The 142,580-nt window shown below is 35.7% G+C and overlaps 1 protein-coding gene across 1 annotated transcript; it reads right to left on the bottom strand.

The window, feature by feature from the left end:
* Positions 1–31,386: 31,386 nt before the first annotated feature.
* On the bottom strand, positions 31,387–136,712 carry ARAP2 (ArfGAP with RhoGAP domain, ankyrin repeat and PH domain 2). Its single transcript, XM_026037803.1, has 32 exons — positions 135,671–136,712; positions 128,954–129,024; positions 127,553–127,632; positions 123,198–123,283; positions 122,304–122,648; positions 119,778–119,847; positions 114,871–114,991; positions 110,887–111,068; positions 89,797–89,912; positions 88,419–88,618; positions 87,509–87,594; positions 86,665–86,847; positions 84,480–84,654; positions 83,014–83,148; positions 80,934–81,078; positions 77,878–77,980; positions 77,004–77,202; positions 75,874–75,937; positions 69,651–69,814; positions 67,485–67,697; positions 65,069–65,174; positions 63,620–63,767; positions 62,787–62,855; positions 57,410–57,484; positions 56,291–56,408; positions 52,417–52,545; positions 46,012–46,151; positions 42,350–42,432; positions 40,864–40,899; positions 40,327–40,390; positions 35,908–36,039; positions 31,387–32,882 (listed from the first exon to the last, which is right to left on the bottom strand). The coding sequence occupies exons 1-32, from the start codon at positions 136,585–136,587 to the stop codon at positions 32,532–32,534; spliced, it is 5,106 nt and encodes a 1,701-aa protein (XP_025893588.1). The 5' UTR covers positions 136,588–136,712; the 3' UTR covers positions 31,387–32,531.
* Positions 136,713–142,580: the final 5,868 nt, after the last annotated feature.

Genomic DNA, 142,580 nt, shown 5'->3' with positions numbered 1-142,580 from the left:
TGTGGAGTCTCCTTCTTTGGAGATCTTTAAAACCCGCTTGGATGCAGCCCTGTGCCCCGTGCTCTAGGTGACCCTGCGTGAGCAGGGGGGTTGGACTCGATGACCTCTGAGGTCCCTTCCAACCTTCGGCATTCTATGATTCTATGATTCTATTATTTACCAGAGAGAATAATGAAAAGACAGAAAATCATATTTGCAAGAGGTAAAGTCATCCAGCTGCACAGAAATAGGTAATTAAGATATCTATTTTTTAATATTCCACTAGATGACAATTTTGTCTTATAATATTCCACCTTAAAAAATTACTTTAGAGGAATAAAGATAAAAATGAAATAGCTAAAATGTATCACAGCTGCTGCACACTGCCATGCTGTCATTTACTGCCCAGTAGCAGAAACAACAGCAACACGATTTACCATGCTTTCTTAGTAGCAAAGTATCTCCTGCAAATAAAGACCAATGTTCAGCAGGAAAACAACAGAACAGAAATATCTGAGCTGCCATAACAAGACTGCAAAACAAACTCGAGAAGTTCTGTGCTCCGTGATTTCATTTATAGGGCTTCCTGTTCTTACTTTCTGAAAGTTTTAAGAAAATAGACTTTGTGTTTAGAACTCTCTTTGTCATCCAAGTCTTGTGAAGTCAAAGAAAATGCATCCTGCATTCGCATGAGCAAGGATGAAATCTAGCCTAGACTAAAGTACAAAACAGAACAGCTAGTGATTTCGGCGGCGGGGGCTAAGTTTCAGCTACTCCTTATTGCTTCAAGTTGGAGGGACCCTTTTTGTGCCAGTTTACACATGTCATGGGAAGTCTCCACTTTGTTCAACAGTGTTATAGGCCCAGGAAATTTTTAAAAAGTTAGAGCAGAAGTCTGAGACAGGTGGGTATAATTACTAACAGCACAACTCTTGTTGGGCAGTGTTACCATAAAGGTTGGAGAACACTGATTTAAAGAAATTCAATGGCTTACTGATGGTACCAGCTCTTTCCACATAAACGTGCAGTTTAATCAGCCCAGGCCTGTATTTAAATCTTTCTTCAGTTCCATCATGTTTGCTCAATCCAGTGCTCTAATTTGCAGCAGTTGAAGCAACACTATATTAAAGAAAAAAAAGACAAAAAGATGATAAAATTACCTGCACAATTACTTTGTTTGGTTTAAACATGAGGCTTCTGCCCTCTGGAATGATGGGGAATAAGAAAAGTGTTAAATTCTTGTTCTTTAAGACATGATTGGATTTAAAATGACTGTCATGATTCTCAGGTATTTTGAATCCTATTGCACACTGGTCTGAGAAAGCTGAGAAATGTACCTTAGCATTTGGTGTTTCCAAATTGCCCTGGAAGTTTCATCAGCTTCATTCCTCTTCTGCTATGCATTACAGATCTTCATCGTTATTTTCATGTCAGTTGAGAGCACCACACTCATTTTAGAAGACGACTAGGATGGCCGACCTGGCAATGGATTTTCCAGCTTAATCTCCTTCTTTCAGGGAGGTAAACTCTGGGAGAAAAAGCTGGCATTCCCTTGTCAATTACTTCCTTTAAAAGGTCTCAGACTGCTGGAACTTTTAATAGCACAACAACCACTGAAACAAGCTGAAAACGGATATTTTTCCACAGAGGTGAAACAGCCAAGCCAAGCAAAAATTCTCTTTGCAGAAAGTGCAGTCTCTAACTTGACCAGGCATATGCAGCTTTAATATGCCTCTATTTTATTTTCCAATATATTTTGAATTAAATATTAATTTAGGGGAAAAGGTAACATACACTATAAAATATATTTAAAAAAAAACAAAAACTATCATCAACTGTGACTGAGTGAAACTAAAAATGGTGCCAGAGTGTTTAATGGCATAGCAGTGGTCACAGAAGCCTGGTGTTTAAAAATTAATTTCTAGTTTGAAGCTGTTACTAGCATTGCCAAGAGCATACAAAGTACATTTGTTCCTCATCAGAGTTGGCTTCAGAGGAGAAAAATCTAAAAGCTCCAAAAGAGAGACAAAGAGGTCTGTCTGGCCTGTAAAATAAACCTGGGCAACACTGAAAAACTCCAAGCTGTGAAAATGGGTTTCCACAAAAGAAGAGCTAACGGGTAAATTAGAAAAATATTTTATTCCTACATTTTAAAAGGCCATAAAATTGCCTGTTTCACAAAGGATGGCCTCCAATTAATTTGATAAAAAGCTAATCAGGTGCAATTTAGGTTCCTCTAAAATATATGTCAAAGCAACATCTTCTGATCTTTTTGTTCCTACTTGAAAATATGAAGATGTTTATCAGACCATTGACTTAAAACACTTAATATTACACCACTTTTCATGCTGCAAACAAAAAGAGAAACAGATTTGCAAATTAAATCACTGAACTGCAAGCATATTTCTGCAGTTATTCATAAGGACTGCGGAATGACTCTCTTGTGCCCATCCAAGGTGCCACCATGTGCCCCAGCATCGAGGAGTTTGTACTTTCATCTGTGACCTGAAAACTCCCAAGCAAGTTGGAGCATTCCTGACCAGTGGTCCTAATATTTTAACAGACTTACCGAGACTGCGTTTATCTGTCCAGATATTACCTGCTCTACTTGCAGCACCTCCATGAATGAGATTGATGATGCAGAGATTGCACCGCCCAGCGAGCAAGTGTGCGCTGCCACAGGAAAGCTGTGACTGTTCTGGAGAACAGCTCTGTGTTGTTAATAGCATTCGCTCTGCAGCAACAGTGGATAAAAACCATTTTGTCTGTTGGAACAACTGCTGAAATCATTCATAGTAAACAACCTCAGTAATAAGTTCTGTTCAGTAAATAAAGATTTATTTCTGCGAAAATGTTTATTATTTGGACCTATCAGACAAATAGCCCCAAACCCTGAAACATTTTGTGGATTCATTTATTTGCCGCTCTCTATTCAGGGTGTGCTAATGGTCACCTAATAGCTCGAGATTGTTTCTCTCTCCTGATTGGCTGGACGAAATGTTTTAAAATGGAAAATTACAAGGACTGAATAATCTTTTGATTGCAGAAATACTTATTTGCATGCAAATTCATGTCTCCATATGTAGAGTAGCTATTCCCCAAACATCCTTGGGAACAATAATGCATTCACATGAATATTTGTAAATAGCAAGTAAAAGGGGGCAGGAGTATGGTCAAAGAAGACAGCTGTTTAGAATTTAAATTAATGTTTCCAAACATCTAGACAAGCAACCTTCAGTGAGGCTGACTTTCCATTGCATGTTCTTCATTCAGTCATTTATGCTTGTGCAAAGCATGAACAATGCAGGGACTAACTACCAGCAGAGCAGAATCATCCAGGCTCATACTCTGGTTGCACTTTTTGCTCTTTGCGTTTCCACAAAGTTAATGTTGGGAGTGAGTCATGCCCCAGGTGCCTGGCTGCAAGGAGGACTGCTACCCATGACTCTACAAGCAGCTGTAAAAAATGCCAGTTAAGAGCTTAATCGTAAAGCAGCAGCAGCAAAAGATCAATTAAATTGATAATACTATTGATAATGAGCTGGCAGAGTAACAAAATCCAATGGCTGGAAGCTAAAACTAGACAAATTCAGCCTTTTAATAAGGTACATATTTTTATCTGTGAAGGGAAGTAATTAGAACAGGTTACACAGGTTTCTGTTGGCAATTTAAAAACTGAAACTAGGTATTTTCTCAAATGTATGCTGCATTGCAGATGCAAATTCAAAGATGACCTAAAACCTATCTTCTGAAAAGGAGAAACTAAATGATCACAGTGTGAATGTATCTGATCAGCTTCTGAATCAGAAGCTTGTGAAGAGCTTTTAGATTAACTGCTCCTGTTTTTTACCATCCACTAATAAGTGCCACGGCTATTCAGGCAGCGACGCTATGAGCATTGCTGCAGCTTAAGAATGAGTGAAAGCAGTGTTTAAAAGGAAAGCAGATTTTTTGAAAAGACTAATGAAAATGAAAAGGTGAAAGCAGTAGAAAAGGAGACAAGATTAGGGCCCCACATGTGATTCTACAGGTGGAAACAAAAGCAGCAAATTCTGAGATCCACATTAGGAATAATTATTGTACGATTAAATTATTATGCTATTCATTTAGGTAGCTTGAAAGCAAAATAGAGACCAACACCTGTAAAACTGAAGGGATTTTAACAAATATCTGAGGAGCAGATTAGGTTCACATCAGGCTCAAGGCTAAACTTTCTCAAGTCTTCATGACTTTGTGGACGAGTACCCTAGAAAAAACAAAGCCTTTTCTTGATGGTTCTCCTATTATGTATGCAATAGCTCCACAAACAAATAGAAGAGGCAAATTTTCTATTCATTAGTTACAAGATAGCATCTTTCTCTCAGTTTTAGCTGCATGGCTTTAACAAGAAGGACAGACAAAGAGAAGTGCCAATTTTACTCTGTGCTGACTGCATCAAGGTTTAGTACACATGTTGAGGAGAGTGCAGATAGTTATTAAAGATGCTGACTCCGGCATAAAAAGTAATTACAGTATTGTGCCTCCCTTTATAACAAACAACTCTACTTCCCTATCTTAGAGGTGACTCAAAGTCTTAAATTAGACTTCTCAATATTTCCCGCATAGGCAAATGCAGCAGGATTTGAACAAGTGGGTATGCATCCTGCTCACGTTGCTTACTAACTGTAATTACAGCATTTATGAATTTAAACCTTAATGACAACACACACAGTGGTTCTCGTCACTTGTGCTAGACATGTCACTTTCATTTTTTTCCAGAAACATTGTATTAAAATGGGGTAACATTCAAAGAATATTAGAAAGAAGGGATTTTTTTTCTTTATAACTGAGATGCAGAGGAGATACTTGTCTAAGACATGGAAACACAGCTTTAAATACATGTTAACTATTTCATGGGAATAAAAAAATGGAGAATCGCTTACAGCAGTCTTTCTCATTTCAAAATCTGGATGGAAATTCTAGAAATGATGAATTCAGACCTCCGTCTCTGGGAAAAAGGAAAATCCTGTAGGAAAGAAAAATGCTGGAGTCAGCATAGTCTTTTGGCAGGACTGACCTTGAAGACTTTCACAGGGTGTAAATAAATGCATGGATAAAGAAGTGGCATAAAATACTTGGATTTTTTCAAAAGCATTTGAGAAGGTATGAGTGCATGAAAAGCAAATGAGAAGGTACACTGAAAGTTAGGAATGGCCAGAACTGCCACAGTCATGGTCTGCAAGGAGAGGCCTTTTATCATGAAAGCTGGTAAAGGAGAGGAAACAAAGGAATAGTCTTCCTCCAGGATGGAAAAAAGCCAGAATTGGGGCTCCTCTTGAGCACCATTCCAATCTCTGCATGGCAGAAGCCGGCAGTGGATTGAAGGCTGGAGCAGAGAAGGTCAACTCAACCACCTGCAAGTGCTTTGAGGAGAAGGAGACAACGGCTCTACAGTTTGGAAAGGAAAAGGAGAGGCTGGCAGGGTATGACAGAGGTCTGCAAAACCATGCAGATTGCGGGCGAGCTGAAGGTGAATCTGTTGTTGTTCATTAAATCCTGCAATACAAGAAGCAGGGGGCACAGGGTGAAATTAGGAGGAGATTGGTTGAAATCAGGCACAAGGATGCATTACTTTACACAGCAGGCAGCGATCTTCTGAAATGGGTTGCCACAGGGGGCTGCAGAGGCAGAGGGTATTAGCAGGCTCGGAAAGGGATTAGGCACATTTCGGGATAAGAGTTTCACAGACGGAGACTAAAAGGATTTATGAGGGATGTTCCCTCTAGCAGCCTTGATACATGAGTTCTAGTTGCTGGGAAGGAAAGGGGAATGGAATACGCAAAATGGTTGTTTTGTAGGCTTTTCTCTAAATAACATCCCTTTTTTGCCACTGTGAGAGGCAGGCCAGATAGACTATTGGTCTGGCTTTCTGGTCAGCAATAGGCTCGTGACTGGTACAGTAATTTTTTTATAGTTTACTACCTTTTTCCAATACTGTAATTCTGTGGTTAGCTTAAAAAAAAAAAAAAAAAAAAAAAGGATTTGAGGTTAAAAAGAACAACACCAAAGACACCAAAGAACCTCTTGCCTAAATTAGGAATGTGCAAGCTATGAGTAAAGGGCATAACATGTTACATATTTAGAGCTGCTCTGATTACCTTGCTTGCTCATAGTGTCTCTGATCATTTTACAGCAAGGATAATAATCTTTTTTAAGTTGGTTTGGCTTTTGGTTTACTCCTAACATTATGCCTGTGGGAGAGATATACTCATTTTCTGCTTGCTTTATTTTCTTCTATTTTTAAGCATCATCTTGTCCTCCAGTAGCAGTTTAGTAAGGCCTGTTACATCTTGACAGTTTGAAACATGAATCCATGAAGATAAGGTACAGCTGCACTGAAAATGGCCCTTTTCCAGCAAGAGACCCACCATATTTTTGAATAGTGAAAGAGGAGGTGGAGGCCAGTCCCACATCCTTTCCCTACCTTTTGTTTCCATGACTTTTACACCAATTTTAATGAATCAACTCCTACTTTCCCATCTAGATTTTCACACTGATGTGGGTCCCTCTTGAAAGCATCAGGCATATGCACAAACCCCAAGGAGATGTGCACACTGTGCCACACCGAGGCACTGCCATGGACACCTGGAAGAGCAGCCTGGCACAGGGAGCACATGCAGTACAGTCTGACTAGCTCCATACTTTATTGAAAGCATCACTTGACAAGATAAATTTCCAATTTGTCTGAGACTGTTACTCCAAGGACAGTACAAGTGCACACATTTAACAGCATTCATAAAATATCTCGGGTTCCTTTATCTTGTAAGCCTCCCTTATCTTTCAGGCTGCAGGGTTATTCAGTTGTTTCATTTTGGGAGGGAAAGGGCCGGCGCTTGCTTTGCTTTCCCTTCGTTATTGTCAAACCAGGACGTAATGGTATCATCAGGACATTTTTAAAGTTCTGCACATAATTTCATGTCTCCCTTAGATTTTTTGCCCCAATTTAGCCATATTGCCATCTCTATACTGTTCTTTACCTCCCTCCCCTCCCCTACCAAGTATCCAAGTATCAGGGGATGCCCTGACGAGCCACCAGCATGACAGGAACATGGGCAATCACCACAATCCTGCAACAAAATCCCCTTCCAGTAGGTACTGTAGGGTTTTTGCTATTGATGCCAGCAAGTCCAGGGTCCAAGTCGCAGGCTGGATCTTAAAACAGATATGAAATGCCACCGTGTTGCAGGGATAGGATTACTCTGATACAAAATTTATCCAGGAGCTGGTTAATACTTCTCAGGAAGAGCCCATCTGAAATATTTTCTGGGGGCAATGTGTCCCTATGATTTAAAATTAAATCAAATTTCCTGGAGATCTGAGATCACCATTCTACAGCACTGAAGAGCATCTTCTCTTCCTAAAAGCTCCCAGAAGTAAAGACATATATAGCATATTAAAAATAAATTGAAAACAGGAGTGTTCTGGAATATTTTAGTCATATGATTGCTATATATAATAATATTTGAAAGCAAAAATAAACTATATGACTTACAAGGATAATTTTCTTTCAATTCCTTAGCAGTTTTATATTTCTTTATCTTTACTTTGTAGTTTAATAGATTGCTTTTGCCTTGTCATTGAAGGCATCAAAACTTCCTCTTCCAACTTTTGCTAAAGTATTTTAATTAAAATGGGAGTATTTACAGTTGTTATATCATATTAATATTCCAGTAGGCATAAAATTTTCACTAAATAATATTGAATAATTAAGAAGTAATACATTATTGATCAGAAAGGAACAGTTTCCTACAATATAAAATGCTGTTGTACTTTGTTTGTTCTTTTAATATCTGTTACTGAAATTGAAGTTGATATTGGTAAATGACTTTCTACCATATAGACTGAGCAAATTTTAAACAGGCTAACATCATCTAGTGTTGTAAATATGAAAATGAATTTCATATTCTTGCTGTTTTTTTCCTCAAAAATAAGATTTAAAAATACCTAAAATAATAAAACTATTTATTAAATAAAGCTATTTAATATATTGCCTCACAATTCCCATTACTAGATGATAAATTAACTTTTCAGGTATACATTATTTACAATGCATAAGTGTTATTCTTGATTGTATATCTTGTGATATTCTTTAAGAGCCCAGGATATGTATTCTGGGAGTGCCAATAGAGATTATAAAAAAGAGCTCCTATTCTAACATGGGAGTACATTGGGACATATCACTGCCTCTGAAATTGCCTGTTGACATTCAGAGTTTGAATTTTCTGTGCAGTCACTTGGTTTCTCTTCATAAATGTTTAAGTGAGAGCCTTTGAAATTGCTCTCACACAGAAACTTTTCAGTCCTACTTTTCATTTTTGTCCAGTTCTTTAACAGAAAAATCCTGCAGAACATCAAGAAAGTTTCATCTCATGGCAAGGCACAGTGCGGGCCATGTACTGACCTTGTTGCCTCGGGAAATGCATCTTTGTGGCAATCTCTCAGCCTCTCCTCTTCAGAAACCTCCCGCCCGTCCATCCAGCTTTGACTCTGTTTGACAGAGCAGGTGCAAAGGTTTGATACAAACTAGAGAGGTCAAAGAATAACTAGGGGAAAATCAAGTATCCTGGGGGCATGGAAAAAGAAGTCAGTAGTATCTTGGCAGCATGAGAAATGAGTCTTTGAGTAGGAAGCTGGGGTTTGCTGGGTTTGTTGTATGTGGAATTGTTATTTAATGCCTACTGAATCATATTTTTCAATATTTCACTTACAAACATAGTTTATCATTAGCATTCCCACCTGTTCATGGTAGAAGAGGCTCAGATGTGAACGCTGGCCTGGGATCATTGCCAGTACGTACATAGTGACTGGGAAAAACAATGACATTTAGGTTTGACAGCCTTCCACAGGACCTATAAAACCTCATTAGTATCCTTAGGTAGTTCCCAATTAAGCATTATAAAACCTAGAAAAACAACAGACATTTTCAAAGAATAAAATTTTCCTGAAGTGTGTTGGCTGCTACACCAGGCATACTCGAGAACTGCAGGAATGAGGAATGGTAATTACATTTGGCAGCATTCAGATTTCTACCGACAGAACTATGTTTTATTATCCAAATATCACACTCCCTAGGCCATGCCCTGCAGTGTTGTCCTCTCCTAAATCAGTCTTTGAAAGCACAGCTCACACCAAATATTCTCCTGTTACTGGTGCAAATCTGTTTGGACTGGGCTTGTAGAAAAAGGGGAGGACGATAGTTGGCTGCAGAGAATCAGTTCATCAAGCACAAGCACCTGGAAAACCACCACTACAGCAATACAAATTATCCTCAAAGGGTGAAAAGAAATCCTTAAGCTTGTAAATTTTATGTTTCCATACATTCCCTTTACTATTTGCAGTGTTTCCCAACCTTGTTATAGTCATAATTTATTTTACAATGAGCAATTTGTATTTTCTATTTATTCACTATCTTTGATGTCCATGTCCCTGACATGCATTTACAGAACTTCTAAAATGCAACAAACTCCAGTGTATTGGCAAGCTATCCAGATAAATTCTTTATAATAACCCGAGGATGAAGGATTGGAGGGATTTTTTTTTTTATTTGACAGAGCAACAAGAGCAGAAATTGAGCTGTATGTTTCTATCTCTAAGACCTAATGGCTCACTTACTTTATCCCAGTAGCTTTCATAGATATAAAAAAAAAAAAAAAAAGTTTTGTCTTTTCTTTCTCCTGTGCCACATAATTCATAAACAGACATGTTAGTCTAGTCCTACACAAAACTGGATATACAGTGCACTTAGTGAAGAAAAAGAAGAGCTGAGCTGCAAATATTAATACTATGCTATTGTTTTGCTCTGAAAATTCTGCCAAGATGCTGTACACCACTCAGCCAAGCTGTAAACCACAGAAATATTTAAATCATCTGATTACATTTAGTAATGATCTTTCAGAACTACAGTAACTAGTATACTAGGGGACTATTTCAAGTATGACAGTAGAAGTAGACTGTGTGTGCTAAGATGTGTGCTAGACTGTTTTTGACAGCATATTATATCATATATTAGTTTAGCTTCACTAAAATTGATAGGACTCATCATCCTGTAAATCATTTGACTACTTCTGCGTTTCTACAACTTTTGTTACAGCACACATAATTGCCAATTTTAATTATTTCTTCTTCACTATCTCTGTATTATTTCAGTCTATAAAACAAAATATCATTTATGAAGAGTAACTTGTTTTGGGAACTGGTAGATATTAATTTCCTCAAAATATCATTATTTTTTCCCATCAAGATTTTCCTCTAGTGGTGCTGAGCTATCCTACTCCCTGAGTAAACAAATGTCTATTAAGTTGAAAACTGGGCATTTCCATCCTTTCCTCGAGGAAAGAAAGATTAACAGCAAATGCTATCCAGCAAGCAGCAGGCCCAGAAATTTGTCATTCAGTTCTGGATGAACAAAGCTATAGATGAAGGTATAAGCAGCAGGAAAAATACAAGTAAATTAATAAATAAATAAAATAACCTCCCTACCTTCTCTGCAGAAATCACACACACAAAAAGGATATTTGTAGTTTCCAGGTCTTATTCTTAGAAATTCTGGTAGAAACCCTGATTCTTCCACAGGCTTGGATATGGCCTTGGGCATGCGACAGGGAATTTGATGTATGACACGAAATAGGTGCCAAAAAATTAGTCAACTCAGTATATTACAAGCATCGCAGCTCTGGGAGCAGAGCATAAAATTCAGAGGTATGTCAGGCTGACTCACCATGCAGAGGGGCTGCACACATCCTCTTTGGCCAACGAGCAGTTCAGATCATGTAGGCTCCCTCTCCTGCCACATGCACCACCGCCTCTGCTCCCAGTGTTTTCTTTGGGGTGCAAAACTGGAGAAGCAAGAGGCAAACGCTCACCGAGGGTTCCTGTGGAAATGGAAAGCATGCAGAGCCCCAAAGTTTATGTAACATGCACTTAAATATCTTGTTCACAGTACTTTGCCTTCGCTGTAGCTACTAAATTTCATGATCAGACTTCACTCAAAATTGTAATATTTTATGTAGAATTTTACTGTAATTTGTCACACAAAAAGATAATGTTTTTCTGCACACAACAATACTTTTGTGATCTGAATCTATCAAAATATTTTTTGTCTTTTTCTCAAGGTAGGTAACCAGTCATGACATTCTGTTTGTAGACACACACTCTGGTTACATTTTGAAACTTGTCTAAGCATAAATTATGTACCTACCCTAGGATTTATATTACACGTTTGGCACCTAGAGAGTAGGAAATGTCTGCAGAGGAAAGAAATGACTTTTATGAATGTAAGTATTTCTTTTCTTGCGTTTTCCATTTTTATGTTTTTGCCTTACCTAGTGGAAACCAATAGACTGATTTTCTTGCAATTAGTGAGTCAAATTTCTCTAGCTGGCCTGAAAAATTTTTGGACAGTGATGGAAATACAAATAAAAAGTTATATTTGATCACAGTATCAATTAGTTATTAGAAGTGAGTCATGTCTCATTTTCCATCATCTAGATTCCTATATTAACATAATATTATTACATTAAATACACAACTTTTTCACAAGCACAAATGTGAAGGTAAATATAGCATTGAAGTAAATAAATTTATTTCTATGGAAAGAAATGGTGCCAGTTGTTAAATAAATTATAGAGAAATTTTTGTTTCAATATGAGTAATGTAATGTTGTTTTAATCCCTATAGATATTTTAAAGCTTAAAGAAATTCCAGGGTTATATTTTAATGTCAATACTCGAGATAGAATGTGTTACACAGTCCGAGACTGACTGCAGAGAAAATCCTGGGGAATTTTGTAGCAAGTGAGTCTCGATGCAGAGGTGAGGGGAAACCATAAAAGTGATTCTAATAAGGCATTTGCAGGTGCTGAAATGTTATTACTCAGCTAGCAACTGCTTTGAGGAGTCAGATGTGAAAAATTCATTTTTGGTATCAGAGGAGCCACCACTGAAAGAAGGCAAGGAAGGATTTGTATGAAAGGGTCTTCAGTTTCTGCAGAAATCTTTGGCACAACACAAAACCTGAAGGGCTCCTCATTAGGATTCGTTTGTAGAAAAATGAATATGCTTTGCATGAAATCTAAGTGGAAACTCAGAAGAGCTCTGCTTTTAAAGAGCCTGAAAATGATTTCATAGATACTGCAATGCAGCACATTCCAAATAATTTATTTAAATCTCACACTGTAGTTCACATCCTTCTCTAATTATGAATCGGAAACACTAGTTTCCAGTGTATGCTGGTAATACAGCACTGAACTTGTAAGCTATTCAGTATAAAATTATAATGAAACAATGGAATAGTAATTATGATTATGTTCAATGAGAACAGAATAACCTCAGATGTTGGTAAAAAGGATGGCACACCCTTTCATCTCTCAAGAGTCTGCGTGCAGCCAGGCTTGTAGGAAGAAGTTTTAACATCTGGCCAAGATTTGCTATGAGAACAAGCTAACCACCTTCAAATACAGAAGAAGCTGCAGGGAAACATGACAGGCCTTTCACCTCACCATGATTTTGAGGTATTGAGCAACAGATCAAAAAAATGATGGTCCCAAACTAATAAGCACATCTTAACATTAAGCACCTACATAGCTATATTGAACACAAGAAAATCAGAAGAAATTGCAAATACTTGACTGAAAACTTTTAGAAATGTATTACATTTGTAGTTTTGCCGTATGTATAGATACATAGACATACTATGTCCTACATAGGAATGGCCAATAAACCTTGCAATTTACCGTTTCAGAACATAACCTTAGTCAGAAGCACATTCATTTCTTTCAGTAAAGGCTATTCCTATATGTGGTGCATTTCATATTAGACCAAACACGACAGCTAGGCCTGTTCTGGAAATTATCAATATCTCAAAAATAATATTTTGGACATACAGAAAATGAAAAATTATAGTAACACCTGAAAAAAACCCCATTTTCTTACCTTTATAGATAATGATGCACTTTATGTATGTTTGCTTCTTCTACAGAAAATTATTCTATTTTCTTAATATAAACCTCCATATAGCTTGCCATTTTCTGTTCTGTTTTGCTATTTAGCAGAAAAAAACATGACATATCAAGCTAAATCGAGAGATTTAGCTTCCTGTTAATAATAAACCTTCTAGAACTCTAATAAACCCTTTTTGAAACTCTGACTTATTTGATGGTTCATATTATCATGTTTTTCAGTGGTTTTAAAATAACAAATGAGAAGATCATGACTAGAAATTAGTATTTGTTCAAGAGGATGATCTGTGTAAATGGTTTACACCTTTAATATGAAAAATAAAAATTATATTCTGTAAATTCCTCTAGTTGTTACATGATCCTTAATACTGTGTTCCACCTTTGTTGTTTTAATTTTGTCAATAGCATCACTGAACTCATGTCTGCTGGCTATGTCTTAAAAGGCATCTCATCTATCATTTCTGATGTTTGGTGCTTGGCAGATCTATTTGTAAGCACTCAGTGAATGTGATGATAAATGTGATATAAATACTTGGACAAACAGATGTAAATATAGCTCTTATTAAATTCACTGCTTTCATCAGCATGCTTATCCTTAGAAAATCACATGGATGGTGTTTTATGAATATTACAGAGTTTTTACTGCACAAGCCAAAACCAAAAATAAAATGAGATGAATCTCAAAGTGGTAAAGTCTTTTTTTTTTTTTTTTTTTTTTTTTTTTAACTAAAAGCCAAACTGGTTCAAATGGAGAAGAATTTAGCCAAATAAATTTGTAAGGCCATCAAACCACTGAAAAGGCATATTAAAACAAAAAAAAGGCATCCTAAAAATTTTTACTCAAAGCTAAAATTCCCTTTACAAGTGTCCTTGTTCCATATGCTCAGTTTTGAAGAGCTTTTTAAGGACACAAATAATTTTATGAGATTTTATGAAAGAATCATCAACAAGTACAAATCTTGCCTCTTCAGGACGCTATGCTGAAAAATTGATTCGTGGAGTTAAGCTCTCCAAATTCTTTCTTTTCCAGTGTAAAAACTAATATAGGAGTAATGCAAAAGCACAAGTAAACATGTGTCGTTGCCCTCTGTATCTTTTGCTGCATGCTGCAGGTCTGTTCCCTTTCAGATGTGAGCACCACTGAAACCACCTGTTCATCTTCAGGACCATGGTATATAGGAGCATATATTATGTGCATATATAGCACAAGAAGTGACCTGGAAAAATAACCTGGTCCCTCTCCAAAGCAGAGTCATCTTTAGCTATTTTATCCCTGACAGATGCTTGTTAAACCTGTTCTCAGAGCTCTCCAGGCACAGAAACTTCTTCAGGCAACATGTTACAGTGCCTCACTAGCCTCAGTGTTAAATTTCTTGAGCTCCAAACTAAATCATATGTGCTGCAGCTTAGCCCCAAACTTCTCATTCTGTCATGAAGAGAACAAATGGATTTTTTTTTTATTTATTACTTTGTAGTAGCCATTCAGGTATTTTAGGACAGTTAACGTCCTCCTCGGTCCTCCCTTGAAGCTAAACAACTCCAGCACATGTAAATCTTTCACACTGAAATGGGAAACGACAGGCCACAAAGCTGGCTTCTGCAGGAGGGGAGGGAAGTTTCACTTGGTCACAGGCTGCATGAGAGTCAGTGTCACATTTGGAAAGTGTATTGGCCTGCAGAAGGGACAAGCGCCTAACTGAAAGGTATTATCCTAATACTATTCTTTCCCAAGGGGTTTTCGGCCAGCTGACAGAACACAAGCGTGGCTTTTGCTGCACAGTCACAACCCTGGCACCAAGAAGTCTTGTGTTGTTTTTATTTGTTTGCATTTTTAGATATATAAATTATATATATAATATACATATATAATATGTTTGGATTTATATTACATAAAAAACAGCTTTAGTTTGTAGCTGCCTCCAGGAAATGCACACTCTGCATGCACCAAGCACGTATCGAGCCCTCAGCCTTTCAAGACTGCAGGGAAGTGAAGAAGGGGTATGAAAACAGCCAGCAAAGAGCAGGAGGGAGCAGGAGATGCTGAGGATGGGAGGATGCCAAAATAAGTGTGGGTCTCCAGGGAGCCAGGAGCTCGTGGCTGGAGTCCCATCCTGGCTCTTCCCCGGGCAAAGGGTCTTGGGCTCTGATTTGAGGGCAGAGACGGTGGTAACATTTTTTTTAAGGTATATGGAAAAAACTTTAAAGGAATCGGGGAGGAAAGAAAGAACAAGCAGAGCAGATTTTAATGAGAAGTGCATAAGCATGCAGGGAAGTTTTTGCAAGGGAGAGAAAAATGGAAATAGAAGGTTTAAAAAAAAAAAAAAAAAAAGGAGGAGGGGGTGAGGGACAAGAAACTCAGAAGAAAAACACTGTAAAAGAAAAATAGCCTTTTAGTGGAAAGTAACAGGGCCGTAACTCTGAATAACTCGGGAGACCTCTAGAGGTTTGTGTTGCCGACTGCGCAGGACTGTAGTAACAGACCCAATGCCTCTATCAGACAAAAATATGTTATTGACAAGAAGTCAGTTCATATTTATATAGCTACTACTAATTACAACTACTTACCCCTTTTTAATGTATCATTTCTTAAATCTCTGATATTTTTTCCTGTCATGTTGGTCCTTTAATGTTACCTGCCTATTTAGGAAAAGATCCATTAACTATCTAGGTTACCATTAAGCTTGCATATCAGTGAGTTTTACTGAACTGCGGCACTACATAAAATCCAGACTACAAAATAGTCAAGGGAAATTAAATGAAAAGCAGTGGTTGAGCAAACATTTGAAGAATATTGGCACTGCTTAGCATACTTTGTAAAAACAAAAAATAAATCCTTTAAATCATTAAAAAAATACAAAAGCTTGAGGAATATTTCAGTGATCATAGCATCAACTTTTCTACCACTAAATATGCCAAAGTGCATCAGAAATATCTGTGAAGGTTTTGTGCTCTACAGCATAGTAATAGTCTCAGTGCTCCAGCAAAGGAATAAGGCCATACATCTTACAAACTCCATTTTCTCTTGTGCATTCAGTTAATAACAGAAGAAACTTTCTTTGGGTTTACCTGCCAAAGATATGATACATATTACAGGGAGTGGAAATTCTTTTACCTCTTTCTGTAATGGTGGCTAATGATTCCTCAGAAGAATTTTTTTTTTGAATTCATCAGTCTAGTGGAGCTGACTCGGGAGAAACAAAACGTAAATCTATTTATAACTAAATTAACCCAATTCTTTTTTATTTGTCACCATGGTGATGAAGTTCCCTTGTCAGCTGAACAGATGTATTAAATGCTTGTCACTTGTGTTAAAAGAGCAACTAGTAAAAAGAGATAATTTCTTCTGAGCAATACACATCAAAGCAAAAGAATTCTTTTTCACTTTAGTAATTGGCTTGGGTGTTTTGTTTGCTTTATATTAGATATGAACTTTTAGTGCCAGTGATATATCAAGGAAGAAATATGAATGTATTATATCTTTACAAATTTGACAAATCCACAGCTCTTTTTTATACCGTCATTCTCTCTTTATATCAAAATGTACAGAGTTTATGCTCTCATAATGGAAAAGTACTTGCTAAAACACTCCTATTAAAATGCAAATGTTGACCTTCCACTAAGTCTTAACATAAAAGTTCTTTCCCTTAAATTTCTCTAGAATAGAAATAATTTGCAAAATGAGAGTAATTTTCTTTGTAAATCATGCTTTTTTGTTCTGATTTTCTAATGATTCGGCATTCTTTAGAGGATTTTTTTGTTAGGAAAAGTGAAATACAAAACCTTCCCTGGGCCTGAAAAGGAAGCTTTACATTTTACTATTAGAAAAGCAAAAGGGAATAGATGAACAGCCACTGTGATTATAAGAAAATCAGATATATTTGTCTCCTGTTGAAAAATAATGACCAAAAAAATGCATTATAAAAGCAATAAAAATACTCAAAAATAACCCTATAAAATTACTGATAGTTTCCTTTAAGTTATGACTTCCTTTTTAATCCTTTCTTCTCCTACTTTAATTGATTTGCAGAATATGCACTATTAAAGTATCGAATCCTCACTTTCTCCCCAATGAAATACACTAAGGAAAATTATACCAGCCAAACTATTTTTGAAAACCTCGCCTACAATGTCTAAAGTATGAGAAGTGTTCAGCGAAACACCAATATTTGTCCTTTTGCAAAGGAACGGTGTTGCACATTTTGTGCATACTCGCTTGGCAGTTCTACAAAAGGGAGATTTCTTTGGGTTTATCGCTACACGCAAATTGCAGCTTAGGTTAAGAGATTTCCCTGCGTGTCCTTTGAGGAGAGTTTCTAAGAAGGCATTTTCTAGTGAAGTGTTCATTAAGTCAAGAAGTGGCTAGTAGGGGTAGTACTTTCAAATGTCCTCTCTGAGGGTCAGAAGCCAACCTTAGATTCTCTTACCTCCAAAAACACCTGAGCACTAATAGTACATTTCCAGGATCTGTTCCAGGCTGTTCTTAGCTACTGCAGTCTGGCCCTGTCCTCTTTGGGCACAAGAACAAATCAATGCACCTTTCTATTGTCCAAGATCCATCTCAAAGAAGCAAGCAAATACTAATAATGTTGACCAAAACCTACCATCTGGGGCTGCAAGCGAAACTGTAGCTTCTTCAAAAGGCCTTATTTCTGCTTGTAGCCACAGGAAATTGAAAACGTTAGATAGGATATTTCTAGCTGCCACTCACATAAACGAGATTGAAAGACGTCACTGAATAAGAAATTAAGGCAAATCTGTGGACTCTGTCCTGTGTTTTTTGCTGCTCCACAAATGGAATGGAGTTTCTGTAATTTCTTTAATGATTTCTGACAGATCTAGGAAAACAAAATCAAAACTCAATAAACTATACTCATAGTTTTGACCCCTAATCTCTATTTCCACACTAATCTGCCCAGGAAGGTAAATTTCCTGGGAAAGTTTAGGGAAATTAGCCAAAGAAAACTGTGTTGGCTCCCGTGCTTTTGCAACAGGAGTAATAATCTGCTTTTCTGCATAATGTTAAAAGATATCTGCCTATATCTGAGGAAGGGTTCCGCTCCTTTTCATGTTCTCGTTCATGAAGGAACAGTGGGAGGACGCAGACTGTTACGAAGCACTGGAGACTGGCAGTAGTTAACAGATAGGTCACTGTGCCTGATGTTACAGGCAATTTTAAGATCTTGAGGCCACTTCTGAAATTTCTTGCTCATTTGCACAATTTCAGACTGGAAGGAGTTCTGTGTCGGAGAGGAGGACTACATAGTATGGCCAGTGTGAAGTCCCTGGTGTGAGCACATGAGAAAGAAATGGAACATCTTTTTTTTCAGGAGGGATTTTAGGAGACTGGAATTCATGATGCAGGAGGTGCCTTCCAGTTCCATAGGCCCATGTTAGAGATATTCATATATCAAAAAGAGTTAAATGTAGATTATTGGAATCAGACAAATTTGACTTTTCATTCTTATGTGGTTATTTTGGAATAGACAGGGAAAAGAGAGGGTTTTTTTTTTTTTTTTTGGCAATGAAATAATACAATTCTATATTGCAATATCTTGTTTTCATGTATTTTTTACCATCTAGTCTAAGTGAATACGTTTTGGACACAATTTTACACTGTTATTTCCATTTGGCTGGATTAACAGATGGAAGAGAAAAGGCAAAAACCAAATCTTACTGACGGTCCATCCATAAAGTAGGATAAGCACATAAATTCTTAGGAAACAAAAAGAAAATGCCAAGTTAGTTAACTTTGAAAACTATCTTCATAGAATACACAATAGTCAGAAGCACAAAATACTTCTTCTATTCGGGTTAGAATGTCATTCACAGAAGCCATTCAGAACAGAACATTGTCCAAAGGACCTGAGAAGTCACAAGACTACCCCTGACAAAGTACACCTGGATTTCAATTTTAATCTGATCCTGATCATCAGAAACTTGCCTTCTAAATATAAGCACCTTTTTTAGTGAGACATAGAGAAACTAGTGTAAGGCTTGGGGTACACACCTCATGCATAACATCACCATCTCTGCTAGCCCAATCCATGGAAGTTGTTCAAACATGGAAATAACACTATGGCTCCGAAACCAACTTGGAAGAGTAGTGCCAAATTAAACATTCACACCTGGCTGGAGCAGGGAGAAAATAATCACTGTGGATCTTCTTGATTGCTCTTGAGCATGTTTGGGAGAATTTGGATGTGAAGACTGTGGTAATCACAAGTAACAAGGGCATTTAGCCAAATGTCTGAACCTAGGGAACTTGTCTGATCTCACACTTGTGACTGTGATTTTTATCATTTGCTTTGAGGTTTTTTAGTGGCATTTCTCAACCCTGTCATCAGAATTTATGATTTCCAGTAGAAACAAATATTATCTATGCATTTCTCCGAACTCATTCCTCTCTTTTGAAAACAAATGCATGGTTTTGTAGTTCATAAAAGCATCTAATCAGGCCAAAACCATAGCCCAAGCTATTCCTTTTGGCAAAATGCTCTCATGTTATAAAGAATTGCATGCAACCTTATATTTTAACCATTTAAAAGGCTTCTGCATTGCATATGCCCTGTAAGACATTCTCTCTGTTCCACAAGAATGAAGCTTATCTTTCTTCTCCTATGCTGACAAGCCTGTAAAGTCAGGCACAGACCCAGTACAGACAGTGCCACCAGTGTAGCTCTCCTGTCTTTGGGAAACTCTGTCTGACATCGGGAACTGCTACTCTGCTGGCAAAACCCTTCTTATTTCTTACCAATAAAATGAATAAAAATAAAATATACATCAATATAATACACTAATAAAATATAAATCCTTGTGTACCAAGCCTAAGAAAATTCTCATATTAGTCTTTTACAAATGCTTTCCTTCAGTCTCTTCTTAATTTAACTAGTCCAAATCTTCTCAATGACTGCTTCATGCACATAGAACAGCTTTACTGTTTTCCGAACTCTATCAAATGATGTTCTTTTTCTAAGTGTTAATTAGATGAACATGGGATCCATGGAAAAGAATACTTCATTTGAGGTCTCATCTTGTATTCACCAAACACTGTGATTAGTGCCTGAAGCTACACTCAGCTTTTCCTGGCTTTAGCCAAGCAAAGTGATTCTGTCACTTGCAGATTTCCTCCTCTCTACCAACTGTCGCTGCCAGTAAATTCTTAACTAAATACGTATTTTACCATTTTTGATCAACAGAAACTGTCAGAATAAATTATACAGATTTTCTTTTACTCTGCTCATATACAAAGCTCTAATATGGCTGCTGGTCCTAAAAAATTGTCCTGTGATCACTTTCTACAAAGAACTTCAAGAAAACAAATAAATAATGGATTAATTATTTACCTTATGACACAACCAGAATAAAAATAAATGAAAAAAATAGTCTTAAACTGAAGTAATAACATCATTTCTCTAAAGATCATTAAGTAGCAGGAAGTTGCTGTAGGCAAACTGTTCTTTGCATTCAAGAAATATATCTTTGCTTTCCTACTCAGAAAAACTTTCTCTAAAACAGTCTTTTAATTGTCAGTAAACTTAAAAAATGAAGAAAGCCACAAGTTATCACAGAAGCAAACACAATGTTAAGTGCTTGAGCTGGTCTCAAAGAAGAGCATCCAACAGAGCCGGGCAGGGCAGTGAGACCTCTCCTCAGAGCAGGAACAACACACGGGCTCTCAGGCCAGGGCAGGAGGTGCTTCAGCTGGCCATGTACAAGACTGCTTACCAGGTTTGAGTTTCTTAATTGGGTGCCAAGCTTACTTGTAGCAGCTGGTCTTTAATTAGTTGAAAAATTATTATCACTAAAAAGTTGCTATAAAAGGAAGGAGAACAATGTAATTAAAGTGCTAGGATCCATATGGCGGGACATTTATCTTTACTTGTCAGTAGCTGTTTTTCCTTTCTTCCCTATGTGCCATTAATAGGGCAAAATTATCATTTTGCCAAAAAAAAAAAAGTCCCAATTTGTATTTTATATTGGGAAAAATACTAACATGGAAGTCTGTTGAGAGGCTGTACATAGTGTAAAGATGTGCTTTGAGCATGAAATTATCCAGGATGCTCTTTTCTCCAGGGCTGAGATCAGGGTTGATGAGTCCCCCTTGTCAGTACCTAATCATGCTAAGACATCGCTATCTCACCTTGCCTCATTATTTATTAATGAAAATTAGATAAAAACCTCATTGCATATAAGGCTCAGCAAATACAAATTTTATGCCTGTGATATATTAAATATGATCATAGCCTGAATGCACATTACAACACCTGTACCTGGAAATCTGCAAGCAGTTGCACTCTAATTACCTGACTTAATATATAATGCACCGTCTTTTCTAGAAGCTTGAAGACCTTTTCCACACTTAAAGAAAAAACTGTGAAGGTGTATATAGAACAATGAAATAAAGTACTAGCGATGTGCTGCTAGTATGAGGAACAAGGTAAGCATATTTATAATATTTTAAGTATATCTTGTCAATTTATAATATTAGAGAGTATTACACATTCGTTATACTTAATATACTTACTGTTTTGGAAGAAATGAGAGGGGAGAGGAAGGATGATAATATTATACATTTTTTAAAGATATGACTTTCTTCAGGAGTCCTCATAAGTCCAAAATCTGACAGAATCATCTCTTTCTTTAACCCTTTTCCTGAAAGTAAAATTCAGAGGCTGAAAGACTTAACCTATGATGGTGGTTCATATTAAAGAAAAACACAGATTAAATTATTTAGTGTCCAGATTAGCTGTAGGAAATGAATAAACTCCACACTGCCAAATTAGCAGCATGTGACCTCCAAATACCTGCATATATTCTTGCTTATGCTACAGCAGAGATAAATCTGGGGGCCAAATTCTTCTGGTCTCACAGGAACAGGTTGCCCATGCCGCAAATGCCGCAAATCTATAAAATCCCTGTTAGTTAGAGTTAAAGCTGGGACATTTGGTGTAAAAGGAAAGGAAATGTCTGAAAGCATGAAGATAGATCTGACAGGTATCTCACTTAGTCTGAATGCTACCTCTGCACTACAGTTGAAATATCCCTTCACATTAAAATCAAAATTTTTTCTTGGCAGTGTGGAAACAGTCTTTCCTAATTTTATATAAACCTTATTTAAAGTTAAGAAGTCAAAGGCAAAGAAGAAACTATTCATTAAACAAGCAGCATATAGCAGCATACATGAGTCTCATTCTTCCCTAAAATACCTTCCAAAGACCAAGCTTCTGTTTTTAACCTTCATTGTTGTTTTTTAGCTAGGGAGTTCCGCATTCAGAGGGCTCCACATTCAGACCTCACTCCTATTAGCACAGCCACCAGAAGCCATGAATGTGCCCTAGGGCAAATATAGTACAGTAAGAAAATATAGCACCTTTCCAACTTCAAAATACAATATCACCAGGATTTCAAATTAGATTGGTGGGATAAGGAAAAAGAAGCTTACCTAGGAATTTTGTAATGGAATCCACAATTTATAGTAATTTAACATACAAAGAGTTTTTGCTGATGAAATTATTTATTCCTTGAATGTCTAGGAAGAAGACTGTTAACATTTTTTAAATACTGCCATCTCTCTCTCACTGGTCAGCCAAAAATCCTGTGGGACTACAAACATGAGTCTTTGACTCAGCTTAAAAGAAACTCAATGTACAATGAAAACGTACAGTGGAGGCCCTCATAATCCAACTGTTTTTAGTTATCACATTTTCCTAGTGTTTGTTCCCTGCCCTGTCTCATTATTCAGCTCCCTGGACTGAGCAGAGTGGGGCTGCCCTGCTGCTCTGCCAGAGAGCTGGGAACGCTGGAGCAGATGGGCAACACCCTGCCCTGGCTGAGCAGCGGAGGAAGAGGAGTGTGGAGAACAGGGGAACTGGGCTAGGCCTAGGGGAACCGAGCCTAGCAAGGGGGACAGTGTGGCTTTACGTGGGAACCACCATTCAATGGCTGATGGACAACCAGCTTCCTCAACCTTGTAGCATATATAGCCACCGAGAGACATTTTCTTTAATTATAGGCAGCTCTGAACCACTGGCAGTTGCACAGGTTTTCTTTCATTTAAGGCAAATCCTTATTTATTTATTTGTATGCATTTATCTTCTATTTAAAAAAAAAATCTTTTTATTTCAGTGTAAAAAAATAGCAAAATAGGGCATTGTAGCTGCCAGACTGTAGATTCAACCTTTATGTAATTTCTAGTGGCAGGTGATAAATGAAGAGATTGAAAACGGATCTGTTACAGAATCCTGATGAGCGAGCTCTTTGCAACCCCAATGAGAAAAAATGAAGAGCGTATCTGATTTCCATGAAACAGACTGTATTTTAAAAGCAGCAGCTGAAAAAGAGCTTATTAAAAAGGTAACTGCTAAAAGGCACTCTTGTGGCATCTATTTTCTGTGAGTAAGGACTGAGCTACCCTGACCTGTTTCACTGGAAGTTTTTGAAACTTCAGGTTTACAGGGAGAGCAGAATTTAATACAAAGAAACATCAAAATAAAAAAGAAATAATAATAAAAAATTCTTTAATCACAGTTCTCACATATGATAATTTTAAGCAAGCATTCTGTACCACAAAGTAAAATCAAATAAAAAAGTTTCTAAAAAGAGACTTTCTATTCACAAATGCACATGAAACTTCTGGTTAGTGATGTGGTGTTTCACTGCCCAGAGACACAGGCCACTTTTAAAACTGAAAACAATGTGCTTTCTCTAGCAAAATACCCTCAGTATAACTTCTCCAAGCTATACATTTTTTTCAAGATTTTTAATCTTATATCCTGCCCTTTACTCTATCATCAAATCTTTTTTATAAGTCCAGACAGGTAGCCATGGAGGCCATTTGCAGAACACTTAGATGTTAAAGCCTAGAGGGGTATTTGAGTAAACCAGTCAAATATATCAGTTAACAACTAAAAGTTCTGCACATTATTGACTAAGATGCTTTGATAAAAGAAAAAACAACAGCCAGAAAAGAAAAAAAAAAGGTTGATCTCTTTACTTATTAGTAATTTTTCATTGTTTCTAAGGTGAAAGCATTCTGGCAAGGTGAGCTGCCGACCGCTTTCCTCCCTCGCAGCTCTGTGCTAATGCAAAGTAAAATCAAGAAACTGCAAGGGGCAAACATAAACAACCTATAATAGCTTGCTTACATTCTTCAGCATGTGGTATATGAACACAAGATACTTACAAGGTTCATTTTACATGCACATTAATTATGGAAAATTAGAGACACCAAGAGAGAGCCATTAACCGTCGATTAGACAATAAGATCGAGGATGCAGGCAGTGCTGGTAATAAGAAAACTAAGTTTACTTCCAAAGGGAAAAGAGTTCATTAACATTTTAATTTGTTTCTCAACAGTTCAATTATAACATGCCTAATGTACTGGACATTAACCTTTGGAGGCCTGAAGAAAATTGCAGACCAGGCTAAAATGATCATATTCTTTTCATAAAGACACACATGCAGCTATTTTTTGGAACTTTTTTTTTTCTTTTTTAACCTCTCCTATTAAAACAGTTGAGTATTTTCCATTACTCAAGAAAACTTTAAAGATACACACATTCTTCACCTTTAAATGTTTACGGTAGTACCCAATAAATTGATGAGGAATTTCTCTCCTCTCTTGGAACTTGAAATGGAGTTCTGCAACTGAAAGGAAAGTGCACACAAATATCAGGGAACACAAGAGCAAATATTTGGCATTAAAAAAGAGCTAGAAAAAATGTTAAGGTGTCATTTTTGTCAATAGCATAAAATGTACAGAACATGAGATGTCTTACGTATCTTAGATTTTGGCTGGTAAAGTTTTGTCATGGCTCAATGAATTGTCAATTAATTAAAGTTAGTTGCTTGTAAAACAAGTTAAAAACTGATTTAAAAATCTAAATCTAAATATGAAAATTTGTTCCAAGATGTCTACGGCAGAGAGCTGTGCTTCTTGGAAAGCAAACTATTTCTGGTGCATGTAAAACAGTTGTTAATAAAGTCAAATAGGGGCATAAACTCTACCTTCTGTATAAAATTTAAATTATTGGCAGAAAATGGAATCTAAAAATAGGAATGTCATCACAATTTTGCCTGCATAATTTTGCTTGCATTTATAGCTTTTCCTCCTCTTGCTCTAGTAAGTGTTTTACCTTGATAGCAAAGAGAAGTTTAGGAGGAATCTGTGATTTGTTTAATCACTGTAACATGCAAACTGGTCCTTCACTTAAACATAAAGCAAGTTGCATAGGTAGCATCCTACTCTTGAGCCATGTAATTAGCTATAAAAGGGCAAAGTGGGTGAAGATAAGAAAGAGATAGTGGCTGTGATTTTCCGAAGTATCCTGAGCAGCCATGAGAGTGGGATGAGCTTTCATATGTTCTGTTCATTAAGGAAACAGGAGGGAGTAGGATGGTGGGCAGTAAGCCACAAGCCAACAAGGTTTAGAAGAGTAGGCACTGTATCGCACTTCTGGAGGCAACAAGGGGTCTGGAGTGCCTTGAATTTTTCTTACTTATTTTTCAACTTAGCATGACTGAAACAGGGTTAGAGAAGATTCTCATCATAGCTGTCAAGTAGGAACATGAGAGTGTGAGTTGGACAGAGCATAATTTCATTGCCTATCTTTATTTAAAAAGTTATTTCATCGCCCTCAAAAATCATTTACTGTGGGAAGCTTATGCAAAAAGTACCATTAAGTAGATATGATTTTTTTTTTCTAGATTTTTTTAAAAGGAACCTCTGAATACATATTTGGAACTTTAGAACAACACATTTTTGGACCCAAAGAAAGAATGAGGAGAGAATCACAAGCAGTTAGTGTACTTAAAATATAAATCATAAAAATTCTCCATGCTGACCTTCACATTACAAATCGTTTCCTTTCCAGGAGTGATTATTTTTGAAGCATTTTTCTCTGTCAGACTACGCCATAGGTCACCTATAAGGCAGATATTAAGAGGCCTCAACCACCTATTCCTATTTATGATTATTCATGTTAAAGCTGATGTGCACTTCAGACAGGCAAAGAGGAGACACACTAGTCTACAGACTAGACACGCTAGCACTATAAGGAAAGGATACTCCTATCACTAGCTTTCCATATGTGCTATTACCAACTCATGACTAAAATAGATCAAAAAAATCAGTGAAATTTTAAAAGATGTGTTTAACATACTTATTTTAAGGAAACCTGTATGCAGGAAGAGCAATACTTTAGAGAAGTGAATGGTAAAAGAATAGCAGAGAGCAATAATTCTCTCTTCATCAAGAAGTAACTATTGAAACGTTAGGCAGAAATATCCTAAAGAGACTCAACTGGAGATAAATTAGCAGCTAATTCAGATTCACAGTAACTGCTTCCTCATGGCTGGCCATAGCAAATCAAGGCAGCTGTCTGTCTATATTTCAATAGAAATATTTTGCCTAATGCTGTGAGGTTGTTTTGAAAAATTCTGATCATAAAGGGCAAATAACTCAAATTTGCATAGTTTATGAAGTCAATCAAGAGACTTTTTTATTTAATTTATTTGGTGGCTGACATAAAAATAGTTGCAGGGTATGTATTTATCCCAGAGCTACTATTTAGAGAGAAGTAAAAAAGCTGCTCTAATGTAGATAGAAAAGCAAATCCTTGTAAAAGGTCTGTTGTAAAATACTTTAGATTTCAATTCATCTTGATAAGTAATTTTTCTTCATCAAAATAAAGGTCTTTGAAGATAAGCCGTCTACATGAAACTCTGTTACTAATATAGAATATGCATAGAAATTCCAAGCTAGTAAGAACCTTTCTTTTAAAGCTGTAAGGAAAAAAGAAAAGAAGCTATAATAAATTCTGTTTTTCTGCTTAATGAGTAATAAGCAACTTTGTCAAGCTAGGAGGTATTTTTGCTCTATTTCACAGATATTACATATTTAGTTTTATGTACACTGGCAATGAAAATTTTTAAAAAAGGTCCAATGGCAACTTTTGCTAATCTAATTTTATCTACTTAAACTGTACTGTACTAGAGTGTGACAGATAGAGAGGGCACTAAATCAACAGTCTCCAGCATATGGATAAAACTTACTATTTTTCACTAAGTGATTTTACAAAGAATCTGAGTTGATATTCACCTACAATGAAGCTGAATAATCTCCCATAAATTCTGGTTTCCACTTTAAGGAAAATACAGTGAAGAGCCCCAAGTAACTATATGTTCTGCCTATAAAAGTCTGGGAAGACCTTGGGAGTGTTATATACAATTTACAATATGTATAATCCAAAGCGTGCTACCAATTCCAGGGTATAGTCTGAACAAGTAAACAGCCAAAAATGAAAACAAACTTAAAATGCAGGACAAACTTAAACTAATAAGACATACGGAAAATAAATGCTAATGGCTAAAGCCTATTAGAAGGAAATACATTTCAGTCATGCTGTAAATTAAATAGACGTATAAACCAAAACTAGTCAAATACAAACACATTATTAGCTTTTAAATAGAACATATTGGAAACACAGATAGGAAAGAAAATGACAAGTTATAAAACTCATATATACACTAAACCTTGATTTATTCCAAGCTATTAGCTCTTAAGTAGTCTGCAGTACTGGACAAACCAATGCTAATTAAATTTTAAATGAAAAAGCCTTGCTGATTATGTAACCAAAGGTACAATTTGCAAGAAAATGCATTTTTTATTACCAAGCACAACACATATTATAGGATTATTAAGGCACTGAACTAAAATAAATTAAAGAGCCAACAGAGCCCATTTGCTTTAAAATTTGCTTTCCAAGTTGCTAAGGTCTATAAATGTAAATATGTCGAACAACTTCAGGGGCATTTATAGAGCTGGGCTACAAAGCTTTGCAGTGGGTAGCATTATGAATATGGAGCAACCTATCAGCTCTGAGGTTCTCTCTATATATGCCAGCTCTTAAACTTCTCTTGTTCTTGGCCAGTTTAGTGAAGTCCCTTTCTTTACAAGGCAACAATGAGAAGACTTCTATCAGGACTTGAGATAAAAGTTAAAGCAAGCTTGATATATTGGATTGGGCCATGACCCACATCAGCAAGCCATGCCAAAGTCAACAGCCAGGGAAGTCACAGGATCTATGTAGAAAGTAGGACTAAAGTTTGGGTAACAAATGAATCACTGGCAGCAAGGCAGCAAACAAAATGAGTGTATATGAAAGACAACAACAATAATTTCTGAGTAATTTAGGCTATTTCAGTTACATCCAGTGATAGTACAAGAGGTAACAGGCACAGACTGAAACACAGAAAATTCCACCTGAACATAAGAAAATACTTGTTGGCTTTGAGGGCGGTCATACACCTGAACAGGTTGCTCAGAAAGGTTGTGGAGTCTCCATCCTTGAAGATGCTTAAAAATCACCCAGACAGGGCCCTGGCTAGCCTGCTGTATGTGACTTTGAACAGTCTCTTCTAACATCAATTATTTTCTGATCCTGTTTTCCTTTCTCAACTCACCAGCTGATGAATCCCGCTTGCAATAGAGTTTCAAGTAAAAGTGTATGACAACTAGAGGTAATGTGAATCACAAACAAAACTGGATGGGCTCAACCCATCTTGCTGCAATGGACTCAGGATTGTAAGTCAGTATATGTATTTTTTCAAACACTCTACCTGGAATACATTCCATCCATCATGCTGTTCTGTTTGTACTTCAAACATACCCAGCTCAGGTTTCCCAATACAACTTACTCAATCCGCAGATTTTCCAGTTATGGCTAAGTAGTTCAAATCTAATGTATTCCTTAGGCTCTGCAAAGCTCACAGCAGGGACTTGAGCCAGTACATTTATTTAATTCTGTTTTTATTTGGATTCCAGCACAACTGAAGTTGTTTTGATTCAGATGCCAGAAGCAGTCTGCTAACTGATTCTCTCACACTGAGCCAGTTCACATAGGATAAATGATATTTAAAAATAAGAAAGGTGACAAGACAGGGACAATGTCCATAAAGTCTCACAGACAGGAAGTTGCCTTAACCCCTGGCTTATGCAGACATCACCACCATCCTTAGCAGAAGTCTTTCTCCAACTCTACAATGCAGAGTACTTCACAATGAAAAAACAAAAACATGCCCAGAAAATTGCCCCATGAACTGAAGTTGTCTTCAGGGATATAAACAAATTTCCCACACTAGACAGATTCTTGAATACCATCCACCAAACCTTATAATGCAGAGATTATGTCTCATCCTGAGTGGCACAGTAAAGCAGAAGCTCAGCATAAATACTCTGCACATCTCAGATGGTCAAACCAATCCCATGTTGAAGCAGTCTCTGCGGTTGAATCTGCTGAAAATAACATCACAGAATAAGATCTGGATGAAAAAAAAAATCCAAATCCAGACAGGAAAAAAGGGAAAAAGAGAAAAAAAAATAGAAAAATAAAGGGGGGGGTGGAGGGAAGGAAGAGAAAAAGGAAAAGGGGAAAGAAGAAAAAAAAAAGGAAAGAAGAAAGGAAAAGGGAAAAGAAACTAACTGACAATTCTTTGACTTTGCTTTGGTTTGTCTTCCTAGCTAACGACAATTAATAAAAATTTATTCCCTCCTCCATGCCAATTTAAAATATAGAGAAAATATATTATGTTAAAATAATTAGCGTAAGTTATTTTTATATGTCAGCTTTACATCTATGATTATGGCAGGAGTCTAACAAAGTAGTGATGGATCTGAGATTTACTGAGATTTTAATCCTAGTCTTCCCACTGTTACAGCACCTGCATACAATTGTATCCATACTTGATCTAATGAATTTTGCAAATAAGAGGAAAAAAAATCCCAGGCTATTCAAAAGAGCTGTTCTGGAAAGACACAAAGAAACTTTTAAAATTATTTTTATTAACTTATTTTCTGAAGAAATGCCATACCTAGTATAGAGAAATAGCATTTATTCAAATAATTACCATTCATAGTCTGACAATTACACTTCCTTTGCCATTCTATTGCATGACACAGGAACAATAAAGAGCAGCAGCCATTAAGGTATTGCAGTAAACACCACATTTATTCTTCACGTCTTAAGTCAGTCTGAAATGTGTAGTGCAACCGTGATTTATCAGGTAATTGGCACAGGTCTCTGATTCCTATTCCAAATGATTAATTACCAATTTCGATTTTCCCACAGAAGTTTTCTATAAGTTAACACTGTCATAATTCACTTTATATATGTGCATATAACTGAAAACACATACATATATACAATGTGTGTATGTAGACACACATACAAACCCAAACTTTCACTGAGGATTCAATAGCTTCAAAGACAGTGTAACTGTGATTGAAAAGTAATCATTTAAACACATCTTAGTAAACATCTTTTTCCTTGGATTTTAGGGTCCTTTAACAGCAGTCATACAGATACTGTATTCATGATCTACTTTTGAAATAGAAGTAGTATTTTTGTAGACTGCAGGTCCAGTACAAATACACAAAACATTCTCTGCACTGACATATTCACTCCAGTGCACAAAACGCTTCCATTGCTCCATTTATTCCATTAGCGTAGGGCTTAAATGATGCAGGAGACTATCTGCAGTGAGGTGAATGTCATTTTTAACAAGCCACTAAAAAGATAAACGATACAGCAACCATGCAACCATGACTCAATACTGAAAAATGTTTGCAAATAAATGTCTAAGTGTAAACAGAACATTCAGGTCCAGCCTCCGAAAGGAAGTAACTTCTCCCAATGGCAGTAGACCCTGATTCAATCCAGCATTTAAGAAACCGCTTATTAACATTAAGCACTAGCTTCAGTCAATACAATTTAAATTCAGGCTTACATCCTTTCTTGAGCCAGGGCCTCAATGCTTAGAAAAGGCACAATTACAAATTAAGAGTAACAAAACAATCAATAGTGCACTGGGAAAATAAAAATGTACAAGCTCATTTCAGATTTAACAACTGGACAAATGTGATAAATGCAAAGTGTGAAAGACTAAACTTACTTTGCCAGTGCTACATTCCAGAAGAGTAAATCTGAAACATTATAAAGCCATTTGTTTTGCTCTCACTTTACCTCCTAGCAAAGCTACCATATACATTGAGTAATTTCTTCAACCAAACAACCTTTTTCACATTGAAGTTGCTCAGTACAAATAAAAACAGAACTGGCAGACCACAAAAGGGAAAGCAACAACATAAAGCAGGCGCTGCGATTTGGCAGGACAAGCTCAGCACCTCTCTGTCCTAAGCAGCCAGCACCTGCCTCACTGGGGAAGCGCCAAGCAGTCTCAGGGAATCCCATGGGATAAGTAAAGGTGAGATGCACAGAACAACTGAAGAGAACCAAGCTTAGTTTCACTGCTTGCACAAACAAAAACAATAAAATAAAAAAAAATTTAAAAAAAAAAAAAAAAAAAANAAAAAAAAATTTAAAAAAAAAAAAAAAAAAAAAAGCCTAGGTGGCAGATCCTCATCTTTGAGGATCCTGGCTTAAAACCAAAGCAAATAATTGCAAGGTAACACACCATATGCTTGCTGTTGTCTCAGCCTTGTGACCTCTCTTTATGCCCCAAAGAATGAGAGCAGTAGCACGAGCCTTTCACAGTCCCTGCGAGCAGCGTACGTGCAACCTTGTCCTATCGATAAAAGGAAAGGTTAATTCCTCTCACACGCAGTAATTGGCACTCCTTTACTGAGTGAATTAGTGCCCTTTTGATGGATGTATTTGTGTGGGGACCATTTTTCCCGAGGAAATTTATTTTCAGTGGGACTATTAAATATTCATCAGCACCTTTGTTAGCACCAAGCAAGCCACATCTAAACACTGACCTACTCATGCAAAAAACTGCCATTCTGACCCTGAGCTACCCAGTTCCTATTTATAAAATTACTCCAATCTGTTGAGCAAAAAGATGCTGCTATCCTTCAAATTCATACATGCATTAAATTAAATGAAATTGCTTGGAAGAATTCCTTTTGGACCCTCAGTATTTTTTTTCGTTATTTAGAGGACACAATCAGATGTACATCATATAGACACAGTTTTGCCTTATATACACTACATCCTTCCCGTTTTTGATCCTTTCATGGGCCAATCTATAGAGGACAAATCTCCGAAAAAAGATACTCATTTTATTCCTAAGTGCAGAAAAAAAATACATGTTAAAAACACTCTTCAAGGCAGGTAAGCTACTTATTTTCATATAGTGTTAGGCAATTAAAAATGATGCAAACCAGAACTATGAATTTCAGCATGTCTCTACTCTTCCTTCAAAGAATATTTCTTCAGTACTTACAAGATGGTAGAAAGCATAAACAGAGCCAAAGCTTTTACTAGTGCTTATAATTCTTACATCTAACATAAAATCTGCATTAAAAAAAATTGACAAAACCCTGGTACCATTGCACAGAACATCAAGAACTTTCAAATTTCTGGATTGTTACATAATCAGTTCAGTCTTAAATTATAATGTTGCATAAGTATATATAAAATCAACAGCTGCATGTAAACAAATTATACTTCCTCTGCACTGTACAAAATGTACACTTCAAAAAAGGCAGTTTCTGCCTATACATAAATATATATATATTGTTTCTTTTAAGCTTTAGAAATCAGCTGGAGGTTTCATCATGAAGTGCTCTGTTTCTCTGCAGCACCGTATTTAATTCCTCAATCACATTTGATGGCAATTTGCTATCCATATCCAAAGTAGTCTTTTTTGCTTTGTTCTTATTTTTCTTCAGTGCTTTTGCTTCCTTGTGTTGTCTTTGGTCAGTCCTACCTCTGTCCTCCACACAGGTCAAGCTCCGATGCTTCTTTGCTTGATTTCGCACCTCTTCCTCCTTGCGTTCCAAGCACTGTGCCACAATAGATGCTTTTTCTTTCAAGTTTTTTCTTTCTTCCAGTGAGTCATCCTCATGATGCTCAACAAGTTTGAGTTTCCCAGATTCCAAATCTATATTCTGAGTAAACATGCAAAGATAAATACGATCATTCAAATTAACACAATATTCAATAATATTTAGATTGCAATTTTGCATACTGCTTTCACATAACAGTTTAAAAGAAGAATCAATTTCGCTAAAGACCTGGGATAGCACAGTTAATAGTTCTAAATTTCCTCAATTTGTGCTATTATGATTTAGTGAGCATATTTGCTTGATTAGTGATACTTCTGAAAATTACATAAATTTACAAATTAATCGCACCATGACAGTGAATGAATTGAAGACATTCATTTTGAAGACATTCACAATTTGATTTTTCATCCCATCACGGTAGATTAAATTTAAACTTTCTACAGCAGCAAAACACAGCAGATTATGTAGTCTTTATAACTTTATGACACTCTAAATAAAAACCATAATGTTGCCATTTTGATTACAACATGCCAGAGCTAGGTCAATGTGCAAAATGCAATACTCCATACACACAAACATTCTCAGCACCTCTTCAACACTGCCCCATAAATTAGAAGACTTTGTCTGATCTTTCAGATTACGCCTCCCAATTCACATACTGAGAAATCAGCTAAAGCAAGCTGAGGGCAATGCAATGTTCCATATTGGCACCTGTTTTCAAATTCCTAGGTTGCAGGACATCTATATATGCACAGTGAAACAGTATGGAGGATCTGATAGCTACACCATACCCTTCTTCTTTTCTTTAAATGCACTTTAAACTAACTTCAGTCTTTTCCCATAGACTCTATTCTTATTTATTTGCATTAGATATTGTCTTGGAGAACAAATTCCAGTTCAGTTTAATCTGAAAGACAAGTGCTCATGCTCTCATAATACAAAGAAGTTACGGCAACTATTGGTAGATTTGCTTTAAAAGTGAACTCCTGATCCAGGATAGAAAGCTCATGTAGATAACCAAACAAGCTCTTCTCTTCCTAAAAAAGGGTTTGAATATTTTTCACATTTGCTTTAATGAATATGAGGCATTGAAATTGCACGAGACATTTTGCTCATATGCCATGGGTGAATGACTCCCAATTGTTCAAGTGCCACACAAGAAGGTGAAAAAATCAAGGTCCCTCCTCAGTGCTTTCCAGCAGTCAAAAAGATGTTAGATATAAAAGAAAAAAAATCCCAAATCTCATTTTGTTCTAGAAATACAAGGTGTTTCCACAAATGGAATGCCCTGCCTACTATCACATAACCTGATATTATTGCATTATGTATTATTGAATTATGTAGACAATACAATAATACCTCTACTGGTTTTGTTTGCCAGTTTTTGACTTCACTCAGAAGCAATACATTTTATTGATAACTTTTTTGTACATCACATTTAAATTTTCCATCTTTTGAGAAGAATTCTGTCTACACATCAAAAATCAATATACTTCCACTGCTAAACAACATGAGCAAGGGTCTTCCTCCTCTTCTCTCCTTCTCACTCTCCCTACGTGTTTTTCCCAGTAAACTTTCCTTTAAATGAAATAGCAACAGAGCAAGTATAAAACTGAAATTTAAAAGATGCTTCCTTTTTTTGGAATAGTCTAGTACATTGACATATATTTACTTTACATAGACGATTTGGAGCTTAATTCACCTTACGAAGTCAAATCCTAATTTTCAAATTGAAACGAAACTAGTAGTAGTAAAATTAGCAGCAGTAAAACAGACATAGTAGTACCTTAGCTTATTAATAACATGTCAAGATGATGTGTGAAAAAAATGCCATATCCTATTTCCTAATAACATTATTTATTAATATGTGAACTAATGCATACTAATACAAAAATATGCTCTAAGTTATACTGCTGAAATCCATACTTTTCTCCCAATAATCTGTAACACAAAAAGCAACTATTTCACGTTACGAGAAGCTGTTTTATCTCTTTAGCACTTTAAGCAAATAATGAGTAAATAAATTTATAATAATTTGTGGTTTTTTTCTGCACATTTCCAAAAAAAAAAAAAAAAAAAAAAAGAACCTATCTAGTTACATGCTTTACTATTCTTAAGACAACTTGCTTCTTTCAACATGTAGGTTAAACCTTTTATAAGTCAGTATGGCATTCAATCACGGTTTTAAAGAAAGGATTTTTTCCCTTGTACCTCAGTCTTCTTGTTTATATATACAAACATTTGCTACAGGACTGAGGTAGCCTCACCCATCTGTGCTCAACCACTGTCTCTAAATGCTGACAACACATCCCTTATTATTTACAACCCTTCCAGAGCAACATGCAACAAATAATACTGTGTATAGTCAAAGGTCCAAGTCATGCTTTCTCTGTTGCCATCAGATTAGTTATCACTATTTTTCCCCAAACAGACTAACGCTTTAACTACACTACATTTTCTCAGCTGGAGGTAAGGCAATAACGCCTCACCACATATCTCTGTGTGGGTGCCAGGAATTTATCTTAGTTTAAGATGCTAAATTTAAGACGTATCATTAGCTCAAGCAGTGTAGTGTGATACTCAAGTCACTCACAGATATTCTGCACCCCAACTGTGCTCTTCTTTGAGGCTAATAACACTGCAACTTAAAAGTATAGCAGTTCCATACAGGCTTCCTCATTACATTTACAGGATATGTAACTAAAATGGCGCATTTTTTCTGGCAATAGATACAGTGAAATACACATGCAGCACAGTATTCAAGGACTTCATGAAAATAAAACTGTAATAACATTCAATGCATTTACAAGTTAAGTCTTATTCACTTCTAATGATCTGCTCTAGCTCAAATTCAAACAAACCAACAAAATCCAGAAAAGCAAACAACAATCATCCATGAATTTACTGAGCAGCAAAGAAGCTGGTACCCGACTAGGTCACAATTCTTTTTATATTAAATTATCCTAACTATTGTTTTAATAGAAAAACAATGGAATTGTCAATGGCACTGACACTAAAAAACAAACGTTTTATATTTATGCACCTCTAGAGAGCTTGCTGTTCCTGGACCATTAGAAAGCACAGCACTGTGTTTAGAAGTTCCACAGCAAGTTTAAACCCCATTTACCTCTATACTCCCTCCAATTTTACAGGCGTTCTTCTCCTGCTGAATGGGAATTAATGGCAAACCTCCAATCTTTGGACTTTTAGTTATAGATTGTTTTCTTGCTTTTCCAGCAGGTGGCCATATATCTACATGCTGAAAAATAAACAAATAAATAAAAATAATTTTTGGCAGGCATTTTCAAATTAAACACTTTGGTAAAGCTGTATACCATACCACACTTTCTGTCTTTTATAAGAGAAGAGAGAGGAAAGCTACAGTCTTAAAATTATGTTAATATTTTATGTGCTACACACTGCTGAGTGAACAGAGCTTAAACACTGTAGAATTGTCATGCATCTTCCCTCCATGCTGAATATCAAAATAATTATCTGCTAGAAATATAAAAATATATCCAAAAAGAAAAAATAATTTCATTTGATTCACAGTTTCCAAATTCTAGATAGACACGTTTTCAGGAGTCACAATAAAACTTCCTGAAATGAACTAATGCAATTTGCAAACAACTTCTTCAGTGATTACATTCACAATTTGGGATAAAATACTTATTGCCTATCCTGTGATAACAACATGTGTTATACAGGCGAGAATGCCCAACAAATACAACCTACAAAGCAACAGATCTTATGATGAAGCTAATGGTAACCAGAAAGACATCTCCAAGGGCAATATAGTGTAAGAGATGCTTTTGGAAAAGCTCCATCATGAGATTCTATGAATCAAAAAGGATGCCTGATGTCTAAGTAGGAATAGTTTTCAAAGCTTGAAGATGTGTGCACAGAGATAAACTATCATAACTCCAAAGAAAACTGGTTAGTTAGAACGCTAATTAGCAGAGAGGCAGCAGAGAAACCTATGAAAGTTGGGTACGTTTGGGTTAGTTTTTACAAAACACTATTGCTTTGCATTATTTTTAACAAATAAGAAATTATCTGATCTTTCTAAGAAGAAACTGCCAAATCTCTAATAGATTTCACATATTTCATTTCACAGTCAGAGTATTCACTGATTCTTTTTGAAAATTACTTTTTTGGCGTTCAACCCTCTATATGCAAGAATTAGGTTACCTCTTCAAGACCTCAAAGAAAACACAGTGATGGGATTTGATTTTGTTTATTTGTGCTAGCAGTCTGCCTGTTAACAGTTAACACGGTGCTATCTGAAAGCCACTAGAAGAGTACGATTCTGTCATTACTGACTAAGAAGAGCAGTCTAGGAACCTCACTTGCATAGTAACAAGAGTATTTCATAGATTCACAACTTTAGAGGGTAAAGTTTCCTACAGATGGTGCTGACCAGGTTATGGTACCAGGTTATGGTACAACTCTACCCAGGAAATGCCTGGGTAGGTACAACTCCTACCCAGGAAATGCCAAAAAAAATCCTTTTTCACAACAGTGAAACACTAGGAATGTCTTATCTGAGAGAAGGGCTTTTGACAACCAAAAGCACTTTAGTTTACCAAGATATCATGTTATTCATGGAATTAGCACATGAGTTTTGTGCACAGAAATAGAGAAATCCACAGTAATGTCTCTTCAAAGAAAAAGCCCAGAAGCTAGTTATAACAAAAACAGCAGAGGTTCATTCCAATGCACTCAAAGCATTGGAATGGATTTAGACATATCTGTTTTTGCCATTTGACCTACTCTACCAAAAGTTTACCTTACTTCAAGGACTCGGGACATCCTCCACACTACTTTGAAACTTTCAGACAAGTATATAAATCTTTTAAACTGCACAGTAGAATCAATGGCAGAGGATACTTCTTTGCTATTTTTGATAAGGAGAATAAGTGCAATTTAGGTGCCTAGTATGGAAGGCCAGGCTTTGTTATTGTAAACAAATGGGATTCAGAAAGCGATTGAGGACCTGTAAGTTAGGCCCTGAAGGAACCTGGCTCCATGAATTTTCAGCAAGCTTAGGGGAACTATCCCTGTCAGTTAAGTAGCCTGATTTCCCTTTTGTGCTAGTAACATTTCTTAAAATAGAACTCTGGAAAATACATCAGAAATGCCAGCAACATATTAGACCACATAATAAATGTATTTATTCATAGTTTTGACCTATCTGCACAACTGCACCTCATAGTAATATGCTGTGCCTCTCTCTAGCTGGCACAGCATATTGGAAGAGCTCATATACGATTGTGTCCATCTTCATATCAATTAATTACTTTCAGTTGTATGCTATTAAGTGATTTTGTGCAGAGCTGCATTACAGAATCCAAGAATCAGGTTTTAGCTGTACTTTATGGAACAATTTTGCATAAAAATGGAAAAAACAATGGATCTTCTCAGAATGATCTTAGTATTTAAAATACAAGATTAATAACCTTCAGGGCTTGATTTTCTGTAACAAAGGTGTTAGATTACAATAGGACCTAAGCTATTAATGCTCTCTGCAGAACTTAAACTATGGGAGTAAACATTATCAGAAAACAAAATAAATAAATAAATAAACAGTACCTTACTGACACTACTTACTAATAAAATCTTCCTCTGCTAGAGCACAGTAACATAGATTTCTTCTCCTCTGAATTCAGTTGGATCATTTAATGTAAATGTCTTAATACTTCAAAACTTATTTTTTTTAGTATTTTTCTCTTGGCAATCTAAGTCCAGTAACTCCATCAATACAAAGAAAATCTGTTGCCTGCAGCTTCTCTAACACAAAAGTTTTCAAATACTGGGATAATGAATAAGGTAGAAGACAAGCTATCTTCCCTACAGATAACTTTACTTCTAAAATTTTAACAAGAAACAACCTTAGCTGACATTTATTTTTTTCTGGTTTAGAAAGGGGATAATTCGATGATAATTGCTTGCTACTACCGTGTGATGCAAAATATTTGGAAATCTTAAAGTAAGCTTTTACACCATGAGTCATTGCACTCTCAAGGACAGACTTTCCTTGCAAATAATATTGTCTTAGGGCAATATACTGATTTTGCTTCATTAGCACTTAATCTCCCAAGTAATCCACAGACTGACAACTTCCACTGATGTCCAGAATACTGATATCCAAAAAAGCCATCCTCTCGACACAGTTTGTTAGTACTGTTGATTCATTGGCCTCATGAGAATGAAGTTTTCAAAGAAAATAGTATTAAGTCATTGAAAGTTAAAAAACCAACATGCATTAAAAGATTTTTTTGTTGTTATAAAAATCTCCTGAACAGTGAGCAGCATCTCTCAGGTTTTGATCTATATTATCAGAGGAACATTCTACATACTGAACGACTTGATCAGAATCCTAATAAATTGCCTTTCTTGTGATTTTACGTCAAAAGGATTTCAAAGGAGTTACTAAGGCTGTATGAGTTATTTCCGAGCAGCCTATATCAATAACCTCGGAGCCAATTTGTTGTGACACCGCTCATGTTATGCCCATGAGATGTATGCCAGGACTGGTGGCTGTTTCCATGGAAACCACAATAGCTCCATCAGTTAAGGGAGCGGCGTAAGACAAAACTTTGGAAGTGTCACTTACAAGGCAAACACTGCACCCCTAGTACTGCTATTGACAGGGGTCAGAAAGACAGGTTCCCTGCTAGCAAGCCTCTCTTAGGTATGTAAGGTAGGAGTCCTGTGTCTAGTCCACTTTATGTAATATGCAAAGCTCACAGGTAATCATAAATCTACTGATGTGTATTCACAGCGATATTCCCTAAAGCTCCTTGAACGTTACGGGAAAGACAAGAAAAATCTGACACAAACACAGAATCCTTTTAAAAACTTAATTCCGTTCCAGGCTCCTGCCGGACTTCCCACCTCTCTCACTCCTGCATTCTACCATGCGAACATTAAGCCTTCTTGCAAGGATGTGGCACTCAAATTTACATCCAACTTATTCAAAATTTAGTAGCAAGCAGAGAATTACGTAACTTGAGGGAGTATCTGTCCAATGCAATGACTTGCCAGTGTTACCTAAACTCACCAGGAAAATCTACAGTACGCCCTGCAGAGCTGGTCCACTCGGCAATGTGCTTAAAGAGAGCCCCTGCTATCATGGCCATTTGGCACACAGTAGCCAAATTCATTAACAGACAAGGAGCTCTCAAGGCACTGTGGCACACAGACACTCTTTGGGTCAATGGCCAGAATTTCACCCAAAGGATGTGCTAAGGAAGTGAGTTTTACTTTATCTAGCTTCAGCCCAATGCAGCATAAAGAAGATCCTAGGCTGCAATCTTCTCCTCCCATATACACATATATGAACACCATTATGAACAACAGCCTTCATAGGCTAAGACCATCTTTTTGTAGTTTGATTACATCAAAAAAACTACATTCCAAAAGCCTTAATAATATTGCACTTTTATCCATAGTGCAATTATAACACATACATATATATGATTGCCTAAGAGGATTTTCATTGCAGCAGGAAAAGTTATATTTCTTATATTTGACCAGTTAGTACCTGTGCAGTAAAAATACTGATGAGCCACTCCATCTGTGCATCCTGTCCATCAAAACAGATATGCCTAGAATACAATATATAATTAGCAAGAAAAAAAATGGAAAAAAAATCTAGTTGCAGCTAGACACATTACAGACTAAGTTTCTAAATGAGTTCAAATACTGCTTACATTCATCTGTGAATGTTGTCAGAATTTATTATTAACATTAGCTTACATAAAAAGACTGTGAAATACACAATTACCATTTTACTCTGCTTCAAAAAGGCAGTCAAATGCTTAACTCAAAGCACGTATACAGCTTTCATAAACTTCAGAACTACAGATTTTAAGATTATTTGCTATTTTTAGCCACAGTAAGAGGACAGACACCAAAAGATTATCAAAACATGTAGTCTATAATTAAGAAAAACAAAAAAAGCAAACATGCAGACAAAATAAAAAACATTGATTTTCAAACCTTATCTTCTTAAATGCTGAAATTTAAAGTTTAAATACACATTGAACAGGAAAATTATGCATGCTTCACGTTTACCTACCACTGGTGCTTTTCAGAAAATATTGCAAGACCCCAGCTGAAAAAAAAAAAAAAAAAAAAAAAAAAAAAAAAAAAGGTTCAATAGTTCCATAAACTCAAGACAGAGGCAATATTTTCCTAAAACCAGTATTTTCCTAAAACTGAAGAGACTTCCACACAATGCTTTTTATATATATGCAGTGTGTGTGTGTACATATATATATATATATATATATATATATATATAGTTAAAGGTGTAAACCTAGGAGATTACTGAAAAACAAAACTGTTTGTTCATACATGACTCAGTTCATGAATGGTCTGCTCTGGACAAGGGCTAAAGCTGAGCATTGCAAATGACTCTGGGACTCCGTGTGCTGTTTCAGCTGTGGCTTTACTTTCTGGAAGATGTTGGGAGTAAAATTGCTAAGTTGGTGTCCAGAAAAAAAAACATTTATATAAAGATTTATGATGGGGAAGGCACAGAAGGAACCTTAAGAGTGCTTTTGCTGGAAAAAGAAGGAACCACATAAATCTACAGAGATTAAATAAATAAAATAAAAAGCTGAGAACAGAACAGGTTCACAAAGAATCCTCTGAGGTGACAAATTGACAGCTCCTTGACACAGAGAAGATTGTGTCAAGTCTGATGTTGAAAATAGTTGCACTGAAAGCAAACCTCAAGGAATGAAACTATCTGCAAAGATAGTACCTGCTTACATACTCTTACATTTGTACTTCAAACTACTCACCTACTTATTCTCGAGTTTAACATACTTTCTCAAAACCAAAAAGGCACCCTGTTTCGTCTAACAGAATTAACCTCTGAAATTTATAGATATTTTGAGGGTTTTGATGTGCTAACTCTCAGGAAAAAGTACCAACATATCTGCTCAAAGGCTATAATCAACTTGGAATCCCCCTCGGGCAGGATCCTATCTAAATTATCTCAATGTCTCAAAGATTTGATTGGCAATCTGGGAAACACAACTGAGAAAGAGGTGTAATTTCTCACTCTTCCAGAGGCACAGTCACTGGTGTTCATAAAGGACACTGTAGTTTTTGTTCAGAAGGAAAAAACAAGTCAAAATGAAAAGGATCCTGAAAAAGGAAAATCCTCTACTGAACAACAGGGACTGTCATCATAGACAAACTAGTTGGCTTTTCTTCCTCTTTTTTCACTGGTGCCAGGAAGGTGTTCCCATCAATGAAATGCAAGACACATACCACAAAACTAAGTGAGCTAGCAACAAACACATCCAAAAGAGATAATACACTTAAGATTAAGAAAAGCCAATCAATAAAGTAATTTCCTAGCACAGAAGAGTTAACATGGAACACAAAACTAGAGATAGCAACAGAACAGATAATGTTATGGAGGGTAAATTAATTTGGTACACTTCAATTGGCTTCTTGGCTTTTCCTTGTTCAACAATATTTTATGCTGCTCTTTCATGGAGACAGTAGCAAGCTTACATTTAACTTTTTTTTTTTTTTTCTATTCTTACTTTGTTGGTGGCTTCATTTTCTTTTTCACTCCAAGATAAAGCTTCAAGGAAGGGACAGGCAACACTTTCTCAGGTTTGCTGGCCTGAAAATAAAATAAGACTCTAGTTACTTTATCACAACTATACAAAAGAGGAAATGCTCTCCAGCTGTCTCCACAGTTTACTTCATTTTATAAGCCGCACCCCACTTTTCTTGCCAACTGTTACATTTTTTACATTTTTCCTTCCCATTAACAAAGGGCGCCAGTCACTTCCACTGGGAAAAGGAAAGAATGTGAAGTCCCTGTAAAGTCAAAAAGTTACAATATAGTCAGAATAGGTGAGATGTGGTGGCCAAGCTCATGTGACTGGAGTTTTGTAATTGTAATACAGGCTCTTCAGGGAGAGGCAGTCAGGGAGGATAGGGAGGCACACTCCATATGAAGGATGGCAGAGGTGAGCAGACCATACATGGGGTGAATTTCTATGAGATGGACAACACTGTGGTGGGTATTTGTTTCAGACCCAATCAGGATGAAGAAACAAACGAGGTCTTTTCTGAACAACTCTAGAAAGTCTCTGAATTGCAGAGCCTGCAAGTCTGTGAACTGCAGAGCCTGCAAGAGGCTTTGCTTTCCCTGACCTTTTGGAAAGGCATCCTGGTGAGACGCTAGCAATTCTGCAGATTTACAGAGGGTGTCAGGGCAACTTCTTGACACACACAGTGGACGAGCTAGACAGGGGCCCTGCAAAATTGGTCTGATATACACAAGCAAGAAAGAAGATCTGGTTGGGGATGTGATTATCAGTGGAAGCTATGGTCACTGTGACCATTAAAATGCAAGTAGTAGAGGACAGACTGAGGACTTTGGGAGAACAGATTTGTGCTTGTTCAGGGAACTGCTACATATGATCCCATTGGAGAAGGCAGGTCTGTAGGGCAAGCAAGCTCAGTAAAGTTGGTAGATCTTTAAAGACAGCAAGATTTTTTCTTCATGATACTCAGAGAAACACGTAGACATATCAGGAAACCTAGCTAAGGAAGGAAATCACAGCAGCGCTCCAAAGCAAAACCAAAAACAAACAAAAAATAAGCAAACAAAAAAACCCCAACACATAGCATATAAGACGTATAGGCATGCAATTTAAAAACACTGTCTGGACATGTAGACACAGTGTTAGGAAAGGAAAGTTGAGCTGAAGCTGAGATCCATCAGGTGTGTCAAGGTCAATATGAAGAGCTGCTTTTACTGTACTAAAGTGAGAGGCTGAACAAGGAAAATGAAGGTCCGCTGCTCAGCGAAGCAGGTAGATGAGCAACAGCAGACACAGGTGATGTTGAGGTACTTGGGATCACCTTTACATCAGTCTTCATGCCCGGAAGATCTGTAATGCTCTAGAATGTTTGCTGACCTGTATTTTCAATTTCTGTCTCTGCATGTTTTAATCTGTAACACTCAAATATTGGGAGGAAGAAAGAAAAAGGAAAAAAATATTCTGCCCAGGATCAGAAGTGCTGTTATAATGGGAAGAAAAAAAAAAAGAGAGAGAGAGGAAAAAAGAGGTTTTATGTCTGGTCTGTTAGTCTTCAGATTCAAAGCAAGAGCACTGCCTCACTAAGTCTCACTGAGACTTCTCTACAGAATATACTACTAAGTGTAATTCTCAAAAACTGTACCTAAAGGAACTTTGTCATGTGTTGTGTTTGTGCATGTGTGAGCATATCTTTTACTGACTGGGCATTACAATGGTAAGCTTTTTCAGCCAATTAACACAATACTGTAATTTAATAAATTAAATAATTAATAATCAATAATGCATTACTATTACTTATTAATAGTGATAAGAATTATATATCTAATATATTAATATGGATATTATTGTGCATTAAATACACAATGTCATGGAAATCTCTTGTCTTTGATAATTCTTCGAGGAAAACAATTTATCTCCTTTTGTATATACAAAGAATTTACTCTTGAGAGAATTCATAAATTGACAAATACATGCAATCTTATAAAACTGAATTTGCCTTCTGCAATGTCACACCCTTTTACTACTCGTTTCTATATATAACTTAAAATAGAACAAAATATACTGGTGGTAGATGAGCAGAAAATAGAAAAACTGAAAAATGGTATTTTGTCAGAATTATATTTTCATTTTAAAAAATGTTGAAAGCCATTTAAAAATAATGGAGTATTTACACTAAGTAGAAAACTCCACCTGAATTTAGAAATCATTTAACACTTTATGAATCAGAATGGCTGAAAAAGCAGTTTTAACTCAGTAGAATAACCTCATCACAAACTCTTTCCTAGATCCTAATAAAGGTTTTATGAAAATATAATTTAGTCTTGCGTATGTGATAATTTGAGTTTTAGCACTAAATTACGTGACACTATTTTTGATATTATAGGATCATTCTACTTAAAAAGTAGAAGTCTTACAAGAAAACATAATATTTCTTTTGCATTAGGTTATATCACCAATTAATCTTTAAGCTTTGTCAACCACCCAAAAAACAACCAACAAACAAAAACCTCCCAACTGACAGAACTAGAGGAAATGGCCACAAACTGAAGCACCAAAAACTTCACAGCAATTTAACAAAAAAATTTTCAACTGTGAGGGTGACAGAGCACTGGAACAGATTGCCAAGAGAGGCTGTGGTGTCTCCTTCACTGGAGAACTTTAAAACTTGCTGGGAAACAACCCCGTGCCACATGCTCTAGGCAATCCTGCATGTGCAGGGCTTGGACTAGATGATCTCTAAAGGTCCCTTCTAATCTTAAGGATTCTATGATTCTATTAATTATTTTCGCAAGGTCATCAAGCACATGTACATATATTGACTGGATGAGAAAAAACAGCACCCAGCAAAAATAAAAACACTTGAAACTTTAACAGAAATTAACAGAACTAAAATGAACAACTGAACGGTATAGTTCACAATATCTCTTGTTTAGTTTTACACTTTAACATAAACTGATTATATCTGAAAACATTTTTCTCAGGAAATTCAATTCAACATGCTATCCATACTCCTGACTTTGTTTCTCAGGGACTGTGATGTATAGCTAAGCATCAGTACTCATGTCTGCAAGGCTGGGATTCTATCAAGTCTCCTTTTCTTCCTGATGTTTTACTTCAGGAGAAGGTTATATTTCTTCCTCATTACTGAGAGGTTAGTGAAAACTTTGTACCTGGGAGGCAAGTGAAGATTTTGCTAGCATATTGAGAGATACTGTTTTCCATAACCTCTTACATCATGACATTTTTAAGTAAAAGACCACTGTTGATTGTAATTTCTAAAGGCTCTGAGATCTGAAGACAAGCCAATATGCAGGGCACTTAAGTTCCATATTGCTTGTACTACAGCTCAGTACAAAGAGCTTTCATAAAACTTAGTCACAGCACAGTCGATAGTCATTTCTGAACTTTGGTTTAATTTTTTTTTTTAACAGCTCATACTATGCAAAATTAAACTACCTAAATAAGCAACATCCATAATTCATTTTACTAAGACCTCTGCGAACTCGTAACATAAAAAAATTGCACTTTCACTCCAAACTTTGAGGATTACCATTTAACAATATTTACCTTTACTCTTACTTCTATATGTAAAAGACCATTTTGCTGTTTATCATTAAATTCGTGAATTGAATTTTCTGCTATTGTACCTTCATATCCTTGTAAAGAAGCAAGTTTCCTTCCCGTAGCACAAAATACCGCTCTTGAAACTTATTTCCAGACAGAAGCTTTGACGGTTCTTCTTTGTACTTCAGATAGCCTGCTTTCATACTACCTTTCATGTTTTTCTCTAACAAGATAACAAAAACATTCTGTTGGAAAATTTTGGAACAGTGGAAATTGCTAGTTTGCAGTTGCCCCTAGCATTTATCACTGTATATCAAAAGAGTAAAATTGCAACTTGATAGTTTCAAATTTTCTTAATAAGTTATTAAACATTGACAGCACGATGATGCTAATTATTGGAAAAAAATTATCCTGTTTCTAAAACAGGTAACACTGAAAATTTGTACTTTTTCTATTTAAACAAGGCAAAATACATACAGCAACATTTGTCAAAATAATAAAACAAAAACACTGTTAAAGTAGTATTTTGCAAGCAGCATTAGAAAGAATTAAAATTGATTCGGTAATTAAAGTTTAATGAAACAAATTAGAAACACTGAATTTTTCAAAGACAGATAAAATTTTCAGTATAATGTTGACAGCAATTTAAAAGCCTAAGCAAAATAATAGAAAGAAAGCACTAAAACATATTGTTTAAAGAGAAAGATTGGGTCTTTTCTGAATTGTAGATGGTTGCTAGATGAAAACTACTGCAGCACCATTTCATAGATGTTTCTTTTCCTCACTTTTTTTAATAAAATAAAAAACCAGTTTATCTGCTTTGCCCAGAAAGTCCACTTCCAAATAGCAGCACTTTTGACCACTAATTGCAGTAATTACTATGCTGAAATGACTCATGTGTATAAATTCAAATCAAAATAACATTTTTACAAAGTAAGGAGCAATGAAAAAGAAAAATAACTCCTATTTGCATCTTGTAGGAGCCTTAATGAAAGAACATAGCAGCAACCTTAAGTAGTCTTTTCTCCTTGAGGTAGTTAGCACTTAAAGTAGACTGACAATGTGAAAGGAGAGCAGTAGACAGAAGGAAATAAAATGTTCTCTATTCCAGGCAGCATTACCAATACAGACCGGGGAATGATCTGCTGGAAAGCAGCTCCATGGAGAAGGACCTGTGGGTCCTGGTGGACAAGCTGACCACAAGGCAGCAATGTATCTTGTGGCAAAGATGACTAACAGTATCCTGGGCTGCATTAGGAAGAGCATTGCCAGCAGGTCAAGGGAGGTGTTCCCCTTGCTCTGCTCCGGCCTGCTGAGGTCACATCTGGAGCCCTGCATCCAGTTCTGGGCTCCCCAGTACGAGAGAGACAAGGAACTACTGAATAAAGTCCAGGAAAGGGCCGCTAAAATGATGAGCAACTCTCATATGAAGAAAGTCTGTTCAGCCTGCAAAAGAGAAGACTGACAGAGGAGCACTTTTTCAATGTATATAAATATTGGATGGGAGGGGACAGAGAACACGGGGCAAGCACTTTTCAATGGTACCCAGTGATAAGGACAGGATGGTTCAGGGTGGTTCAGCACTGGAAAAAGATGCCCAGAGAAGCTGTAGAGACACCACACTTGGAGATCTTCAAAATCTGACTGGATGGGGTCCCAAGCATCCTGCTGACTTTGCTTGAGCAGGGAGATTGGACTAGATGATCTTGAAGGCCCCTTCCAACCTCAACCATTCTGTGATCTTTTCTTCCCAAAGAAGTAGTTGCACTAATAGGGCTAATATCTTTTTTTCCAAAAGACTGAGTCTACTACCTGTGACATGTTTTGGCTTGGGCCACATTTGTTTCTTTTACTAAATGAAAATATTTCCTGCAATTTGTTTGTGTATTAAGGAATACCAAATAAATTTGTTTAGGAGCTGTAGAATGACAGCACTAATTTTAAAACTGTATTACTTCAAAGAAAGAAATGAGAGTGTGGTGCTAAAAGACAATGCAATAAACAGAGAACAGCATCCTTACTCAGTTATCAAAGGGTCCTCTTTTTGTAATATTCCACTTAGCATTTGAGAATTTGATACAACACTCTATTATCAAGCAAAAAAAAATTAAAAAATGTTTTAAATAAATTAACAGCAAAAAAAGAAGATAAAATATATTTGCATTCACCCAGGAAAGGCAGGAATGCAGAAAAGAACCAACTTTGAATTTCAATGCAACAGTCACATTTGGAACCAGTAGGTTCTGCTACATATAGTAATTAAAACTATTTTTTTAATCACAAATATTCAAAATATTCACAAATATTAATAAGTCAATATCTTCAAATATAGCATATCATGCAGAAATTAGGTATTAAAAGTTGTCACCTTTGACATGACAGAGTTAAGAATTTGTATGGATTATCACTAATGACTGCAAAATAAATGATCCAGAATAAATGTATTGTACAATAGTGTTTGCATCTAGATTAATTTCAACATTTACGTCCTTTGCCTTTCTTTTAGGGAACCTATAAACAGTTACACCATATATGATTCTTTAGGGAGAGTCCCAACCTTCCTACATGTGAGTGACACATGTACAAGATGCATAAAATGCATACGTGTGCATGTACAAACGGTAGGTAAGTAGTATTTCACTTCAAATTGTCTCATTATGCTAATTAATACACTTTTAAAGTGAACACACAAAACCAATTAGGTTACATTTTAAAACACAGAGAAGCAGATTTTGCTGTCATTTGTATGGTGTAGTGAGACTTTGGGACTAACTTGAAAAGACATATCTCAATCCCATCTTTCACAGTGGAGGAACATTAAATTAAATTATTCCTCCTACTGATTGTAATTATTTGCAAAAAGAAGATAATTAAATATTGTGATTATAATTCCCTCCTGCTTTTTTTTTTATCATAGAACAAACTGAAGTTATAAAAGAGATTTTAATAATATAATAGAAATTACAAAGACAGTACATTCTTTTGACTTCATCAAATAGAATCAACTCTATTGGAAACAGTACACCTTCCACTAAAAGAAAATCCTAAGAATTTCCTGCATTTTAGAGAGTTCCAGATAGAATTTAAAAACAAAATCAATACATTTATAATAAATGAAATCAAAAGTTTGTACTGGATTGATTTGAATGCTGCTAGGATTGCAATATATCTGTTCAGTTACAAATAAATAAATAAATAAATAAATAAATAAATAAAATAGTCCCTTTCTGCTGATATATTTCTTTTATATTCAGAATAGAGTACAAAACCTTACCCACACTATCACATGAATATTACATGAATTTTATTTTTTTTTTAAACAAGTCAAATGAGAGGAGGAAAAAAAAAAATCATTCTCAACTCTGCAGCATTCTTACCATGACAAATTTATCAAACACTTCGTACAGAGATCTTAGAAAAGTGAGGAAAAATAAACACCCTCTATATTTGATGATTTTCTGTATTTTCTAGCAGACGGTATTTAAGTAAATCTAAAATAATCTGAGAATATCCTATTCACACTCATTTTTCAGATACAAACTTTACAAACTATTTAAAAACTTTCCAGAAAACGCTGAAATCACTAGGAACTAGCTCAGAAAATATTGATATTTCTGAGAAAAAAAAGTATTTGCCACTCGAATTAAAAAACTCTTCACTGGAAAAAATCAAGTATCTCTATACACATTTTACAGTGAATATAGTCTCTTATATTTTTTAACTGATGAATCTTTAATATGGGAAATTTTCACAAAAGGAGAAGAAAGAGGGTCTTGAAATATAATCTACCAAGTATCTGTTATTCTGTTATACCAAAACAGAATGCACAACTTGTCCATCTGAATAGCACTTGAAAGACAATACTCCTACAGAAACATGAAGAGTTATAGAATAAATTGTGAAGAGAGAATAACCAAAGACTAGCAAGAAAGTGGAAAACTGACCAGATTTTTTTTTTTTTTTGAAGCTAAATCACTAAAAAGAATTTTTTTTCCTTTGACAAGGAAAATTGATTTTTTTGTAGCTACTATTGCCTCTTCCTCTAGTCAGGGGGAACACTGTTGCCCTGTTTATCGGAGCAGTCATCTTTCCTCACTCTGACACTACACCTAATGATAGCGGTACAATGTTTAACTATATTAATAAAGATAAGAACAAATCTTTAAGAACAAACAAATGTAAAATTTGGCTAAATAATACAAGATCTTTGCACATTTTGACCTACACTTAAAATAGATACATCCCTGCTTGAAGCTAATGAGCATTTATTTTAGTTCCTTAATATTCCTAAAGTTTCATGGCAGTATAAGTAGATTCAAAATGTACAAATTCTTGCACAGGCAAGACAAAATGACTGCAATATTTGTTATTTTAAACATCTTTGGTATAATAAGGTCCAATTAGAATTTACATTAGTTGTTTTTTTTTTTTACTATATATTTTAAAACAGGAAAAAAAGGTAGATAACTTTGCCTCTCTCCCTACCACCCTCCATTTTCTTAATATTTTTCCTGTTTGGGATCAAATATGCTTAGAAATACTTACTAAGATGGTACTTCAGCAAATAATGAGTTGGCTAAATGATATTACATTTATTTTCCTCATTTCCTATTTAGCTATTATTTGAATGCATATCAGTACAATGTATGGAGCGATCCTGATAGGACTGATGGCCATTTTGAACCAAAGTAAAGAGAATAGTTAACTAAAATCTCTAAATATACTCTCCTAAAGAGTATTTACAAGTTCTTGCTTGTTGTAAGATAGAATTAAAAGGTAGGAGCCCTAAAACTTTAGAAAATATAATTTATTCATCAAGTAAAAGCTCCTTAAAATGTGTTCAACCCCACATGTGAGCTCATGTTCTGCGATTAAAAAACTGCTTTGTCATGCTAGGATTGGCAGGATCATTAGTGTATGTTTGCAAAGTGGCAGAATGTTTTTAAAATCCTTCAATCCACTAAGAAAATCAGTATGACTAATTTTTATAATATGCTTCATAAGGTTTTAATTATTTTAACAACACAAAAGAGCCACTGAATACAAATATTCAGTCATCAAAACCCAACAGACAAAGGTTAAACCAGAGCATCCAGAATCCCTCATTACTGTGATGGAGAGGGCAGGCGGGAGAACAAATGTATGTGAAACCCATGAATGGAGAGATGACAAAATGTCAAATCTCCTTCTTAAATACTATTACATATTATAAGTTGAACTTTAGACACTTGCCTACTTCTCTTTCGTTTCCAGAGCAGTAGTTCACATGTAGTCCTTATAGTCCAATCACTTTCCTGACTACATCTCAGTGCAGTGTGAGGGAGGTGAGTGCAGTTCAGATTTCAAGCTTTTAATGAACTAGGCCATCTCCCTCTACAACATTTCCCTTGCTACAACACACTTACAAGAGACAGTGGAACTCTGTCACAAAAAACTATGAGTCACAGCTGTTAAGGTCGTATCATATCTGCAGAATTTGGTTTTACAGAAATAAAGAGTGATGAGAGAAGACTATTACTTTAAGGAGAACAAGCATAACAGCATAACTTTTATGTCTTGTAATCAAGTCAGAGAAATATAGGGAACTAAACCTTTCTGTGCATGGAAGAAAAACCTAGAGGAAAAGAAAAAGATTATATATTTGAGTAAGTCATTAGATAAAATAATCAGTTAGGCATTAAACCAGGCATCAAATGTTATTATTGCATGTTGTACAGTAAAGGCAGCACACAGAATGTCAGCAGCTTGAAAATAGGGTAATCATTTTCTAACATCTCTAACTTACAATCTGCTTCCCTCAGAGTGAAAAAGGCGATTACTTGGGAGATCTACCTCAAGGGAGGGAGGGTGAGAGGAAAGGAAAGCGTGAGAGAGGAAAGGAAATAAAAAGAAAGGATGGGTCATCTTGTAAATCATATATTCCCATTTTCAGATGTCAGACCTAAATTTCTCTTCTTACTTAAAGGTGATGTACTTGCTGAAAGTCACTCAAGTTGCTCATTCCAAATTCTTTCCCATTTGGAGAAATGAGATTACATAATCCATACCCACATGAAGAGATAAATAATAAATACCCCAAACTAAAAAGTCAATTTTTCTTTCCCGAGTTAAATGATGTCTGTCCCTTGCAAAAAACTACTGGCAATGCCAGTTTTCATCTAGCAAAACAGGTTATGGGCTGCTCAGAATTGCAGTAACGAAACAGCAGTCTCATGCTTCACAGCAGAAGTTCACAAACTGTGAGCCAAACACAAGGTTTCTGTATATCTTTTTGTTCAAATGGCAGATCTGTACAGTTTGTAGAAATATAAACGTATCTAATTTCAATGCTTTAAGCAGATGTCAGTACAACCCTCAGTAAAACAGTAACTTTTCAAAAGTTGTGGTAAATCAGATGTTTTGGGACACTTTGCCCCAACGAAACAGTTGTAAATAAAAATAGTCATGCTTGTCCCCATGAAATATTTATTTAAAAAAAAGGTGCATACCACTATAGAGTTTTATCATGTCTGCTGTGAGGAATCTCTTTATTATTAGATAGGCAGTCCCAGGCTCCGGTAGTGAACTCCAATGAAGAACCTGCTCTAGCACATTCTCCGTATAATGCAGAGGACGTTCTGAAAAAAAAGTCCAGGGAAAAAAAAAAAAAAAAGGAAGAAAAATGAAGTTGAAATGAGAGAAACAAGATCAGAGACTCTTTAAGTTACACATTTCTATAGATAAATTTTGACCAATAGAAGTAAAAGTTGCTTTCAAAGTAATACAAATAGACATTTCCCTACCTTTCTACAGTAACACTTTTATTGGTAGGGTTTAAATAGATTTTCCTTCCAGGTAACACAGATTGAACAGGAAATAGTTATACGCTCAGTAAGTCTTTGGATTTTATTATTAGTATTTCCTTCACGAAATATACTAAAACACTGCTTTCACACTAATAATAAAAGCTAGGAAGTATCAGAGTGCATATGCAAGTATGATCAAACAGTGTTACAAGTGAGACCTTCAGCTACACCAGACCTCAAACAACTGCTCTCAAATCAAAACCATATAAAGAATTTAGAAGAACCTTAGTAGCCATAAACACTGATACAGATTACATTGCCTGTTCTTGATCAAAATAGACTGAGCCAGACTTTAGTTTCATTTGGTTCCTTTCACCAACTGGGGAAAGGATGTGATTTTACTAGGTCTCAGTCTCCTCCATATTGCTGCGGTTGGGGAATTTCCAGGTTTGCATGTCACTCTTTCAAACTCAAGCAAAGAGTAGAGCAAAATTAGAATTAAGTGAAGACATGACTACAGTGTGTATGCACTTCAGATTTTGTTACCAAATCATACTTTTGTCAATAGATAAATCAATCATCCAATCTGATAACACAGAGACCCTGAAACCCTTTCAAAAGTTTGAATAACTGCAGAGATAATAAAGCCAAAATAGTAGATCATTCACACACCAGAAGCATGCTGAGAATACCTAGCAAATGGTCCCTAAATCTGTATTATCAGACCTAGCAGATATCTAAATATGACATACACTGTGACACCCATCCCAGACAACATGTATAATCTTAGGCAATACTGAGTAGTGTGGAGGGAAACTGTACAACACCTCTGTCTGTCTGCTTGTTCTTCCACATACACACTGGAAGGCTTTCGTAGGATATTAGACTCTGTTTTTTCACTTCTGCTAGGGTACATGAATATGACAAACCATTCATTGCTGGTACCAATATGAGAGTACCAGCATTGTGACTGCTAGAATTACACTCTAGAACAATGTTTTTTTCCTGAATGCCACAGCTCCAGGAAGAAGCTACCACAACAACTCTTTTACCTTCCTCATTTATAGCACACTGTTGAGTGGCAGAAAAAAATACCTCTGTTTTCAGAGACTGAAAATGTACCTTACCTATAGAGGCGTTAAATCACTTACATAAAAATTTTATTATTTAGACATGATAACAAAGCAGCCTAACAAATTCCTCTGAGGCAGCTCATTGCTACCTAATAACTCAAATTTCCTTGCCCTTTCAATTTAAATGGTTCAACTTTTCCAAAAGTTGAAAAGTTTAAGGACTATGAACTTTTAAATGTGATAAAGTTAAAATAACTTGTTGTCTTTGTACAGGAGAAAAATCCACTTTAAGGAGAAAAAAAAACATACAAAAGAAAGGCAGGAAAAGCTGGCAGATCATCACATCTTCCTAGAACATCAACACTCCCAGAGTAAACACCTACTGTTTTATTTATAGTTACATTTAAGACCATCTGTCATCATCGATTACATGGTACATAAATCATCATGCTGAAATGAATTAGTTATTTTACTGGTAACACACCTCATTTACAAACTATCCATGAAGCACAAATTACTAAGAAAAAAAGTATACACCCTATTTTACAGAAGCATATGGTACTGAAAGTTTTGCATTAGGTTAGATAATTTTATCAATTATTTCAACTTTTCTATATGCAAATAATTTAGTTGATTTTTAATATTGTAATTTCAGTATTTTTTAACATCAAGCTTTTTTTGTATATATAATAATGTTCTTGACTCTTGAGGGTCGGTTTTCTGATCAGAATTTTGACAATTCTTCATTTTGCCTGTTATTTCCTCAATGCTTCAAACTCATCTGTTTAATTTTGCCCTGGCATCAGTAGAGTCTTCCTGAATAAGTGCCTTATTGTCTGAATTATTTTCATATTTTAACTTCTATTAATTCAGTTCATCTGTTGTAACAAACAGCTTTTTCCACAATGGGTTCAAAACCAGGTCTGTTCCATCAACATAGTCCCTGCCTATTGGACTTAGATTCAGACTTAGATCTTGATTTAGTTCACTTTTTTCTTCTTCTCTCTCAAAATTGATAGATCATTTTCTGTTTTGCAGTGTAAATCTCTTGTTTCTGTCTCTTATTATCTCTTGTTGGGATATCTCTTATTGGGATATTCTCAAGCCACTTGCAATATTTACTGCACTATACAGGGTTTGTAGAGTAGACGTTTGTAGAGTCTCATTCTAAGCTTATTTTTTCCGATCCTCTGTAGTCATTAATTCAGATAAACTTTCTAGCTTTCTTGCTTTCTAGTAAGGTTCTGGTTCCTGCATGTAAAGACCTCAAGAAGCTGATTCTTTTCATCTAGCTTTCCCTTCCTAAGTGATATATAGTTTAAATTTCAGTTTATTGATATGTATCAATTAAAAAATCCACCTTCAAATTTTTCCATTACTCAAATCAAAAGAAACAAGATTTCTAGAGTTATCAAAAAAAGCTTCATGAGCTCTTCTGAAGATAACTGACACCAGTCTTTTTTGTCAGTCAAAATCCACCTGTGTGAATCTGGAAATGGATTCTACTCTAGCTCTCTACATCACCACAGGATTGTATTCTGCAAAAAGAAGTGAGGATAATTCCATTTATGTCGGAAAGGAGAATGCTCTTAAACTTGGCAGCATTAATGGCAACCTAAGCCGAGTATATCAGGAATGCCAATAAGCCTTAGGAGATTATTATAACAACATCTGAAGTGATGTAGAAAAGAACTGCTCAGACAATCTTGGAATGTCTGGCTGATTTCATTTCTCCATTTTGTTTAACATTGCTTTTTAAACATGACAATATTTAGGATCTCCACTGCAGAAGTTAATCCAAAGTCTACTTTTCTAACATGTAAATAATAATAAACCCAACTTAAAAGTACTAATAGCTGTCCCCAAGTATTCTTTAAAAGATTTAGATAACTGTATTCGCCAAAATGCAGTTTTAATTTTTAAAAAAGTATTCCTTTATTAATTATTTTGATTACCTCTAATTGCAAGGTGTGAGCTTCAGCATTAATATAGCCTTCCCAATGTTAAAACTTGTTTACAGCTCATGAATATTGTGACCTTAGCCATATTTAGTGTCAGAACTACATTTAAAACAAATGTTTCAAGATCCTGCTATATGCGTCTCAATACCACCTGTAATACACACAAGGTTTCAGAAATTTATACCCTTTTTTTGCTTACACACTTAAAATAAACTGACTAAATAATTAAAAAGAATCTGTCCTCAAAGCATTGCATGAGTTTTCTTGTTTCATATTCAGAAAGACATTATTCCTTAGAAATAAACTACTGACATCATTAAACTAAGGTTCTTCTTTGAAACTTATTGCTGAGATAACAAAACGCTGAAGGGAAGTAGGCATATGTCATAGTATCCAACACAAAACAATGCAATGAAGTCTAATCATACTTTTAGTTATAAAGGTTTGGTAGCTTTTCAGATAACATTTTCATTAGGTTAAATATTTTAAAATAAAAAAGTAATTATAATTTGATAAAATTACAAAGATATGAGTTCCACAAACCTAGTTCTCCATTTTCAAGTACTTCAAAAGCAGCCCAGATATCGTCTTTATTAGGAGTGATATTTTTGATTCCTAAAACATCATTAGTTAATTCTTCTGCTTCCATCAAAGGAGATACCTGTAGAAAAAAATTGAGTCTGTTTATAATGTATTGCAATTTCTGATCTCTTACTTTTGTACAAAAATAAATTCCTAATATTACAATTAGCAAGAATTCTAAAATAATAAAAAGCAAATATACTGTAATTCCAGCATCACTCAGTTCAACATGTATTTTTTTTTGTTCCACAAAATTGAACTCATCAAGTTATCAGCTAAAAATGATCACTTGAAAATCCTTTCTATATCTGTAAAAAAAAATAGGGAAAAAAGTTTACGTATGTTTTTAGTCCCATTTTTATTCATATTAAGAAACATATGCTGTGTTCTGTGTATATATGTATATCCTTACACGTAAATACACAAACGTACAGCATGCATCCACAAAAATATATGTAGTCATACACTGAATAAAGAGCTATAAAAAAGTATTATCCCACGTTTGCTACTTCCTTTTTAATTATATCTGTCCTTTGTCATTACAGAAATTTAATTTTTTTCCTTAATGTTTAAACAACAGAGCTCTACTGCATGGAGACCAGAGCCTTTCAAATATGCTATCAGATGCAAGGCTGGAAATCTCAATTATAGTGCAGCAGCCAGCTTAGGTTTCAAGCAAGGCAGATTGCCACTAGCAAAAAGAGAGAAGAGGAAGGTCATTTAAATGTCCTTGTACATTCAGTAAATGTACTGAATAAAGCCAGTATTCACTGCATGCTTGTTAATGTTCTTCTGTGTTGCAGCCATAGACCTGTAAGAATTTATGCTACTGTGTACTGCAGTACAACTAAAGGAGAATATCTCCCCTTTAGAATTATATCAGAGCCTCTTGCTTAGAAATGCATAATAAACACTCTTCGAAATCTAGGCAAGTCAGTAAATAAAAAAAATATAAAATATGGTAAAACTTATAAATTCAAAATTTTATTATGCAATTATAAAAACATACACAAAAATAAGTCTAGTACATTTCATGAGGAAGTGTTTACTAAAAACGTTTTATCACTTTTATGCACTAACCCTGATTATAATACTGCAGTCTGGCTCTTTTCTTTCCACGTAAACTTCAATAAGCAAATCTCCAGCCTGGGAGACCTAGAACATAAGGATAATTTACAAAAATTAGAATGTCTTATGAATACCTTAAATATTTTTTGTCTAATAGGAAAATGAAATGATTATTTAATACATGTTCTAGAATCTATTGCACATAAAATTCTCTCATATCCTAATCAACAACAATACTCCCAACATTTACGGTAAGGGGAAAAGCTGAACTGCATTTACTTCCATTTGACTGGTGAAAAGAGAGATCCTATCCTAACCCATTCAGGTAAAAATCTGAACTCTGACTAAGTATGACAGCTACATTTCAAACAAACTTAATACAATGTGCAAATATACATTCAAGAGTATGGAGACCTGACAAAAATGTATATTAATCCACATATAACAAATTTACAATAAAATTACCCTGTAAGGTAAGAAATTAACTTGTATTTTCTATAGAAACAAGTGTCCAGTGTTTATACAAAAATAAAACCCCGTAGGAGGTTGTCATAAGCATCTTCAAAAGAAAATAACTCAGGTCAGTAACAAAAATATTTCCTAAAACCTAATTTGTGACGATGACGATTAAGAGTACATGAAGAAGACAGGACCCAGACCTTTCAGTAGATGCACCTTTTTACTAGTAAGCCAATGTAAATAATTGCTATGAAAATTAATTTTAAACATAATAATTAGAGTCTTAATTTTGAGAATAGCATTCACATTGATTCTGTACTACATATTTATTTATATATTACTAAAACTCAGATGATAAGTAAAATCAATTGGAGCATATACAGAAAAAGCTATGGAGAAAATAATGAAAACAAGCAAGTTTTGAAATACATTTTGACTAATTTACAGAAGCTAAAGCTACATTTCAATGGAAAAAATAAATAGTAGCACTCAATTTTAAAGAACATTAACATTATGGAAAATAGTGACTTTAAAGTTTGTTTAGCCTCTGAGAATAGAAAAGTAATGGAAACATTTGTGAGGAAAAAAACATTACAAAGCTACTTTGAAGAAAGCTTCTTAATTATAGTGGCATGGACTCAAAAAAAAAGCTCATTTAGTTGTAAAATTTGCTTTTTAGATGGTGTTACAGAAGAAAAAAGGTTGAAAAAAAATGAAGCTGACATTTGATTTCCACTGGGCTCATTTAAACAGCCGTATGGAGAGAAAATGTGCTGTAAATTACAGCAGCAAACAGAAACAGCTGGCATAAGTATATGGTGGACGGAAAATGAAGAGCAGCTAATGAAAGGCCACCTGGAACGGAACTTCAGCGACATTTCAGACATGAGAACTTGCAGGGTTTCAGTAGAAATCTGGTCCAGTTGTTTACTGAACAGTCTCCACATCATCAGCCTGGAGATAGCAACCTATATATTCTAAATGCTTTAAGTATCTGCATCACTGGTTCTCCCACTGACATGCTTAGGTTTTGATATAACAACATCAGACTACCAGATGTTAAATGAAGAGGATTCTTAGACAAAATTCTTAATTAGCTGCTTGAGGCCTAAGTTGTCAGTCATCCACACTGCAAGAACATTTGGTCTGCACTATGTCATCAGTTTTAGGAGTAGCTGAAAGTCCATCCAAGAAAATTTCCAAAAACGAGCCCTCCTGCATAAACCCAATGTCCAATCTCTGTGCTACATGGGTTGCAGAGAAAGCATCTTGCAAACTGCTCGCAAGCTCAATGATGATAGCTAATGAAGGGGAGGAAATAAGCAGCTGAGAATATGAATGCACTCATTTTTTTTTCACAGAAATAATGAAAGATATTATCATAAAGAAACATCGTTCCAATGAACCATTTACTCTATTTCATTTTTTTTAACCTTATTTCAGGCTCTGTACCAGCAAATAAGATCATGATAATTAGCTGAGGTCTGACAATTCCTCATTCGTATTGATGAGGATGTGACAAGCATAAAATACTAAGCTGATTTAGCAACAGTGGGTTAAAAGTGGCTTATACGTCCTAGCCTGGGAAAATATAAAATACAGACAGGCATATAATCTAGAGTTATTAAATTATGAGTAATATGCACTCTGTACTCAGGACAAAAGTTATAAATGCATAATAACAAGAATAAAGAAGTTCAGGCTTTTAGGAAAAAAAAATATTTTGGGGTGGTTAGTCCCAATCTGGCCCTTTTGTGTATACCACAAAACTCAACAACAAAAGGCATTGTTAGGACAATGCTGAACGCTACAGCAAAGATGTTATATAATCTTTGCAGCCACCTAGATATAGTTTCCTCAGTGTGCATCAGGTAGTTGGTGCTTTGAAACGACAACAACTGCACAATCTGTAATCAGAATCAGGCACTTCTACATTGAACTAGTGCTAGGCATTAGACACATACATTTTACACATTACACATACATTTCAATACTTTTCAGAAAAATGTAATTTCAGTTGCCCCAGTTATATGAGGCATATTTGCTATAGAGAAAAAAACCAGCTTCTACAGCAATAGGCGTAAAGTGCTCCACAGCTTAATTCAGAAGGGAAAAATGTTCATAGTTGCAGTCAAATTGCCACAAATGGCAATCAGGCTCTGGAGAATAATACCAATGAGATGGAGCCCAAATGAGGAAAACAGGCTGGCACAGCAAAGAGAAGGCAATTCCTATTCCAGAAAATAGTTCAAACTTTAATTTATCAACCATGAAGACATATACATTTTGTTCCACTACTTATTCTGAAAATTAAAAATAATAAAATCCTGTCATCTCTGAGGCAAGCACTTCCAAACAACTAGGGTCACCTGAGTTGAAGCTCTTTAGCTTGATTTCTGGTTACTCTTTTTTCCAGGCAAAATAACACATATGAATTGTTTGGATAACAATTCAAAATCCTTTTGTAACTCAAACTCAACATTTTATGATGTCTTCTGATACTGACAGAGATGATTAATAAAATCCAGCACCTCAATCACAGAGTCACAGAACGGTTGAGATTGGAAGGGACCTCTAAAGATCAGCTAGTCCAAGCCCCTGCTCCAGCAGGGACACCCAGAGCACGGGGCACAGGGCGGCACCCAGGTGGATTTGAAGACCTCCAGAGAAGGAGACTCCACAACCTCCCTGGGCAGCCTGTGCCAGGGCTCTGTCACCCTCAAAGAGGAGAAGTTCCTCCTCACATGCAGATGGAACTTCCTGCGCTGCAACTTATACCCATGGCCCCTTGTCCTATCACTGGCCACCTCTGAGAAGAGCTTGGCCCCCTCCTCCTTATAAATGCTTGTAAATATAACTGGCTATGTTAAAAGCCTTCCTGTGATTGAACATAATTTATATTATAAAGTCTCTGAGACAGCACTTAATGAAGACAACAAAAAACTACCAAGAAACTTAGGAATTAATATGATCTAGTGACTAGCAGCAGGGTCATATGTAACAGCCTCAGTCAGCGTAGTCCAACTGAGACTGTGGTATATCATGTTTAAATATTTAGCACTTGTCATTTCCACTGGAGACTTTTTTTCCAGGGGACAACAAATAAATTAAAAATCTTATATGCATACATGTAAGACTAATACAATTCTAAATACAATTCTAAGTACATTTCTTTCTAGCCATTTAATTTCCTTCAAACCAAAATACGAAGTGCCATGTTCTTCAAATTTCTATCATTCTATTTGTTCAAGTATTCTCTCTGAAACTACAGCTTGTCAATTCTAGCAATGTGGGTTTTTTTAAGAATGTACAGGAAGAGAACTAATTTGACAGTTGTGTATAACAAAATAAGAATCTCTTTCATTGTTGCCTCCTAAATTTCATACCAGAAGACACTGCAAATCATCCATTTCTAGCTACGAGGTAGGAGGCCTTGTTTGAGTAGGATTTTTGTTTCATTCTGTGATACTTTTTTTTTTTTTTTTCTCCCTCAAGGATTCTAGCAATGTGTATGATTAGAATCAAGTCAGAGCCTATTAATGGAGCAGGTGTAACCAACCATTCAGAAAGGTAATTACTAACGATAAAGATTCCACCAAGAGCCAAATCAGGATAGATAACATCATGGTGCAATCTTTGTATAAGTCCTTCTCCTACCAGTTGTAGAGTTCCAAGGAAACAAGGCCAAATAGCCTTAATTTCTCTTGGAGGTTCAAATTTGAGTATATAGTTTAAAATTAATAGGACTAGGTTTGTCAGGAGCTGCAAGCTTTTTAATAATAGTAGTAACAGTAATAATAATAATAATAATAATAATAATAATAATAATAATAATAATAATAATAAAGAAAACCCACAATCTATTTCAGAAAGCCCACACGCTTGTTTTAAAAATGAAAAGAAAGTCCCTCATATCTTTCTTAAGTATACAGCGTTTCAAATAGGACAGACCACTCCAAGGAATTTTTACAGAGCTATCTGTGGTAGAAAAGAAAACCACTTCTTTATTTTCTTCACAGCTTCAATTTTACAAGAACTCACCCAGCCAGCAGTTGCTGCTACATTTATTCAATCTATTATTGCATCCCATCAGTCTATACCCAAACAAGAAGGGATTATGAGAAAGACGACTCAGGACAGCAATGCCCTAAATATGCAATTTCCATGTGTATTTGCAAAAACCCTTTCTTACAATGATGGCTTACAAAGTACCACAAAACAGTTCCTGCAAAGGAGGAAGGGAGCCTCCAGAGAAAGCATCACAGCTTTGTCTTTGCTGTTTTTCTTTTCCAGTTTCTAAAGCTCTAAGCTCCACAATTCCTGAAAGTTTCTTCACTACTTCAGACCTCTGAGAAAGCTCGTAAGCTCCCTATGCTTCCACTCACTTCTCTTACTTCATATAGGTTGGTGTTATTATTGAACTTACTAGTTTCTGCTTTAATTAGGGCTGTGCACACAGACTACTTTGCAAAATCACTATTCATGCCATCACTTTGCTGAGTTTTACCACACATGCCCATGACTCTTAACAGAAGTATTAATGTATACTTCAAGGTTTTAATATGCATGTTTAAAAATCAAAGAGAGGTTATCATTTTCACGCTTAGTGTTGATCATTTCTGCTACAATTTATGAAGTGTAGTAAAAAATGTGAGCATGATGTATCAATCTAAGTTATCCCAGTGCAGAGGCCACAACATAATTCCACAGTATAATTTACACAGAGCTGTTTTGTTTTATTAGCTTACACCTAATCTTTTCTTTTTTTCCTCCCAGCTCTGTACTTAATGCAAGTCATTACACAAATTCAGAAATTTACATTTAGAAAACTAGATATAGAATCCTACCAATAACAAAATGCCATTTGTTAGAATCTTTCCATACCTTTTCATACCTTCATATCTTTTCAATACTGATTTTTGCCACTTACCTGAGTGTCTTTCCACCTGGTAATGAAACTGTTCTCAATATCCATTTGTTTGACCTGGTCTTCATTGATCTGTTCAAAATTGATCATCTTTGTAAGTTATAGGAAAACCAATATAAAAACTAAACATAAAATAAGCTAACATACATACTACTGAAATACACTAATATAAATACCAATATAAAAAAAAAAAAAAAAAAAACAGAGGAATTCCTATAAAATTTGGTAGCAGCAGTTATGCAAATATTCTGTCAGTCAGATCATTTCATTGACAGGACGTTATACAATTTACCAAATGTATATTAAAAGACAGGGGAACCTACCATAACTCCCAAACAGGATATTTATTAACATAGAACAATAACCTACAAATTGAAAGTTCTCCCATAAATTCGTACTAACAGTAACTTCTCAGATTAGTTGTATTCAACTTTCTAAGGCCTGGGAATCAAATGTTTTTTCTCAAATTGTTACTAGAGATCAGACACTAAGACAGTAGTCACCAGCTTGAAGTTTCCTTACCAGCTGGAATGCTAGTGCCAGCAAGAGGACGTATGGGCACCACTTTGGAAAATGGTAATTTTCAACAATCCTATAAATATAGCTTTTCCTACTCAGGCTAAACTCTCTGGGAATTAACATTTAAAGATGACAAATAAAGAATAAAGTTAATTGAATAAGAAAAATTCAGCAGCTAGGCAAATCAGTTTAACCAACACCAAATAAAACCTGTTTGGAAAGTTTCATCATTTTTATTTGTAAGAAGATTTCAGTATTTTAACATTTCTATCAGCAAAGTAATTAGGAAGGACACTATTTTATATGAAGATACCTACATCAAAAAGTTGTACATAATTTTTAATTAGATCTTCAATTACATTGACTTCTTCACTAGTCTGGCCTTTAGTTTGAAATAAGCATGAGGAAAACACCATGGCTAGATTGTGAGGGTTCATATGATTGATTTCAGAACATTTCTGCACCCTGTTGAAGGAAAAATAAATCTATTTAGAAAGCTCCATTGTTCCTCCAGTTGTTCAGAGCTTCTCTACAGAATATGGAGTACGTTTCAAAAAGAATAACTGCATTGAATGAAATGACCAAACAATGCTACTTTTGTTATGTGTACCTGATCTCCCATCTCATTATAGAAATGAAAATGCATATTTTCAATGTGCATCTCAAGTAATATAAAAATTATTTGTTATATTATATAATAGTACCCTGCAAGCTGGTGATCTAAGATCAGACAAAAAATGGAAAGAAACAGAATCTTTTTTTTTTTTTGCTTCCATTTTTATCATGAAGTTTTCATATTAGTTCTATTGTTTATGTAATATGTCTTCTTCGGGAAGCAAATACTTCAAAATATCACTGAATTTTGGCTGTTACATGAATACCAACTACTTTCAGAATAGCTATAAGAGCATGTAAGTATCTCAACTGGATATGCTTAGAAACATCTTTAATTGCAATACTTACTGTAATCATTATCCCAAGAATAGCACTAATCATTTCAATATTTGCATAAATAGTTTTTAAAGGACACCTGCTCCTTAACAGCTTTCCCTAAACATAGTAAGCCTTAAAGTTCTGCCTGTTCTCTACTCCCCGCTTTGTGAGGAACAAAGTAACTTAACTTTTTCCCTGCACGCTTACACCGAATATATCTACGTCTACCTATGGCAGTACCAATGGCTATTACTATTTAGACACGATCCTGCAGAATCCTCAAAGCTGCACTTCCTGCTGCTTTTTGGATTTAATAATAAGATTTCTTGTTTGTCCCAGTATGTATTTTGGAAATTTTCCATAGCTACCTCAGTTGTAAAATGAAGCTGTGATGAAATATTGCAAGGATAGTTAATTCTCAAAGTCATTTGGTGCAACACAGTTCATAGAGAAGGACATTGATTTTGAAAATTCTTTCAATCTCGGGAATCACTTGCAACAGTTCTCTAGAATACCAGCAGACTGGGGTAAATGGTCTCACATAAAGAAGCTTCTTCAAAAATTATCCCACTTCAACATAAACACTGGCAGCCCTCTCCCATTGCTCCATGCAATGGATGTTTATAGATGCCTACTGCTGAAAATTCAACTGAAACATTAAAACAATATAAATTAAAGGGAGCATTGTCTAGAATCTATTATAATTAATCATGGCAATTGTTTAAGCTGCATTCTTGCTAGCTGATAGAACAATCCACATTTCATTAATGCTAGAGTAATACTAAGAGTGGACTACAAGCATTTTTCTGCTACAGTGCCTTATTTGCATTGACCTGTAAAGGTGTTCAATTAAAGCTGCCAAAGTTGCTCTATTGACCGATGGAAGTGTCCGAATAAAAGCTCCGTATTTCCTCACACGTTCCTTTTCATTCTGTGTGTCTGCCAGAAAACAATAATCATTGAGCATTAATAACACTGTACAATGAAAACCAACAGCAATTCTCGTTAACTACACCAGCAACATCTAGTCATTTTAAAATTACAATTTACCCAATCAACCCATTCTTTATGAAGACAATACAGACAATCTACAAAGTCTATTATTGTACACTATATATATATATGTATATATAGTTCAGGAAAAGAACAGCAACAATAAAGAGCCACATTCTGCATTCAAGTATCATTTGCTATAGTCTAAGACTACATCAGGAAAACAATTTTTAATCGGCATTGTGTGTATGTGTATGCGTGAAAATACGTCTAAGAATTTCCAGAGTTGAACAATGACAAGCTGTTTTCATCTCATCAAGGCTCAAAGTAGTTTGAAGTTCTAAGCATGTAAGACTAATATGAGCCAAATAAGAGAGAAGGAGTGGCGTGTTAGTTGCATGAGAAATAGAGCTCGTAATAGAGCTGAGCAGGGGCAGCCAATAACAGCAATTCCAGCCCTGAGAAGGATAATGTCTGAGACACTCTCAGAGCTCTTTAAATTAAGCCTGCCTCTCTATGTTGCATAGAGACCATTGCATAAAGACTGGAGAGCATTACCCTGTGCAGGGCAGAAGCACAATTCCTAATACTGAAAAAGGAAAAAAAAAACTTCTTTATTTGCCTCAAATTTCTTAAAATGAAAGCTAGAGAAAAGATCCTCAGCTCTTTCAGGTGATTGCTAGAGCTCTCAGTCACTGAATTCCCTGTGTTGTGCATTGGAAATTGGATAATTGGAAAAATAAATAAGCATAAAAAAAAAACCTTACAACAACAGCAGCAGCTTCAAAGTCTTCAACTCTGTAAATTTTGTTTCGCTAGGGCATCTATCTTCCTAAGTGTTTTGGTCTTCCTACAACTACTTTGGTGTCACTTATCCACAACAGAGCAGGATTAAAGCCGAAGCCAAATTTTAATCCTACACACAAATCAGAATGTTAAATCAGCAGGACACCATTATGTACTTCCACAAAAGAGCTAATTTAAATCTGAGCTGTTATATCTCCAACTTTTGCTGATTCCTGATGAGATGAGAGCAATCTTGTGATGAGTAAATACATTCTTAATACTCTTCTCTCCAGTTTTTTCAAATTGAGGTGAAAGATCAAAAACGTGCAATATTCATACTCGAATTCCCCAAGCTCATAGTGGCTCATATTAAAGCAATATGTATATGTTTAAATTTAAGCAAAATCAAAGAGAAATGTCATTTTAATCATTCTTTCTATAGCAGAAGTTAGTCATATGGTCAACAGGCTTATACTATTTCAGATCACTAATGCAAAAAAGTGAAAATGTTGATTTTTCCTGTGCATTGCCTATTGCTATTCTACATACACAACTCATCCCCTGTAAGGTGTTACGCCTCCAGTTCACACACAGAAGTTAAAATAATGAATGAGGAACTGCCTGGTATCCCATTAGAAACCAGTGAGAAAAACACCATTCCCATGATATAGGCTGGCAACCTAAACATGGGACTATCTTCCATCATTCCACAGCACAGTTTATGAGCTATGAGGAGCTTTTGCTTCTTGCATTATATACATAGTGCAATACAAAAACATAAAGATTCCTAATTTGCAGGAATACTATAAAAAACCATAATGATTTAAGTAATGAGTAACTGATTAATGTGTTAGCTCTTGATTTTGTTCTCAACCATTGAAAGGCACACATCCTCATGTTATAAACACATTTAAGTTATACTTTGGGTTGATGCAGTAATGTCAAATTCTTTCCCATTAAATTCACTTTTCTAAGGAAACAAAAAGTAAATAGCAACTGTAAATAAGTCTACATTATTAATGCACCTGTCAGAAAAGTTTTATAAAGGCCTTTACAGAACATAAATGTCAAAGCTGTAACCCAGCTATCATGCAGATGACAACCTGGTAAATATTTTTCTGTTTCTTGAATTCTACCATCAATATTCCATGAAAAACTGATCATCCCTACTTAGCCTGATAGAACTAAAACACAATGAAATATTGTTTTACTCACATATTGTCAAGCAAATATCATTACTTTTTCTTATTACTCTGATTTGCTTAAAGGCAGTAGATTTCTGACATATGAATCTACAGCAGTCAATCTCTTTAGACAATTTTCCCCACTAGTGTCTGTGTAATTATTTTCTTGATTATAAAAATACCTAGTTTATGTCCACATAAGGCAAGCAATAAACAAAATCCTTAAATTTGAGGCTGAAAACGTGCATAAGACTTGCATTGTATTCAGAGCTTTTGAACATATTACCTAGTGCAGAAATCCAAAAGGGGTAAAGTTCTTTAGTGAGAAGTGCATCATCTATTTGAGAAAGAAAACTCTTCAGTACATCAGTCACATCTTCAAGCTGATGTCTTCCAGCTCTTAGTTTAACACTTCTTGCATCTTTTTTGAAGCTTTCAAGCAACTCAGCCACATTGGAGGAATTGCCATTCTTGAGATAGATCTCTTTGCTACCTAAACCTAAATTACAGAAACATATAAATAAATGAGTAAAACGTTGTTTTAAAAATTTGAAACTTTATTATACAGAAAGCATGTCTGCCTGGCAAACAGATTGTGATTGTTACCACTGTATAGAGCATGTGATATTATCATATCCTCAACTTTGTGAGAGAAAAACTCTGACAAGTCTGCTTACACCCACCACAACTCTTTGTAAATACACTGATCATAAATGTTAATCAAGCCTGACTGCAAATTTAGCAATACTCTACATACAAGTTCACATCCAGATCTCTTCAGGACTTTCTAAAACCATAGTTTTCAAAAGTATAGTAAAGGAAAATAGTTTTGCTCACTGGTACTGTCTCTGTGCACACAGCACGATTGCTTTCAAACCAGTACTCCCACACTTTTCATCCCCTAACAATTAACTTGACTTGAGACTCAATAAAACATTATTGTATTCATTCAATCTGACATACTCCATTCTTAGAAGTCTCAATATCAGTAAAAATGATTCCTTTTTTGTCCTGTTTTCTATCAGGTTCAGGAAGCTACCAGAAAGACATCAAGAATGAACCGTTATTCTTATATGCAATCAGTCAAACTCCAAAGCTCGAACACAGGTTAAAAATCACAGTCAATAACAGAAACAAATGTTTGTTTGCTTTTTGTTTTAGTGCTTGTGGAAGCTTGGTATGGTTGTGCACTGTGTTTCTTTTTTTTTAGGTTTGCTTCTTTCTTGGCAGGAAGGGGAGGAAGAGGAGAGAGAAGATGCTTCCTACCTTCCCCATTTTGCTTGAGAAAAGAAAATCATATTTCCCACAAAAATTTGCCTTTGTTGTGTACTAATCAAATGAAGAATTCTGCCCAAGCTTAGGCATTTTCATTCTTCTGCCAGCTCCCTTGCACTCTAATGTTCACAACTGCTCCTTTTCGATGCTGTTTGTGGTATTAACTTTAAGGAACAGGACTTGGACTCAAGAGAGTCCTGCACTTGTAGGCCACAACTAGTAGCAATCTTTATGATGACAGCAAAAACAGGCAGTATACAAATAATTCCTCACACAAATAATTCCTTCTTAACATCTTCAGCTTCCAAATGAACATTACATGCAGCAAGACAAAAGAAGATTTAAAAGACATTATAAAATTGAATTTTAACTTAAAACACATCTAGTGATAATTCTAAGTGGGAAATATTATTATGAGGCTTTAACATTTCAGTGCATGAAACATAGTAATTCTTATTGCTAATGACAAAATGAAAAAACTGCAAATTATTTTTTCTTTATTTCAGTCAGAAGTTATTCACTTAAATATCCACTTCACCAGCAATGAAATACAAATTAGGCTTTCTTATATTGGCAGAGGTCACAGAAAGCATTATCATGACAACAGACTTGTACAGAGTTGATAAATACGCAGTGTTTCACAGGAGGACTGATTAATTCTCAGCAATACAAAGGACAAAGACATCATCTATATATGTTCTAATACTATGGAAAATTATGCTGATGATTATTACTTAAGCAAACACCGAGCAATTATATTTCTTTAGGTCATTATGCTGAACAGAAGCCCGCGTAAGGCTCAGCACAAGTAGCACGGTCTATACAAGTTTCCCGAAGATATGTTGACCAATCCAGGTCACCATAACCTGATCACAGATAAATTTTGGCTGGATGTGTTCTGCCATAAGGCATTGAACTCAAAGGCTGAGCCACATCAATCAGGAAAATAAAATATAAAAATAGGAAGGAAGAAAACTTAGTGAGTTGCCTCTCCCCAAACTGCTAACTCTCCACTGCACTGCACTATACTTTGATATCACATCCACGAGCAGCAGAGCTAATGGGAGACACAGTTTTAGTTTATGTTTGCATAAATCCATTCAATGAGATTTGATGGTGTGGCAGCTTAGGTATTACACAAATGATCCTAAGTTGAATAAAAATCTGCTATACTTACCATACTGTGTAACAAATGCTATGCAGCTGCTCACTATAATAGGAACATCATTTTTGCTGAGCTGCTGATCTTGTAAGGCATTGCCATCAGTACCTGCTGCTTTTTCAATTGCAGTATACCAAACCATGAAATCCAGCTTCGTATGACCATGGATGAACAGTGTTCTGCAAGATTTAAAAAATATTTTGAAAACAGATATCTGTTGTTATCCCACTATAAAACACAGTAGTTGTCAAGAAGAAAATAATAAAAATCAAATTCAAGGTTTTAAGGAAATATTTGGAATAAAACACCAAGGAACCTTCTTCCCCAGAAAGAAGTGGTGGAGTTTGCTTTTTACAGCACCCTTATTCTTCAGCATAGAATTACTGTACATTCATGCATTCAAGTAACTGTTAAGCAGGAAGCACAGAATTACAGACAACTTTCAATATAAGAGAAAGCTTTCTTGTTCTCACTTTTTTGGCTTTCACATAGTTACACTGTTCTTCACTATTATTATTCCTAAATTGGCAATGGTGAGGATTGTGATTTAGAATTGACATTTAATTGCTTCGCACTTTCTTTTTTAAAGCACACATTTATACATATTACTATTTTCTTTTTCTACAGAACAGCAGCATTTTCATTAGAGTACTATATAAAAAGAGAAAGTATCAACAGATTTTTTGTTATCCAAAAAAATATGATATGTAAGGATGCAGGATATGTTAGTTGAAAATATAAATACATCTAAATAAAAGAAAAGGCAACTCTGCTGTTTACCAGTGAATAGATATTAGAGTAAGTGAGAAGAAATAGTGATATTAAAGTACAAAGCTAACTTAAATGCCTTGTATCTGTATATTTTCATGGAGATATGAGTCTGAATCACGACATATATACCAATTATCCAAAACTGAATATCCATCTTCCATCTTCCTCTCAATGGGATTACTACACCAATTACCAAGAGACACTTTTTTTTCATTATTTTCTAAAATATGACAAAATGCAAAGATAAACTTTGTTTCTGGAGTGGCAGGTTTCTTTCAACTGACAAAGAAAAGGAGTAGGAATTTCTTCAAGTAGAAATTGCACAGCAGCAACAGTCATGAGCAGAGAAGCTGATGGGAAAACACAGACATGAGAAATCTTGCTTATGATGTGGAATTTCACTTGCAAAAGAAGGTAATTAATTAATTTTTAAAACATATTATCTTTTCCCAGGAAAAGATCTCCAGAAGAGTCACCTTGGAGACAATTTCAACATCAGAGAGGCAATTTCAACATTTATCACAAAACCACAAAAGAGGAAATGAAACCAAGCCGAGACCCAGTTCTGAATTCAGTCAATTCACTGCAGAACTGGCTTGGAAAGCTCATCTCAAATCCCACCTGGCCTTTCCCTTGACAGAGTACACCTAGAATATATATAAACCACGCATGAAAAGACAACACTGCATAAATAAGAAGTTTAACTATCTCTTCTGTATAAATTTTTAACACTTCCAGGTAAACTAAACAACAATTTTTTCCTACTTGGAAATAGTTTGTTGACATCGCTTTCTGAGCACCTGCAAAATGGTTTAAAAATAAAGAGGAAATGGTCATCAGCAGGCATGTGGAAAATTCCTCAAACCTCACCAAGTCTTCTACAGAACTTCAAATATTAAGAGACAGCTTTGCAGCTCTAGTCTCTGCTATTCATGTTCATGTCATCACCTCTCCCACAGTCTTCAACAGACAGTAAAAGTAAATACCAAAGGGTTCAGTAAGAAACATACCTATTACCAAAACACAGAATTTTATTAAATGCAAGGCTTAAGATTAAACAAATAAGCATCTGCTGAAGTGTCCTGATGTCCCATTCACTACATGATCAAGCAATCTAAAGTCAAGAGCACTTTTCAGCTTGTAAAAGTAATCATCTTTGAAAGATTTTACTGCAACACTTATAAAGCTCTACATTTCCTACCAATCATCCCCAAGCCAGCTGCTGGTGGCTTTTCATCTTGATCATGGACTATCACTATATCCTTCTCCATTGGTAGTCAGATGTGCAACAGTGCAACATTTGCTGGCCTATGTTTATCCCATCTTCACAGGCATATTCTACAAAGTACAGTGTTTTTTGCCTGTTTCTGAAAACTTTGTTGTACAAGTCTGTATTAGTAAAGTAGTGATATTAAGTGATTCTGGATAAGGGCTATGAGGAGGGAAGAAGGGAAACAGCAGCACAGCTCAGTGTCCTCGGGGAAGTTTAGCTAATAGTCTACAGTATATGAAAACTGAGAAAATAAAAAGATATCTGATACTATCAAATCATTTAAGAAAAAACAACTGCAACTAAAGCACAGAAAAGTCACTGATGATGAGAGATATGTAAGAAAGGTCAGCAATATTTCTTCAGGCATGTTAATGGTACATCACTTTAGACTCCTAAGTCCTTTTACTCAGTATTGGTTGAGTCTTATTTTCAGATTACCTATGGATTCCAGAATTTTGTGGTTATAATTGAATTTTACAATATATCTTATTGCTTTCATCAAAGATTTAACCAGAAATTGCTGTAATTAATGAACCATCAGCATAAAGAAATTGTGCCACTATGCAGGGAAGATTTATTACCTCTTATAAGAAAGATCTAACTACAAGAGAAGTGTAACAGAGGTTAAAAATAAAAATAAAATAAAATAAAAAAAAAAAAAAAAAAAAAGAAAAAAACACTAAACCACTCTCTGGATTACACTCACTTGCACCTAAGAGAGAGTTTAACACTTGCAGCAAAAATAATGAAGGAACATTTGAGTGCTGTCTGGTCTGCACAGCTGCTTTTCCTTAGAGTAGGAGACTAGATATTTGGCATTACCTTGCATATATTGAAGATATATTTATCACTGCATACATTTTTTTCAGATAATTTTCCCTTCTTCAGTATAAAATCAGGTCCCTCTATTGAGCTCTGTGAAGTAATAGCAGTTACACTTCTTCACCCATCTACTAAAGAACTTTTGTTTGGATGACAACAAATAATCCAGTATCATTAATCATATGCTTTGAAAATTTGCTTAATACATAGGAAAATTGAAGGGAAAATGAGAAACTGAATATGAGAAGAAAACCAGAAGACATCTCTGGGTGACAACAGAAGGAAACACCAGATACCGATCTGGACTGTGGTTTGCTACTTCTATGGAAAAAAAGAAATCAAGAAACAAGCTTAATTATGAAAGCAGAACATTTAAGGAGGTAAAAGTATTATGCATTGATTACAGCATCAACAAACAGCATTGGGAGAAGTCATGATTTTGACTTGTGTGGTGATTATTGCCAATAACTTCTAACAGAAATCATACTGTAATAAAATTTCAATAAGTGCCTTGAAAATGTGGTCCTGATTTCATTTACATTAATAAACATAAATATGAAATATCTTAATTATTTGAAACAAGTTAAAATTCTGAAATTAGGGAAAAAAACACTTGGAATACTGTGAAAAATAGAGAACACCTCTGAGCTTCAAAAGAAAAATAATACATCTACTACATCTGCTTAATTCACCTTCCTAGAACTGCTCTTGAATCTACAATTTGTACAGTATGATTATGCTGGATGCATCAAATGCCATCTTGCTCAGAATACAAGATTAGAGAAGAAAGAAAGCAAAAAAAGGAAGAGAGGAGAAGAGATGGGACCCATACCTTCCATACCTACAAAACTTCAGAGTGAAACATAAAACAAAAGAATTAGAGCAAAAACAAAATCTATGAAAAGCGTCATGTGCCTTTGCATACTATTCTCTCTTCTACTATAGGACCTAGAAAGCTTTATGGATCTTCCAAATCCCACCCCTCAAAACAAACAAAAAGTAAAGAAAAACTAAATATTTAATGACCAAAGCAACTACTTGTTGCCCATAAGTGAAAACAGCAACTCTCCATCTAAATAGCAGCTATGAATCAGATGAACTTTCAGTGTATATATGCCATAAATTTAACATAAGCATAAATCTACTGGTGATTATTTCTTAAAAGTCCAAATCCATGGATTTATTATATTAATTTTAGCAGCAAATCTACACATGTTTACAGTTCTGAAATTGTTTACTTGGCATGGAATCACTCTTAAATGAGAAAGCAGTTTGTAACAACTTAATCATTCTTTTCTCTACAAAAAAATACATGATATTCATAAGGTATGACCTCCCACAATTAACGAACTCAGTCACTAGGACTTGAAAAATGGGCATAAGATTTGTAGCGGGATGTTGGACCACAAACAAGAACAATAAGAGCCATGACAGGGAAACATTCAAAGTATTCCATCATTCATCCCAAGAAAATTTAGCAAGATGATATAGGACATCAACTGGCTTGATTTGTTTTATTTATAGAAAAAAATCATTATCTTTCAAATTTCTATTAATTCTGGACAAACCCTATTCATTTTGTTTTATGTTCTTATCACTGATTTTGGTGACTATATAATTTATGCTAGGTTTAGCTAACTAAAGAATTAATGTGAAAGTTGTCGATCGATCAAGGATAAAGACTTATCACTTTTCAAGTCCCAATGACAAACTTGCCATTAGATAGGCACTGGTATAAGATTAAAGACAAAACTGGAGCCCTGGCATGCCATTTATTTAAACAAATTTATTATTTTGCATTAATGAATTTACCTAGAGCAAGGGACAGGCGTAGTGCATAAGGGGAAGTAGCACCTTTATTAAAAAAAAAAAAAAAAAACACACAAAAAATGAGTCTGAAGACAAAGATAATTTTATACTTATTAATTTTTCACCACTGCAAGATACCATGCAACTCTGCTGAACACCCGAAGACTTTTGGAAAAATATCTTAAGTGAGAATCATGATATAAGAATCACTTATCATAGAAGACTTCAGTGGAGAAAAATTCAACATGTTCACGGTCATAATACATGAGCCAGTGCTCCACTTAATATTATTTTCAAATAGTTCAGATTTTCTATTAACTAGTAAAGAAGTTCAGGGAAAACCTGTCTTCACTTGACAGAAATATTAGAATGAAGAAATAATAAAACCTGATTTGGAACTAAAAGTTTTCCTCAGCACTGATGTCTATGAAATTAGATATACAGTTAGCATTAATCTGTTGGACTGTACCTTGAATAAGATACCTCTAGTTCCCTAGTTGCTCCATGTATCTTATTTAATGTTGAACTTTTTAGTATGATTTTTGAAAAAAAACATCAAGAAAAAGGTGTTTGTTTCTGATCTACACGACCTTGTTAAATTCTGATATGCTACACATTTTTGATACTTAAATAGTATCTGAGGAAGACTTAAAATTGAGGTAAGTTGCAAGGAGTTTTTTCAACTCTGCATAGATGTCAAAGGAATCTACTCCCTCCCCTCTTCCCAAGAGAGATACAATCAGATCAGTTTCTCTCTCTCTCTCTCTCTCTCTCTCCCCCCCCTAATTATCAGTCTCTTTCTCTACTGATATTTTAGTCCTAAAAAGACTAATATCAGCTGCTCAGAAGGCTGAGTAAACACAGGATGATTCAACACAGGATGATTCCTGGTACAGATGTTTGCCCATTATTGTATCCACAAGATGAAGAAATCCTTTATAAATTAATTCTAATTTCCAATAATTTTACTACCCTTTAACTCTGAATAAAGCAGAAATACCCTATCAGAAGCCTAACCTCCTTTTATATGTTTCACCCTCCCATATCATTATAGCCATGATAGCAGAACACTGAAGCAGACTTGACACATATTTTTTTTTCTAGCAAGTATGCTTCTAACTTAAACCAGACATTGCAGTAAGACTAACCAGGTGAATCATACATACCCTCTCAAGTCCTACTCTACATGGGTTTGCATAGAAAATTCTTGGACATAAGAGTGGCAGAAACTGAGAAGTGATAAATGCTCCACAGAAGTACTTTTTTTCTTTACAAGCTAAAGGAAGCTGTGTCTTTTTGAAGAAACAATTACTGGCAGACTAATCTGACTGGGAATAATTTTCTCAGTGGGAAAACTGCATTTAATTAAGCGGTACTTGTTAGCATTTCCTGACACAGACACAAAATGTAATTAATACACAAAGCCTTTCCTCCTTTAAAATATCTGCAAATTTACTGACTCTCTGGCAACCTTAAGTGAATAAATTCTATGACTGATTAGAAAGAATTCTAAGCTATCAGCATATAGGCAGATCACAAAGCTTTATTCAAACAGGCCCTTACCTTCCTTTTTCAACAAGCAGCAGGACATCTATTTTTTCTCCATTTTGCATCACACTACTGATTGCTAAAAACAAAGCGCACACACACACATTCATATTATATACATATTCTATACATATATGCACACATACAAGTACACACATATAAACATTTTTTAATGATCTATGACAGAAGCAGCATGAAACTCTTAAAAACCTTTAAAATATAGAATGCAGCTTTATAATATATAAAAGACTACCAAAAAAACCCTAAATTTTACAAGAGAAGTACTAGAAAACATTAAATAGATATTTCTTAGTGTGAAAACATGCTACAGCGTGTTGTATTACATTAAATTTGTAAATATAAATTTTATGAGACATAACGGTTTAGAAGATGCAAGTTCCTGCAATCTGAAATGTAACAGCACCTACAAAGATGATCAATGCAGTGCTAAATTATTATCTATATTACTTTTACAAAATCTCTATTCATTTTTACTTTCATAAACTGCATATTGCCTTGCTCAATATAACAACAACTAAGGTAGATACGTTTAAAAGAGGCTCAAAGTATGATTACAGACATTGATATAAAAATGGTTGTGGGAGGCTGCTTTAAATATTGTTAACCTTTCCACATCATGAAATCTAGCAAAGATGACTTTTAGTATCGGGAAAGGAGGAAAAGAGGGAAAAAAAATAGTCCCCGAAATACTCTTCAAAGGGAATTATAATTTCTCCAATAGTTTAGAGTATTTAAAAACTAGGCCTGTCAATCAACTCAAGAATAGATTCTGCAGTGAGCACTTCTGCTCTGTCAAAAAGATGAAACTATAGTCCCAAAAGGTCATGTATTATTATACAATTCTGTACTCTTGTTAAGATAGATATTGCTGCAACTGGAGCAAAAATTGTCCTCATTCATTATGAAGCAGTGAGAATATCTCTACCATGTGCCATCAAGTGGGGAAAAAAAACAAGACAGAATTTCACCATATTTAGAAGAGTTGGGATAGCATCACGCACATGCAAGGGATCTTTACTAAGCTCCCTAATGTTCATGACTTTAAAATGCAATAGGAATGTAAAATCAGTAAATTAATTCTGTAGAGTATTTCCAGAATTCAAGATGTTAACTAAAATTCTTACTTAGCTCTTGCAGCCTCCTTAAATATATTGAGTCTTCTTGTGCATTCTCCATTTCACGACAAAAATGCAGGCTTGACTTATCTAGGGCAAACCAGCCCTTTCGCCACTGGTCCAGGGTGTGGCAGTCCTTGTAGTACAGTTGCCCAACCAGGTCACAGTCCCTCTCCAATAAACATCCAGCCACAGGGGGAACAAAATGCTACCAAAGTGAATGACAAGAGTCAGAACAACATTGCCCCTTCTTCCCTTAAAAAAGTCAAGATAGTGCCAATCTGTACAATACAAAGATGATTTCTGCATTAAAAGATGACTTTGGGATTTATCATTCATAAAAGGACATAAACATTAGGTTTAAATTATGGAATCAAGTATAGCACACTTTGCTTATACTCTACAATCCGTATATTTTCTTAAGTTGCTATCAATTTTATTAGCAACATGGCTATTAGCACCTGGTACTGTATTAGGTACATTATTGCTTTAGGAATTTTACAATTTGTACTCATTTTCTTGCTGCAGGAACTGTAAACAATTTAGCTGAATTAAACTCTGAGTGTAGATCATTATCCACTGAAATTTGCAATTGTTCTTACATTAGTGCATCTTTAAGATATTCTTAAGGCCAGTAATTTCAATTCCTTTTTCACTTTGTTGTATTACCTCATTTCAAACACTAAATCACAGAATTTTTTTATTGCTGTTTTAAAAAAGAAAAACAAACAAGCAAACAAAAAAAAAAACCCAAACTTTTACCCAGGAGACAGATCAGTATTCATCAAGAATGTCTTCCCAAAAGATTTTAAGCCAAGAATGTCACGTTACACTTTGTGCAAAGGCTCCTGGCCAAACTTGAAAGGATAATTGTCGGTATTACCTTAGCTATTGCCCAAGTCCATTTTCTTTGTGAATATGCAGTTTCAGCTCCAAATAGAAAAGCACGTTCTGACATTAAGTAGATTTCAAAGGTAAAGATGTCCCTAAAGCAAGCACAGAAAAAAAGACAGCTGTATTTAGTCTTCATAATGGTAGACAAGCGCAAGAGCTTAATTTCTCTCTCCAAGGTTTAATTATTTCATTCCTTTGGAAGGGAATCCATCTGCATTTCTCCTCTAATGTTACAACCTGGATAATAACATTGGGTATTTTATATAACATAACATGATCAAAGTACATTACATCAGTTAATATGTTTAAAAGCTACAGTTAATATGTTTAAAAGCTAATTCAATTCTGAAATTAATAAAAATATTTAAATATAGTCATTAAAAATCAGAAGCAATTATTTGCTTTTGCAATTTCATGTGATTTCAGCAAGAATATTAGTGTGATGCATTTAAAACATTTGGTTTAGATTCAGTACAAGCAGACCAATTAATTGACTAGGAAGTTGCAAACAAATTCCCATAGAATCACAGAAACGTTGGTTGAAACGGACTTCTAGAAGTCATTCGGGCCACTCTCATGTTCAGAGCAGGACTATCGCTAAGCCTGAATCAGGTCACCAGTGGTTTTCTCTAGGCAAGTCTTGAAAATCTTCAAGCATGGAGATTTTACTGTTTTTGCCTGGCAGCCCATTTCAGTTCTCCTCTGCATTTTTTAATGGAAGGGCTTCTCCTAGCTTCCTCATCGAACCTCCTGTGAGGAACTTCCTCCTCCTGCAATCTGTGGCCACTACCCTCCTTGTATTGCTTGCCGCTACCAAAAACAGTTTGGGCTCTGAGACCTATACTTTTAAGTTGCTGGCGTAGCTCAAAAAGTTCTTAAAAGATGTTTCCTTTTCTTAATATATATACTTTTTTTTTTTTAAATGGACCCATTTATTTCCAATTGTAACTCTCAAGTAAAAGTATATTAAAATAGCATAGTATACTTAAAAGAAAAAAAAAAAAAAAAAAGAGTATGGAAGACAATCAAATTGAAATTAGAGTGAAATTGTGACCTCTCCCTAAAATCTAAATCAACTGGGGCATGCTTTTTCCTTTCAATGTTGGAGATTTATCTAGTTAGTCTAAGAACTCACCCTGTATCAATTTTTTCTTTTCAATGACCTCTTTGAAAATTGCATTTAAATATTCAAATCCAACCAATAGTATAAGCATTTTAAGGAAAGATTGTTTCACTACACAAAATACCTAATTTACCAAAGCTTAACATAAAAATACCAAAGGACATATCTCAGAGCACTTGCCACTCCCCAACAGTGAGGTATTTAGATGACACATTTTAACTTAGGTATTATCCAACTATGTGGAGATGTAGAAAGCAAAAGCTTAGATTCCATGACAGAAGAGAACATTGTTATTCCTATTTTTTCTGGATGCCGTTAACAGACACTACCCTAGAATAAACTATCTACATGGTATTTTATAGTAAGGTGATGGACAAAGAAATCTGTCACAATTTCTTCCTTCCTACCTCCTTTATTTCTGTAATATTTAGGGTCCTTTCCTCACAGCATCCTTTTCTGAGGCATACTTAATCATTCCCATTCTTTCACAAGCACCTCTTGCAGCAACAAGTGTTACAGTATTATATAGACAGTACAATGATCTGTTTGTTATTTTTCATACACACAAAAAGATTAAAAAGAAATTTTAAAGAGCCTGTAAAAATCCATTACCCATAACGTACATGCACTGAAATCCTGCCACATTGTTAAGGGTAACAATGACAACTGATTTCAGTCTTTCTGCAGTTTTACTTTACCACACATCTTGTATTTCCTTCTGTGTATTGATAACTTTGGACAAAGCTAAAAATAATTTCCATCAAGTTTTTGCAGTCAAAACAAAACACCTTTGCTCACCTCTGTCACTCTTTCACAGTCATTCATAAGGCAGGATTTTCTTCCTCTCCATGACCCATTTTTTCAATAAGCTTCAGAATTTTTAAGAACTCATCCCTCCATGAGAAATTTCATATGTATCCATTCCTACTGGTGCAGCATTTTAACACTTCTTAACAACCAGTGTTTCAAAAATGTGCTGAAGTCGGGGAGTACTCTTGAAAATACTGTTTTTTTTTCCCTCATGACTCTCGGTCATACATGTGTATACATACTTTTTCCTCTGTGTTAATGTCTTATAAAAAGCCTTTAACTTTCAAAGGAGTGCAAAAAATTCATAATATTTGTTGTACCATTTATATCTTATTTCAATATATGCCATCTTTATATTCTAAACTCAAGACAGGAGTTGATTCTTGTAAACTCTCAACATTGTAGATGGATGACAGCACGTGTGATAGATATAAAAGAAAAACAAGACTACAGAAGAAGTCATGTCAAGATCACCTACTAAGAACTCTCCAAGAAGGCAAATGTTTGCTCCACTACACTACTCTGACTATGTAGAAAGAACTACCTACCCTTGCGCCTAAGCTGGAGAACCTGAAGAGCAGAAGCAGGCAGAAAAAGTCATCATCTTCAGACTAATTGACTGTTCAATAGCTACACTTGCAGAACAAAGAATGGGTTTCGGCGGCCAACATATCTGTAACCAAAGCCTAAAGGATTGTAAAAAGCTCTAAACTGCTCTATTATTATTTATTAGGAGAAAAAAAAAAAAATAAAGGCAAGAGTTTTAGCTTGAGGTAGAGGTCACTCCCAGAAAGAATAATTACAATAATCATTGTGTAACCTTTTAAGAGTTGAGAATATGCATTATAGTCTTAAAAAGAAACAGACATATCTAATTTATGCTAAGATTTTATATTATCTTTGCATTTTCACTATATCACTATTAAAAGAAAAATTTCCAAATACCACTTAGCACTTACTTCTTCAAGTCAACATAAAACAATTCAGCTTTTTTTTTTTTTCCCCTCTCTCTCTAAAATGCATGTTCAAAATTCAGCGACAAGTGAACTACCATGAAAACCAACAAGCATTACTGTATCCAAATTTATGAAATTAAAAACTCTGGAACCTACCCTCTATTTGAAAAGAAGTCTGACTTGTGCACTACAAGACAAATGACTTCACTGATGTCAATCATTCCATTAGGAGTGGTAGCTTTATCATTTTCGTAGTAGCTTAGAAAGCCGCTTTCCAAAGTGCACCATCTTCTGTTGCATTCTGCGATTAAAGAAATAATGGAAAAATCAGTTGTTTGATATCACAGAAAAAAAATCACAGAAAGAGGTCCTAAAACAAAATTCACTGTTTTTTTCTACAGGCTTAAATTTAAAATTTCTATATTTTTGCATATATTCTCATAAAATATTCATAAGAATTTGGTAAAATAGCTCTGGAGGATTGTAACAGTAATAGCAATAAATAACCACCACGCCATCATTTCACGTGATATATTAACTGATATTTTACTTTTTTTTTTTTTTTTTTGAACTTGGTACAAAATTTCTGTATGGTTCACTCAAGTTTTATAAATACCTGGGGACTACTTTAGGTTGTTGTTTGTTTATTCCCATTATTTTTATATTAGTTTAAATCCAGTTTTATATACATTATATCCAGATACAGACATTAAAATCTAAAGCAAGCCTGAGATAAAGGTTTTGATAACATAAAAGGTTACTGTAGTTGGGCACAAAACACGAAATGTTAGGCTTTTGTATTTTTTGTTTCCCCTCGCCCTGCTCCAGTGATACCCCTTCTAGAAAGCAGTTCACTGCTTTACTATTCCATGAATTGTTACCATATCCAAGGTTAAATTGGTGATACCAAGACTTCTAATGGGATGCCATTAAAACTTTTACATTAAAAAGTGAGACAAAATCCAGCGGACACCCCCACAGCGCTAACCTTATGTTTTTTTTGATGAACTGCATCAGAACAGCCCCGTGTTTGAGGTCTCTTCCCACTGCCCATCAACAGCTGCTAACTAGCACTCCCCCAAGCCAGGCAGCCCCGCTGAAACCACCGCTCCTGCTTTAATGAGGGCTGCACTCAAAGCTGGCTTCCTCCCTCCCGCACTATCTGAAACCCACACGGTGAAAAACAACCCGTACTTTTTTTCATGTACTCTGCCTGATTATTCATAAAACCTGGGTTCGGGTCACAGCACTGAGAGATTCCTCGTGTTTCATTTACAATTAGCACTGCGCCCACAGAGCCATTTCGGGGACGCCAAGCACAGTACTGAAATCCCTTGGCACAGAAGGCAGCACTGACAACTGCCTCCGAAGGAGATGCACACACTGCGAGAAGCACTTAATGGTTACAGAGCCTAACTGGCTTCTGGCTCCCGGCCATTTCCTCAAACTGCATTAAAAACAAAGCAAAACAAAACAACTCCGGGACAAGGCCCAAAACTTCAGCAAGAGCTGTGACCCCCCTCCAAGCACTGGGCATCCTCTCTGCTCCTTGGGACCTGGCTTAATGAGTCTCAACTGCTTCAGCAAAAGAGCTCATTCCTCCTCTCCAGCGCTGAAGAGGCAGCTCACGTCCTCTGGTAACGCGACCAGATGCACTGAACCTTCTCAGGCAGAGCAGGGAATTGAACCTGTCTCTCCCACACACTGCTGCTCTGCTCTAACCATCATGGCAGTAAGAACAGGAGGAAAATCAAAAATGATTCCATCAACACCTGACCATCCATAGCATGCATAACCCATACTGGTTCATCATAATGAGATTTTATGAAAGTATATGAAGAAAAAGAAAACATTAGAAGAAAAAAAGATTATAAATTCTATATTTGAAATAGCGATAGACCTTTTCTCATAATGTCTTTCTAGACATCACTAAGATACATTAGAGTTTTCAGGCAATAGCAAAATTATAACTTTTTCCCTCTCATTTTTGGCAGTCACATTTATGTAAATATTATTAAAGTGAGAAATATTTTTAAATGTCTTTATCAATAATCAGTATAATCTTTTTTCAGTAGTTGAATTTTCTTTTGAATTTTCTTCAATAAAGAGATCAAGACAATCATCATTTACTTTATATGAAGTAGGTCTACAGGATTATGAAGTAGGTCTGTTATATATAAATGTATATATACATATTTTAAAAAGCATACAAGCACATAAAGTAAAAGTGAAATACCTTCTTTTAATTTCTTCTCTGTAAGAAGCTTAGCAGTATTAGAAGAAACCTTGTATAAAAATTCACAAAGAAAGGTGGAATGTGAAGAATCTTGAGAGAAGCCACTTTCAAAACCAGCGTCAGTGTTTGGAAAATCTATTAAGAAAAATAAAAGTAGAAGTAAGCAACACACAGAACTTCCTCTACTACAAGTTATATCCATTTCTCCTCATGTCTGCTTTCACAGCTACAGTTGGTCTGTAACATTTCTTGTATAAATTTTTTTTTTTTTTTTAAGAGGGTTAAAAAACAGAAACACACCAACCAGATGGTTTATCTTGATTTCAGAATTGAATGCACAAACTCTGGCAGCAGCCAGATGATGATTAGGACAATCACAGTCAGCCTGAAATGATTCTCCTTTCCCCATGGGCAGGATCAAACCCCAGTCCAGGCTCACTGCAGCGCTGCCTGCAGAGCCAAGGCAAGAAACCTCTCTGCAGCTTCATGACCACTGCGCAGCGTAAGCAGCAAACAAACAAACAAAAAACCCACAGCTGCTCATTTACGCAGTGATTCAGTTCAACATACTACAAGGCAATATCTGCTCTTGTTTCAAGGCAGGGTTCACACCGAATTTAAGGCATTGTCTTTCGCTCTAAGAATCCCTACGAAAGCTCTTTGCCGTTAATAACTCTTGTGGTGTCATTTTGCAGAGTTGCAGAGGTCCAGAAGTATGTCCATACTGCTGGCTGCAGTATAGCACAGATTTCTACCAGCATAATCTGCATGTAAACTTTCATTCACAGACTAATTCAAACACTCAAAAGGCTTTTAACACATCTGCAATTTCTTAATAGCAGCTTTCTGGCTTCACAAGCCTCATAAGTCATCCATTGAGACCAGACTTCCAGGGAGAGACTTGCAGGTTATCATGTGCTTGAAGCTGTAATAGAAGTTGTGACTGGAAAAAGGGTGGGATAGGTATTATTATAGGTTAAAAACATGAGTTATACTTGGGAGGAGCGTTTGTGAAAACTCGTAGATCTGAGTACAGTAGATACATATATCAAATTAATATTAACAAAATGCCAATCCACTGGGGAGGACTACTTTGGTTATATGTTAACTATATCTAGTCATTTTTTTTTCTTCAGGTAAGTGGCTGGTAATAAGGCCAGAAGAAATGTTTTTCTTCTGTGCTACAAAACAAAGGTATGAGGCCTCTAGTCATCATCAGGTATTTGACTGCTTAAGTGCTAAATATGATGGATGTCTGAGCAAATAAGTCAATCATAATCATCATTTGCTATCTACTAAAATCCAGTTCATGTTGCCTCCCCTCCCATATTACTATTGTTCAACAAAATTCCATTTTTTCTTCTGTTCCTTCCTCCTTTTTACTCTATATAATATCAGAAGATCAAAGCAAAGAGACCTGAGAACTACCTGAGAATTTATTATGGTAGAGGTAGTCCATTTCCTACCTGAGAACTTATTATGGTAGAGGAACTCCATTTGTAGTCTTTGTCCAGCTTTCTTGGCTAGTAAGTAGGGAGTACTGTAAACAGGATCTCCAGTGGCACACATGACATCAGCCCCACTGAACAGCAACATCAGAGTTTCCAGCACATCTTGTTTAACTACTGCAGCACATAGAGCCTGATCACAAAGAGGGAAAAGATGTCTGTTTAAATTAGAAAGTTACTGGCAACAAGTACTTGCAATTTAGATGCAAATGCTTTCGCCTCTGATGCAGTTCCTCTGTATCCACAAAGACTATAAACACTGGGAAGTATCAGGAATGATGAAGTAAGGTGTGAATTTACCAGGAAAAAAAAAGCTCCATCAACCAAAAAAAAAAAAAAAAAAAAAAAGCAAATCCTGCAAAATGTTGCTGCTACCAGTTTCACTAGGGTGTAAGCAGTGGACATCTTGCTCGTTTTGCCAAAAATCCTCCTCATCTCCCATCACACATTAAACTACTAAAAACAACAAATTGTTATTATAGCCTTTTAATTCAACAAAAAAAAAAAGAAAAAAAAAGACAACATCTGAATGTTAAACTGTGTTATTAGGAACCATAGTGAAATTCAAATTCATAGTATCAGTAAGAAAGATGACTACTGTTCAGTGTGTCTTCATTCTTGGGTCATCTTCTCTGAGAATTAAAGCTTCAAGTACCTCTTGAAAAATCTACCTTCTTTCATATTTCTATGCAGAATGCCAGACAAACAGCACAAAGTTGTTGGTTCACGACCTTAAAACCATGAGTAGCTATATAACTTCAACAATCTACTCCATGACAGCTCCTACGATTTACTGAAATCTCAATTATTGATTAAAGAACAGGCTTTTCTGAAATAATTAAGGCAGAAATGTTCAACACAACAGTACTTCTCTTAAAATTCAGCTGCTATAATAAGCATATAAGCATGCAGAAGGAAAGCGATGATATAGCAGATAGTCCAGTAAAGGTTCAATAATTACCTGGCAATGACTGCCTTATTACATTGCAATTTCATGTTTCTGCAGGGAATTTGATCATTACATATGATATCACTCAGTAGTTAAATGCTTAACTGACAGATAATTACTCCATAAAGTAATAATAATAATAAAAAGAAATAGAAAAATCAAGATGCCAAAACACAGCAAGGTATTCAATTTTATTGGGTCAATAGTTACAAGATTTAAAAAAAAAATTAAAAAATCAAGCTATCAAAAAGCTATTGCAAAGCTATCACCAATAACTGTATATTAAAAAGGTTTTATATTGCAAAAATATAAACAGTTTCCCATGAAATCTAAGGTTGTTTCCTCATTCCAGTGAAATCCAGCAAATCTGAATTCGAGGGATACAAAGAGGTGGGCCCCTACTTTGCCTAGAAGTGTTTTAAAGGTAGTAACGTTTTCAAGTGCTCTTTTTTTGACTTTCTACCTGTATGTAACTACGATGTGCAAGAAAATGACACTTCAATTTTTGATAAAAGTATCATTGAATGAATGAGATCTCCAGTACAGAGCACAATGAATTTTTAGCGCTAACATCTTCCTACAGTCTCTGGTTATACTTGGGGACAATTTGACCCTTATGCCACTGAGAGCATTGAATAATGCTCCTTAAATCTTCAGTGTTCATGAACTCTAAATAATCGTGTCTCTGATATCAGTACATGATTATCAGTCAGTGAACTGGACATCAAAACAATCATAAAACTTAATCCTAAGATCCCTACATGAAAACTCAAGGTTCAAAACCCAGAGTCTCATCTACAAGCTTTTCAAGGTATCTAAATAAATAATATACATTAGTTACACATGAATTATTTTCAAACCATCACAAGATTACTCTACATTTAAATCATTCTTGTCCCAAACAACAGTTATCTAATACAGAATTAAAACTCAGAGTCTTTTATACTTAATATATATGAGGGCTTTAATATTAGGTTTAGTGCTTGCGACATGACCTAAGGTGAATAGGTGTCACGTAGAAATCACAGCTTCATGAAATGATGTGTGTAAAGGCTCCAAAACAAGACTTCCTCAGCTCTGTAAGAAATATAGCTCAAGATTCTGAATTTATCTTTCATTAGTTTCACAAGTTAACCAAAATTCACAAAGATCAATACAAAAGGCATGGTAAGGACATATCCGTTCCACTATTACCTTATTCAACTGTTCTTTGGATTTGTACGGAAAAGGCACTTTCCTGAATTTTCCCTCCTTGTATTTTTGTGTAATGAATGCTATCCTTTTCTCTGCAGGGGCATCCATGTGCAGCTCTTCATCTGGAGAAAGACTTCCTGCCCAAAAGCTGTTTGCCCTCTTATTTCCAATGATGATGAAGAGCTGGGTGAATTATAAGAAAAAGGATTACAAAGGAAAACAAACAAGCAGCATGAAAGATACAAAGCTAATGTCTAGAAAAAGTGCTTAAAAAAAGAACATATGTATTTGTGTGTGTGTGTTTGTGTGTGTGTGTGTATGTCTGTGAAGAATGCAAGAAAGAGACTGGAAGACTGCAGGAGGGGCAATCCCTGAAGTCATGGCTTCCATTTAAATGAATAATCAACATGTTTATAGTTCTATAGTCATGATGACCAGCAATAGCAACTAAGCTTTACATGCTAACCAAGGCCAACACTGAAATTACTCAACTCTGTCTATGAGCATCACTACTAAACACACTAGAGCAACTAACCTTCTGTTGAGGAGTCACCTCCCTATCAGGATTGCTCACCAAAGCACACCCTTTTCCTTTTTCCTTCCTACATGCTTCAAATGGTAAGAGAAAGTGCTACAGATGTTTCTCAAAACAACTGAATATTTTGAAAGACTCCTAGATACAGCACTCCCAGAAAGTTTATTAGAATTTATTAGAATTTAATTAGAAGTCACTTTATTAGAACTTAACATCTATATTCTTGTTTTTCTTGGAAATAAAATGAATAATTTCTACACATATTCAAGCTTTGAAGTCATAGCAAAGAGCTAAAATATCATAAAATACCTCAATAAGTTCATTACTCCAAATGCTGGCATCCATCTTCAGGCTTCGAACCTTTGAATCTCTTGGTCCTAGAGATCTGTGTTGTCCTGGAAATAAAAAAACACTTTTAAGTTTTTTAACTCACTTAAACTGAGTTTCTCTGATGCCCAGAAAACAAAACCACAACTTTAATGAAGTCATATTTTTTGTTCTTTAATTAATTTTGTTTGATGTTAGGATATACAATAAAAGCACTACTCTATACACACACACACACACACACACACACAAGATGTGGGTTGTATTTGCAGCAGAAATAACATCCTCTTCAGGTTAAATACCATGGCAATTTTCATACTTGATAGTAAAGAATAAACAAAGGACATTGACTGATGTAGGACATTCTTTGAAGGATTTGTTTTGGAAAGACAGGACCAAGAGAATTATTTTGCTCTTTACTGCTTAAGACATTAACATATAAAAAACAAATAAACAAAAACATAAAAAAGATATCCCTGTTAATAGTCCAAAAAAGGCCCAATGTAATCAAATTAACACCTCAAATTTATAATTTACCATGTCCACTGAAAATTGTTATTCTTCATTGGAAACCATCCTTGGCAAAAAACAGCTATTTCCCAAGTGTAGTGTGCCTTCATTTCCCAAATAGTGTGCCTTCATTTCCACTGATTGTGAAGGATTATTCATCAGAACAATACCAATCACCTTGCAGATTTGTCATTTATGCATGAAAGCGCTTTAAAATAAGGATGAAGTCAGTGGTATTAAAAAGTTATGCTCATTTTTTGTTTGTCAAAACTTTTACAAGGATGGCACCGTAAAAATTAAAAAAAGCCAACTCGAGGACATGCACAGCTATGCAAATATGACATTTTGTAGAACCCACATGGCCCATCATTAATTACTGTACCTGCACACTTCTTACAAATGACAACACAGAGATTGATGGATGCCCAGTCAGGATTGGGAGCTTTGCAGTCAGCGCAGCTCCTGTTTGACTCATTGAACCAAATCTTCTCAGCTACTTCATAATCAGACAGAGTTTCTGCTATCGATTGCTGCAGTGCTTCAATCCAGTCTTGTTTCTCTCTTTCTGACTCTGCTGTAAAGCTGAAACAATTGACTTCTTTGCATTATTGATCTTTATTTTAAAACCCAATTAAATAGTCTGTAGTTGCTCTTATTTATTCACATCTATATGTGGAATCAAAGTCAAAAAAATCTTCCTCTACATAGATTTGAATACTAAGGGGAAATATATTATTTTCTTGTATTGTTATTCAGGGAAAAACAACTCAACCTGCATATTCAGTTTTCAACAAAAAACACTATTAGCAGGAGCTAAGTAGTATTTGCAACTTTCACATTATGATCCTGAGTTACTTTGAGCATTTTTATGCCAACACATAACAAACTCTAAATTTCTACTTTAATAGCAGCATAAATTAACTTAAGGAAACATGGAAATTTAATAAGCAGTAAAAACAGACTTGTGACATTTAACAGTCAAAAAATGCTTTTTATTTAAGTTGATCTTTTTGAAAAATATAAGTAATAATAACACACACACTAACACAGTGATAGCTTACAGAAAGTCAAAGAACTTGCTATCTACCAAGTAACCATAGACTCAAATCACTGATCAAGCCTGATTGACCTGCTTCTCTGGTCTGCTGAGAATGAAAGGAAATTGTTTGCTTTTCAGTCCCCTATCTTGAGGTTAACATTTAGCAATTCAAGGAGAACAAAGCGTTTTCTTCCCTTCCTGCATTACTGAGATTTCATTTAGGAAACACCGCTGCACTTTGGCTTTCATATCCTTATTAACATACACTTTTATTTTGTTTTCTTTAAAATCATTTAAGGTCACAGCTTCAGCCAAAGTAGAACTTCCTACTGACTTCACTGGAAGCTTTTTATACTGAATGGCACAAAACTGTCTCTTTTTATATTAGAAGGAAATGCTTACTGTTTAAATGGATGCAGCATTTTTTCCCAGGATTGCACTTTATAATTTCTTTAAGATAAAGTGCTTGCAGTAATTCCTTTCCTTGCACAGAATCAAAGACTGCTACATAAAAATATAAATCTCTGGGCATATGATGTTTACTAAGAGACATAACTGCTGAAGCGCACAACTAAGTGAAGGGAAGAAAATCCTTCTGTTGTTTATTTAAAAAAATGCTTAGTATCATTTTTAAAAGCATTACTTTTTTTTTTTTTTTTTAACCCAGACAAGGTTAAACCACCATTTTCATATTTTTAATGTACATATCAAATTTTCTCACCTAAAGCTTTTATAGGGAGTAATTAATTCAAAAGACTGTTTTGCCGTCCGGTCCACTTGTTTCACATTTGCCACATTCATCGGGATTAAAGTGATACCAAATCCTGCCTTAAAATCCTAAGGAGAAGACAATAAAATTAGAGATTTCAATTATTCAAAAATCAGAAACATATTCAGAACGATTAATTCACTGTACTCCAAAAATCCAGGCTCAGTAGTACAGATTATAGAATTAACAAGCAAGCTCTTCCTAATTCATTAAGGAGAAACTAAAGCTATACTAAATTATGTCCAAGTACTACCCTTCTAATTTTGAAACTTGTTGGAATGATCTTGTTTGATTACATGTGGGGGAAAAAAAAAAAATTAAAGTCACATACTATAGCTATTAATAAAAGGAAAAAGATGAACTGACACATTGCATTAAAATATTAAAATGTACATCTACAAGCACAGAAGTATATCTAGCTTAAAACATCCTTTACGGGCTAGAACATATTTATATGGCTAAATCCTTCTCACTGACAGCAGCTTTGCCTGCTTTCAAACAATGTTTTAACAAAATGGATAAAAATTCAGGTTCTTAAACCTTTGTCTGCTCATGTTGCTGATGTGTTACATGAATTAAATATGTCAAATATGTTCTAGAGAAAATCCCTATAGCTAAAATAAGCAGTTATTTGTGGCCTAGTTATTAGAGATATTGACTACTTTTCTTCCTGAAAAACTTGAGAACTGAGAATTTTTTTTTTCCATTAAAAAGGTATTTAAAATAAAAAGCAATCTTGAAATACAACAGCCTGTTAAAAATATTCAAATTCAGTGAGGTCTTATGAGGCTCTCTCAAAGACAGCTATTTTGGAATCACTAAGTCATATATGTTTATTCCTAACATACATTGAATCCCATCATTATTTCTTTCTTAAACTAATTTGATATTCATCTAACAGAGATCATCTTTACAAATTTATATTGAGTTGCTAGGAATATTAACTGACTTCTTGAAAACACAAAACAGAAATAAAAAAATCCTCACTCAAGCGAAAAGAAGAAATCCACATACATGATGTGCAAGATATTAAGTCACTTCTCAAAAGACAGCTAAGTGAGAGCAGATATGGGCAGATAAAAATGTGACCACTGCAGACAAAAGGTTCAGCAGTTACCTGCATTTGCAGGGGAGGTTGTTTTTCTACTACATACAGATTTAAGTCTGCATCACTGACAAGTCTATCTTCATGAGGTTTTTAAATTCTGTAACAACATTAAAGCTCATGAGCAAATAAAAATTGACAAAAGAAGTTACATTTTAAATACATCAAGAACAGGAATAAGGCCATCAAATACTTCTTTGGTAATGAGTATTCAAGGTGTGGATTTCAGAGCGGAATGAAAATTCAAAATTTAAATCTTTCCAACAATCTTCCTAGCATATGAAGGTTAGCTATATGAATGGTTATTCATATAATTATTTTTATTTTTTTTAGTTCTCTTCATTCTCTGCAAAATATACATTTTTATTCTTTTTCCTCAACTTTAGCACCCCTTCACACCCATTTTTTTTTTAATCAATGGTTTTGATACTGAGAAATATGCTTTAGAGAAGACCAAAGTTCTCCACAAAGCCTACATAGTCCCTAATTTATCCTCAAAAACCAGTTCTATGTGAAAGCAGTGGGCAATATAATCTCTTTTTGAGCATGATCTTGACAGTGTGTTCTGTGGTAAAGAAAAATTCTCAGACATCACCAATGACATAAACAGAAACCTGAAATATACGGTAAAAAACAGTGAAGATAGAAAAATGCTACTAAACTCTGACTTCTATTAGTAGCAATGTCATAAATTGGACGAGCAAAACAAAATTAAAAACCAACTTTTTACTTTCTACACTTAAGTGGTTTGCACTTGTAAGTGGTAAATTGGAGGCATGCATCTGTTGTTTGCCTATAATTTGTTCTAAGAGTGCCACATTTTAAAAGGGCAAGAATAAGACCATGCTTGAACCTGGCTAACTGCACCATATTCTTTGGTATTAAATGGCAGCTGAAGGACTATCAGAAAATGTGCGTAAAAGGAGTTTAATAGACTCTTAGGTCCAGATTAGAGGTTACTGAGGATAAAAGAAGGGTAATGATGAAAAGAGGAGTGAACATAAGAACTATCACATTAAGCTTGATCACAAGTTCATCCAGTGCATGCAGTAGTTTCCCCTTAAGGAATTGTTATTGGCAACTGTCATAAAAAACATGTAAGCCAAGAAAAGGTACATTCTCATCTTCCCACATAAGCTTCCAGCAATCTGGGGATTTCCAGCTCAGAAAGTCCTGGAACAAACAGCTGCTGCCAAACCATCGCACTTAATAGCCATCGACAGCCACATCCCCAAGGAATTTAAACAAGCTCCTGGTTTAAGACCTCCACAGCATCCTGCGTTCCTGAATTTCCTAAATACCAGTTCTGCAAAAAAGGTACTTCCCTTTTGTACATGTATGTTTATTTTAATCTGATAAGGATGAATTTAATTTCATGATTTTGGCTTGTGTTACAGCAAACATAAACAGACAGTTACTCATCTACATATTCCATATACCATCTTTAAAATTTCTGTCCTATCTTCTCATTTAGTTTCTCTTTTTCAAGCTTTCCTCTGTTCTAATAGCAGCTGCTGTTTGAAGACAGACACCAAACTTTCCATACGGAATTCAAAATTTAGCATTATAAATGGAGTAAATTTGAAGTCTGGATCAATACCTGGAACATCAACCCTCAATATTCTGTACAGATACCCAAAGGATATGACCAGTCCCACTGAAGAGACAGCCACTACTTTCATGTTTGAAGTTTAATAAATAAGAACTTATAGTACCGAATTTCAGTGTGAGGAATGTCAGGAACATTAAGAAATTAGGAGTGAGGAATATACTTTTCAGAACTGAAGAAGGTGGTAGGTTAATTGATTTTGTAGGTGTGTGACAGAAAGGTTATTTCTGCAATGGTCCAAACAAACTCTTCATGGTAACTGTACCGCACTTGGCATAAACTCGACTTTGTGAGTGACGAGGGCACTGGAAGCTAATTTTCAAGGTTCAGAGTTATGTGCTTTCAAGAGCACAGCCTGGTTCTCTCCTTCAGAAGCAGAAGTGGGAATTGGTAGAGGGGGAAAGATAAATTCATTCATTTTGAGAGTACAAGAGGACAATAGGGCCATTCAAGCACTACACAAAATGTACTGACAGCAAGTCCAAGCAGTATCTTTTAGGAATAAGAATTGTTTTATTCCTACAGACTGAAAGCTCATTGTTGCAGATAGATTAAACTGTACGTTAGACTTTCTGACAATAGAAGACAAGAAGATTCAAAATTGTACAGAGAAAGCTGAGCGCTTTTTTTTTTTATCTTAAATGTCCACATTGATATTATCTGGATGCATTTGGAGAAGGTGAAAAAACAGTTGACAATAATAGCTTCTTATTCTAACAATTTTAAAGAATTGTTGAAAACAACGGTTCTTTATGCTTACAATAACAGAACAAAAATATTCAGTAAACAGTATCGTTAACTGTGAACTAAAAATATTAGTAGGAAAAAGTAGCTAATATTGGCTTTCTGTAAGGCACCATAAAAAGTATTTACAAGTTTTCTCTTTCACCTCGCAGAAAAAAAACTTGGAAATACCTCCAATTTTTATTTTAAAGGTTAACTAACTAATTTTTTCACATTAGAAATATCAGTGCACATACTTATTGCAGATATTCACTATCTCTAGGGGCTAACAGCATACAGGAAGGAATATTGTTACCATGTTTTCAGAATTCATATGTACCTATTTATACACACACTGCACATATGTCTGTCTTTACATACTCCCTGAGATTTTAGGAGGGTTTGTTAGTATTTGAGACTCTATTCCTGTCCATACACAGAAAGTTCTTGACCTCTAACCACAACTTTTACAATCAAAGTTTCAAAATACCATTTTACCCACTTCCTTACATTTACCTTTGCAATTTGTGATAGCTTACTAGATTTCTTTAAATTAGACTAAGAATTACTACCAAAAAAAAAGGTGTCTAAACAATTTTACGTTATTTACATTTTTTTATACTAACCCTATGCTATTTGATTCCCTTCAAATAGCCTAAGTATTTGAAGATATTAAAGACCAGTAACCAGAACAGTTCAAGTGAGTCAATCACAGTTTAAGTATACAGCATAGCATAGGTATATATTTGAGCCTTTCTAGCTAGCAAGGCTTAAATGAGCTTCTGAAAAAGAAAGATGAAGAAATTTGACTCCATATTAATAAAAAAAAAAAAAAAAAAAAAAAGAGTTTGAGAAACAGTGACTAATAGTGCAGAAATTGCTTTGATGATATTAATTCTTCTCCACAAGTTTATATTGATTTCCTTTCCTTTTAAATTATACTTTGCCTTTGCCTCCCCAGTTATCGTTCATCAGGCTTTCCTAATCTTTAAGAACTTACGTCCCTTATTTCAGCCTAAAATCTTTTAACATAGATTTTAGATGATAGTTACATATCATGGATTGGAATCAAAACCATCAAGAATAAAAACATACATAATCTTGGTCTTACTAATGAGTTTTTAAAATGTCAGTGAAGCATATAGTATATAATTACACACACACACAAAAACCCTCAAGCCTTGATGAGCACAGAGATGCTATAACTAAAGCTGTCTATGCATGTTAATTTTGTAGCTTTCTGCTCATCTCTTATGATACCTGGGGGTAGTCACATCATCAATTTTAGGTTCTTTACTTAGTTAAGCAATTCCCAAGTTCTAAACCCAATAGCAGAATTACTTCAGTATGATTCAGGCTACAATTTGCAAAACACTTTCGTGATGAGGCCCTGACATCTATACATCTGTGGGGAACAAAAAATAAAAGGATGGGGAAAAATGAAAGGACAGTGAAAAAACAGTGAGCAAAATGGAAACGGCAAAAGAGAGAGCAAAGATAAAAGCCGAAGAGAAGGCAGAGGTATCTACGGCCTGTGCTTTGGGATGGCTCTAAGTTGCAAGGCAAGAAATGGGAGGTGTGACCAGTTGAGAAAGTTGCTTGAAAAACATGTTCCCCTCTAATACACAAGGGCAGTTACGTCCTTCGATCACTCACCATTTATGTTACCAACCTTTTTACCTACTCACTAGAGAAGTAATTTAGAATTCTAACTTGATGTTAAGGTGTCTGAATTTTACAGTATGAATGCAGTTTTAAATCACCTGATCATATACTATAAAACCTTGCTTGCTTAGTGGACTGACCCAGAATGTGTGAACATGAAAATCCCCTTACCTTACCAACTGCAAAGTGCAAAAAAAAGGGAGAACCTTAAAATTAATATAACTGAATACTTTCCTGGAAAGTTGGCTCTTATCTTGGCCTTAGCCAATTTCTACACAGTGTAAATCAAAAGCTTTAGCATACAATCATTTACCTGCACATTTTTTCATGTTCCATTACCTGACTTGAAGCTCTGGGTTTTCATCTGCTAAACACCTGAGAACTAGGACAGCACTACTATAAACAGGTATAGTGAGACACAAAACACACTCCTCCTCTCTACCACTTCCCCCTCAATGAGAGAAAACAGGTAACGTAGAATATATGCATATATGATTAATTCACCCTGTCTCTCCCCAGCCATGAAATCATAAGGAGGCAAACACATTCTCTTATCTAAGAGGAACAAATGAAAAGGAAGCTGATCCTTGTTTCTCAAGTGGTCAAACACAACAAGCGCCAATCAGCTCCTCACAGAACAGTCCTCTGTTGGGGAAAGATCCTTGCACTAAGGCTAGGAAAAACAAAAACAAACAAAAACACACTCTGAAAACCTACTTATTATTGTCATGGTTCACGGATAAGCTAGATCCATCAGAAATCACAGTGACCTATTTTTTAAATATAGCACATACCAGAAGAATATATCCTATATCCAGTTTGGGGGGTTATCATTTGCTTTTTCATATAATCACTAGCAAATCCTGAATTATGAGCACGATTAAAAATCAGAGTTATGAAAAGGTCTTCATATTATGGCACAAAGATTACAAATAATTTGTACGTGTGCCGTTTAGTCATGGTCCAATAACCTCTTTTTTTATTTCTGAAACTGTGAGAGCTGTTGCAGTAGTATAAGTAATTGAACTCTAAGTAAAGCTGTACATTTTAACTCAAAGCAATTGAAAGCTATTACTAGAAGGTAGAGTTCATGACTTAAAGGTACCACAGTCATTTGCATTGCTGCTTTAGAAAAATACCAAAAGGACTGAATTCAACTGTATTACAATTCACAGTTCAGCCAAGGTACAGAAAGTGCGATTCAGACCATAATCGATTCTGCACATACCCGCTCTCTTTTCCTGTCACTCAAGGCCCCAGGAAGGCACTGCAGCCTCGTATCTGAGCCACACAAGAACCAAGCATCAAAAGCAAGCAGACAACATTGCATGTCTAGCTGTCTTCCCCAATACCCTGACAGATGTCAAGCAAGAGAGATTTAAGTGCCCATTTTTTTTTTCCCTTCCATGAAAAACCAGTGCACATAAAATTCCCATTTGAACAATTATTGGAAGTCTCTTCCAGCAGGGCTCCTCACTATCATGCAGCTTCTTCACAATTTGACATCTTGTTAGCTAAAGAGGCTAGAGCAACCGCAGTGCTTCTGCGCTGCCATCTCCACATTCGGCTGCCTCTAAGAAGTCATGAGCTGACACAAATGTGTGAAGCTAAATAAATACATAAACAAAATCAAGAGCCGCTCATGAGCACACACAGCCTATATTCACAGCTTCCACCTTTAGTCTTATTTCAATGGTCATTTATAAAAGCAAAATTTCATTGTTCATAGGAAAGACGACAATTATGTTCCTTACGATACACAATTCATAACACATGGAAATTTCATCCATTTTGGAGTTTTTTCCTTGCTATTCCTTTGGTGCATTTTTGCCCATAGGATGTTACTTCAACATAAGTGAAACCTCCCATTATTACCTAAAAATTCCTCAGCTGTCCTTGCTCTGATTGTTTGATCTCTTCCATCTGTTTCTTTGGATTTTTTTTTTTTTTTAAACTCAAATAGCCTTCCTTATAGCCACCATCTCAAGCCTGCATATATTTTTAAACATTTCCACTGTAATCAGCACTCAGAACACCTCTTGTTGATGCAAAGACATTTATAAACATAGCTATTACTATTAAAATTTTAAGTAGCCGTCTGGACCTTTCTTTCGAAGTGTTTCACAATTGGAAACTCTCTTGGCAAATTTATGAAGCCTGTTCTCCAGAGACAAGTGGGATGTGTATATTTTACAAGTACTCTGCACAATTATGACTTTCTGAATTCATATTCAGATGGTCTACATACTCACCAAAGATCTTATTATGTATTCATAGTCTAGACAAACTGCTAACAAAGTGCTTAAACTCCTAGAGGAAGGACAGATTGGGAACATTTAGGCGATATATACAATGGCGATCATGCAAAATTGATGACCCTCTTCATAGACCTCTTTGTACAGCTGTCACTGGACAGAAGAGGAGCCATGTGAGAGAGCTCCTTCTTTCTCCACCAAGTAAAACAAGATAATCGCTGGCAAATAGAGCTCCTGCTCTCCTCAAATTTATCTAWGAACAAATATGGCATTACAAAGCAAAAAAAAAAAAAAAAAAAAAMYKRGTAAGCAAGAATGCTTTTACTTTTTGATTGCAAACACAAAACTTTCAGGACATTCAATACTCTTTTATAAGTAAAGCAATTATTTTCATCTTATTACCTCCTGCTTTTCTAAAAAGTGTACTCCTCTGATGTAAGAGTTTACAAGTAAAAATAATGATCATTTTTTCCTTCAACAAATGTATAATTGTTAGCAGAACAAGTAATGTTTCCTTATGAAGTTTTCCAAAACTTTTCTACTTGTCTCTCATGAATTTAATCTCAAAGTAATTGGCAAAATTCTAAATATTTACAGAAGAGGATTAACTATAAAAAAAAAAGTTGCAAAATATTGTTTAAACTCTTTTTAAAGCCATTCAAGGAGGATTAATTCTAAAGAGCATTTCCATATCATAAAGAAACTTTTTTCTTTAGGGGAAGGTGATTCTATATTGATTTAGTTCAGCCATCAGTGTGTGTGTGTGTGTGTGTACGTGTTTAAAGAAAACACTTTCTTTAAACACCTTTAGATTGACACATGCAAAACCAGACATACAACAGACAAATGAAATTAACTGCTGAATTAACACATATATTATTTTGATTTAAATCACTAGCAGACACACATAAAGCTCCTGCTTGGTAGTTATTAATTCCTATATTTGCCAGTATCTTCTCCCATGAAGACAATCTGATTACAAATAAATACAATAGTACTAATATAACTGTGTAAAAAGTTTTGTGGATTACCATAATTTACAAGCAAGTTTGTCACCTAAATACTGAAAAAAAATAGACTATTAAATGGAGTAACTGAATTCACAGTAAATCTATTCTAAATAAGCAATTTTCTTATGGGTTCATAAAAGCTATTGCTTTTAGCAAAAATTCTTTAAAAATTTTTACATATTTTAAAGCTGAGAAAGGCAATCACTACAACTATATATTTTATCCAAAAGGATTCATAGCTCCATAAACAGTAGTCCCCTACAGCTACAGAGAAGCTATGCAAATATTTTTATAATAGTCTAGAACAAAATGAAGGCTCAACCCTGAAACATCTGCATTGAATTTGCATTTAGCTTTGACCCTAGAATTAATACAGCCTTAATGAACTGAACATCTGTGTCTTAATTAGCATAACAGTCTAAATTTTTGACCATAAAACTTACAGACCTAAAAAATTATGAGCTAAAAAGCTTCTTATGTAAAGAATAGCAAATTCAAGCTTGCAGTAAAATTATTTTCTGCTACTGAGACGCAAAGGTTAATATCCAAGAGAAGATTACAGACATTTTGTACACACAAACACAGAACAAGCTCAGCCTTAAGACAAGGCAAGTTATTTCCTATGCTTACTCATATACATTACACATTAAAAATTAAAAAATAAAAAAAAAAACAACACAGAAATAATATTTTCTTCCAAAATGCTTTGAATTCTGTACTGATAATTATCAGACTAGTTATATTTACCATTGCTGTGGTTATTCCTGTCAGTTTTAGAGTTTTCCATTGTCATACTGTGCCACATCCTGAAAAGGTCACAGCCCTGTGACCTTTTGATTTCACATTTTGATTTTAATATACTGAGTAATGTGCTGAATGGAAGCTTAACTTTTTGCAAGTTTACAAATTTGAATTCACAAAGCTTTACTAGATCAGTCATTTTTATTATTTTGAGTCATGCATTACTATAACTCAGCTAACTTGAGCTACCTTACAAATCGCAGAGATCAGTAACGAAACAGCCTCTACACTGCCAGCCTGCTGACGGAAAGGCAAAAGACGGGAAGTCTTCAGCACCGATTTAGAGGCTGATCAAACAGCAGCACTGCGACCCAGAGAGCAGCAAACTGAAACTACTTTATATCATAGCAAAGTACGGTTATGAAAAAGCTGTTTTGGTTCATACCTGCAGCTTCACCTCATCACACAAAAGTTGAATCAAGATTGCAAAGGCTTGATAAGTTCACTGTGAAAAGACAGCCTTACAAATGGTGAAACAGAACTAGAATTAGAATTATAAAATTGCTCCCCTTCAGAGTATTTTGAAATCCGGAGGCAGTGTTTTGTACCAACTGTGCATACACGTGGAGGTTACAATGAGCTAGTGCTTTTTAAGAATAGCAAAACTTTAAAAATCCTTTTATAATGGGAAGATCAGGCAGTTGTGATCTGCAACGATCCTGCATTTTTCATCTGCCTTTTTCCAGAACAACCACGACTTTAACAAAGAAGAGTGAACAAAAACTCAGACACAAAACAAGATACTTGGCAAGAATGAAGTCTTGGCAAGGCTGACATTCCGACTAAGCTCCAGCTGATATTCACAGAGATGGAGAGTCACTCCATGTATCTATGTTTATATGCCACCAAAAAACAGTTCCCCTTAAGCAGCCCTGATGCAGAAAATGTGTCTTTACCTTTTTCCATTTACAAAGACAAGTAGCTGAAACAAAATCTGCACAGGCCTCTTAAGATTAATTTTAAAACAAGTCTACATGCAGTGTAGGAGAATGAAATTTAGGTCTGCCCATGAATGACCTGCGCAATTGGAAGAGCCGAAGAGCCAGTACCACAGACCCAGGCAGAACTGAGGTGAGATAAAATCTCTGGGTTTTGTACCTCCAGTGCACTCTATTAACCTTTAGTTTTTCTTCTCCCTGAACAATTTAGGCCAGCTCCCCCTGCATGTATTAACAGAGATGTTGCTGATATCTCATGGCTCAGCTATGACAGCAGAATGAGGAACGCTGATCGAAATAGCAAAATGCAAACTTCTAAAACAGAGCCTTACATAACCGTTTTGTACCCACGTATACATTTATTAGCGAGAAACCCAAGTTTCCCAAAGACTAAGCTGCTAGTTGCACACATTAGCTGTCAGCTAGCACTACTACCCAAGATCATCCTCAATTTCAACTTGTAAGTTGTTCCTACTGTATGTGGCCATTTAACACTAACAGTGAGAAAAGACTAAACACCATATCAGCCTCTTTTAACTTGTAAAAGGAAAGTGAGAAACTGACAGCCCAAGACACTCAGGAGGTATCACAGAGCATGCAGGAAACATGCAGAGAACCACCTCATGTTTTTATTCAGTGTGAAACAAGCCCCTTCTCTGCAAGCCCTGTAGGAAGGGCATCCTCTGCTCTCACTCTGTGGGCTCTGCACTGCTGGGCAGTGGTTGTCGCTGCCCCATCGCTCACTTTGCCTGCAAGGCAAGTGCAAGGCCAGAGAAATTGGGCTGGAAGCCAGTTCCATCTTCCACCTGGGTACAGCGATGGCCTGTCAGCACTGTCATCTCCTCTTATGGCTACTCAAGTCTAACGAATTTTGCCTCGATGAGTGTTTCCCAGCTTTCGCTCTGACCCCTCATCTCTCGGCTCATCACCTTTCTTGCAGCCCAGCAAATTGGCAGCTGCTCACTTCCTTCAGGGGAGAGAAGGGAGAGTCGATCGCAATAACAGGCCACAATTACGCCGGTGCTGTGGGAAACGAGCCACTGCTGCTGACTGCTGTCATTTTATCTGCCTTTGACCTTCCTTACAACCCGGGGGCAAGAAATTAGCGCCCTGAGCTGGGAAAAAGCTCACGCTTCCATCATCACACAGCATCCTGCAGACTCTCTGAAGTGCTGGGCCAGCTGTCCATGCAACAGGAACACACAACAGTGCACAGAGCCCGATTAGTTGGACCGATGTGGCCTCATGGCTTCAAGGCCTTCCTTAAACCTCAAACTTGTGCTGTGGATGCAGGCTGCAGAGCAGCACTGGTGGGACACACACGGCAGAGTGTGGACAGCGCAGACAGGTTCTTCGCTACCCAGACCCAGGACCAGAACAACTTGAAAGTTTGTGGCAATGAGGGACAACAGGCACCCTGAAAACAGCAAAGCAGCTGTCTGTCTGTCATCACAGAAGGTCTGAGGTTGGAAGGACTTGTAGAGATCAAGTCCAACCCCCTGCTCAAGCAGGGACACCTAGAGCACACAGCACAGGTAGGTTTTGAAGAACTCCAGAGGAGACTCCACAACCTCTCTGGGCAGCCTGTTCCAGGGTTCTGTCACCCTCACAGTCAAGAAGTTCTTCCTCATATGGAGATGTAACTGCCTGTGTTTTAATTTGTCCCCATTATCCCTTGCCTTTTGCTATGGAATCACAGTCACAGGGCAGCAATACGGGTTTGAGATACCCTAACTCCCAATAACAGGAAGAGATGGAAAGCAGCTGAAATATTCTATTAAACAGAAGATGATGCCAGACTCCCTAAAAGGGCCGATAATATTAATAATTAAAGTTAACGATATTGAAAATCAATATATCTTATGACCAAAAATGAATTTGACAGTCAATGCTTTTTTCAGGTTAGCAATTAAATATTCAAAACATACTTGTACCTTTAATCTCACTTAGAGAACAAATAAGACTTCCAGCTCTTATTTCTTGATTCATTTCTGCACATCACCTCTATTACTAAGCTGAATACAACTTCTTTTCTCAGTCATCGTCAAGACAAGCTCACATGTTCCTCCAGTCGCCTGTTCATGTAATTGTTTGGCCACCTTCAACCCTCAGTGAATCTAACAAATCTCAATGTTTGTTATGAATTCACTACACGTAATAAGAAAAAAATCAAATTTTCAAATTCTTCTTTTAGTATCCTGGGCATAAATCAATAACTTTGGTGTATCTCTGGGTGGTCTTGCGCATACGCTGAGATAGCAATAACCTGAGTGAAGTTTTCTACAAACATCTATAAGATATTGATTTTTAATTAGCGAGTTTTAAAACACACCATCTATAACAAGATTTTATATTGCAAGTAAGTTTTAAAAGGAAGAATTTAATTTAGTAACAACAGCACTGAAGTGTTTCATGAAGCAGTAATTCAGTTTGAGTTGATAAAGTTCAGATTTGTTGGCCTAGCAATTTATTAACCAGGGTCACAAATCATTGCTGAGGAAGCACACTGGGGTATTCCCCATACTCTTAGGATGTTGTAAATCTTTAAATCTTCAATCTTTTCCCTTTGAGGTAGGGAAGGTAACCTTTATTTAGCACAGATTTTGTATATATGAGATAAAGGAGGGAACTTGTTATTAAAGAAAATAATGTTCTTCTACTTTCTGAAATAATGTCTTACTAAGCCAAACCAAGAAACGAGGACAAAAAAAGCTACAATTTACTTAACATACTAAAGCTGAGAATAACACCTTTAAAAGGCTTATTTTAACTTTTTACAGTTTTAGAACTTAAATGGCTTAATCTCTCTGGACCACTGAACACTGGCATCATTTGTTCTTGTTCTATTATTTTAGCAGTCCCATAGCAAGATCAACCTGCCTCCTGTCCACTGTCAATGAAGACACCGTTCTCCTTTGCAGTACACGCCAGGCAGATGATGACAATTCTGAGTCAGTTATCCACTGCTTGGTTAACGGTTTGTAACAAAAAAAGGTGGAGGGTGGAAAGGGCATCAAGAAAAGAAGGGAGTATGGTAAGGGAGAAATAAAAATTCTCCGTATTTTGAACAAATTTCAGTGGTCTTTACTGTAACACAGATTGGAGCAAAAGCAGCACACAGACTTGAAAATTATCAAGAAACAAAATCCATGAATGTCAAAACAATGTTTTTTGTGAACAAAAATGTTTTTTTGTTCACAATGATTTTTTCTTTGCCTGCTTACTCAGCCACTGCAAACTAAATACATTATGATCAATCACCTGCTTTTAACTGCTTGGGGTTCTAGGCATTATGGCGTCAATTGGGGTTCTAGGCATTATGGTGTCAATTGCAGGGCACATTAAGGAGCTATCATCATATTCCTAAGTTTTTCACTAATATGCAATAATACTTTTTATCTAGTATTGCAACCACAGAGAACATTGGGACTGGCAACACTCATTTGCTCATATCCATAAAGCAAAACCTATCGGTAGGCATATTGCTATCCCCTTCAAACCAGCCACAGAAGGAAAAAAAAGTATGTTCCCCTCTCTTTGAAAGCTTAAAGTTTATCTTTCCTAAAATGTTATCCATGCAACTTAGGGCTTCATCTTACAGGCAATAAACAACAAAAATTGTGACACCACTTCTCTGAGTACTCCCACATAAACTAATTTAAGATTAGAGAAAATTCATAAACTGCATTTGGCTAATTGAGTTTTAGCTGACTTCGCAAATAGCAGGCCGATAACATAAAATATATTCTATATATATGTACTCTATATATATATATATTTGCAATAGCACATCATGTCATTCTTTCCTCCTTCAGAAATCAAATCAAATTAATTAGTTACATGAAATAATTTGAAATAAAGGGTGTAGACAGAGAATAACAGCTAAAAGTAAAAATCAATTTTGTCATTAGCATGGTTAAAAGTTATTTCTCTCCTAAGCTATGGACTATGAATAAAAGTAATAGATGTATAAGAAAATTTGGGTTTACTTTTAAGAATTTGTTTTTAATTTTAAGAAGAAAAAATAATCTAAATATATTGATAAAGGCTTTATCACCTCTCCTTTAAGCACTGGCTGATATAGTTAAATTAAACAGGAATCAGATAGGTACAAATAGGATTCTAATTGTATGTAATTTTATGGTATTTTGACCTATTGAAAAACAGAGTCTCCTAACTTTTTAAAATTGGAAGTACCTTTTTATTAATTTTATTGTCATCTTAAAGCCACTTATGGTATAGTATAAAAAATGAAAGCATTCTATGAGTACATATATTTTTGGATAATACAATCCTTCAGATTGATTGGTTTCAGAAATAATTTCTTCATGTGTAAAAAGAATACAGATGTGTTCTACTGTTATAAATGAAAGCGCACACAGAGGTGCTTTGCTCCCTGTATTTAGGGGTTTTATTCAACAGATTATTTTAACATGCTATTTGAAGCCAAAGTAGTAGCTCTTGAATGGAAGTAACACCATATTAGATGATGGATAAGGCTCTCAGATAGTTCCACTTCTCTTACAAGAAAATACATCTCCCCAAAACTGCATCAACACAACATTCTTACGTCAAGTTGTTCTGAGACCTTCTTCAATTGCTCATACATGCGTGACGCCACTTGGTAAAATCCTTTTTCTTCACAGTATCCAAACAAATCCTACTTTCTTCACTGCTAAGTTTCATATGATCAAGGTATCTGGCTGGATAGGTATTAGTTTACCAGAAAGCCTGACTTAACATTACTGAGAAGCTGATGTCTTACTCATTTCCTTCCCTCCTTCTCTACCTTTCACACCAAGTCAAACTAATCAGGAAGCTTTTGATCACCGGGGAGAAGAGTGAGGCTTTCTACCACACTCTGTGATTACTTTAGATATTTTACACCTTAATCACATCTTAACAACATTAAAAACAAACAAACAAGAAGAAAAAAAATACATAGCCAAAGTTTAATTCAACTGCTCACTGCAGAACATAACTTTTTATTAGACTTTTTAAGTATTCTTTAACATAATTCCTGTTTATGCATGTTCTTTAATAATACCTTCAATATATTGGAACGTTATTTTCTAATGTAAAATGTAGATTTTTCCTTAAATAAATAGTCACTGTCACACTATCCTTGTCTGTAATTCATACTATAAAAGCATATTATTTCAAATTTGATTTTTTTTTTGGTTGGGGTAAAATCTATTTGATTTATATCAGAGGGAGAAGAGCAAACCCTCTTCCCCCCATCTAATGGTTATAATGGCTCGTTATGCTTATGCTTCAAGCAGAAAAGAATTTTTTTTATACTTTCTTACAGAAATCAAGTTAACTCCCACTTAGTTTTTTCTTATGTCATGAGCAGCAATTCATCTATGCAGTGGTTCTGAATGTCATGGAATGAATTTGATGTCAACAAACCACTGGAGAAAGAGGACATCCCAGCTGCATCCCAGCTACAGCTTGATGAAAATAAAGTTATTTAAGAGAGGTAGGATCATTTCCTTCTATTTCAGTCACTAATGCTCTGTTCATAGCAATCCTCTTCCTTTCCAACATATTTCCTTGAATTTTAATTTTTTTAAATATGCTATAGACTTGCATGATTTTAAAGTAAAGAGTAAAACCTGAATGAATCAAATGAGGACAAATGTTCGTTTGATATTCTGCCTTCCCCACCTATTTAAGGAATCTCAAATCAGACTCATTCATAGACTTGTTTACATGTTCATAGTTCTCACCAGAAGTGGTTTATCACCAGTTATCATTCTTCTTAAAGACCTTCCCTAGTTATTGGAAGGTTATCTCCCAAACAACACATGTTCCTGATGGTTTGAGGAAAGAGCAAAGCAGAGGAGGCAGGAATTGTTTCTTCTGATTTTTTTTCAGTTGCAATAATTACATCTTCCTCTATCCCAACTTCTCTCTTCCCAATATCTCCTAGCGACTATCTAACAGGTCTTCTTGATTCCTTCTCCTATTTTCTTTTGTTGTCTTTAATCCCCTGCCTTCTCTCCTAACTCCCTTTCCAAAGCTCTGTCAGTTGCTTTTGTAATATATTAACATCACAATACCTCCCTAGCTTGAATTAGCATCCGCTAATCTTAGCTGGCACTTGAACTACTGCTCAGGGCTTCTTACTAGCTCTGAAAAATCTTTAAGCAACTATTTTGCTCTCCGCACAACTTAGATTCAGCTTCCCCTTTCATATTGCTGTTGCCATCATCATGCTCATCCCACGTTCACAGATGTCATCAAGATGACACAGAGAAGAATCAAAATGCAAGCAGTCTTTCTCGTGCTTCTTTAGCACAACAAGCAATCACTACTACTCATCTTCAAGACTTCATTTAACTGTTCACTCCTGTTTGTCTGACACACTTTCTACTGTACGTTACCCCTACTTTTTCTTTTGAGAGTTTCTCCTCACCTATCCTGTTCATGACTATTATTCAGGATTGTACCCTGTTCATAAAGAGGGCATTTCCTAATGAATGATTCCTTTGCAGATGGTCTTTATTTTCATAGCCACAGTACCAAAGACTAACAGACTTATAAATCTACCTCTGAATCTCACCATCATCTCTGGTACTTCATTTCAAAGATTCCTCTTTAAATCTGTATAATAGAGATACGTTAAAATTAATAGATACCTTAAAAAAAAAAAAAAAAAAAAAAGAAAGAAAGAAAGAAAAGAAAACTACCCACAGATACTTCTTTAGTTTCATTCTAGTGACATTCACTTTCCTCTCTCCTTCAGCCTGTGAAACTCAAGTATCATCTCTGAATTCTTCAACATACCCCATCCATTCTACCTTTTCCATTTTTGTCTGTTTAATGCCCTTTCCTATAATACATTTTATACTCTCACACAGCTTTGCTTTAAATGCACCACTGGCATTAGAGTAGCAATTAAAATTATCAAGTACAACTTACTGGTTAAGTCAACACATACAAGCATTTCCACCTGTCACAGAGCAAATCATTTCAATCTTAAACAGAACAAAAAACTCTTGAAACAGGAAGACATTGAGCCAAAATAAACCATAAGGGTTTTTATTTATTTATTTATTGTAACAGAGTATACTCTCTTCTCAATATTCAAGTCTTGACCTAGCACCAATCAGGTGCAGAAAAACTACAAATAATCTTGGCACGCAGCCACACATGCTATTTCTCAGTCTTTTTTATTTGACAAGGTTTCCATAAATCTCCCAGGTAAATGCACCTAATTTGGAATCAGTCTAGACAGTGACCAAGAGGGTCCTGAATTTTCTTTATCAGCGCCAAATACTCATGTGAAAACTGTGAGACCTAGGGCTTCCCTTATTTCAGATACCAGAGAATACTGAATACACCCTAACAAAGACAGTATATTCTGGCAGAGCGGACATGATTTCGAGACAGCCCTTTTGATGATCTCGGAGGAGAGGTTATCACTGGCATCATCACAGCAAGACTGACATTTCAAGGCAAGGTTTAAGCTGTCAGGAAGGACCAGATGACACGTTTTTATTTAAGCACGAATGGTTTTGAAATAGAAATGGGAATTTCAGTGAGTTACAGGTTGAACAAATTGATTCTCTACGATCTATTTTTCACTTTTGCTCCAGTGAGGAAGTTTAAGAAATTCACACTACATAGAGTCAAAGAAATTGATGGTTTCATACTAGCATTATATCACTGCCAGAAGCTTGAGCTAAACCAATCACTTTTTAACTAGAAATGGGTCTGAGACATGATGTTCTGATCTCAATCTGAACTTCACAAAGTTCACGGTGGTTATGTTAGGATTTGGTATTTGGCTTAGGTTCTTCTCCACTTTTAATGATGAAGAAAAATCTTTTAAAGTACCAGTGGACTCTTCTCTATCAAGTTTAATAGAAATCAATAAATCAGCTTGATCCAATCTCATTTCAACATTGTAAGGAGTCTAAATAGGTGTCTTTTAGCAGTGCAGTTATAATAAACCTCCCTAATTCTCTCTGGGAGTAGTTTTAGTGTGGATGTGAATTCCAATATGAACAGGATTCGAGGACATCCCTGGACATATTTGCCTGGTAATTACTGGGCAGAATACAAACTTTAAATAGAGAAAGATTTTTAGAACACCAGAGCCCTCTACTGACTTAACACCATATTACTTTTTTTCCATAAATACTGCAATAAAAATCAAGAAGATTTGATTTTGAATGTGAAAATAAAATGTGAAAGGCACCGAGAGAAGCAACTAAAGCACATTGGATTAAATACAGAATCTGTTCTTCCCAGTTTCCAAATAGGCAAAAGTCATGTGGATAGAGAAACATTAATTCAAAAAGAGAATCTCTCAAGAAATCTCTTATGACCATTTTATATTTCTACAGTTTTAGTAATTCACCCTGAGGATGGAGCTCATTTTGCACCACTGTTTGTAATTTTCATACAAGCACAAGAACCAGAGGCAGGCAGCACCTCAGAACTTCAGCCCCTTTCAGGCTCTATTTTGTTTTGCCTCTTGCTGCACTGCAGTGATCTCAGCAGAGTGCCCATGCAGAGAAAGGGAATAAACATAAAAGCTATATAAAGGGTGTGCTTTCATGATCAACTAAAACTAAACTAAAATCAATGTTGAAAGGGCAGAGCTCATACAACTAACTATACAGCCACACAAGCAATAGATCCAACACACACACTCAAACACACACACACTCCCAGTCAACAAGCATATGCAACTGGAAGAAAACAGATTTGGATTACGGAGGGAAACACAACAAACAGTCTTACATTATTTCAGATCACTCATAATTTGCCATGAGAAGATGTAACAGATCTGCCAAGGGCTCTTTAATAATAAAAGACTCTGGAGCAGTATTTTAATCAACACACACAGTCCTCATGCAACACAGTCAGAAAAACTGACTCAGGAAAGAAGGTAGAACTGGGAATTGCTCCCTACCAGCAGAGAAAGGCCAAGAGATTACACGAAGCAAGAAAGATGCTCTCTACAGCTAGACCCGAGCAGAACAAGAAAGAAGAGAGCAGGAACTGGATGCCTCCCACTAAGATTCGAGGGAGATGTGGTCAGTTTCAAATGACCTACAGTGCTGCAAAAGAGAAATTGCTCTGCTGAGTCTGTAGTCTTCATTTAAGTACCATATTTGTCCCTTAATCAATAAGATCAGTACATGCATAAGGGAACCCTCAGAAGTATCCAGGGACAATAAATATCCACAAACAGTGACTTTACATACATGAAAATAAATTATCATATTTCACAGATTTTGATCAATGTAACACCTCAAAACCATGGTAGCACAATAACATTTAGCATTCGAGTATTGTGTGATGAAACTAACATAAAGGAATTTGAATCCCTTCTACTGGAATAATTGAAGAGAAACATGGTTACCTGTAATCTGCTCCTTTTTTATTAAAAACAAACTCCAGTTCAAAACATAATTTAAATGGCAAATCTCCTGCTCATTACCATAATCTAGATCAGAGATATCAGTACAGTTGTAATGTACTGTGCTCAGCTATGAAGACCAATTCCTTCACAGGGTGTTCAATAAGCCAAACACACCGTAGGCTTAAGTTCAATGAAATGCAGCCAATACAAATTGGACAAGATTATCATGTCTCAGCTGCACAACAATTTTGGATCCAATATTTGCTGATTGGTTTGAAACAACATATCTAATGTCTTAACTTCCTTGGAGGATAAGTAGAAAGAAAAACTTTCTTGAGTCTCAAATCCTGCCATGCATAGGAAAGAACAGTAAGATATACTGCTGAACATTTGGGGGGATTGGCCCCCAAATCCATCAGAATAGCTTCACAAAGAAGAGGGCAATGGGAGATAAATTGAGACAACAAAGACAACTCTCACTGTCACAGCATTCACATCTGAAACATGAGATTGCCTATATACAAGTTTGCCTCACACAGGTTTAGCAAAAGTGGGCAAGGGCTAAGAGCATACACAAGCTGCTTTGGCTTGGCCTCTGGGCTGTCTAGAGAGCAAATCCTGTGTGACTTCAGAATAACTCTTCCCCTTCTACCAGAAGGACACGTGAAATAGGGTTACATGAAAGATCTAACAAACATAGTATTCACACTGTTGCCTTTCCCTAAACAAGGGCACGAGAACAAGGCAAGCTCGTAACAACAGCTCCTCAGAATACTCTCCCAGGCTCCAGCAATTCTTGACCTGTGGGTCAAGGATTTCCTTACAAAGAAATAATACCTTTCACTCAATGTCCAGCAATAGATTTTTTTTTCCCCACTGATTTGCCCAGTTGTTCACTGAACTCAATTATCCACATATATCCTCCATATACACAGAATCCTATGGTAGGAGCTTCACAGTTAACTAAATTATATCATGCTGTAATCATTCCCAAGTGAATATAATCATTCAAGCAATATGAAAAACTCTAGATTTTGAGAGCTGAACTATGGACCTATTTCTTTTTTTTTTTTCTTTTTTCTTTTCTTTTTATACTGGATTTGTTTATGGTGCTATTGTCTACAACAGAGACTGGTCAACCTAAAAGCAGAAAGAATAGGAGTTGATACATATTTGATTTATGTACTCGCTACCACACTGTATAACAGGAGGACAGTGAAACCAGTGCACAAAACAAACCTTCTGCATTAGCAGAGTGCTTATGACACACACTTAAAGAGTGAATTAATCGCAGCCCTGCCACTAACCTGTTGTGACTCTCAGGGCTTTTCACTTCACCTCACTATACATTCAGTTTTTCCACTATACAATAGACATAATGATACTTCTCCTACTTTTTGAAGCCTTCTGAGAATGGTAGCAACAAAAGTACTACATAAAAAGAAATACATTTATATTGAAATGTATCTATTCACTAAGAGCCATCAATTTCTAACTCGCTAGTTAAATCATCTTTATAAGTATTCATTCACAAAAAGAATATGAAAAAATTACCTGCTCATTTTTGCAGATCCACACTGTATTCCCCTGAAGCAGAATAAAGATTTTGGTTTTGTATCCTTTCAGTTCAAGATATCCACATTTCTCAGGGGCAACAGAAGTTCGAGGCTGAGAGTTATTATCAGACTGTGATTTCAAGGCATTGAGTATTGTATTAACCCAGTCATTCCTTTCTTCTACAAACAAAAAAAATTAGACAAAGACAGGTTATATGTTAAGCAGCAGCTCTATTCTTCATTACCATACTGGGTTTCCTATTCTTTGCGTTATGTTATGCTGTCATATAGAATAACTGTACCAGATCAGAGGATCCAAGTGAACATCCACCTTGAATAGGAAGTGGGAAAGGAGGGTGGGAAGGAAGTGGGGTGGGTGGGAAGCGGAATAATAAAAATAAAGGCATAATTAAACACAACCCCTGTCAGATCCCTGTTAGTGGAGAGATTAGAAAAAAAAAAATGTCCAATCTCTTAACTTCCAATATTCAACAAGCAAACTGAAAGTAATACAAATTGATGGTCCATACTCAAAAAATTGTGACTATTGGTGCTTGGATGCTTAATTTCAGAAAACTTGAAGACTGAGGCCATAGAAGTGGAATGTCGCCAGTTTGGAAAATAAACAGAAAAAAAACTATAGAAGTTACAAGAGCAGAAATTGTGGAGCCTGTCTGTCACTGAAGAGGCAAGTTGTTTGCCGTTCTATGTTTGGCCATGTTTTATGCAAAAATATTTGGCAGTTTACCACCTATTCCATTAAGGTATAGTGGCTAAGCTTGATGTTGGGAAGGGAACTGAGTAACTGAAAAAATGGACATTTAAATACCTCTTGCATGCATTATCATTATTCAAAACATTGCAAATAACTGACAATTGTCAATTAGCAATAATTAATTATAACATTAACAGTGCACAATTAATGTTATGTCACTAATTGATAAACAAAGTAATAAAATTCCCCTCAGTCCACTATGTTTACACATTCACCAGATTAATAACAATATATTTCAATCCTGAGTAGTTTGAAGAAATTTGATCTGTCCCCTCTGATACGAATAATGTGAAAATTTCACTTCTTTCCTCTAAAGGTTGTGAAATTTTGACTACATATACAGGCTGGCTCACCAAAGGAAAAAGAAGTTCTGCTCACGGCATATATAAAGTTCACAAAAGCCCTTCCCAGGATTTCAGAGCACCCCCAAAACAATAATGCATTAACTTTTTAATGGATAAGAAGGAACAAATAAAAGTGCTTAAGGACGAAGGAATGATTTGAAGAGGAACACTGCAGCCTGACAACTTAGCACTGGGATGACAGATGACCTGAGCATTCATTCCTCTTCAGAGTTTAAGATTTGTTTAAAAAAAAAAAAACAAACTTAAAATTTTTAAAAAATAGAATTTTTAAGAATAATTGATGGCATCACATTAACCTAAAGTACTTTTAATACTGTTTCAGTAAAATCAAATAAAATCTGACTATATTTGAACAGATCTTGCATCTAAATCTGTATTATCAATTAATAGAATTTTTTTTTGCCCCTAGATGTTCCTAAGCTTCCCAAAGCTTTACATACAGTTTTTTTTTTACATTTGGATACTTAAATGAATCAAAAAAAGTGTTTCTCAATATATCATCAAAAAAAGAAATTGGAACACTGAATGTGAACAAAATGAACACTACAGTCTATTGATTGAAGACCCATGCAGGTACCAGGAGAAAGAAGTGAATGAACACTGCAATAGTATTCTGTATTTTTAATACTCTGGCAGAAAGAAAGGAAAGCTAACAAATGAGGTCCACAGTGTGAATTTTTTATACAAGTCTCCACTTCAAAATCTTTGAATAGAGGTTAAATACCCTTGGAATAACCCCAGTGCAATTTTCAAACACAAACTCACACAAGGACTAGAATCAACTAACAAGTTTGTGCCCATACCTGAGAGCAAGTAGGGTTGTTTACATAGTTTACTGTGAATGCATCATTCAGCTCTGGATATACTACGGACCAAATTGCTTGTCCAACACATATTTCTCACCTTAAGTGAAATGCTTTAAAGAGAAGCCACTCTGTCCAAGCGGGTTACGTACCAAATACAAATAAAATTTCATGTGTAAAACAAGTGGCTGTTCTGAATAGACAGTATTAAATATTTTATAAGCAAGCATAAGCTGCTAATGTTTTTACAATATTCAAAGGCAATAGTCCATAAAGCAAATTATGGTCTGGCAAAATTCACGTACACACTGCATTCCAGTGTGTAACCAAAAGGAGAAAAAAAAAAAAAAAAAAAGCCTTTAAAAGAAAGCAAAGACAAAAAATAATAAAATAGATCTGTTTTAACTGAGCTAACAGCATAAAATGCCTGAAATGATTTGAGCCAAATCTAGTACGGATTTGTTCACTGATGTTACTGCCTAAAGCGTTTCTGTTACTGCCTAAAGCGAATGTTTACTATCAAGCTATAACCCATAAAAATGGGAGTTGATGGAAATGTGGAGAGACCCTAAGCTATAATGGGGCTGGCACGTATTGCTGTAAATATATACTGCATAACTTTTAAGTACTCCTTAGGTATTCCATTTTATTATTTCCATAAATAAGTTAAATTATACACTCACTAATATTGATTTCACATATTATAGCTGTCAGTCGATAAAGCATTAAATTAGAATATACAAAAACCTCCTATTTACATTTGTATTCTCTATCAATACATTGGTGAAAATACTGTGTAAGACAGTAAGAAAACACTCAGAAAAATCCAGGTTTTCTTTGATCACAGTATCACATCCAAGCCATCAACTTCACTGATTCTCTTTGTCGATTTTATATCAAGCAGTGACTCAGAGCAGATGGCTGAGAACACACAGACTCTAAGTGCTTCTAGTGAGTGCTAAGGAATGCCCAGGGAAAAAAAAAACATCATGTTTGGGAAGTACAGAGTGGGGAAGAGCTGGAAAACAGCATGCTTGATTGGTATTCTTTTAAAGTCATTCCCCAACAAATTCAGTGCTTCAAAGCAGATTTTCTACAAACTAAGCCTATCAGAGTTTAAAGGATACAATTATGCTAAAGATCATAAATCAGATCCTTCAAATACCAGTGTAATAGAGATTTTCTGATGGTCTTGCCAACCCACTTTGGACTGGGTTCCTAAGGAAACAGGCTTACACAATTACATTGTGTGAACTGACATATGCTTATCTATCTATGCATCTAATGAGTTTTAAATCCATAGAATATATCAAGAATATTTTAAATAGGAATGACAGTATGAAAGGTAAATTGCAAAATCTGCATAAGACAGTTGTTCAGCCTACACCTAACACACTTCACAGAAAAGGTGCTTTTGCCTGAGCACAGATCTTACAAATGGTTGTGTGTGGAAAATTTCAGTATTAACTTTGAGACTGTAATATATCAAACTTTATTCAATTTGGTGTCTACAGAAGGTGTTTTTTTTTTTTTTTTTTAATTATGATCACAATATAAAGGTTTCAGGCATGGAAGAGAAATAAGAAATTTCCTTGATCTGCTTCAAGGAGGTTTCAGTAGTCCTGAGCAGTGTTAACTGAGATTCATTAATTCACCTACTCCACAGAATCTGGGAGAGTCCATCAAGCTGTAGATGATATAAAAATAAAACAATTCCACTCTTTCCTCAAAAGAAATAATAAAAATATATTTGTGCATGTGTACACATACATATACACACACATATAACTTCTCTGCAGTCCTAAAACTTGAGTAGCCATTTTCACTGTACCTAGACCATAATTTAAGTTAGATCATATCATATCATCATATCATCTAATTTTATTCTAAATCTCACTATTTCATGAGCCTAAAACAGCTGGATTCCAAGAATACTTCCGATAGTGAGACTTTACACACTGTGTTTCACAAAAATATTTACCAGCAATCACTACCATGACTTTCTAGCAGTCATCACTAGAATCACATACTCCACTTACCTTCTTTATCCACCCGGAAGACAAAAGTCCTGTGGGATGTGACAACTTCAAATTTATTCTCCCCATGAACTCTTACTGTTGCTACAGCAGAAAGAAGGATTATCCCCTTAGAGAACACTTCCTACAATAGAAACACCATAAAAATAGCTTATAAGTCCCAGGGAATATTAAATATCTCATTTAGATACCCGATCTAAATGTCACATTACTTGCTGTGACGTTTAGGAGGTTTATCTATAACGTTCTTAGAAGCTGTAACATTATTAATAGAATTTGTACCAATTAGTAAACTATTTTACTACCTACATATCACCAACTTCACTGTTACATCTCTGTGCATACCTACTGATGTCTAAAATAAAATCCCACACTGAGATATAATGCATATGGTATATATGTAAATGACACTCCATTTCAAGAATTGTCTTGACACACTAACATCACACTCTCACTTTAAGTTACAATTGCACATTAAAGGTAAGTATCTCACAAAATTTTTATCAAAAATAAAATGCTCTTTGAAAAGAATGAGATAGAAAAAAAAAAGGAAAAAAAGTACCTTTCTCAGGTATCAACTTTCCAAATTTCTATCCCTTCCCTTCCCCCTAAGTGGCTAGTCAACAAGAAAAAGGGTAAATAAATGAGCTGATTTCATCTCTAATGATAAACTAAAAAGGTGTCACCAGTTCTCTGCAAATATCCATTGCTCTGTCAATAAAGAGATATTTCTAGCGTAGCTTGATTCTTTGCTACTGTATGAAGTGGAAGGAAAACAATCTCCTGTAATCATCATTTGGTGCCCGAGCCATTTTTTTTTTCCAAATTTTCTATATTTCAATTATGCAATCAGAACTGCTGAACTTAAAATTAAAGCAAATTAGGAAAACAGAATTACCACAAGACTTATATCTTACTGCTTTGGTTTATTAACCACATGCAGGAATATCCCAAGAGTCAGCTCCCCATAAGGACTTTGCATTGTAATAACTTCCTTCCTAAAGTATTAATTCTTATAATAAGACTATATAAGTACTCTAGGTACCAACCACTGTAAAGGTTAAGACGGAGGATGCACAGAATATATTTTCTATTTACGGAGTTCAACATATTTCCTTCACAAATTCACATTTTTATGATGTTCCAAGGTTAGATACACATGTGTTGATGTGTTGTTTGAACAACTGTAACTTACCCAAAATATATAAAAAGAGCCAAAAATCACATGTTGTTATAACTGCACCACACACTACACTCCCTCACTCAGAATGATCTTAGTATTGTATATCTATTCTCATTATGGCTGTACTTGTTCAAAGAGATTTTAACACAGCAGTTTTCTATTTGCTAAAAAAAAAGTGAGATCTCATGTTAACTACTGATCCTTCACAGTACTAAAGCAAAACCTTGCATGGATGTTATTTCTAAAGGTATTCAAACACAACTATATTATGGTGTTTGCAGGCATCTACTGGCAGTATTTGGTACTGTAAGAGAATATCTCAGACTAAGGTCTAATAAGTATATAAGCTAGAAATAATAGCTATATTATTTTACCTACTTTTTTAAAGTGGCTTTCTTTTTAAGAGCATAGTTTTGGTTTTACTGTTTAAACATCTAAAGCTTTTTAAGTATTCTTCAAGGCATATATATTTTCAAATATAGTTTAAACCATGAGAACTTCTCAATCACATTTCTAAAGCTGCTTCTCTTTCATATGCAAGAAATAATGCCTACTATTTCAAGATCTCTTGTTGATCAAGAATCTCTCTCAAATACTCCAGAAAAGAAATCAGGGGAATTATTTTAAAACAAAAAAAAAAACAAAAAACAAAAAACAAACAAACAAAAAAAAAAGGAAGAAAAGGAAGTAAACTTACTAAGATCAACTGCTTTAAGAGAAATGTTTACTTTCCAATACAGTTTACTTTCCAATACAGGGCTCCAGTGGAGCCCTTCCTTATCAGATATGTTTCAGAGCTGTCCTTAAAGGCCTGTAAAAACATGTTTGGGCACTGTTTTGAGTTTCCTTCAGCAACAGACGAACTATGACCTATTCCAAGAATTACACTGATTCTTCTCTTTTCCCAGAAATTTAATTCCTTGTTAAGCTTAGATGCAACATAACATATTTTAATATAGGAACTACTTCCCCTGCAAATCATTATTTTTCTGAGCTCCTGAGGTGCTTTTAAATGAAACCAATCAATAAAAGCAGGAGTTTTGTCTTACTGTAAACTGTGCACCAGAGTTCTTCTGCTGAAAGCAGGAAGAACTCTGAAATAAAACCTGTGCATAACTGGTAGATGAAAAGAATTCTGAAACTGTATCTTCCTTTCTTGAGCTTACTCTTGCTTCTGTTAACCACATTCTGTTAAAGACAAAACCACACAGGATGTTGCTCTGACCACATCATCTTGCGAACAGATGAAATGAGTAGCATCAGTGATTCAAACAAAAACAGTTCCTAGGTCAGATGCTGCTTGTAGGAAATGAATATTTTTCTTCATATATGCAGGTACAAAGGAAAGCAGAGATCTGTACTGACTAAAAGGACACTCTCAGCTAGATCAAGGTTAGAAGAAGTTTTAGACAACTCAGGTTTAGATCATTCAGAAAAATGGTAGGGTGGGTCACAGTACATGTTTTCATGAATGTTCCTCTCCCACTCCTCCACACGCTTCACTCTTGATTAGTCATGTAGCACAATTCTCCTTCTTAAAAATTTAACTGTGTTGTAAGATGTAGTTTTTGGACAATAATTCCTCTCAAGTTCCTAACTCAAGTAACAAATACAGCGATTCAATAGAGGCAGTGTTTCTAGATAAAATCAACACTCTTCAAAATCATTCAGTCTACCTCTATACTCCTTACAATAACCAGTAAAATATCTCTGTAAGGACTGGTTTTCTTCTGAGAACCATTTTAATTGAGATTTGTAAAGCTAAGAGTAACACTTCCTCAGAAATAGCTTGTTTGCGTAGGAGTGTTCTTGGACAATCACACATTAGGACAGAGGGGTCTGATTAATTAAATCTAGAAGCTTAGGAAAAAAAAGGCAAAAAAAAAAAAAAAACACAGCTTCCCTATTTAAATATAATTAGTCATTTAAAACCAGTCAGAGGCAAGACATGTTGCCTGAGCACTGAACTGTTTGACTGTGCCAGTTTTTATTGGAACAAGCAGTGCTGACTCCTGAGCTGCATGAAAGTCTTGAAGTGTCTGCTGATAGTTACTTACAGCATCAAGGTAGCAACACACAGGCAAATGCAATGTGCTGGTAGCCACCTACCAGGCTATGGGAGAAATCATCCAGCAGAGATTACTGGACCAAAACTCCATGCCCAACAATGACACCACAGTTCAGCTTTGCACTGAGAACTATGGATAAACAGTATATTATCATCCTTCCTACAAACAAGAGTTTCATCAAATCCCCAGCTGTCAAGTTTGTTTCAGGCCTTCCTAAAACCTTCACACATCTGAAAACAAGTGACTCATCAAGTTAAGTCAAACACTCGGGCATGGTCAAATTGCATACACACAGATCAACCAGCATCTGTCTATATCCCAGGACTGAGGTTTTCTCCTCCGTTTACAAAAGAACAGAGACAAAGAAGATTCCAACCTTTCTGGAAGATTCCAGTCTTTTTCAACCATCTGATAGCCAGCTTCTCCAAAGACCTTTATATCCAATTTCCCCAGCCCTCCAGAACCCACTGCACTTTTTCTTCTATTTTTTTCTCTTCATCATCTACTAAAACATGTTTAAAAGTGTTGACAGAATTCTTCCTGTTTACAACAACCCAACATAATGATCAACAGCTTTTACTGGAAATTGTCTTTTGTTCCTAATGTAATATGCATGTTCCACAGGAAATCTTACAGTGTTTCTAATATTACACATGCATACAATGTCACCTCCACCAAACAAGCACATTATATGTGCCTACCACTTTTAAGCTTAATGGGCTTTTTATTTCTTCTAAGAAGAGAAATTAAGTAAATTGATCACATAGCAACAGAAATAAAGTTTTGTGGTGAGCTCAAGTGTGCCAGATAGAGAACAAAAATACAAAAGACTTAATGAGAAATAGTTTCAGGAAAAATTAAAAAGGCAAGCAGGCAAGTTTTAAAGACAGGGCCCTAAAGAACAACATATTTTACTTGTGAAAATCAGTAGTGAGAGGGCAAACGAGTCTTTGTGAATCTTCTTTTCATACAGGAAACACAGTTTCACTTGAAAGGAACAATCTGCAAATGCATTTCACAATCATATATCAAAAGGAGAAATACTTGAATCAAAAAAGCATTCTAAAATTGGAAAGAGAGGCAGGGAGGTATATCTTTTGACCCTGCAAATTAAACTAGGTCATGACAAAACTTTTAGCAAGAATCAATCATAGCTACAGATGCAAAGATGAATCGCTGATATTAGTAGCACTATGCTGATTTTTAACAGACCCAAATGCAAGCTACTCTAATGCTTTGAGTTTTTCTCCTAGAAGACAGGCAGGGAGGAAAAAAAAATAGAGTAAGGTAGTACTACTTTTCAGGTTTAAAGTGTTTCACACCAAGCTTAAACCTTCTTTCAAACAAAACAAAACCAAAACAAACAAACAAAAAATCCAATGTGCTGCATTCCCATGAAAGTTTGGTGCTACCAGTAAAAACACATTTGATTTTGTGGTTTGCATGATTCTGTTATGTTTCATAGAATTCAGCAGCCTTCCCCCTCCAATAAAATATGAAGTTCTGGTATCTAACTGAAAAGGTCAGGATCAGAAGCAGGAAAAGAGGATTAACAATAACTTAAGACCTGAAGGACATTTGTATTTTTTTTCTGAATTCTTTCATGGTCCTCATTATGTTACAGGGACACATTTTGTTCAAATCATCACGTAATTTACCTTTTCATTATTGTAATAGGAAATGCTGTCTCCATCAAACTTGACCCAGCGTTTCTGAAACATTCGTTTACTGTGGATAAAAAATTAATACAATTGAAATGATGACAAATTGCACTCATTTCTAAGAGCACTGGAAATGCAAATAAAATATGCTAAAGCATAATGTAACTTACTGTGTTTCAACCTAAACATTCAGAAAACTAAAATAAATATTAGCCCTATTACATCTTTTCGAAAGTAGAATAAATTTCAAATACAATAAAAATATCAAACATGAAAACAGTAAGTGCAATATTAATGGATTACACACTTATGAAGTGTGTTTATCCCCTGCCCATGTGTGCTACATCACTTTTGAAATAATGAGAAAATAGCCTCTCAGTCACTTAATTATCCTGCTCCCCAGAATAAACAATGATTTTTACTTACCTCCACACAGCTTCTGCTCAACCCCTGTAGGCAAAGCTTAGCTACATTAACATTCTCGCAGGACTCTCTGTCCCCAAGGCCTGGAGAGGGAGCCTAGAAGCAGAGCCTCACCAGAGATCTTCCGACTTGGATATTACCAGAGATCTCAGACATTTATAGAGCAGTGGAGCCAGCAGGGCATCACCCTTCGATCAGCTTAGTTCACTCACTAAGACGACTTGGTTTGGCCTTTATATGACACTGCAATGGTTTCAGTTCAGTGAAATATTCTATTCTTCCAAAAATGAATCATTAATCTGCTCTGATAAACTTACAGTGGAAGTAAAAGTGTTTCTGAAATTTCAATTATTCCTGATTATATCCCTTTTCAAAATTCTCTAGCTCTCTCACAGAAAGCATAAAAAATACATGGAAACTAACAAGTATAAAGGAGGAGGGCAGGACATTTTTCTCAGAGATGCAGAAAAAGCTGAATACAGAGCATACCTTTACGAGATGCATGCACTGTAAAATGTCCAAAAAGGAAAATCAAGTCTAAAATGACTCAATGTATCATGAGAAGAGCATCTCTGTTTATAGGGTATGATATCTTCCATCATCAGCCTCTTCTGCACACTCTCTTCCCATGCCCTTTATCCCAGGCCAACTGATTACTGGTGGTCATCCCAAATCATTCAACAAGTACAACATAAAACTTCATTTTCCATCTATTGGAGATCATTGGAGATCTCCATCTGTTGGAGATCATTGATTAGAAGCTCATTGTCTCAGTTTGCTGTTAACTCACTCAATAAGGACCTGCTTAAAAATTATTTTTCATGAACCTTACATAGTTCACTGTGTTCATTAAATTTGTTGACAGCCTATTAGTTACCATCTAAATGAGAGTTTCAATTCTAAAATCCATTAAACAGCCAATTAAGCAAGAACAGGACCCTATTCCAACATCTCTTTTCCCAACATTATTCCCTTTCCTGTTAAATGAGTGCTCTGCTTTAAGATTAGTAGATTGCCGTAGTTTATCAAAACTTTAATTAAATAGCAGCTCCGGGTTAATTAACTTAGATTATATGACAACAATAAATCATATTTTTTCTTAAACTGGAAACGTTTAAGAAACGTTAACGTAACGTAACGTTAACGTTAACGTAAAATCTAGTTTCCATTAAAATGACAAAAAACTTCATATGGTACAGTGAAAACTGAACTTGGTCGTATATACGATGAGAATAAACTCAATGACTTTAAATGTAGAATGAATTAACTGAAAAGAGAAACTGTATTTCAAATGACAAATTACAATTTGAAGTAATTTAAGGAAACAGTTTCAAAAGCTTCCTTCTCTTGACAAAAGTCAAAGTGCTAGGTGTAAATGAGGTGGCTTAGTTAAAAAATAAGTAAATAAATGAAAACAACAAGAACAAAAAAAATCCGCCAACCTCAAACACTCATAAAAAAGAAAAAAAACTATAATTCAGATGGATGAATAAATGGATAAATAATTCATTGTTCTCCTTTTCTCTCAATGTTTTCTCATTGTTCTCTTTTCTCAAAGAGTCTCCTTCTCTGGAGGTCTTCAAAACCCGCCTGGATGCCACCCTGTGCCACATGCTGTAGGTGTGCCTGCTTGAGCAGGAAGGTTGGACTAGATGATCTCTAGAGGTCCCTTCCAACCTTAACTATTCTGTGATTCTGTGTGATTCTGTGAAATGGCATTATGGGAGAGAGAAAAAATTTTAAAAAATCATTTAGTAAAGCACATTTAACAAGTCCTTTAAATTTAACCAGGGAATCTCAGTGATTCAAAACTAATTACACTCCAACTGTTCTACACACTCTTGCTAAATAATAATTTTATGGTAAACTATCTTTTGGAAACAGTACATACTGTATCTACTTGATACTGTATCTAAAGCCACCATCCTCTGTTCTTAACTCTACTGCTTCTAACAGCACCAGTCGAGTCAGCTAAATCTACAAATGTATTTTAGAGATTCTATCATTTTATAGATGCTATCAACTAATGGGCAAAGGTGTGTAAAATACAACAGAAATACAACCTTCACAGTTATACAGTAATCATTACAAATACTGTACCCTTGAGGAGATAATTTATCCAGCCATCCAGCTTTAGCCTTCTTTGCTGATGGTCCATAAAAACAAGCATATGGTGTTATTGACTCGTTTATATTCAAAGCTGGATCTCTGTCAAAAGTTCGAAGATGCATTCCCTCACTGCTCAAGCAATTTGAATCTTCACTGTGGATTTTACTACTGGATTTAGCTTTACTTTTCTTTTTCTTTAAAGAAAAAGAATGTTGTTCCACAACAGAATATACAGAATCACTTTCAAGCTCTTCTGGTAGCAGTGGTTTGCTCTCAGGAGACAGAGCTTCACTTCTCACACAGTCCTTTGTCTTCTCTTCCTTGTTACCAACGGAACTACAAAGAAAAAAGCACATATTACTCTTAACATATTTCCATAATGCACAAGTAAATAAAACTAATAATTAGGATTATTTTCTTGAGACACATTTATTACGTTTTACTTTTGCAGTAACCACAGACCAATGCTAAACATGATATATGTTTTAATTACGACCAAAACTGAATCCCACTTTCTTCAATCATTAGCACCAACAGTAAGGCAATACTTGCGGGTTCCTTTAGTGCTCTCTCTCCCCTTTAATAGGAACCAATACAGACTGAAAATTTAAGGAACCCATGAGCTGATCTGCTCAGACCACTGACCACAGCCACACAGCAGGAGTAGACAACGATTTTATTTATAGTATGGTTGGGAAGATGCAGAATAAGGAAGTATCAAGCACAGTTATCTAGGAGAATGAGGATTCAAAGAGAAGAAGGCACAGTAATGGCTGTGCCTTTCAGAGGTAGAGATCTCTATGGGATATCAATAAAGATCAATTTCCTCAATTCTAAAATTTAACTTTTTTTTTAAAAAAAAAAAAAAAAGCTCTTATTTAATACCAGCATTCCTTGTGAAAAGCGTGTTCTTCATTCATTTCCAGATCCAATTTATTTTCATAATCCAAGAATTCACTTCCATGAAGTTCCTAGAAAATAAACATTTGTACCGAAAGAGTAGATGATGTTAAAATTACTTCAGGTGTAAGTCACACACAAATCCTCCAATTAGCAAAGCTATTTTTGCTTCATTTTAAAATGATATGCATTTTTGAAAGACATTTTACATCAATACCTTAAGAAATATTATTTCCAATATTCCCATTTTAAATAATTATACTTGATAAACAATAGCAAAAAATATTTGAAGGAAGTCCAAAAAAACTGCTGCAGAACAAATTAAAGGAAGAAATTGAAGAAATTCAGTGCATGGAAGTATTAGATTTTTTTGAAAGTACAATGAATATTATTTTAAAACTGAAATTTTCTAAGGTCAGCAGACATGTGCTGAATATATAAAGTATACGCAAATGACGCACTACTGTCAGCCTGTCTTTAGTGTCAATACTTGTTTTCCAGATTAAACATAAAACCTTCAGAATAATTGAAGGATAAAGTTACGATAAAATTCGAGTTCCTACAGTAAAAACAATTCCTCAGACATACCAAATATATCTAGCATTTTCTTGACTACTACTTCTTCCTAAAAGGCACCAGGCCTTTTTTGGTTATCAATATTTGTTTAGAAGTTTTTATCACAAACTGCTCAGTGTACGAAATGCCAACGTGAACCCCAATAAAGAACATTACATTTTGCATTTCCTAAACTTGTCCTGTCAATCTTGCTGCATTACCAAGCTTCTCAGTCGATATTCATTTTTCTTTCTTTAGAAAACCAAGCTAAAATGAACAGCTTCATGTTCCATAATGGAGGCATTTTAATTTATTCATTTAAACTTTGAGGTATACGTCATGAAGCTGAAGAGTGAAAAACAAAAAGTGGATAAGCTTTCACAACTATTGCCATTTGTTTTCTGAGAAACAGTACTACATCTTACACTTGAGAGATGTATCTTGGCAACATGAAAAGGCAAACTTTGAAAAGAGCATAGCCAAAAGCTGAATACATGTAAGTATAGGAAAAAAAATGCAGAAATCACAAGCTGCTGAGAGGGCAATCCTAGGGGAACATTCTGGCTTCCTCTGCTAGCCAGATCCTTTAAAGAAAAGAAGAAAAGAAGGAGAAAAAAAAAAAAAAAGAAAGAAAGAAATGTGCTATACTGCAGTTCTAAGGATTAGACAAAAAAAAAAAAAAAAGAAAAAGGAAAAAAAATAAACAAATCAAATGGTAAACTTAAAAGTGACCAGTCTATTGCTTATCAAATGCTTGCACTGATCAGAATCTCCCAAGTGGTAGCACTCTTATCTCTGCAGTAACCAAAAGTCTAATCTGTAACATATATCTTTAAATAAAAAGGTTTAGGATCTCTCATCTTCATATGCTGATGAGGATACAACTGAAGGCTGATCAGATGGATGAACTCTCCTACCACACCACTGAAGCTGAGCTCCTCTCCTCCCCCTTGCTCCACTGACCAGGCAAAACTCTCCAATACACGTTCTATGTCTAGCCTATCTCCCCAAGGAATCTTCAACATCTGCCCAAGTGGGTACAGGGAGCTTTCAAACAGTCACTACGAAAAATTTCTACTGCTAGCCCCTCTTGAACACCAGAAGTCTGCAAAAACAAGTTGTGGGGAGGGAATATTTTTCCCTCTTCACAAAAACACAGATTCTACTCAGATTAAATCCCAAACACATGCCATAGGATTACTCTGTGAGATGCTCATACTAAATAAAAGACATAGAACTCTCATATTCTATCTCCTGGAAGTCTCTAAAGTATTATATAAAAATTAGGCAACTGCAGCATTTTTTCTGCAAACACCCTTAAAAAGAGAATTTCTTAAAAGATATATATCACACATACATTCTCTTTGGATATATGTGGTCCTTACACACGAGAAGCAAATCCCCTCAAAAAAGAAATTGGGTATCTAAAACCTAAGTAAATGAAACTACCTGCTTTTTTAGCCTTCCTGGTCCCAGCAGCAAGTTAAGCAACCTGAATGGCAAGGGGCACTGCACTTTTCTTGTGGTGCAGCGTACAGGGAATCAGGGCATGGGACAGGAGGACTTGAAGACAGGCATCTCTCCTTAAAGAAACATTGTCATAGTCTTTTTTTAAAGCTAATGTTACAACCCCTCCCCAGCTTGATCCTTGAAATATGCTTTGGCAATATGATTTTACAGCAGGGCCATAAAGGTAAAAGTTCCTTCTTATAAAGGATTAAGAGTGCTTATTTCTAAGTTTCAATATTCATATTCTGGCCAGAATCCCCAGTATCACAATGCTAACAAGCTCACCTAGATTACTGTCCTCAGTAGGCACATCTAATTTAGTCCCACAATCTAGGGTAAGAAATAAAGCCAATATTTCACTCTTCAGGCCTGAAATCACCAGGATTCCTTCAGAGAAAAACAAATTCTAACATATTTGAACTGGCAATGATAATTTTTTACTCTTTATCATTTGTGCTACTACTCAATCATTATAAAAAGCTGTTTCTTCTTCAGCTTCTGCTTCCAGCTTTCTTCCCTCCCGACAGAAGAGAAAGACAAGTTCTCTTTATCGCCTTAATTCCCTTTTCCCTCATGCTGACTTACCTCCAGTCTTTAGTGACTCATGACCTGTTTCAACAGGCACTCCCTTATAAAACACTGCCTTTTCTTCTTCACACCACCAGAACAGGAAGAATGTGAGTGGCCAGCTTCTAATCACTTGGAACAAACTTCATCTAGTCAGCTTAACAATTTACTAGACTTTATTATATAATATAAACTATGTTCTCAAAAGGAACTATTCCAAGAAAAATGAAGGTGCAGTCACAAGTACTAAAATCACAGATACAATGTTGCAGTGTTACCTAAACTTGCTTATTTGTTTCTAGGATATTTGATACCTATTAATAAAATACATCTTAGGTCCTTTGTTTATGACTTTTCTTTACGAACTTCCTGTACAGCATTCTAATAGAAGTGAAATTAACTGCGAATTTTTCAAAATGCATGTTATAAATAAAAGTTGGGAAAAAGAAAGTTAACATACATGAAAGTGATAACTCATCTAAATCTTCAGATCAGAGAAAGCATGTTGTAAAATACTACTTTAATTGAAATCTCACCCCTAGCAGGAATAACAATTCAATTTCAACAGTTAATCTAGTTTAATGGTACTGTATTTTTGTATTTTAGTGCCTTTACAATATAAGAAAAACTGCTAGCAAACTTTCTTGGTGTGCCTCATTACCAAACGTATCAAAAACAATACTAGGCTAGAGAACTTTTTATGTCATCAAACTAAATAAAAAAGTTCTATTTTGTATTTCTAAGTCACTAGCAAGACATTATACACAAAGAAAGAAAAAGAAAGCTCAAAAGAAAGCTACCCTTATTAATCACATTAAAAGAAAAGAAAGAACCAAAAATGCAGATCATCTACATGCTTCTAAACTACAGAAGTCATAACTCCTGGTTTGGTGTCCCGATAGATCAAAAGCAGGATTAAAAAACACCACATCTCACAGATGCCTCATTAGCTACTGCACCTCCCAGCACTTGGCAGGAGTCAAAAGGCTGTCCTCAGGACATCTTTGGCATTTCACACCTTTCGCTACTGACCGCAACCAAAATATTTTGCTCTCCTCCAAGAACCCTACATCAAACGTTATTTACTGGCATACAAGAAGTTTGGAGATGCATGACAAAAATCCAAAGTCCTGAGAACTTTCCTAAAAGAGCAATTTAAAGACTATATAGTCAGAAGAGTATATAGTCAAAAAGCAACTGTGAAATCACCTTAGGTACGACGTAGGCATCCTATGACAGCAGCGTACAAGCCTACATCTGTAGGGATGGCCAATCTAGATCTGCAGTTATCACGACAGAGAAAAGTCACTTTGGTCTTTATCAGTCAAGTTGTAATGGTTAACCACCATTTAGCCTAACTTAAAAACTTGTCTCTAACTGATAGTTTCACATTACGTAGTGCAGCATCCAGCTGCAGGTACAATAAAATCAGATGACTAACTATCAGATGTTTTTGGTTTGTGGTTTTTTTTTAAAGTATAAAATTCCACCTTTTCCTGTTTACTACTAAACAGTACAAAGTGCATCTTAAAATTAAGAAAAGTTGGTAGTCCACAAATATGCATGCTATAACTCTTGTGCATGTACTAGAACAAGATAGAAAAGGTACTGAGAACTGTGAAGAGCAGAGGAGAAAGAAGTTGAGGGCCATGTATAACATGAAGATTAAAGTGAGGATAGATCATTTACGTTCAGGCTTCTCAACTTACTTTAGCACTGTTACCGTTGTTGCAAAGAAAGGTTTCTCCATATGGAGAGATGACAGGTGGCTTTTCTTCTGTGAAAGTTTCTTAAAATAAACAAAAATAAGAATATATATGTATTTAAATACATATTTAAAATATATACAAATACAATAATATACATGGTATTTTCATATATAGTATATAAACCAGTAAAATAAATACACAGAGAGTCACACAAATACTTTAACAAGGAATTACATTATAAAATCACCATGGAATACAGACTTTTCTGGATGTAGTTTCTCTATCAGAAAAAATAAGTGTTTCTTTCTGCAACTGACTAGTGGCTGACCTGATCAATTTCAGTTTCTCTGGTCAATTCAGCGAGTTAATTAAATCTTTTAATGCAAGTTAGCATGCAGAAAATTCTTTTTTTCATGAAAATGACAAAAATCACTTATCCACCAAAACTCCAGTAGTGTCCTACAAAGGGAGGAGGTTTTGTCCAAAACCTTTATAAGAATTTTTGTTCTACAAATAAAGCAGAACTTTCCTACAATGTCATGCAGAAATGAGACTATGTCCAAAACAATCTCAGGTCTCGTTCAAAGTCTTCACAGGAAGACATAGAATATGCTTATAGACAGCAGCTAGGAGGAACTAGAAACAATTTCCCAACAATTTCTAACTGAAATGTAGACACTTTTTTTTTTCTCTGCTATTATCCCCTACTGTTTTCTTCAAATTTACTCTATCTTCTTAAAGGTAAATTATTTGGACATAGCTTGCATCCTGCAACAAGTTTTCAAAAATTTAATTGCAACAGAGTCCTTCATTCTGTCTTAAAAAAGATATTTGGGGGGGGGGGCACAAATTATTTGTTTGAAATTAACATGGGTCAGTTTAAAGAAGACCTACTTCTATAGTGAAAAAGGAGTTCTGTTGACAACTGATTGAGCAAGACTTTTAACCTCTTCTGGTAAACTACTAATTTCTAATATTTCATTGAACTTTGAGACTTGCTAGTAAATTAAATAGCATTCAATATAGAATATTCTCTTTAAATATTTTATTACAAGAGTAATTCTGTTTACAAACAACTACACATAATCTTATAAAGTTATCATACTCTACTTTTAAAAGGTATATTAAAGTAAATGATTTTTAAATCCTGGATTTTCTAATTTTCATTCTATGAGTTCAAAAAAAGCTCATCTCAGTTAAAAAAAAATGCAGATGTGGTTGAGTGCTTCGGCATTACACACATCACTATTTTTAGCCTTTCCAGATTCCTAGTTTTGCTAAAAATAAAAATTAAAAAAAAAATAAAAAAAAGAAAGGTCAATACTTATTTTAGACAACTTTTGGTCTGAGGTTTCTTTTTGTTCAATATTCAAGATGCAGACGTCAGCACGCTTGACTCACTTTTCTGTGAAATCTGTCTTCCAGGACAAGCTATATTTGAAAGCTCCACATTTCTTCTTTTCTGAAGGGAACTCGAATAAGACAAAACACAAAATGAAATCATTAAGCGAAATATCCCAGAAGCCAAACAAAAACATCTTAGGCAGGTTAACTATTAAAAATGTTGGCAGAAATATAAATAGTCAATTTTAGGTCTTTGAAACTTTTCTGATTACAGTTACCCAACAACTTGTTTTTCTTCCTTTGGTACAACTAATAACCCTCTGATCTGAACATAAATCTTAGGATTTTTCCCTCTGGTTTTGAATTAGCCTTATGATACATTTAGAAGTCCAGGGTTCTCAGCCCCTATGCTCCCCCTTCTTCTCCCACCTTTACTCTCACTTCTCCCACATGCTGATTCATAAGGACTACATTTAAAGGACTGTTTACAATGCAAGTCAACTTCTAACATTAAACTCAAAGGGAATCCGGAAATCCAGCAAGCACTGGATTTCCCTTTCAGAGGGAAAGCAGCAGCTCCTAACATTATAGTTATTAAAAGCTCTTAGACAATACAAGCAGTTTGGAGGTAACAGGTGATAAAAAATTGATGCTCTGAGCCACTAGGGGAAAACAAATCCTGGAAAGTACTGAATCCCAGAGATGATTTGCTTTGCCAGAAAGCTTTCGATCCGAGACATATATGAAATTGCTTTGCAATTGCTTGCGACTAGCATTTCACATTTTGCAGATGAATGTGTGTGTATCACCACACACATTACAAAAATGACAGTATAATTACTGTTGTGCTGTCCTCTACGTATTTCAACAATTCCACTCTTCATGGTGTCAAAAATCACAGCTTTATTTTTATTACTGAGTTCTCAGACTGAAGCACAAACTTTAGCAAACAGGAAGAAATAGATATGCTTGAGGCAGAATGCTTCTAAGCCATCCTTACTAGTGCAATAATTAGTTCTAGAGCTGTTTTTATCTAAGTTCTGATCTGCCCTTTTAACATGAAGAACTCCTCCATGCTTCATTTCCCCTGCTTGAAGTAACAGCAATACAGATCCTTGTCTGTCCTTTAAAACTATTCGCTGACTGTTAAATGCTATGCAAAAATCTGCAATTCTTTTCTAAAAAGATTCACAGGTCTCCCATCTCTCAAAGCCAATGAGATCAATATCTTTATCAAAATTATCAACATTCCTAATTTCTATTTCCCCAATAGATATATTGACAAATTTTATCCTATTAAAATTAAATATACTCAAGGCTTCAAAAATACTGCCCATGAAGAAGTTCAAGTTGAATTATCCTGTTACTTACTGATATTTCTCTATAATGGAAGGCATACATTTATGAGCTCCAATTTTTTATCATTAGCATTTTTAACCGTACAAATGCATGGCTAAACCTGCCCCAAATTAATTATTAGTTTAAGCTCAGGACAGAACCTGCACCTTACCAAGTTGCTTGACATCTCAAATGTCAGCCAAGTACAATCAATTAAGTTTCCCCAAAGTACTTTGGAAAGTCCTGATTTTAGCAAACAAGGAATCAATGTGCCCAGCTGAGCTGGATCACAGCCTATATCCAATATAATACATGTTTGTTTACTCTCCCAAGTTACAACAACAACAATAATAATAATAATAGCTTGCATTTCTTTACATGTTTTATATGTTTATACTCATGTAGCTACATCTTAAACTACATTCAAGAACTTTATGTACTTGTGCTAATCCAATTCTAAATAAATAGGTACATCTAAAAGCAAACATATTTTAACATAGTCTTACAAAGACAGGATACAACTGTTACATTTTTAAGGATATTAATAACATTAAAATAAGTTAGCTACAGATAAGCAGCTTTCACTTATAGCTTTTTCATTTACAGCTTTCTTACATAAAATAGTGAGTCACTGCATTAGTTTCAGGGTGGAAGGATTTAAAAGTGAGCAATAGCTGTGAGTCAATAATAATACTGATAAATTCACCAGGAACAGAAAAATAATAAATAAGCTTGCAAAGATCAACACTCTTTTTTATTCACATATTTTTCCAGATTTCTTTTTTTTAAGTACACATAGGTATTCCATAACATGTGGTAAGGAATCCTGTTAATAAGCCAACTATAGTCATTTTTTTCAATCAAATGTAAAATCTCTTAGGGAGTTTTGGAAAACAAAGTTCTAACCCATGCCAAGTTAATATTATCTCAAGGAATTAAAAAAAAAAAAATCAACAGAATAAACTTATTTTGAATTCTGTTTGATATAGAGTATGCACAACAAACAGCATACGGTGCAGGCTAAAATAGTAATCTTCCAACTATGCTAAACTACTGCATAAATGGCATCCTTGGGTTAAAAAGTGTGACAATATTTATTTAAGGTCAAACAAGATTTAGAAAATAAAAATCTTACTGAAAATGCTAGATGAGCCCATGGCTTTCTTTAACATTTTCCGAATTTTAATGCCTCTTCAGATTAAAGATCTTTTCTATTTTGCCTTTTGCGTGAAGGTGAGCACGAGAAGCCTGCCAAGCTGACGGAGGCACACCAATGATTTCGATGAGATTGCAGCCCTGCTGCCATCGCGGGGAGCGAGGCCCTCGCTCCGCACACGCTCACACGGGAAGCAGCCCGGGCCCGGCCCACTGCCCGGCGCACACACAGGATGAAGGGGTGTGATGAGCTGGGCCTGCTGCAGGCGAGAGGCTCCAAGGCGAGAGCTCTGCACGTGCCTGGGTCAAGCTCTTCCAGTCAATATATTCCCACCATCTCCCAAATGAGGAAAGGCAGAGAGTTCAGAGCAAACAGTGTTTCCAAACCTTTACTGGCATTCGACTGCAGATTGCCTTAGGTGAATTAATTTTGCTTTCAAAATCATTGAAAATGTGTTTTCTCTTCTATCCAGCTTTGGATGTCCTAGCTCACCACACTCTAATGCAAACAGGTCAGAACTGCTCCAGCAGGCTGTATTCTTGCAGTTTGGGGGTTCAGAGACGGCTTCCAAAGGTAAACTAATGCAATTACTTGGCCATTGGAAAACAAGACAGAGCAATTTCTCTCCCTCAGAAAACTGCTCAAAAGCACGCAGGGTAAAAAGATGTGGCAGTACTAGCTCGGGCACCCCACCAGACTAAGAATAGAGTCTAAAGAGCAGCAGCAAGAAATTCCATCATCAGGATGAACTCCTGCTAAGGCCAAACAGCTTCTTCTCCCTTCCTCCCTCTTCTCCCTGCTCCCTTTTCTTCACACGGCATTTTTCAGAATTTGCTTATGGTTTACCTCTTCTTTCTTTCTTTTTAAATGAACACTCAGAGCAATCTTACTACCAAATGCTAGCAATAATGTAAAGCTGGGGGATATGAGAAATCTAAATGCACGTGGAGTCTATTGATCTGAAGTTTCATCTGTGTAGAATTCTGGAGAGAATCATGTCCCCCATCTTACAAATCATCAGAGCATTTTCCTCTAAAGGGACTGCTTCTCTGTATGGTGCAACTGCAGCACTTTCACCTCAGAGAGGTTGCCAAACACTATACTGCAAAACAGCATCCAAGGCTGAAAATTATCTCTATACTGATCACCTCTCATTTCTTTTTAATCATGCTGCATCCTTCACTACTACAGTGAGGCCAAATAAACTTTGAAGAATCACAAAAATCAAAATATTTCCAGCCTCTAAAACTCCATGGCATCTTTCAGGCTGGCAGCAAGTTTTGTTGAAGGCAAGAGTCAGGAGCACAAGGGAGAGACAGGGAAGTAGATGTAATTGCAAGGGGGCAAGCATGTTATTAGTAATAAAACATGACATGGTCACAGCACTGCTACAAGACACAAGGATATCATGAGAAAAGCATTTCCTTGAATAGAATTTTAATGACAAATATCTGTGTCTGACTAGAAACAAAAGCCAAGTTAGCTTCCCAGTAGATTTCAGTTGGATTTCTCTTTCCCTAAGGAGAAGGCTTCACACAATATAAGAAGGATGAAGCCAGAGTCAGTCAATAATAGTCAGATGAGAATATGTTTGTCAGTACAATTCTATAGGAAAGACTAGACTTTCCAGAGGTTAAGGATGCTGAAATGTGTGGTTTTCACGTTTTGTTTTAATCCTCCGTCTCAAAAAAAAAAAAACAAAAAAAAAGAAAAAAGAAAAAAAAAAGTTAAGCTTCACAGAACCATTTTTGATTAAATTCTCTTTTGAAGTTTGGAGTGAGCCTTGATCTCCCTCAGACAGACTGCTGCTTGTCTTCCAGGATTTCTATACTGTTAGAGCTAGAGCATAAAGATGAAGGAAAAAGGTCAGAGTCAGCAAATCAAAATGGTGCATAATGGAGTTGGGGACCTGCTCACACACAGATCAATAAGAGACTGGGGTTTGGAGGATTTACTTCAATGGAAGGGACACTAGAAGTACAGCGTCTGCCCAGCATCAGCTGCTGCTCAAAAGAGAGCTTTCTTTCCACTGCCAGATATTGTTATCTTTGAGCACTAGAGTCCCATTTCAGCTCAGCAAGAACAGTTTTACTGTATGAAATAGGAATAAACACCCCACAAAACGTTAATGTAAAGCTGCTCCTCATTAGAAGATATCAATTTTGAGGACTGAGGTAAGCATAATTTTTTTGCAATTTTAAAAATACACAGAAGAAACATTTTTAATTTAAGGTACACAGGAATGTCTTAGAGGTTGGACAGAATCTTTGCCCCTCCATTTCTTCCATGAAACAACTACATTACAATATTTTAATATTAAGCTTATTTCAAAGAGCTAGAAGAAGCTTGCAAAAACATTAAATGCTTAGGAAAATCCTGCATTTTGGGCAAGTATAAACTTGTTAACAACGTTTCTAACTGCTTAGATATGCAGATGAAAAAGCACTAGATAAATACAAAACATTCTCAGACATATCCCTTCTGGGCATAGTCAGTGGATTAAAAAAGAAATTGGCAAAAAAAAGTGCAATCTAATGATCTGGACAGGGCTACACCACCAAGAATTTGCTTATGCATTTGCATAGATTTTTCTTCTCTCCAGAGATTTACCCAGCATGATGAGTAAAACAGAATAGCCAACATAATCAAAAACATCACAGATAAATCTATGAGCAGATTCTGTTAATACAGCCAATAATTTTGTGTCTAAGAGCACACTCACTGTCTCTTATTTTTAACATTAGTCAATACTAGGACCAGCTGAGTTTTACACCAGATCATTCTTTAGCTCTTCATCATCTTTTTGAAGGACAAGCTACAGCAGCTACTTTTTATTCAAGAGGGTGTTACTCACTTATTTGTGGATTCAATTTAGAAACTCAATCATTTTGAAGGGAAAAAAAATCTCCACACCCACACCACATAAATGCTTTGAAATAAATTCAAACTCTCCTATGCTATTTATCACAAATAACAAACTCTATTTTCTCAACAATGCTGTACCAAATTCAATTAAGTTTTAGTTCTCTTTTTCTTCCCCGCCCCCCACTTCCTTTGACCTGGTCTGCCTTAAAAATATTTTTAAAATACATGTGCCATGTTATTAGACTAGCAGCAGAAGCCACCACCTCATATTAGCAGCTTGTTGCATTTGTTCTCTGACTAAACATCCAGTTTAGAAAAAAGTCTAAGTCATGATGACAAAACTGCTCAGTTTAAACCCACAGTATAATTTTCTCCTCCACGAAGTACCCTATTCTAATTTAAAGCAATGTAAATAACATTCCACAGCAGTCATGTGCTTTCACGCTAACACTTAATATTCTCACGTAACCATCATGTCATGCCCATGCCTGTAATCATATCAGATAATCCTGTTCCCTGCTACATCATACAATGTACAAGAGACGAGTTTTCTAAACTTTGCTTCATTAAAAAACTACATTCATAAATGTAGTTGTGTAAGACTTCCTAAATATCTTTACAAATTACATTTAATATTAAACATATTTTCAAGAACAACATCTCTTAAAAGATACAATCTTAAAAGATACTATAATAGAACACAAATACTGATGTTTCACCATTACAAATGTTGTCTAACAATCAAAAATAGATTTTATACTTCATACTATAATAGAACACAAATACTGATGTTTCACCATTACAAATGTTGTCTAACAATCAAAAATAGATTTTATACTTCAGGCTGAATTCAACAGACTTCATGATTTTGTTTCCTCTCTTGGATCAGAATGTCATCAGATACACTGAGGCTACTGTATAGTTAGTACTATTAGTAAAGACTTGATTTGAAACAGAGGGAATGAACTTTTATGTTATTTTTCAGTTTTGTTTTTACTAAAAAAAAAAAAAAATAGAAAAACCCCACACAAGTATTTTTCATTTATCCCTATCAATATACTGATTCATTTTCAAAAGTGCTTGATACAATTATGTGTTCAATGTAGGTTATCTTTCAGGATGAAAGATTCCTTTCTTTGAAAATAAGTTCAAAAGCAGATGATGGAAGAGGGTTATAAGGAGACTGTTCTAAAAATCCATTTCCCTTTTTACTCCCAGTTGCACTTTTTAACTTGTACTGAAGTTTAATCCTTTTTGGTTAATCTGGCAGTATTCATTCCAGACACAGTCTGCCTGCTGCACAAAAAAAAAAAAAAAAAAAAAAAAAAAAAAAATCTACAAAAGAGACATAAAACACAGAGACCCATAATTTTTATGATAGAGAGATTTTTCATTAAAGAGAAATAAAAAGTTACCTTGATAAAGTTTCAACTTTACTTGAATCTGGGATTTCTGGAACAGGTCGATGCCTTAAAATAAAAGATCGGCTTGTTCTTGGAACCACTTTCGTGCAGCTTTGTGCACAAGAATCATATAAGTCATTGTCTATCATTTCTCCTTTAAACTGAAAGAATGGAGAACTTGGCTCACTGTCAGATAAATTGTCCTCATCTGCAAACATTGGCTGTTTGTTTTCACTGGATTTTGTCTCACATGAATAAGCGAACGAAGGAGGAGGATGGGAAAATGCTGAATGGCCATCCAAGTGCTCATCAGCTTGGTATGCAGCAGCTTCTTCCAGTGATGCATCCGGCTGAGCATTCGTCTCAATACTTCTGCTTAGATTGGTAGCTTTTAGTAAGCTGTCTGAATTCTGGTATGAACTAGAAAATTCCAAATCTGTCAAGTTATCATCTTTTCCCTCTGATAAGTTTTGCTCTGCAAGCTCAAATGTTCCTTTATCAACATGAGTTCTGTTAGCAGGTTGTACTGACAATGTTGCAGATATTAAACTAGTTTTTGTAGTCCCATCTACATTTAAATTGCTTACTGAGGATTCCTGATGCGGGGACAAACATTGCTTCTCCTCTAATCCTTTCAAGTCTTTGAGTTTTAGATTTCCAGAGAAAAGGTTTTTTTCTTGCATTTTTGAAAAAGTGGTGTCCAATTGCTTAAGAATCCTCCTGCGGTGCCCTGTAGGCAACACTCCCATTTGCTGAAGCACACTGTTATTTATTCCCACACAATCTGTCACAATGTTATAGCCATGGTCTTTAAAGTTAGGAAGATACTGTCCCAAGTTAATGTTAACCAAGAATTCTTCAATATCAATGCCATTGCCCATGGAAGACATGATGACAGCTTCATTCCGAATATTGCCCCACACAGTCATGTAGGAACACAGTCAGGATGTGAGCACATTCCCTAGCAACAAAACTCGCTGTAAATTCGTTGTCAAGTCAGCCAACAGAGAATATCCTCTTCTTCACAAGTAGGCCTCTTCAGTGCATAATGATTTGCAAACCTAAAGGGAAAAAAAAGAGCATTAAGAGGTAGAAATGTACTGGATTTAGCGGTCTACATTCACATTAATCTTGCATAAAATTCTGAAAGGCTCCCAATACTTTGTACGGCACATTTTTTAAATTGCTTATATATGAAAATTTCAAGCAGATAAACAGCATAACCTCTCCACCCTTTTGTCCTGACCTCCATGAAGTGGAAAGTAAAATCAAAGTCTTAGTACAAGTTACATGGTTTTAAACATATCATCCTAGCAGTTCATGAAGGGTGAACTACTTAAACACAAACACACACTTTTTATGTGGTACTTGACCCTACTAGGGGAGAAAAGAGAATCTAAGTGCAGAGGAGGATACAAAAGCTTTGCCCTTGCCTTGCTGGGATTTAAACAAGAAACTTCAGGCAAAGGTTTCCACTTACTCATCTTATGAGCCTTGAACTCTTTTTAGCATAGAAACATTTTTTTTTTTTCAACTGGAAAAACAAAACCACTAGCTATAGCACTCTTTGCAAAGCAGAAGCAGTAGCTTCCAGCCACTTTTTTTTTTTTTTTTTTTAAGCACAGAAACACATTTTCAACCGGAAAAGAAGGAAAACCACTGGCTAAAGCATTCTCTATGAAGCAGAAGCTGTGGCTTCAAGTCCTCTTCAACCAAAGATCCTCATGAACAAGTGAGGTAATCAAAAAAACATTATGCAAAGCTAGAGACACTTATCAATGTGGGTTTTTTTGGGGAAGGGAGGAAGGAGGTAGAGGGGGAAAGGGAGCCTTAATCGTTTAATTAGTCACTGTCAGCAGGCTGTGGAGGTCACCAAAGTAAAACCCTCAGATCAGAGCCTTCAGGAAACTGTCACAAGGGAGACGAGGAAACAGATAACTCGCATTTCAGCTCCATCAAGGGAGCAGTTGCCTTGCACACAAGTAGAGCGAAAGCCACACATAAAGCAAGTTTCAGCCTTCAAACTAGGGAACCTTAGGATTTCAAGTGTCCAAGAGATATTTTTTCCTCATTTCTTTTTCCTAACTCAGCTCTTACACTTTTCAGATCCCATCTATTTCAGCTCTGCTCTCTACTGTGCCACAGCCACATCCAAATTCGTGACTTTCACAACCCAAAGCAGGTACAGATGCTACCATTCACCTGAAACGTCATTCACCTGCGTCTTTAGAGAAGGTTTAAGATCAGCAGCAGACAACAGTTTTTTTTTCTTTTCTTTTTTTTTTTTTTTTTCTCCTCTCCCTTCCTGCATAAAGGGTAATTTGGCCTTAGGGAAACCTACTGATGAGAGCAGCTGTCCTGGCATGCAGGTACTAGCATGGGAACAGCCTGGGAAAGAAAAAGCAGCTTTGGTAAACTAAACATAAGCATAAGACTAAACGTAGCAATTTGAAAGAAAAGGAATCATAGGCCCAGAATATATCAATGGCAGAAGGGAGAGATGTTTACATTTTTCAGAATATTTCCCCCCCAAAAAAATATTTAACATCTTAAAATGGAAAGTTTGCCCTTTTTTTTTTTTGTATTGTATGAGTTACTCTAAAATAAGAAAAAAAAAAAAACTTCATCTTATAAGATTTCCCAATAACTATTGACCAAATTGGTATGCAAACAAGGAGTCAGAAATAAATCTCGATGCCTCTCTTTATTCTTGCAGACATACACAATTAAAAACAAATTTAAAATCAAGAAACAGTTATCACTGCTATCAGGGACTGCCCTTTATTATGATTATGAAATAACCAGTTGGGTCACCAAAAGTTTTTTCTTAGATAGTTTTATAAATATCTTTCTTACTCATACATTTTTAAAAGGAAGTAATGAAAAAGAGAGTAAGAGAATGTGGGGAAGAGAAAACCTCTTTACATTTATGCCATAAATATCTGTGAATAACGAGGCAGGGGGGAGGGAAAAATACTTGAACCAGTCTATATCTTCCTGGAAGACATTAAAACATTTACTATAAATGTTCCAGAAGAAATAGTGTTGTTACAAAAAGCCTTTAAATTCTTGCTATTTAACTTCACTTTTGGAGCTATTCTTCTTATCAGCTTTGATCTCTGCCTACAAATCTGAGAAGAAATGACTTACTATCTTGAACACGAAGAGCAAACAACCAGAATTTTTGAAGGAGATAAGCCAATCAGATAGCAACCTCTCAAAGTTGAGGTTTGTCATGGAGTTAGCCCTCACACAGAGATTCCCAAGGCTTTTGGATACAAACAGACTTGAATTGAGCTATACCGATTAACAGTCAGCTTCTGGATTTCACTTTGGGCCTTTCTCAATCTGAGTACTTATCTGAACACTTTTTTTTTCCTCTGAAACTTCAGCATTTTATCAAACTTTTCAAGAGTCTTTTTTCCAAGAGGTAATATTAAATAACATTGCCCATCACTCATCCTTGAACCCTGAAAAATCCAAATTTATGTACATATTTGTACCCAAATACCCAAACATATTATTTAAAGAGAAGAAGTTGCATGCAGGTATAGGATATAATACTGATTATCACAGAAATTACTACAAAGTATCAGGCAGGCACCACAGAAAAAGATTATTTCACTTGCCTATCGAAAAAAGTAAAGTATACCTTCAGAAAGTGCATAACCCCCAAAATGTTATTATATCAGTTTGCGTGCTTCAAGAATGGAGTTGAAATTGGTTGTTTCAACCTATTCTTTCTTCCCTGGTAGTCCTGGGCTTGAGATTTTTGGTCTGCCACCACCCCTCCCTGGCCTTCACATGTGGAAGGAGGGTTGTTGCTTGGTTTTGGAAAGTGTCACTCCACCACACACACCAATCCTCCCACTTCCAGTAGTAATCAAAAGGCACTGACAAAAGTGCTATTATTTATTTTTTCAGTATCTTAAGTATTCTTTCATTCTACAGGCAGTAGCGAAGCTACTAGCTTTGCCAGACCTTATTCTGGAACATATCCAGTCTGATTATTTCAGAAACTCAAGTAGCTGCAGTCTATCAGTTGTGTGGATCCTAACCTGGCTTTACACAAACCGCAGCAGAACACAGCCAATTACTCAGAAGAGAACAAACTTTGTTTTACGAACCTGCAAAATGCCATTATTTCTGCAGTGTACTTTATAACAAAACATATAGCCGCATAAGGAAGAGACTCTTCACTGAGAAGACGTTTTGACTGCAAAGTAACAGCATACTTGAAGCTGAAGCCAAAATCCTCCTTTGTTTCACTAGTAACTCACAGCAGAAGCTGTCAATGCATCCACCAAGGTTTCTGAAGCAGTGCTACAGAACTGGCTTACATACGCAGCTGGTAAAATGTCACTAAGTTCACAGTCACACACCGGCTGCAAATCTGAGGAATGAGTTACACTGACCCGTGCTTTGCTTTGACTCCCTGGAGGAAGACGCGAGTAACAGGCACCTACACATTGGCATAGCTTCCTATTCCAGGCTAAAAGATAAATACCACTGCTTCCTACGTTGCAACCTTTTATTCTTACTAAAGGTAAGAATAAAAAGAAAGGGTATAGAAAGACAGAACTCAAGAAACATCTTAGCAATCCAGAAAGGTGTAATTAATACTAACCAAAAGGCAGATTGAATTATCTCCCCATAGCTTTAGTTATAGTTATAGAGTCATAACAAATACTAACTATATATAACAGGATTATATATGCATCTATAATGGATATGATATACACACATTTATATGTTTATATCACTTTACATATATGTTTGTATCAATAGGACTGTTTATAAGTAAACAATAGTCTGTAAGATTAGTTCATGGAGTTGCACACATTCTGTATCTCAACGTCAGTTAGAAGCCGAACTTGAACAGATTTACCCATATTACTTAGAAAAAAAAAGCAAATAACAAAAGAGAAGAGAAAAAAAATGTAGAGGAATTTGTTCTTGCTTAAATAAAACTGATTCTTGCTGCATTATCATAATCTCCAATATAAAACAACCAGGCAAAACTGAAACATTCAAAATATTATTTGAAATATTACAATGGTTACTAAAGAGAAGGCTTTTCTGAAGATACTTGACTATCCTGTTTTACAGAAATAAGGATAAAATGCTGGGGAAAGAAAACCAACACACAGACAAATGAACGAAAGAACGAAATTTTGAACTTCTCTACTAAGAAAATATGACTTGGCACAGGATGGATTGCAGATCCCAAGTCTTCCTTGGGATCATCCAGCTTTCTTCCATGTAAGTCGGTATTGCAGACAATTTTCCTAATGATATTTTCGCATCCTTCCTCCTCTGTTACATAAGAGGCTTAGACAACTAGAAGCAAGAATGCAGTGGAGTAATAATTCTCTTTGTTTTATAGCAAGGGTCTGCTCTATCCTCTACACGGCTCTTGTGCCAATTGACAACAGTGGCACAGTAGGAAAAAAAAAAGTTTTTAGGACATTTCCTCACACAGAAAGTGCATTTAACACTTGAACACATAAACAGTATTGCATTGCATACAAGAACAGTCAAGTAAGATTATTTTTTTCCTTTTAAGACCACAACTGACTCAAAAAAAAAAAAGTTCAWAAAAAAAAAAAAAAAAAGAAAAAAAGGTCAAATCTTTCGAAGTGCATGGCAATACAATCACACTTTAAGTGATCAGTTCCATAAATACAAACTCAGGCTTCCTGACAACTTTTCTTACCCACATGCTAGATGAAATCCAAACAAACAGAAATGAACAAACTACTTAGACAGGTCCAACCACGGAATGAAATGCAACCTGATAGTGGTAAAACTCATTTGCTCATTGTACTTGCCATTTATATAGGCCATTTAGCCTAGTAAGATCATAAGTGCTGTAGATATCCCAGATCTTTCCAAATTCCTACATAATGCAAGCAGCCTCACAACTACATGCTCAAAAAACTCTCAAATGGCCTTTTTAAAGCAGTTAATTAGGAGGCAAGACTCAGGTAAATACAGAACAAGAAAGCTCATTGTGACTATTTGGATAGAGCCATTTTCCTTCCAAGTGCAATAAAGTTACTAAAAGTAGCTCAGTTTAAGATGTAATTATGAAATAAGCACATCCTCTGTCAAAACGTTTCTCTGCTGCTCTTTTCAGAACACTTGCCCTCTAGAGCAGAGTTTGGCCAACTCCATTACCTCGGAGACGAACCTGACACTGCAAGAAAATCCAGTGGGGCGACCTGCCAAACCGTCGCGGACTGCGGAAGTGCTGGAGCTGGCACTGGCCCAGGAAGGTTCAGCAAGTTGCTGTGGCAACACTTGGGTGCCCTGTCGCGCACTTCACCGCGTCTGTCACCGCGGGCATCGCGGCGGCTCCCGGGCTTCCGCAAAGGGAACTTCATTCCCGGGCGGGCAGGATTCGCGGCGGCAGAGCCGCACGCAGCTTTACCCTAAGAAGCGTTTTTGCAAAGAAAAGCGCCATAATAAAAACAACTCCTTTGTATGACACTTACAGATCATTAAAACGATTTAAAATGGGGAGGAAAAAAAAAAAAAAAAAAAAAAAAAAAGAGGAGGGCGCACTCGTGCCGTTTCTCCTACCTACAAGCTGCTCCTCGCAGAGCGCAGTTCTCCCACCTGGCGCCCGTCCCGGGACGGGCCCGGCTCCGTCTCGCCCTAAACCCGCCGCTCACCCCACGACCCGTCCCGGCTCCGGTCGCGGTCGCTCGCTCGCTCGCGCGCGCTAGGCCGGCCGGCCGCCCCGCGCCCCCAGCGCGCCGCGCAACGCGTCTCACCGCCGCGGCGAGCAGCGCAGCGCAGCGCAGCTCGGCGCACCCGGACTTTCGCCTCCCTCCGCGCTCCTCCTCTCCTCCCTCTGCCCCAGCCCGCGCTTCCTGCTCGCGGCTCCACACCCAGCGCCGCGCGGCTCCGCGGCAGG

Source organism: Nothoprocta perdicaria, unplaced genomic scaffold (genome assembly GCF_003342845.1).
Source record: "Nothoprocta perdicaria isolate Ctin4 unplaced genomic scaffold, notPer1 scaffold_2, whole genome shotgun sequence".
NCBI classification, from domain to species: domain Eukaryota; kingdom Metazoa; phylum Chordata; class Aves; order Tinamiformes; family Tinamidae; genus Nothoprocta; species Nothoprocta perdicaria.
Note: the sequence above shows the minus strand (reverse complement) of the source record. Positions and strands in the feature narration are given on the sequence as shown.

Bases quoted from the DNA above. Each gene is read 5' to 3' on its own strand.
- ARAP2 (XM_026037803.1), bottom strand. From the start codon at position 136,587: ATGACTGTGTGGGGCAATATTCGGAATGAAGCTGTCATCATGTCTTCC. The intron at 67,698-69,650 runs GTAAGTATAGCA...TCTGTAATTTAG, and splicing joins AGCATTTGTTACACAGTATG to GTTTAGGTAGCAAAGAGATC. The intron at 42,433-46,011 runs GTACAATAGCAG...TTTTATTTTCAG, and splicing joins TTCTTTACAAGGATATGAAG to GCCAGCAAACCTGAGAAAGT.